Source organism: Mesoplodon densirostris, chromosome 20 (assembly GCF_025265405.1).
Source record: "Mesoplodon densirostris isolate mMesDen1 chromosome 20, mMesDen1 primary haplotype, whole genome shotgun sequence".
NCBI classification, from domain to species: domain Eukaryota; kingdom Metazoa; phylum Chordata; class Mammalia; order Artiodactyla; family Ziphiidae; genus Mesoplodon; species Mesoplodon densirostris.
In genome coordinates, this window is record NC_082680.1 from 32,131,775 (window position 1) to 32,273,064 (window position 141,290).

A 141,290-nucleotide genomic window follows, 5' to 3' on the forward strand; every position below is an offset into this window, starting at 1 on the left:
CAAAAGAAGAGATCATTCTGGGGACAAGAGAGCAGCTGCTACAAGGCACACACACAGCCCTCCCAGGCAAGGCCGGAACCACCTCAGGTGCGAGACTAGGCTCAGAGAGGCCCAGAGCTGAGACGCAGGGCGGCAACTGTTAGCAGTGGCTGACAAAGGAGAAAGGGGGATTTCAGAAGCACAGGTCCCCGTGGGCATTTGGTGATGGGATAGAAAGCCCAACTTAGGTCAGTGCATCTCTATGTATCTAACAGTTTTTTATTGAGCACCTAATTTGGGCCAGGCTCTGTGCTCTGAGAAAAGGAGGGCTGTCCATACACACTCACACGGTCATACCTGCCGTCCATCTTCTCGCGCCTACAAACCACCTGGGGATCTTGCTACAAATGCAGATTCGGATTCGGGAGGGTTGAGATGGGACCTGAGAGTCTGCATTTCTAACAAGCGCCCAGGGGAGGCTGCTGCTGCTCGTCCATGGACCATGTCTTAGGGTATCGAGGCTTCAGATCAGGACGTATAGACCCACATGCCTTCAGGGATCAGGCAGGGAATGGACCCTGTGGGGACCAGGCCCGGGGATGTGCCAGGAAATGGTGAGGATCACTCACGGGACCAGGCTTGCTGGGCCTACAGACCAGCTACAGTTTCTGTAAATGCACTGTTCTGCCCCCAAAGAAACACATCTGCAAACTGAATTCAGCCCTCAGCATCTGACTTGACTCCGTGCCCCCGAGTCCAGAACCTCAGGTTTTTGGCAGGTAGATGAATCTGGTCACACACGAGGCCTTCCATAACCTCCAGATAGCAGTTGACCTGCCGGCGCTTGAGTACATATAGGAATGGGTAGCTGTGACTTTGAACCTGCCTGACCCACTGTGAAGAAGACCCGCTCAGGACTGGCCCTGCCGCTTCCTGGCAGAGGGAAGGAGAGGGTGTGAGCGTGCTGGTATGGGAATGCCCACCCCCGTTTACACCTTGCAGGGGATTTCAGTGCATCTTCTGCTGGGCCTTGCTGATAACCATATCAGCTTCACTTTACAGATGAGGAGACTGGATTTCAAGAGGGTACCTAACTTGGTCACGGTGACCCAGCGACTACTTGGTGACATGGGGACCCAGACCCGGGACTGTCGGCCTCCACAGCCCTCTTGAAATAACATAGCAGATAGTGTTGGGTGTCTGTATATGCCACGCATGCTCGTGAGTTCTGATCTTACAGAGACCGTGTGAGGTATGTATAATTACTCCCATCTTACAGATGAGTAAACTGAGGCTCAGAGGTTAAGTCATTCGCCCAGTGACACAGAGAGTGGTGGCGCCAGTGTTTGAGCCCAGCTCTAACCGAACCCAGTCCCCTCTGCCATGCTCAGGCAAAATCTCAGGCTGGCTGGTATCTGGGCTCAAATCCTGGGGGTGGCTGAGAAGGAGGAGGGATTGCCAGCAGTGCGATTTCAGTCTCCAGTCTTTGCTTTGATTGTTGCCATCGGGATATGGCCAGTCGGAACCTACTAAGACACTGTCATCCCTAGCTTCAGCCCCGCCCTGCTTGGGACACGTCAGGTCTTTCCTACACTGGAAACCACAAGCGGGAGGGCTGTGGACGGGGCAGAATCTTGCCTGCCTTGGGAGCCTCCTGGGCTGCTGGCAGGGCAGGACTCGGTCGCTCTCAGGAGCCCAGGGCTGAGCGTCTTTCTCTTTATTCATCCCTGAAAAGTCTCTCCTGTGGTCAGAGGGAAGTTGCCAGAAGCATGAATATTCTTAAAGTTGTGTAGTTTTGTTTAACTCAGCATATACAAGAAGGCCCTTTGTGACCAAGAAAGGAGGAGAAGGGGGTGCTATGGCTTATGATTTCTTTATGATGAATGAAGTGAAATAGTCCTGAGTTCCTCCCAGCTACACACACACACACACACACACACACACACAACACAACACATGAGTGTGCACGCATCCACAGAGGGCAAAACTTATCCCAAATTACCCTCGGGCATCTGGGCCATTCACCTGTGGCTGTTCTCCTCCTTCAAACTGGGAATCTGGTCCCTTGATGAGGCCTGAGCAGTGCCTCTTCCTCGCTTGGCCCCATACTTGGGAGCAGGGGTGAGGTAGGGGGACTCTAGGAAGGCTGGAGGCCTTGACCCAGAGGTTCCAGTGGCAGGTGTTCCAGAACTTGGACATTGGAGGCGGTTTTGTTTAGCTCAGCAAATGTTTCCTTGGCGGAAAAAATTTTCCCTTCACTTGATATAATACTGACCCCAAACAATGTGAATCAGACATACAAGAATTATAGCTCTAATAGAGTGTTAGGATTGTAATACACTTACGAAGAAGGCACACGAGCCCAGTTTTCTTGTCCCTGGCTTCTCCCCACGCCTGCTTCATGACTTTGCACTTGCATTATGTTGAAAGCCTCCTCTGGCCAGCAGGCCCCAGACTCTCCTCAAAGTGCTCAGGAAATCCTGGGCCCCGCCTGGCTCACAGAGTTTTTCGTCTCTGTGGCTGTACCCGGAGGGTCCTTGGGTCCTCCCAGGTGGCCGTCCGGCCTGCTGCAGCTCAGGACCCCCGTGTCAGCTTGTGGCCAGGAGCACACAGGGCAGGTGCTTCCTTATTTCCTTCCCACCTTACGTGGAGAGAGACCGAGTGTGGGCCTCATTGTGGAATGAGGATCACGGCTCAAAAGCATCCTACATCTTCTTGTTATGGCCCTCCACCCTCTGGGTCCAGTAGGGTTATGATGAAGGCTTGGTGCCTCCAAGAGGCCCCGAGCTGGGGTCTCCGTCCCACCCTCCTTCCCGCTCCAGGCCGACTGCACCAGCCCAGTTCTCCCACCCTTTGGGGCCCAAGGGACCACAGAAGGACTTGCTGGGACAGCAAAGGGGGCAGGCTGCTCACAGCTTGGAGGGCTTGCTGGAGCTGGCATAGACGGTTACAGCTGGAAGGTCCTGAAAAGCACATCTCATCCCAGCCTCTGGCTTTACAGGAGAGGCCTGTAAAAGGCATTGCCCCTCGCGGGAGACGTGAGGGCCTGGGCGTCAGCTCAGGTGGCCTCATCCCACTTCTGGAACTTGGTGTAGGTACCTTCTGGGCCTGTGTTTTCTCATCCATGCAAGAGGGACAATCCCTCCTCCCGGGTTTCTGGTGGGGTCACGTGACACAGTCGGGCCTTCCACATGGGAAGAGTTAGTAGGTGTTCAGTCGTTGTCATGTTGCTATTCTCTGCCCCGGGATCTTTTCCTTACGGTACCGAATTCCCCACAGATAATTTCCCCCATGAGGCCGTGAGCTCCTACAGGTCAAGGACCCCGCTGAACGCCTCTCGGGTTTCTGTACTATGGCGCTGCCTGGCGCATACCACTGAGACTTGAGACTAACCGATGCCTGCAGGTTTCCTGATTCCCAGAGCCCTGTCCCCTGGGGGCAGAGACGCTGCCCTCCGGAGGGGCCCCCAGCAGCTGGCACGCCTGGGACCCCACAGACAGTTTTTCGGAAACACATGAGCCATGGGGAGGTTTCTGGGACTTTTATTTTTACCCTTTATTTTTTAAAAGCCAGTGAAGATGGGCGACTGCTTGGTGCCTTTTCCGCTGCTTTCCTCTAGGGCCTCACCCACCCCGCCTGCTGCAGGCCCCCTCCTTCCCACCTGCTGGGCAGCGCCCTCCGCAGCACCAGCTCCAAGGCCAGGCTGCAGGGCGCCCCAGGGAAGGGAGGGTCGTGGGTTCCACGCGAGTCCCTCCCGCCAGGTCCTGTCCTCTCCTGCGGGGGTACCCCGTTGGAGGAACAGGGGGTTCTGAGGTCCCTTCCTGCCCCGAGTCCCTCCCCGCGGGATGCTCCCTTCTCTCTGGGGGTCCTGTCCGTGCACTGGCAGGCACCGCCCAGGTGGGAGGCTCTGGGGTGCAGCATGGATGCTGGTGTTTCTCACCTTCTCTCTGCCTCTTCCCCCCAGTGGGCGCTTCTAATCTCTTCCCGTCCTGGGGTGGGGGATCCCCTCTGAGGGCAGAGTGGAGAAGGGATCACAGGAGGACAGCTCCCCCCAGGGGCACGATCCTTGAGTTGGGGTGTCAGGGGTATTCCTTCTTTGCTGGGACCCATTTCCCCTCCCGGGTGGGTTTCCTCCCGCCTGGATTAGGTTTGGGGCTCTGGCCCCTCAAGTGGGATCCTTCCTGTGCCGGGGTCCGAGGAGGGTCCCTGGACATGCCAGCTCTTCTTCTGCAGTCAGCGCACAGGGGGACCCTTGCCGGAGCCAACGGTTTCCCTGGGGGAAGGCTCCCCCGCCCCCGCAGCTGCCACGGTGGCGTGTCTGGGACCCCACGGCCCGTGTCCCGGCCGCAGAGCCTGATCGCTTTTCATCTACCTGTGTACTTAGAATCTGCAGAGCTGGCAGGGCCAGGCCTGGGCCCACAGAGGTGCAAGGCGGCGGAAGGGGTGCCCGGTCTCAGGACAAGTTCACGTCTCCCTCTTTGCCCCCTCCTCCCTTAGGAGACTGGCCTCCCCCCCCTCTTTCTTCCCCTTCATCTCCTGCTTCTCCCTGTCCATCCTCCCCCCTCCCCCCTCCTCCCCCGCAGCCCCCGTTAGCCTTTTGGGACCCGCGGGGACGCGGAGGCTGGCGGGGTCAGCCGTGCGCGCCCAGGCTGAGCACCGAGAAGGCGGCGCGGTGCTTGCGGAGCAGCAGCCGGATCTTCTCGTCGTCTGAGTCGGGGTCCAGCGGCTTGTTGTACTCGTCGTCATCATTCTCCGAGGCCGCGCGGTCTCCGCCCGAGGCCCGGGGCGTGGAGGACGAGGGCTCCAGGGCGCTCTTCTTCCGCCACTTGGTCCTCCGGTTCTGGAACCACACCTGGGAGAAGGGCGCTGAGGGTCACGCGGGCGCGCGGCGCGCACGGGGCCCCTTTGGGGAGGGCGGCCCCACTCGGTGGCAAGTATGCCCCCAGCCTCATCTTTTTTTTTTTTTTTTTTTTTTTTTTGCAGTACGCGGGCCTCTCACTGTTGTGGCTTCTCCCGTTGCGGAGCACAGGCTCCGGACGCGCAGGCTCAGCGGCCATGACTCACGGGCCCAGCCGCTCCGCGGCATGTGGGATCCTCCCGGACCGGGGCACGAACCCGTGTCCCCTGCATCGGCAGGCGGACTCTCAACCACTGCGCCACCAGGGAAGCCCGCCCCGCCCCCCAGCCTCATCTTGATCGTAAAATAAATGGTTCAGCAATGGACTAGGCTGTCATAGTCACACTACTTTTTTTTTCTGAGGGGGGCAATAAAATAAAAATAAATGTGAGTGCAGCAGCCCTTTCGTCTTAGCTCTTACCCTCCCTGCGGTGTATCTGCCTCTCCTTTGCCATCTGGGTACTTGGGTGGAAGGGGCTGACATGTTTTAACCTCACAGACCTTCACTGAGCTTCATGAATAGTTGCCCCCCAACTATAAAAATAACACATGCTCATTACTGGAGACAGAAGCTTGCGGAAAGGACCCAAAGAAGCGGAGTGGTGCGGAAAGGCCTTCCTCTTAGACTCGGCGCTTCCTCTCCTTGGGCCTTAACCTTGGGTGGAGGGAGCTGCCCGGGGGGTGGGGGGGTGGCCAGCTGGAGAGGCAGCGCCCTGAGGGAGCCCAGGCCCCGGTCCCCAGCAGCCCTTGTGTTTCCTTCTCCCCTCAAGCCCGTCGCCTTATCACAGTGCCGGGCAGTTACAGCAGAGCCCAGAGCTTGCTTCTTTGGTGCCCCCACCAAGAGCCCCTCAGGGCACAGTGAGCCTCAGAGTTGCCAGGGGTCCCCCCGGGAGCCTGAGGGGACAGAAGCGGCCTTACCCCCCGAGCTCAGGCCCGAGGTGTGCAGTTTGAGAGGGAGCCTTGCCCCGAGCTGAGCAGAGGCTCAGACCTCATGGGCAGGCGTGGGGAGGAGTTATCTTCATTTTCGAGTTTGGTGAACCAAGGCGGGCTCGTTTGCCTGGCTGACGGAACAAGCCTGAAGCCAGCTCTGATCCGGCCCAGAGGCTGCCATCAGCTCTTGAAACTTTTAGCCTCGACCGTGCAGAGGAGGGGAAGTCATGAGGTTAGAGCCCTCTAATCCAGGGTACTCACTTACCAGCCGGTGACCTGGGGCAAGAGGCTCAGCTGAGATTGTTTCTTCCCCTGTAAGATGGGTAATAAGGCCCACCACCAGGATGCTGTGAGGTTTAAATGGGCTGCCACACATAAGGCTCTCAGAAGAGGGCTCAGGAGATGACAGCCATCTGGCGTTAGGGTCATTATTACCGTCTCCAGGGTTAGGTGGGCAGGCGGTGCCCAAACACCAGGACGGCCTCCCACTGAGCTGCGATTGCCAGGAGAGTGGGGCTCCTCGCTGCCAGGCAGACACCTTCTTGTCCCTCGCACACTCACCTTGACCTGCGACTCGGTCATCCCCAGCGAGTATGCCAGCCGCGCCCTCTCGGGACCCGCCAAGTACTTGGTCTGCTCGAAGGTCTTCTCCAGGGCAAAGATCTGGTGCCCCGTGAAGGTGGGCCGGGTGTGCTTTTTCTTGTGGATACTGTCGCTCAGGGGGTCCGGGGCTGGTGGGAGGAAGGAAGTGTGCGGTTTGCGGGGTTGGGGGGCGCCAGCCCTGCCCCGCCTCTCCCACAGGGTGAGCGCCCGTACGGAGAAGCCGCTGGGGTTGGGGGGGCACGGTGGCACCTCTCACCCAAGCAGCATACCTCTGCCATGTCTGGGTGGGCGGGGACCCCGAGGGCGCCTGCCCCAGGTTTTAGCTGATTAGGGCCAGAGGATGCCTAGAACTGGGTCTCCTTGTGTAATGCCCTCACTATGCAGTAATGCAGCCACACCCCGAGGGGTGGTAGGAGTTTCCTCTGGGTCTCAGGGACGTTCTCTCAGGTCACCGAGAGACGGATTTAGCACCTTCCACCAACCGTCAGGGCCCCAGGGGCCTGGGGGTTCCTCCACTTCCTTGCTCTTGAGATCCCATTTCCCAGGTTTCCGGGAAACTAGAACCCTAAGCTCCAAGTTACTGCTGTCCCCTGTCACCAGGCCTGGGAGTCATGTGGCTTCAACCCCATGGAGAGTCCGGATGCAGAGCCTTAAGAACTGACCCCTGCCCGGCCAGGGCAGCCTCTCGGGAGCTCGGCGGGGCGGGGCGGGGGGGCGGATGGGGACCAGGGGAAGCAGAATGCCCACGTGCAGGGCCTTGTGCAGTGCAGCCGACCCTCATATCCCATGTCCTCACTTTACAGGTGAGGAAGCCGAGGCACAGAAAGGAGATGAGGCCTCCTGAGAGGCTGTCACCCTCAGTCCCCTCCCCTTGTGTTAATGCAGCCACTGACTCAGATACTTCCCTGTGTGTATACGTGCATTTGAGGTTGAAGAGCAGGGGTGTGGAAACGGGGTGCGTGTGGGTAGGGGAACATGGGAGTGAGAGACAGGGACAGCTGAAGGCCTAAAGCACCCACAAACCAGGTTATAGAATAGCTTCCTCTAGAGATGAGGTCTCGGCCCCCCGTGGGACTCCCTGTGTTTCAGGCTGACAAGGGGTGTGAGGGTCCCGAGCAGCATAGCGGGCAGAAGGCAGGTGTGCTTCGGGCTTTCCTGGGCCGCCCCAAGCCCCTGTGCCGGTGGAGGAGCCCCCAGGTGGGACGGAAGTGGAGGGCCCCTCTGCCCCCCTGATCCGGGCCCAGGGGTGGTTCCTGCAGCCACTGTCACTCCCCCTGCCTCCCGGGTGATGCTCCCCTGCCTGTGCACAACCTGCCACCTCCTCTGGTCCCTCAGGCCCCTTCTCTGCCTCAGAGTCTGGGGACCCTCCATGAGAAGTTTCCTCTGGCATCCTGGGGGCCCCGGACCAACTCTCTGAAAACCACGGTTTGGGGATGGGTGGGTGAGGTCCCCCGACAGCGAGGGCCCAGTGGGACTGGACTCAGCAGCTGCTCCCAGAGGCTGGGTGGTACGGGTGCTGCTGTTCACATAAACCCCGAGGAAGGAAGCAGGCCCCCTTGATGGCAGCGGGACCGAGATGGGCTCAGGGTACATTCTGTGTCCCTGAGTGCTGCCGGCACACGCGCGGGGGGCTCTTTGGGAAGGTGACGCCGTAGCTGTTTCTCACTGGGGACGGCATGTGCCTGCTTGGACGAGGTGGTGACACGTGCTCTGGGCGGGAGACGGAAGGTGAGCAGGACTGTACACAGGGTGGGGGTGAGCCGTGTGGTCTCCCGGGACCCCGGCTTCCCCAGGAGGGCAGCTGGTGAGGAGTGAGGGCGGAGGTCAAGACGCCCATCGGAGCGAAGCGGGGGGTGGGGTGGGGAGGGGAGAAGCCCCTGCTGCACCACGTGGAGGGCCGGACCCTGGGGTCTGCCCCAGACTGTCGGATGGCGGCCGAGGACCCCTGTGAGCGTCTGTTCCCGTCCCCCGTCCCCCCACTCCTCCCCGTACTCACTGTTGCCGCACGGCCGCCCGCCTCGCCAGTCCTGGCCCGTGTCCGCCCAGCAGTTCCGGGTCCGGGTGGGGTACTCGTTCCCCGCCTTGGAGAAATTCCCCACCTGGGGACCGTAGTAGACGCCCTGGGAGCCGAGCCCACCGAAGCCGGCCACGTGGGGGTAGCCGGAGAGGAGGCTGCTGTTGGGCGCGGCCACGGGCCTGCTGAGGATGTCCGTGATCCCGTGCGGGGTCCCGGCGGGCAGCTGGGGGCCCAGCCCCTGGGGGCTGAGCTTGTAGAAGGAGTTCTGCGCAGAGTACTGGCACACGGGGGCCTTCACCTCCGAGAACTGAGCCAGCGGCGCGTTGCTCAGCAGGAACGGGCCCTGCAGGTTGGACTCCATGGCCCCCCCCCAAGGGCCAAGGGGAGGTGGGAAGCCCAAATCCAGGCCCCTAGAACCCCTGAGCTCCGGCCCAGAATCCCATGGCAGCTCCGGAGGGTCAAAGTTGCCTGAGCCCCAGGCCGCCCTCCCACCCAGGCATTCGGCCCAGTCCTTGCCCGGGGCCGGGACCACGCGGGAAGTCAGGTGCTCCCAGGGCAGGTGCGAGCCCTCCCAGCGCCCCTGCCCTCTGTGCCTGCCCGGCCTGGGGAGAGGTGGCTCCCCCCGCCTCAGCTCAGGCCCCTTCTCTGCCTCAGAGTCTGGGGACCCTCCATGAGAAGTTTCAAGTTCAGAGAAGCAACATTTCCCTGATAAAGATGGGGCCCATTAGAATACAGACCCGAGACTGGCTGAGCTGCTCGAGCCGCGTCGCCATTGGTGGAAACCCTGACGGGCCTCACATTGGCTTTTCCTAGACAAATTGCACTTTGAAAGATTGACTGTAAAATCAGCCAGCGTGTGTGTGTGTGTGTGTGTGTGTGTGTGTGTGTGTGTGTGTGCGCGCGCGCGCGCGCGCGCGCGCGCGTCAGCAGAGAGAGAGAGAGAGAGAGAGAGAGAGAGAGAGAGAGAGAGAGAGAGAGAGAGAGAGAGAGAGATGGGGGGGTGGGGAGAGATGGGGGGGAGAAAGAAAAGAGAGAGTACTCTGGAACCTATGTTCATTCTCAGAGGGTCCACCAGCTCCTGGTCCCCCAAGTGAGCATCTAGGAAAAAGCGCTGCGGGGGGCCCCTGGGGCAGCTGGAGGGCACAGTTCCTCCAGCTGCACCCCCTGCGGGCTCAGGGGATGCTGTCCTGAGGTGTCCAGGCCCCTTTCTGGGCACATGCCCAAGCCTCTGGGGGAGTGTGCAGTCTGGACACGGATGCTTCACTTCCCTCCTCCGTGCTGGGCCGGGTAAGTGGGGAGGCTGGACTTTGGGGCCTGAGAGCCTGGGGGTGGGAACCTGCCAGGCAGCCTGGGGCAGGGGGTGGGAGTGGGGCGCCTCCGGGAGTGCTGGCTGTGGGTCCTGCCTGCCTCTGCCTCTGCCTCTGGGCAGCCTCCCCTGATCCCTCCGTTCTCCCTTCCTCCTCCTCTGAGGACTCATTTGTGCCTCTGTCATGTTCTGCCTGGCTGGGCACGTGGGATGGAAACCTCTGATGGCTGAGATGGCGGTTGATTCCGTGGCGGTGCCTGTGCGGGCTCTTGGTTGGTGCTCAGTAAATATTTGACGGATGAGACTAGGTTGAATCGCCGAGCACCCATATGCCTTTCTTTTCCTAATGAATTTTTACAACATACAAGGCTCTACTGGGGTCTCTCCCCTGTTTTACCAACAGGGAAAATGCGGCAAATAACTTGGGTCATTTCTGCACGGAGCAGCATCCTTTCCTGCAGTTTTTTTAAAAATGGCAATCAGCATGTCGCTGGTCTGGACGTGCAAAATGACAGGAAAAACAGTGGCTGCCTGACAGATGGACTTCTATCCCTCCTCTGCCTGGCAGTCCCAAAGCCGTTTCTGATCAGTCCATGGTCACCCTCTGGCAGGTGGACACAAGCCTGCTCCTGGGTTTCCTGCAGGAGGCCAAGGGCCCAGGCTGAGGGGAGGCTCCCCTCTCACAGAGAGCCGGCTCTCCCCATGCTGCTGTTATCTGCTGGGGCTGGAATTGGCCATGACCCTGTAGCGTAGGTGACGTAGGTTAACACAAGAAAGACCTCACCAAGGCTGTGGACCTTGCTTTTCTGGAAGTTTGGATTAAAAATGAGAAAATTTCTTATCGGTCTGAATTGGCTGTGCTCCAAAGCTGCCCATCACAACCATTTGGGAAACTGAACTCCAGTTCCCAGTGTTGCTGCAGGAATCACCTAGGCAGTTGTGATTCTGAACCTGTGCTTTACAAAACCCTCTGGGTGAGGCTGGTGCACAGCCATGGCTGGTTCCTTGATCTGGATGTCTTTTCTGATGCTGAGAGAGAAGCTTCACAATCAGAGTGAGGGCGGAGAGTGCTCCTAGGACCCTGTGACTGTGATTTGGCCACCCCCCGACCCCCCCACCAATGATGGGAACTTGTGAGGAGGAAAACCTGCAGTACATAATTTTATTCTTATTTATCACCAAGCTTGACAAAGGCATTTGTGTTCAGGACTCCCAGGATGACAAACTGAAGAGACTTTTGCAATCGCTTAATCCCTTCCCCCATTTGACAGATGAGGAAACTGAGGCCAGCTTGGTGACCAGCCTTGAATGAAGTGTTAGGAGCTAGTTAGGAACAGAGCGATTTTCTTGGAAGTTCTTGAACTCTGAATGGCATTGCCTGCAGGGGCCAGATGCCTTCACAGGGAGCACTGGGGGGGAGGGTCCCCCTTAGTGTATGCCCACTGTGGGCTCAGCCGCGTACCCTGGTGTTTGTGGCGCGCCCCCCTCCCAACATCTTGGACTTGCCCCCATCCCATGGTCCTCAGGTGGGACAGAAATCTGTTCTACCATCTGCGGGGTGGGGAGTGCCTCTCCTAGAGTGGGTGGTCCTGATTAAGGGGGCTGTCCAAGTTTCCAGAGAAGGTGGGCGCCTCCCTGGGGCGCAGGCCTTCCTGCAGACTGATCATCCCCAGACTCCCCCAGCGCCCCCTCTCCACACTCCCCAAAGATGCGCCGGGAAGGAGAGATGGAGGCCTGTGCCATGAGTCGAGTTCTTTATTAATTTTGACATTTGTCCAGCTGGTGTAGGGAGAATGGTCTATACATCAGAGTGGAGTGGGGTGCGCGGTGGGAGGTCCCACAGAGCGTGTGGGAGTCAAGAAAAGAATCATTTTCATAACAATTTAAAAAATCAGGGTGATTCCAAAACTCCTAAACAGCGTCTAAGGTGCAGACCGCAGCATTCTCTAGGCATTGTGTGGCGACCCCCAAACCTCTCCCCTACAGCTCCTACTAGCAGCGGACGCAGCATGCCGCCGAGGCCCGGGGGCCGGCGGGCCAAGCAGCCAAGCCAGACAGAGCGACGAGCCAAAGCGCAACCGGGGCCGGGGCCGCGGCTCTACAGGAGCTACTGGGGCGGCGGCGGCGGCGCCCAGGCGAGGCGGCGGCAGATCGTGGCGGGAGGCGGCCCTGCGCCTGTCTTCCTCGGCCTTCACTGAGTCCGGCCGGCCGAAGGGGAAGCTTTGCGCGCGGCCCCCGCGGGGGTTGGGTTTGGGGCTCGTGGACCGACGGGCGCGCTCGGGCTCCCACTCCCCGCCCGCCCCGCGCCCCCCCCCCCCACCGGACCCACCGGAACACTTGTGCGCCGGGGCCGGCCGGGGCCTCGGGGGGTGGGGGGCTCTGACATCGTGAGAGCTTCTGTGCTACTTGGAAGGTTCGGATGTGCTCTGAGGACATCTCGGCAGAGAGGCAGGGAGGAGGGTGACCGGACATCCACACACAGTGGCCCTTGGGCGGGCGAGAAGAGCCTGCAGTCTCTCTCCTGGCCCGGAGGGTGCCGCGCGGGGCAGGCGCGTTGTGCTGATTCGGGCCTCCCTCTGCCGGGGGCTCTGGTGTAACTTAAGGCTCTTCCCCGATGGCACCGAGGCAAGGAACAGCCAGCCGCCGTCTCCGTCCTGCCCTGACGGGGCCCTGGCCCAGGAGGGTCTCCTTCCAGGCTGGGGCCTCCTGGTGGTCCGCCGTTTCTCCCCCTGCGCTGCCTCTCCAGGGGGTTCAGGGTGGGGTGTTGGTCAGATGGGGGCACTGAGGCTGCCCAGCCCAGGCCCCGCATCCCACGGCTGCCTGGACTTAGAGCACCAAGTTCGCTCTGGGAGACCTCGGGGCGGCGGCTGACCTAAGAACGGGCAGGTGCTTTCCCTAGCTGTACTCCCATCCTTCCTCTTTCACTGAGAGACAGGCTGTACTCCTTCTCCCGCAGCCTGGAGAAGTCCTCAGGAGCTGAGCTGTTAGTGCTTTGTACATACTGCTAAAGTGTTTCTATTGGTTTGCATAGTATTTATTGTTTTTCATATACACAAGGCTGATTACTGTACAGTTGACACTTTGAACACGGACTATGATATAAGTGCTTGAAGATATAGAAAACCTCTTCTCTATTGAACATGCTGGTGCAATCCTGGGACAGCCACCGGCCTTCCCCCAGCTGAGAGTGAAGACCCTTTCGGATGGGCACTGGCTCCCTTGGAGCCCTACAGCTAAGCCTGGGGGTCCTCGCCTCAGAATCTTAAGTCCCTAACACGAGGAACCCCGAATGCACTCTGAAGGTAATGATTTTCCATTGGAAGATGATTAATACTGAAACTGGCAGAGAGAGAGAGAGCGACAACATAAAAAAAATTCCAGTTTATCCACAGGAGAGTCTATACAACTTCGGATGTCACAGTAAAATCTGTGTGTATACTGAGCAGAGGGGAGAGGGGTGTGTGTGTGTGTGTGTGTGTGTGTGTGTGTGTGTGTGTATGCGTGTGTGTGTCCTGATGCCATGTAGAGCGTTCTGGAAGGTTCGGTCCAAGGGGGAGCGGCAGGGCTGGTCACACGTGGAGCGTGGAGGTGTGGGGAAGGCTGGTGGATGAGGGTAAGGGATTAAGGTGTGGAACTGATTTCATGTCTAGTTTTCTTTTTCTTTTTTTTCCTTTCCAGGAAGCTCACATGGATTTCTTACAGATGAGGTTGAAAAAAAAAGTACCCTGTAACAAGTTGAAATTGAAATGATTTTAAAAAATATCTCATCCCAGCCACAAAAGAGCCCTTGTTTGCTGTTGCGTTCGGTGCTCTCCTGCGCTTGTTTTACGTCCCCCCTCTCTCTCCCCGCTCTTGCTGCTTCCATCCAGACTCCCGAAAGAGATCCACCATCGCCAGAGGCAGGATAGAGGACTGTAGGTCATGCGTCTACAGTCGGTCGTTCATGCGAACAGGTGACTAAAGGACCTCCCTTACAGAGGTCATGCCATAGGCCTCCAGGGACGTGTGCGCGGCTTCCGGGGCCTCGGTCCAGCTCTCGGGTGCGTGGCAGAGTGTGTGGAGTTCAAGGGTTGGGTGTCGAGGTGTGATCCTGAGGGACACACAGAGAGGAGTCACTTAGAATTTAGAGGCGCGACTCCCAGCCAAAACCCACTATCCAGAGTTTTGTGCTGGCGACTCGGGCAGGGGTGAGTCAGGAAAAGCAGCCTCCCCAAGCCAGGCAGGAGCTGAAAGGCACTGAGCTTGGCCCGGACCTTCCTGAAATACCAGCCATCCTTCTCGCACTGCCCAGAGGCTGCTACTAGCTCCATGCCCATCGAAAAGCTCCCTGGGAGACCCTCCTGTGGGGTACTCTGTGCCCGCACGGTCACCTGGGGAGAGGTCCCCGTGTACCCAGCACCTAGGAGAGGGGCCACGTGCTCGAGCCCAGCAAGGACCAGGCTAGGGGATGGCAGCACCCAGGCTTGTCTGGTTTGGTTCAGCCAACATGCACTGATGTCTCCTGTGTTCCAGCCTGCGGACCCGGGGACGGAGCAGACGTGGCCTCGGGAGCTCACAGCCTCAAGGGACCTCAGCGCCTCTTTGGCTCTGGTCCACAACCCTGACTGTCGGGGCCTCGGGTTCCTCTCCCCGTGCCCTCTGGATGGACAACCTCTACTGGGGCAAAGAGATCTTTGAAAACCAGATGGCTTCTCCCCAGGGGACTATGTATGTTAGGCTGGAAGACAGCAGCTTTGCCAGAGTGAAGTTCAACTCTGCAGCCTGGGAATCACAGCGCCATGGGGCTGCCTCCTGCCACCCCGTGGGGCCTGCTCCTCCAGCCGGGGGTGGGGGGACAAGCCCACCTCCAAGCCCAGCCACCCAGGGTTCTGTCTGCAGGGACTTAACATTAAGAGGAGCTGACAATCTCCTGGGTGGGGTGGGAAGTGACACAGAAAGCTGGAAACTCACTTGAGGCACAGCTGTGTCCCCGGACAGGGAGCTCATCGTGGGTGCTACACGTGCCAGGGCTGGGGAGGAGGCTGGAGGTGATCAAGGGGAACTCAAGCCCGAGTGGTTCCCCAGGGAGGGAGGGTGGGGCTAAGCTCCTCCCCAGAGCGAAAGGCCAGGCCTTCTACTGCCGGTGGCTTGAGCCAGCGGTTGCCCGGGAGGGGACTCTCCCATCACTGCCAGCCAAGCCCCTCCTCCAAGTCCAAACCCGCAGGCCCGCGGCTGCCTGCCTTTGTCCTCGGCTCCCCCGTCAAGGACACCATCCAGTCTCCACTTGGCTGAGATTCTGCCCACCACCCTGCAGACCTCTCCTCCACAAGACCTTCCTGAAGACTGCAGCTTCCTCTTATCTGTTCTCTCCCGTTGCTGCCTTGCACGCAGAGTAATCTCAGCGTGCAGTTAAGAGTATGAACTCTGAAGCCGGTCTGCCTGCGTTCACATCCTGTCTCTGCCAATTTCCTGCTGTGTGGCCTCGGTCAAGTTACTTACACTCTCTGGGACTCAGTTTCCTCTGCTGTAAGACGAGGGCAGCAGCAGGATGCACCTCGTTTGATTGTTGTGATGTGGGAGAGCTAACGACCTAGGAAGCGCTCAGGACACTGAGCAGTATCGGATGCCGCCGTGCTTGGGCTCCAGAAATGCCCTGTCCTGTCTGTCCTCTCTCCTGTCTGCTTACTTCCCTGGCTAGAGTATAAACACTCTGAGGGCAAGAGCAAAGCCCTTACCCTTCCTACCAGTCCCACGGCGCCTACCCCAGCGCTAAACACGCCACATAGGAGATGTGATGAAAGCCTGAGCCTGGGGAAGACAGGCTACCGTCTCCCTCCCACTTGTCTGCCCAGACACAGAGCAGAGGAGAAAGTTCGAGGCTGAGATCTTTCTAGCGTAACCGTTCTTCCCATCTCTGGGTGAGCTGAGACTCCAGGAGGAGCAGGGACGGGCCCGGCGGGAGCATCCGGGCAGCAGCCGGGGTGGGAATACAGTGCGTCTCTATTAGACTCTAATAGAGCCGCAACCTCCAGCTGCGTCCGGTACTCTGCCACCGCCCTGGGTGCCCCTGGACACGGTCTCACCCTATAAACGCTTAGAAAATAGCCTCCTGCCGCTTCTAGCGGCTCTGCCGGTCGGGCTTTTTTCCTCGTGTCATCTCTCTGTGCTGTGCCACCTGCCCCCTCCCCCGCCAGCATCTGCGGCTCTCGCTTCTCTCCTCTCTCCTGCAGCCCCAGACTCTGATAACACCTGCCGGGGCCGGCGAGTGAGGGTGGACTGTCGCTTAAAAGAGGAAAGTAAAACACGACCCCTGGCCTCCTGGCCTCCTCCTACTGAGATTACTAATTGGCGAATTTTCAAATTTACTAAAATACTCTATTTAATCAGAGCCAACACAGGTCTTGCAACCACAGTGCCTACATGGAAAGTGTCTCTTAAAAAGGGAAACAAAAAAAACAACAACAGCCGTCTCATGGGTGGTGCCCCCCAGCGCCCGGCCGGGTGCCTCTAACCCAAGGACACAGGCTGCCTGTTCTCCTCTGTCCTCTAGCAGCGCTGGCACCCTGGTTCTTGGACCTACGTACTTGGGCACAGAGCAGAACTCACCAGCTGCTACTGTCTGCTGCACCCCATCAGGCTTGACTCCACAGCTATTTTCTAACTGCTTAAGGACAACCAGAAAGCACCCCTCACGCATACGCCGGGACTCCTGCAAACTCCTTCCCAAGGCTGGGCGTGATTGCAGGGGAATCGGAACAGGCGCCTAGGATTGGGGTGTTCGGCCCTTTGGGGCGTTCCACAGCTTTGAACACTGTCGCCATGACTCATCTCTGCTCACCCTTTAGGTGTAAATGCTACAACTGTGCCACGGCACCTCTGGGAGGTTTGGGAAGCAAAACCAGAATTGGTCCTAGTAACCCACTCTTCAATCGGCATCAAAATCACTCGAGCCTGTGGCCAAATCCTGAGCTCCAGAACTGTCATGCAGTAGGTGTGGGTCAGGGGCCAGGAATCTGCATGCTAACCAGACTCTCGGGTGACTGGGATGCAGATGGCACTTGGAGAATTGGTGGATTAGGACTTGACAATTCAGAAAGCCGTCTCACGAAGAGAAACCCATGGATCGCCGCACAAAGGGAATATCTGCGTTACTGCCATTTTACAGCTGGGGCGCCTGAGGCTTGGGAGAGGTCAGCTGACCCGCCCCGGGTCACGCTACAAGGAAGACCTGCAACTGGCTGAGCGCCAGAACACACCGTTCTCCTAACCCCTCTCAGCCATCCTCACAGTTACCCTGGTTATTTTTAAGCCTTTTTACACCAGTGTGACACACAGAGGGACGGATTTCATCCTCCCCCGAGGAGAGGGAAGCTTAGGGAGTGAAACGACATGTAAGGCAACCTACGAACTGGAGGAGCCAGGCCTGGACCCTGGGCCCCGACCCCCTTTCACTCTCTCTGAAACAGTCAACTGTCCTTGTTCGCAGGAGGCACGTTCTCTCAAGTCTCCAGGAGCCCTGAATCAGCCAATCCTGGGACCACTGCTCCCGAGGAAAGTACAGGGTTCCTGCCAGCCTCTGGTCCAACGGTTTTCTCAACCAATGAACACACAACCTTGTGTGTCTCTCTTTAAAGATAACGTATTTCATGTACAATTGACCCTTGAACAATGTGGGTTTGAATTGCACGGGTCCGCTTATACATTGTTTCTTTTTCCAATAAATACAGTATCTGCATTTTCATTTTACAGATCTTTAAATGAACTAAGTGTGGGGAAAAGTTTGTATTGGATTACAGATCACAACACATAGAAATAAAAGAACTAGAGTTTGAGCCCAGGATTCTATCCAAGCTGTTTCAGCTTCCCGCCCTGGGGGTGAGTCATTCATCAATTCCTTTGCTTTTGAGGTAGAGAGAGCGGCGCTGGGATTTTCAACTGCCTGGGGGTTGGCGCCCCTAACTCCCCGAGTTGTTCAAGGGTCAACTGTATACTGTTGCTTTATTAACACTGAACTCACGTCCGACAGAGCTATAACTCGTGCCTGAACGAAGCTCCTCTAAACACGGACTTCCCACGCAGGGCCCATCACAGCCCTGCTGCTCTTAGGGACACTAGACAGCAGGGCCATTTCAAACAGCGAAGTCACCAACAAACAGCACAAAAATGCAAAAAAAAAAAAAAAAAAGTGACACTGAATAGACCGCAAAAAGGGCAATTGTTCAGAGTGCGAACTGAAACGGGGACAGAGAGAAGGCCTCCTTGTCTGACCTCAGCTGGGAACAGGCACGCAGGGCATTCAGTGCTTCACCACTGTGTGCTGTGCGCGTCCCTGAAAGGCCACGGGAGGGAAGTGCTGGGTGCTGCGTTTGGGGTTACAATAAACTAGTAGCTAGTAGGCGAATTTGCAAGTTTGCAGTCATTTGGAATCCATCAATGCTGGGGACCGTGCATGCTTGCGAGTGGCAGGCAGTGCGTATGGAGGACCAGAGAGCCCTCAGCGGTCTTTGTCTTGCTCAGAGGGTACAGCATGGCAGGCTGTCCCCTGGGCTGTCCCTCCCGAACGCTGGCTTCCGCACCACTGTCCCCACTGCACGCTCCCCTGGCCTCTTCCTGGTGGAGGCCCTGGCCCTGTGCTGCAGCCTGGCTGCTCTGCTCGGCGTCCCCTAACACCCACGCCCAGTGGTCTGGAGCCACATCCCCTGGTGGGTGGGGGGGTTCGGCCACTTTGCAGATCACCTACAGAAACATTTTTTGAAAAATGTCTAGGTTCCTCCCTTCCCCTCGCCTGGCTTCTGGGCTGCCTCTCTCCTGTTCAGGAATATCAGCAGAACCTGAGCCAAACAGAAGCTGGAATTTAAAGCTTCTGTCTCTGCCCTAAGAAAAATAAGGCCCAAGAGTGTACTTTTCATCCCACTCTGTGGTTTTCCGAATTACTTGCACCTTTGGACTATTTCCAGGACTGATCACAGCTGATGTCCTAAACTAGCAGCCCGGCGGACCCCTGGCAGTGCAGGGGTTAACACTGTGACCTCCTTAAGCTGCTGAGAAGTCAGGTCTAATTTTATCCCATAACTGGATCGGCCAGACCTTTTTCTTTTGCCCAAGTGCTGAGGGAAGCCGGGAGTCAGCACTTCTGGGGGCTCGGGAGGCGGCGGCCCTGCTTTTTGCCGAATGCAGAAGAGGAGCCTGCTGGCCGTGGGCCCAGAGCCAGGCCCTGGGGGTGTAGGTGACAAGAGCCCGGTGCCAGCGGGAGCTGGGGCCACGTGCTTCCTGCTTCCGGCCGACTCCCACCCCGACGCGCCCGGTACTGAGCTGGCCCGAGCTGGGCACAGCGAAGGGCCTCGGGGCAGCTCAGTACAGGACCCCTCAGGGAGGACGGAGGTCCGAGCTGGCCCCGAAGCCCCCAGCACTGCTCAGCCCGCTGCAGAGCCTTCGCCGCGTCTTCTCGGCCTCCCTCCCTCCCTCACTGCACATCACGCCCCTGCCCCCCAGCCATCAGTGCTCCCAAGCCTCCTGATAACTTCGCCTCTTCCTAGAAAGCAAGGGCGCGACATGCTTCAGGAAATACCAAGGAGGATGGGAGCCTAGGGTTCAAGGTTCAAGGCACAACTGGGTTCCAGGCCTCCCCCTGTCCAGCTCTTCCTGGCCACTTGCACTGAAACAGCACAGCCTAGCAGACCCCACTGCACCCTCCAGACCCCCTTGCTGGGCTTCCAGGATCACCTCCCTCCTGAGATGTACCGAGCGCTTCGCACTCACGGAAGCACTTTCTCAACTCTGTATTGTTGCGCTGCCGAGGAACAGGTCAGCAGACACCGCTGTTTTCTCTCGGAGGCAATGGAGCTCAGAGGCGCCGTTAGCAGGTGGGGGTCTGTGCTTGGAGCCCACAGCAGTGCCTGGACCCCTGCGTCATGCTGGGCAGCGGGGAGGGGCTGGGAGGGGAGGGAGTTCCAGGAGGAGGCGGGGAGGGGTGCGCAAGTCCGCAGCCTCTCGGCGGGGCGTCGCGGGGGACCAGGCCATGCAGAGAGGATGGAGAGCGACCGCATTACCTCCAAAGAGGCCATTCCACAGGGAGGGGCTCGAGATCACTGTTTCCCCCTTTTGAGGCTGGCCCGCTTCACTATCTGAGCGCCCTTCCGGCCCTCTATCAGGTCCGGCTGCAGGCTACTGTACCCTCTCAGCTCCACCTGGAGACAGCATTGCAGACACAAGGCAGGACAGATCACACACAGGGATGGCAAGAGAACACAGGCGCCCTACGGAGGTGGCGGGCACAGGGCCCCCAGGGGCAGGAGGCTCGAGGGGGAGCAGAGAGGTGAGCGGTGAACCCCAAGGGGGCTGGTGCAGAGGGCAGCGGAAGTCACGGGCCGGCGCCTCGGAAGAGCGAGGGCCTGGGAGGCTGCATCTCGGGCAGTACCTTGGCGTGAGTCTTAAAGTAATCAACATCGGCCTCCATCTCACTAGGGTCCTCCAGGGGCCCCCCGGAAATCACCTCCTCGGGCTCCTGGGTGCCATCGGCTCCGGATGGGTCAATGTGAACAACTTTGCGAATGATCTGCAGAAGAGAGGGAGGGGAGAAGGGGCTGGGGAAGCCGGCCAGACAGAGCTTGAAAAGAGCAGGCCCCGGAATGAGGTGGGGGGTAAGAAGCAGCCTTTGTCCCCAGGTGCCCTTCTCTGAGCCGTCAAGATCAGGGACGGCCTCTCACCCCCCATCGGGTGGGGAATTCGCACTGGGCAGCCTCAGAGGGGCTGGAATTTGCGGGGGTTCTTAGCGAGGCTCATGGATGATCGGGGTCTCATGCCCCCCGCCCCCCGACTTCTACCTCTAGCCCAGGGCGGTCCATCCTGCCTCCTGGTGTGCTGGAAGTTTATGCCCTCTGTCCTCCCCTCAGGACCGTGAGCCCCTGAAGGGCACGGCGTTCCTGTCCCGTGGATCCACGTGTTCCCTATCCACGCATCCAAATATTCCAAGGACAGTCTGCTCTGCACGTGCCGTGTGCGAGCAGTGGGAGGTGAGAACACAAACCAGCATGAAGCTCCCCGTGCAGGAGGGGAGACGGGGTCCTGCCCTGACCTAGCACGAGCCCCGGAGCAACACAGGGCTGCCTGCTGCCCACACCTAGCCCCGTGCCCAGCACCTGTGAGGCAGAATCACGTCTCCTGGTGTAAACCTACTGCCAGCCCCATGCATTCCCACGTCCTTTTATCTCCGGAGGCCCACGGGGACCCCCGTACTGCTGTTGTACAGCTGTTTTCAGGGCCAGGCATCACAGGACTAGGTTTGGGGTGTTCCACGGGGCCCGGTCCTTCTGGAACCCAGTCGCAGGAGCTAATTCAGGCTGAATCAGGCAAAGTGGCTGTAAGGGATGTCACGTCTGGACTGCGGCAGGTGCTTACCCCTCTGCTAGGGCAGCAGCAAGAAGCTGGGGTTGAGTCCACCGCCTTCGTAAGCTTCCAGCCTGCCTGCCTCTGCCCAGCTCAGGGGGACTGTGCACCCACCTTCTTGGTGACGACGTTGCCCTGCTCATCCGTGAAATGCTCCTCTGTCACCTGCTCCCCTGGAATATTCTGAAGCTCATTCCCCTGGAATTAGAGAAAGGGAGAAAACTCGAGATCCATCAGCGGGAATTTGGGAATAAGGAGAGAGGATGAAGAAATCAAGTAGCGCCAGCAGTAGCCACAGTCCCGCAAGTCCCCACCCTGGCAGGAAACTGCAACTCGGCCACCAAACCAGGCTCTGCGTGGGGGGCATCCCGGGGGGGGGTCCTGGGCCCGAGGACAGGAGGGAGCCCTGGGCTCCCAGGAGCGCTGCCATGGCAGCGGGGGTGGGCAAAACAGGGGCGATTATGCGGGCTTTACGGAGAGGGAGGGAGGCCCCTGATTTCTACTCCAATGGCACTTGACGGGGAAGAACCCCCTGCCCAGACACCTTCGCCCGGGGGGGACTTGCTGCCTCCCTGGGCTGGCTGGGTACAGAAGCAGGAGGGGGCCGGCTTCCTAAGCCCCAGAGCCGAGCTTCCTCTGCCGGGTCGGGGAGTCAGGGCTGGGCCGGGCGGTGCGTGCCGCCCAGCTCCGGGCCCGCACGTCCCACCCGAGGCCCGCCCGGCCTTCTCCTCCAGCAGGCGTCCTGAGCAGCGTCCCACACCTCCCAGCGTGGCGCCCGCAGCCGCGGCCTGCCCCCGCCTGGGTTACCTGCAGGAGGACCCGGCGCCGCACCACCCTGGTAGAGATGGTCTCCTCGTCGTCGCTTAGGCCCTCGCTCTCCCCCAGCTCCTTGTCCAGCTCCTGGTGGACGTGCGTCAGCACAAAGCCCAGGGAGCCCCGGACAATGTGCATCACGTTCTGGCAGCTGACCAGAAAGAAGCCCAGCAGCACCAGGGTGACCAGCAGCTGGGTGATGAAGGCCCACATCCTCACCTCCTCACCAGTGTGGCCCTCCAGGGCCTGCGCAGCCAGGGGGCCACCAGGCGGGGGGCTGGCCTCTCATTCTCCTCTGGGACTCTGCAGGCCCCCTGGGACACCCTCCATTTTCTCCCCGCAAAGGAGGATGCAGGGCCCCTAGTGGAACTGCCGCCAGAGTGCCCTCCTGCTGAGAGCCCAGCTCTGCCCTCGGCCTGGGTGACGTCAGGCTCCAGTAATTTTAGCTCCCAAGCCAGCTGCCAGGCTGTCCGGCGGGGCTAGAAGGAAGCAGGCAGGTGTGCGTGTCCTGGGCGCTGGAGGCGCGTGTTAAAGTCACCGCGTGCGACACCAGCCCTGAGAGCTTGCAGGGGCCGGTGGCCCTGTGACAGCTAGAGGCAGTTCTGCCCAGGAAAACTGTCCCATTCGGACTTGGGAAAATAAGACGTCTGCAGAACGTGGCTACTTGTGTGTGTCCCTGGACTGCTACTGCCATGATCAGAATGATGTCACCCCGCTCGCTCTTGGGATGGGGCCGGCTAACACCCTGGAGGGTGCGGGGTTTGTTTCAAAAATAGCCCCGAGTGAGTGATTTGCTCAGGCCCAGCTCTGGAAGCGCAGGCGTCCAGGGAGGGCCCTGGGAGCCCGTGCAGCTCCATCAGCCCCTCAGGCCTCGGTCCCCGCTTACGCAGCACAGCAACCCCAAATGCAAGCGTGTCACGGGTGTGTCTATTTAAGGCCTGTCCTTAAAGGCTCTTCCCAGGCTGGGCTGTCAACAGCAGGGCAGGAACCATGCGCATTAAACTCGGCTTTGCAGAGTTGACTCCCTAATGTAGCCCAGCAGCTGCGGCTGAAAGGAATTCCCCTCTGGGGATCAGGCCGTTCCTCTCTGGGCTGCAGCCGGCGTGGCAGAAAGAACCAGGATCTGGACCCGGCACACTGACCCTGCGGCTTCCCGCTGTGGGGCTCAGGGAAGCGGGGCGCCTTCTCTGGGCCTCGGTTTCCCCAGCGGTCAAACAGGGGCGAGTTCAGGAGCTCTCCTCCCGTTCTGAGAGTGCCGGGGGGTTGCACGGTTTGTGAGCCCACCGCTAGGAGTGGTGACAGCAAACACCCCACGCAGCCCGCTGCCCAGGAGGGGGTCTGCGTGCGTTTCACACACTAACTCGGTTACGCCTGCAGCACCCCCCATCGCGGCTCTGATTTTCCCATCTCATACAAAGGAAACGGAGGCACAGAGAGGTTGATAACTTGCTACGTGAAAGAGTAAGGAAACGAGGGTCAGATTTCCAGCTCCGACCCCGGCACAATCCTGCCTCACCTCCACAAAAGAGCACCTGGGACACAGAAGCCACACGTGCAAGGGGGCACGAGAGCCCTGGGTCTGAGCCCAGCCTAGGAGTTCAAGGTCAGATGCTGCCCACCAGGGCCGCAGAGAGGGACTGGCTGCCCTGCAGGTTCAGGCCCCCAGTTATACCCCACTCCCCGACCCCGTGTTTTTTGAGACTCACTGGAAATACTAGCAAATAGGTGCTTTGCAAACTGTCACCTTAAACAGGGTGACATTATCATTATCATCCCCTGGAGCCCCGGCAGATGATTAGGAAACAGCTCACCTACCCTCCCATCTGCCCTACACAGGGAGGTGCCGGCTCACTGGGACTGGGGATCAGGAGGTCCCAGACTCTCCTGGGCCTGACGTCGGCCTCCTGAGCCTCAGTTTCCCCATTTGTAAATGAGGCAGTTAGGCCCAATGACCTAGAGGGTTTCTCTCGCGCTCCCCTGGGGTGGTCCTGCTTCCTCTCCAGGCCTCCCCTCACCAAAGCCAACCGCAGAGACGCTCCTTCCCCAGGACTCCGGGCGGGAGGGCGGGCACAGACCCGGAGGGGGGCCATCTGTGCTCTGGGACAAGCGCTCACTACGGGGAGGGGCAGCAGAGGGTCCCGCGGAACAGCCCCTCGGCCAAGAACGCACGGGGTGGCCTGGGGTTAAAGAGTGGGTGCAGCCGCCCAGCCGTCGGTGGTGCGGACTCGGCAGGGACGCCTTCTAAATACCACCCTGTTTAATTGCTGGCAACGCTTGGCAGCCAGCAGCCCAGGTCATCGCGGAGCCCGCCTGGTCCTGGGGTCCTCAGAGGTGCCTTCGAGGCTCGGGTTCGGACAGGAGCGAGGGGAGGGGAGGAGAGGGCAGCGGAGGGGAGGGAGGATGAGGAACCGATGCTGACCGAAGAGAAGAAACCAGGGAGGCGCGGAGCACACTGTCACGTACGTGTTAAAACCACACGTGCACAGAGCAGCGCCGCGAACTTTATAAAAACGCACGAATTAAAAAGACACGTTCGTAAGATGTCTGGGATTAATGTCAAGATAACTTGGGGGGACCCCTCGGGGGTGGGAGGGGCGATGAAACCAGGGGGCTGCCAGCAGGCAGTGGCAGCGCCTGGGTGCTGGGTGCGCGCAAAGGTAACAGACTCTTCTGTCTGGTTTGGTACCTATTTGCAATCTTTCATAATAAAACTGTTTCCAAAACCACATTAAAATGACGTCTATGGGAATAGGGAGTGAAGATAAAAGCAAATAAATAAAATAAATAAGTAGGGAGGACTGAAGGGAGGCCTGGAGGGCGGAGGGTGCAGGCAGCTGGAGCCTGTGCTGGGATCGCGCCCTTGGTCCCAGCCTGTTCCACCCGGGGAGCCCACCCGCACGGGCAAGGAGTCCCCAGTGAACCCTGGCGACAATCCTTTCTCTACCTCGTTCACACGAGGGAACCCGGGGTGGGAGAGTGGCTGGTCCTCGTCCCTACAGACACGGTGGGACCCGAGTTAGCCTGGCCTCCGGGTCTCTGGGCTAATAAGCCCTTCTTCCTAAACCACGACGGAAAAAGCAAGCAAACAAAACTACGGCTTTGGCGCCGGCCCTGCAAAGCCGACCTCTGACCCTGTGACCTTGGGATCTGGAGGGCAGTGGAGGGGAGGTGCCTGGAAGTCTCTGGAGCTCCATCAAGGTGAGCCCCTCCCCTCCCTCTCAGGGATCAAGGAGGCAGACACGTGGAAAGAGAAAAAGAGAAGCCACTGCCACAATTTTTAAAGCCGGAAAACACGCCCGGCTAGGGGCCTGAGCAAGTGAGCAGCTGCCCCAGGCCTGGCCCTCTGGCTGGAGCATCAGTGGCGGCTCCCCACGGGCTCTCACCTTTACGTGGTGGGAGAAGGTGCTGACAGCCTCCTGCATCCACTCACTGGGGCCCTGTGGTCTCCGGTCCCTGTCGGCCTCGGGCTGCTCCGTGTGTGTGCGCTCCGGTGCAGAGCCCAGGACCTCTTCGTGCTCCCAAGACCTGCTCATGGTTCTCTGGAAGGAGTGTGGGCCTTGCAGGGCCTCCTCCCCCCAGGAGCCTCGTGTGGCCTCTTGCAGATAGGAGACGATGGAGCCTTCTGCATCCCAGTCCTGCAGTCTGGGGCCCAGGAAGAGACCGAGGACACCAGTCACCCCCAGTCTCCACTCTCAGAGACCCTCCCTCTCCAGAGCCCTGGCCCATCCAGGACGGATCCTGTACCGCCCACTGGAGGTCGGGAGAGCGTGCGCTATCACACAGCGACTGCCCTGACCAGAGAGGCCCGCGTGAGCCATCCTTGCTGTCCCGGTGGAGAGGACCATGGACACCGGTGGCCCTGTGAATGGACGGCTCCACGCTCTGGGCTCCCGAGGCACGTGGCTCACAGTCCAGTCACTGGGGTCCCCACACCCGTCATCCCGCCCACCAGCCTCCAGCCCCTCAGGTCACTCCCACCGCACGGTCCTCACGCCTGGGCTCAGCTGGCAAAATGATCATCCCTCCCCCTTGAAGCAGGCTCTTCCTCTGCCTCCGGGACACATTTGCCTGTTTTTCCCTCCCTCTCTGGCCGTTCCTTCTCGGCATCCTTTGCGGGATCCTCCTAATTTCCCTGGCTTCTGACCCTGGAAGGCCCCAGACTCGGTTCTTCTCTGTCTACACCCACGTCCTCCGCAAGCTCATTCAACCCGTGGCCTTAACCCCAGATGTGGGTCCCCAGCATCTCTTCCTTGAACTGCAGGTGTGCGTGTCCAACTGCCCCCTCGACGTCTGTCCTTGGGGTTTCTGATGGGCATCGCATGGGCAGCCTGGACAAGTTCACACTTAGGGTCTTCTCCCCGGACCTGTTCCAGCCGTCCTCCCACTGCAGCAGATGGCAACCTCGTGCCTCTGGGTGTCAGGTCAAGGACACCCGTGTCGTCTTGGACGTCCCTCTTTCTCTCACACTCTATATCTTATTTGCCAGGAAACCCTTTTGGTTCAACTTTAAAAAACACACCCTGAACATGACCACTCCTGGCCACCAAACTGCCACCATCTTGGTCCACGTCACCATCGACTCTTGCTTCCAGCTCATCTTCCTGCCTCTGCCCTTGGCTGTGGCCGGCCGTGGCCAGATCACCTCGTTCCTCTGCTCAAAACCCTCCAATGGTTCTCCATCCCACCCAGGAAATGCCAGTCTTTCCAGGACCCCAAGGCCTGACATGTCCGGCCCCATCACTTCCCTGACCTCATCTCCCGTGACCACCCTGCTCTAGGCACAGGCACCTTCTCGCTGCCCCTCGAATGTGCGGGGTGCACTCTGCTCCGAGGCCTCTGCCCTGGCTGGGCCTTCTGCTGGCTCCGCTCAGGTGTTCACATCATTCATCACCTGAATTCCTTTAGGTCTTTCCCGCGGGTCACTCTCAGGTGTCCCTGCCCGCCCCGTCCATGATTTCAACCACCCCCTTCCCTGCTTTATTCTTCTGTTTAGCACTTAGCATTACTTAGCATCTCTCCTTTAATTCCATTTACTTTATCTGTTTTTATGGTCAGTCTCCCCACTAGAACATCAACGTCTTGCAGGTAGAGACTATCTGCTTTGCTCAATGCCACACCCAGGCTCCGAGGCTCTTCATACAGGGGCCTGGCACACAGTAGGCATTCAATACACACTGTTGAGTGAGTGAATGAAATTCATCTGTCCCCATGGGAGGGCTGACCCAGGTCACAGAGGATCCTGTAACGTTCCGAGGCCCGCCCCCCAGGCCTCTGGTCCCCGTCTAGGGACCCTGCTGTCACAGTGGTGCAGTGGGCGGCACACAGGAGCATCCAGTCAGTGCTTGTTGAGTGAACGGCCGTCGCCAGTGGTTGGAAGGTCGGATTTCACTTTGAATCCTCACAGCCCAGTGTGCCCAATTTTCCCGATGCATCGAAGGATAACTTTGGGACACTAAATGAATCCTTGCTGTCTTGTCTCCTAAGCGACTCTGTTTTCCCTCCTGCTGGGGAATGCGGGCCATACTGAGTGGAGCCTGGGGAAGGGCCGTCTGCCCGGGCTTCTTGGAGGAGGATGCGGGTGGGAAGAGGAAATGAGAATAGATTTCCCACGGCCTGGCTGGATCTGAGCTCCCTGGGTGGCCACAGCCTTCTGGGAGCACAGGAACTATCTCCTTGCTTTAGGGAAATTCAGGCAGCAAAGCAACACGAAGGAAAAGGCCTTTGTCACTCCCTTCCTGTGCCAGCCCCGGAGGCCAAGGCCATACCTGTCACTGTCTGTCTCTCTCGCTCCAAGCCCCCCTCTGCACTCAGCCCAGAGCTGGAGTGTGGCGGATGTCCACTGCATGCACGTGGCCTGGGGCCACTGTGTCTCAGAGGGGCATCAGGCCATCTGCCTGCACTGCCAACGGGCATCCTGCTGCTGGACCTGTCATCACAGGCCTTCTCATCGCAGGAAGGGGGGTAAAGAGCTACCCAGGAGAATAAGCATCTTCAACAGCTGAAGCTCTGTGCTGCCCCTGATAAGCCCGCTGGCCTCACTCCTTCAAAAGGGCGTAAGCGGAAAGGGCAGCCTTATCGGCTCTGTCACACGCAGGCCGTGTGACTGCACACATAGCTCCCCTGGGCCCTGGTGCTTCTAGGTTTCCAAATACGGTTTGATTTCGGCAATCAACACACAACAGCGATGGGGGCCCGGAGCACCCAGCTCAGCTGTACTTCAGGGACGTGGCTTCTCCCAGCCTTACAATCTCTCTCCCAAGGACACTCTCCCCGCTCCCAACACCCTCAGCCTCTCTCCTGCTGGCCGAAAGATGGGGTTGGCGAGGGTGGCGCGGGGCGTGGTTCTTGGGGAGGGACTGGCCTTTGCAGACAAGCTCCACTCTCACAAGACAGAGGCCTGAGCGCGGGCTGGGCGGCTTCAGAGGCGAGCTGGCGCCTTACTGTATTTATTTGCTCCAGTGTGTTTAGAACACAGGGGACAGTGGCGCCCGAGTTCCCTCTGTACTCGCTGCCAGGCACAGTAATCCCCTGCCAGAAGCCCAGGACGGTGAAAGGCATCCCGCACGGCGGCCCAGCCCTTACCTGTCCTGGCTGGAGTCCATCACCCGACTCACGGTGTGGGATTCTGTGATGTGGGCTTGTACCCTCTGCTGGCCTGAAACAAGAGACACTTCATTCCCTGAGCCCTGCCCTGCACCTGTCGAGTCCTCCTGCCTCTCATGACCTGGCAGCTTCTCTTCTGACCTCTGACCTTCCTCCTGGTCAAGCAAATCGATAAGGCCATTTGTGGCATCTGAATCCACTGTGTCGTCCTCCACGAGGTCCAGAGAGCCCAGCATGGGGCCCTGGGGTCCCTCGGAGAGCGCCCCCTCCAGCTTCCACTCGTGGCCGGTGGCGTCCGAGTCCTCGGCCTTGCTGCACTCCAGAGAGGAGTCCTCAGCAGTGACCAACGAGGGCGTGACGCCCGCGGACCACACCTGCATGTCAGACATCTCCAGCATGGCGTCATGCTCCGTGCCCGCCAAGGGGATGGCGTCTAGGACGGCCACCTCGTTCCAGTACTGGTCTGCGCGCAGCGGAGAGGGGAGCGCGTAGTGCAGGGAGGCGGGGGACAGCAGCTCGTCCTGCAGCGAGGAGTAACCTGGATGGGCAGACAGAGGGCGACATGCTCCAGCTGTGACCTTCCATCACACGCGCTCACGTGCCGGTCACGTGCGCTCAGGCACGGCCACTGACGCGCATGCGCATTCCGGCGGTGCGGGCCTTCCCAAGCCTTGTGGCTTCTGCCCAGGCACCCGGGCAAGAGAACAAGGCTCTGGGGGCTGAGGAAGAGGGGGCAGCCAGGGGTGAGGGCGGGGAGGGGGCTCCTTTGCTGGACGCAAAGAGAAGAGGTTGGAATGCTTTCTCTTCCGGTCCAGAGCGGGGATCAAGACGTCTTGATCCGGAGGCTGGAGCTCGAGCCGTCCGCAATCACGTGAAAGCCCCACTGCTTAGCGGCCGCGCGGAAGGCAGGGCTGCTCTCTCTTTGCACCAGCGTCCCTTGGGCACAGCCCTTGGGGGCTCTGTTAGGAATGCACCTCCAAGGGCGGGGGCAGCCCCAGAGCCAGGGTCAGTGACCGAGCCCTGGGTGGGGGCTGGCGAGCACACTGAGCATCCACAGACCTCGGTGCGGTGGTCAAACGGGAAACCGCTAGGTGTGGGATGAAGTCACTTATCCGCAAGCGGTGTATGGGTTCCAGGAACCGTGAATGAGCCAAAGTGGCACAAGGGAGGGTCCTCAGGGCTCACAGGAGGAGGCCAGGTCAGAGGGCGCACGAGGTCCCAGGCACAATGCTGTTTCCTCAGAACTCTGCCTGCCGGTCCCACCAGGTCAGCTGTGACCCGGGGGAAGGGAGCCAGCGGGCCCAGGCCCCTACCGCGCAGCCCTGTGGTCAGCAAAGCCTGTTCCCAAGCCTGTTCCCTGGGGACGGGCTCGGACACGAGTCCCTGATAGTCTCCTGGTTGGGTCTGGTGTGCAGACCAGGATGCTGAGGGAGAAAGCAGGTTTAAGTGTGGGATCAGTGTGCGTGTTCTGGACGGGGGTCCCTTGGGTGGGGCCTCTGCTCTCCTCCAGCTTCGGGGGGACGGTTCCTGCAGCAGCGGAAGAGGGCCTCTGCCTCCCCTTTGGAGCAGGTGCCAGTCTGAGGGGGGCCTAGAAGGCAGGATTCTCCACTGGGCCCAGCCTGTCTGGGGACCCGGAAGCAGGTGTGTGCCCACAATCCCTGAAGATCCAGCAGAGCTGAAGGGAACCCTGGGCATGGGTGGGGCTGCCCCTGCAGGGCCTCCAGGGACCTTCCTGCTACGTCCCGAGAGGCCCCTAACCCAGTGTCCACAACCTTTATCCTGCCATTCAGCCCTCACTGCTCCCCACCCCTGCATCTGGCTTAACCTCTCTCCTGGCCAGAGGGGCCCTCTTCACTCCCAGCTGGGCCTCAGCTCCTGTCCTCCAGCTTCTCTGCTTCTGATAGAACTCAGCTGTCCTCCTTCACTCACTTCTTCAACCAGAAAATATGAACTGAGGTCTGCTTCCGTGCCAGGTACCATACATGCTAAAGGGTTGGGGATTATAAACACACAGACACACACGCACACACAGACACACACACACACACGACAGGTCCTCTTTGTCCTCTTTCTTTCACGACGTTTTCCCAACGACTCCAGCCCACCTTGGACTCGCCCATCCTTGAGCCTGTCCTGGTTCGCATGACTGTCAACTCCAAGGACAGGGAACCTGTCTATGCTGTCCCAGTGCAGAGCTTTCAGATGTGAGGGGGACACGGGAGCCAGAACCGATGACCTAGCCCATATGCAGTGAAACCGAAATTGCCAACGATTACAGGTGTTCAAGGTGCCGGCAGCCAGGCCACGTGCTTGACATTCATTCTCCCTTGTAATCTTTCCGGAGGGTTTTTCTCCTGACTGATCTCTACAAGTCTACGTGGTTCCAGATTCCAAAATTAGGAGAACGAGAAACAGACCATGGCGGGGGGGTTGGCTGGGGGTAGGGCTGTGCAGTGACAGGGACCAAGGGACCCCTCCAGCTCTGGCCAGACTAGGAGGGACAAAGAGAGGAGGGTGGTGGGGGAAATGGGTGGGTCAGATCTTCCCACGACAGTAACACCAAGTCACTGCACGTGAAACTATGACCTAACTGGGAAACCAGGGCAATGGCCTTCCAACCCTCTACAGAAATCTCTCCAGATATCTGCGAACAGAACATTTAAGAATCACATAATTTTTTTTCTTCTTGAAAGCATTATTCTATTATTACCATTACTAATTGAGCTCTCTTTCATATGAAATATATCCAACATGTTATTTTTAATGGTCACAACAACATTATTCCTACTTTATAGATGAGGAAACTAGAGATTTAGCAGCTTGCTTAAGGAACACAGTGAGAGTGGTCCTTTCACTAGATTTTGCCATTAATATATTTTAAAGATAGCTTCATGGAGGTATAGTTGGCATACAATAAAGCCACATATTTAAAGTAGATAATCTGATCATTTCTGATACAGGGAAACACCCAGGAAACCATCACCACAGTGAAGAGAAGGGCCATTCATCATCCCTGAAAGGTTTCCTCAGGATTCTTTGTAATCCTTCACTCTGCCACCCCACTCCCAGGTAACCACTAAGCTGCTTTCTGTCACTATACAGTTGTTGCATTTGCCAGAATTTTATATAAATGGAACTATACAGTGTGGAATCCTTTTTGTCTGTTTTTTTTTCACTCAGCCTAATCTGATCCATGTTGTTGCATGTATTGATAATTCATCCATTGTTATTGCTGAATGTCTAGATCACACTGTAGGTATATGTTTAACTTTTTAAGAAACAACCAAAGTTTTTTCCAAAGTGATTGTCCCATTTACATCCCCACGAGCAGCGCATGGGCTCCCAGTTCCTCCACATCCTCCTCAACACTTGGTATGTTGGGTTTTTTTTTTTGTTTTTTATTCTAGCTCTTCTTATAGATGCGTAGCGTATCTACTTATAGTTTTAATTTGTATTTCTCTGATGATTAATGATGCTGAGCATCTTTTTGTGTGCTTATTTGCTATTTGTCTATCTTCTGGGTTAAGTTCAAATCTTTTGCTCACTCTAAAACTTGGGTTGTTTTCTTATTATTGAGTTTTGAGAGTTCTTTATGTATTGTGGATACAAGTCCTATATCAGATGATTATTTGCCAATACTTTCTCCCAATCAGTAGCTTGGGTTTTTTTTTTCTTCATTTTTTTTTAAACAGTGCATTTTAAAGTGCAGAAGTTTTAAACTTTGAGGAAGTCCAACTTATCCATTTGTTCCTTTATGGATTGTACTTTGGGTGTTGCACCTAAGAAGTATTTGCCTTATCCAAGATCTCTAAGGTTTTCTCTTATGTTTAACCAAGAATTTTTATAGTCACAGGTTTTACATTTAATCTATGATCCATTTTGAGGTAATTTTTGTATGTGATGTAAGGTGTGAATCCCAGTTCATTTCTGCATATGAATATTCAAGTGTTCCAGCACACATATTGTAAAGATTATTCACTGAATTGCCTTTGCACCTTTGCTGAAGATCAGTTGTTCCTATATGTGTGGTTTTATTATTTCTGGATTCTATTGTGTTCCACTGACTTATCTGTCTTTATGGCAGTACCACTCCATATTGATCACTGTAGCTTTGTAATAAATTTTGAAGTCAGTGTAAGTCCTCCAACTTTGTTCTTTTTCCAAGCTGTTTTGGATGTTCTAGGTCTTTTCCATATGAATTTTAGAACCACTTTGTCACTTTCCACAGAAAAGCCTACTGGGATTTTGACTGGGGTTGCATCAGATATATAGATTGTTTCAGGGAGAACTGACAAAGTATCGAGTCTTCTGACCCATGAACACGGGTGTATCTCTACATTTATTTAGGTCTTTTTAAATTCCTCTGGGCAACATTTTGTAGTTTTCAATGTGTGTCTTTCACATCTTTTATCAGATTCAGCTCCAAGTGTTTCAATTTTTTTCAGTGCTATCATAAAGGGTATTCTTTTTTCAATTTCAATTTCCACTTGTTCTTTCCTAGTATATAGAATTCAGTTGATTTCTTAATATACTGAAACTGTGTCCTGCAACCTTACCAAACTCATTTGTTAGATTCCATTGGATTTTTATATATATCATGTTGTCTGTGAACAAAGACAGTTTAGTTCTTCCTCTCCAATCTGGCTGCCTTTTATTTCTCTTACTTGCCTTATTGTACGGGCAGCACCTTTAGGACAAGCTTGAACAGAAGCCGGGGGAGCAGACATCATTGGCTTGTTACTGCACTTAGAGGGAAAGCACTCAGTCTTTCAACATTAAGTGTAATGCTAGCTTCAGGTTTTTTGTAGGTGCCTTTTAGGGCTCTGCTATCAGACTCTCCAATTTCGGGGACAGCGATTTGACCTAAGTCCTCACTTCTTTTACAGACCCTAGAAGAGTTACTGATTTTTCAAACCGTGTAGCTTTTTATTTGTTGTTAGCATGGAGTGGTGACATCCAAGCTCCTTACATGCAGAACCAGATACTGATTTATTTTAGAATATTCAACCATTTTGCATTCCTTGGATAAACCTCACTTGGTCATGATGCACTATCCTTTTATATAGTGTTGGATTTGATTTGCTAAAATTTAGTTTATATTTTTTTGCATGAGTATTCATGAAGGATGTTGGTCTGTAGTTTTCCTGTAATGGCTTTTTCTTTGACCAAAAATGTAACGCTGGCCTCATAGAATGAGTTGGGAAGTATTATGTCCTTTACAGTTTTCTTAATGAGTTATTTCTTCCTTAAATGTCTGGTAGCATTCACCACTTAAGTCCTCTGGGCTTGGAGTTTTCTTGGTGGGAATATTGGTTTTTTAAAAAATTTATTTTATTGAAGTATAGTTGATTTACAATGTTGTGTTAATTTCTACTGTACAGCAAAGCGATTCAGTTATACATAAACATGCATTCTTTTTCATAGTTTTTTTCTATCATGGTTTATCACAGGATATTGAATATAGTTCCCTGTGCTATACACTAGGACCTTGTTGTTTATCCATTCTGTACATAATAGTTTGCATCTACTAATCCCAGCCTCCCATCCACCCTTCCCCCATCCTCCCTCCCCCTTGGCAACCACAAGTCTGTTCTCTATGTCTGTGAATCTGTTTCTGTTTCATAGATATGTTCACTTGTGTCATATTTTAGATTCCGCATATAAGTCATATCATATGGTATTTGTCTTTCTCTTTCTTTTTTAAAATAAATAAATAAATTTATTTATTGGCTGCATTGGGTCTTCATTGCTGTGCGCGGGCTTTCTCTAGTTGTGGTGAGTGGGGGCTACTCTCCATCGCCGTGCGTGGGCTTCTCATTGCAGTGGCTTCTCTTGTTGCAGAGCACGGGCTCTAGGCACATGGGTTTCAGCAGTTGTGGCGCGGGCTCAGTAGTTGTGGCTCGTGGGCTCTAGAGCACAGGCTCAGTAGTTGTGGTGCATGGGCTTGGTTGCTCCACAGCATGTGGAATCTTCCCGGACCTGGGCTCGAACCCGTGTCCCCTGCATTGGCAGGTGGATTCTTAACCAATGTGCCACCAAGGAAGCCCCCTGTCTTTCTCTTTCTGACTTACTTCACTTAGTATGATAATCTCTAGGTCCATCCATGTTGCTGCAATGGCATTATTTCATTTTTTTATGGCTGACTAATATTCCATTGTATATATGTACCACATCTTCCTTATCCATTCATCTGTTGATGCACACTTAGGTTGCTTCCATGTCTTGGCTACTGTGAATAGTGCTGCAATGAACATTGGGGTGCATGTATCTTTTGGAATTACAGTTTTCTTCAGTCTTTAGTGATGTTGCCTCTCTCAGTCTGGCTGGATGCTTAACGATTTATTGATCATTTCAAAGAACCAGCTTTTGGTTTTATTGATTTTCCCTAGTGTTTTCTGTTTTCAACTTCATTGATTTCCACTCTGATCTTTATTAGCTCCCTTCTGCTTACTTTGGGTTTAATTTGCTCTTCTTTTTCCAATATCTTAAGATATTATAAAGCTGAGGTCACTGACTTGAGAACTTTTCTCTTTTTTAATGTGGACATTTAGTGCTATAAATTTCTCCCTAATACTGCTTTACTGGCATACCATACATTTTGATATCTTGATTCAAAATACTTTCTAATTTCCCTTTTGCTCTCTTCTTTGACCCATGGGTTACTTGGAAGTGTATGATTTAGTTTCCATATGTTTGAGATTTCCCATGTAGCTTTCAGTTATTGACTTGTAATTTAATTTCACTGTGGTCAGAGAACATACTCTGAATGACTTGAATTCTTTTACATTTATTGAGACTTACTGTATAGTCTATAACATGGTCTATATTGGTTTGTTCTAGGAGCAGTTGAAAAGAATGCGTGTTCTGTTGTTATTGGGTGGAATGTTCTACCCATTCCAATTCCTAACGTCACTTAGGTCAAGATGAATGACGGTGTTGTCAAGTCTTCTATAGGGTTACTCATTTTTCTACTTGCTCTATCAACTCTCAAGATGGGGTGTTGAAATCTCCCACTGTGACTGTGGCTTTGTCTATTTCTCATTGTGCTTTTCTGTTTTTGCTTCATGTATTTATAGCTATATTACTGGTGCCTAAACAGTTAAAGATTGTGATGCCCTCTTGATGAACTACTTATTATTATGAATTTTTTTCTTTATCCCTGGTAATATTATTTGTTCTGAAATCTACTTGTCTGATATTAATAGAGCCACTTCAGTTTTCTTTTGATTAGTGTTAACACAGTTTATATTTACTCATCTTTTTACTTTTAAGGAATTTATGTTTTTATATTCGAAAGGCATTACTTATAGGCAGTATATATTTGAAATTGACCTTTATATCCAGTCTGACTACCTCTGCCTTTTTTTCTTTAATTAATTAATTAATTAATTTTGGCTGCATTTGGGTCTTCACTGCTGTGCTCAGGCTTTCTCTAGTTGCAGTAAGCGGGGGCTACTCTTCGTTGCTTTGCGCGGGCTTCTCATCGCGGTGGCTTCTCTTGCTGCGGAGCGTGGGCTCTAGGTGCACGGGCTTCAGTAGTTGTGGCACGTGGGCTCAGTAGTTGTGGTTCACGGGCTTAGTTACTCCGTGGCATGTGGGATCTTCCCGGACCACAGATTGAACCCGTGTCCCCTGCAATGGCAGGAGGATTCTTAACCACTGTGCCACCAGGGAAGTCCCTATCTCTGCCTTTTAATGTGGGTTACTTAGGTCATTTACACTTAATGAGATCATTAATATGATTAGGTTTAAACCTGTCATTTGCTAATTTCTACTTTCATCCCATCTGTTTTCTTTTTCCTCTTTTGGATTAATTGAAATTTTCCATTTTATCTATTTTGATTGCTTATTAGCTATAATTCTTTGATTATTTTAGTAGTTGCTTTAGGGCTTTTAGTATACATCCTTAAACTATCACAGTCTACTTTTAAGTGATGTTATATAACGCTTGGCATATAGTATAAGAACCTTACAATAATATACTTCCATATTTCTCTCTCAAATTTTTTGACTTTTGTACCATTGTTGTAATATATTTTACTTTTATACATGCTATAAACCCAACATTATATTGTTATTTTTGTTTAAAAGTTATCTTTTAAAGAGATTTAAATAACAAGAAAATTATGTATTTATTCTTATCGTTAACATTTTTGGCAGTTCATTCCTTCACGTAGATCTGTATTTCTGTATGGTACTGTTTTTCTTTGGCCTGAAGGATTTTAGTTTTAAACTTTTCTTGTAGCAGGCACCTCCTGGTGATGAATTTTCAGGTTCTGTGTGTATGGAAAAGTCTTTATTTGCCTTCGTTTTTGGAAGTTATTTTTGCTAGGTATAGAAGTCTAGGTTACTTTAGAGATGTGTTTCTTTCAAGATGTGTTCTACTTTAAAGGTATTGTTCCACTGTCTTACTTCCATTGTTCCTATGAGAAATCTTATGTAATCCTTATCTTTATTCCCTTGTATATAACAGGTCTTGCTTTTTGCCTCTGGCTACTTTTAAACCTTTCTCTGTCACCGGTTCTGACCAATTTGTTTAAAATGTGCCTTGGCATAGTAGCTTCCATGTTTCATGCAGTTAACTGAACTTCTTGGATCTGTGTATTTACAGTTTTTGTCAAATTGTAAAATTCTGGGCCATTAATTCTTCAAATACATTTTCAGCCCCTTCTCTGCTGGAAACTCTAATTTCACAAATATTAGGTCACTTGATTTCTCCACAGCTCACTGATGCTTTTTTTTTTTCTTCCTGTGTTTCATTTTGGAGTTTCTGTTGCTATGTTGCCAAGTTCCCTTCTTCTGTAATGTCTAATCCCATTCAGTGTACTTCATTCATCCTATACCTTATAGCTTCATCTCTAGGTGATTGGTTTGGGCCTTTAAAAAATATCTTCCAGGGCTTCCCTGGTGGCACAGTGGTTAAGAATCCGCCTGCCAATGCAGGGGACATGGGTTTGAGCCCTGGTCTGGGAGGATCCCACATGCCACGGAGCAACTAAGCCCATGTGCCACAACTACATAGCTTGCGCTCTAGAGCCTGTGAGCCACAACTACTGAGCCCACGTGTCACAACTACTGAAGCCCGCGAGCCTAGACCCCGTACTCCACAACAAGAGAAGCCACCACAATGAGAAGCCTGCGCACCGCAACAAACAGTAGCCCCCGCTCGCTGCAACTAGAGAGAGCCCACGCACAGCAACAAAGACCCAACACAGTCAAAAAAAAAAAAAAAAAAACAACTTCCAAGTCTCTACTACACTTTTTAAACATCTGAAATAGTTATTAACTGTTTTACCATTCTTGTCTGCTAATTCTAATATCTGCATCCGTTTCAGTTGATTGATTTTTCTCCTTATTATGGGTTGTGTTTCCCTGCCTCTTTGTATGTATGTCTGGTTATCTTTCATTGGATATGGTGACTTTTATCTAGTTGGGTGCTGGGTATTTCTGTATCCCTGTAACAATTCTTGAACTTTGTTCCGTTATGTAGTTGAGTTCCTTGGAAACAGTTTGACCCTTCTGAGTTTTGCTTTCAAGGTTTATTAGGGAGGAGCATTGATCAACCGAGGGCTAATCGCTCTCCATTTCTGAGACAGGACCATTCTGTGTCCCCTGTGCAGTGTCTGGGAACGACAGTCTGACTCTCGGGAGTAGATGATTAATATTCAACCAACACTTGCGGGGGACCTTCTGGAGGTCTGCAGAGCGCTCTGTGCAGCTGTCTCTCTAGGGACCTGTAGCTGCCCTGGTCTCCTGGGACTCCCAGCGACTTCTCCTTAACCAGGGAGTCTTCCTGGATTTCTCCTCCTTCTGCCATGACTTAGAAACTCTTTCGAGGCAGTGATCTAGGCAACTGTAGGGTTCACCTCATTTATTTTCCATGTCTCATAGGTCACTGTCCTTTGCTGCCTGATGTCCAATGTCTCGAAAACCGTTGTTTGGTATAATTTGTCCATTTTTTGCTTGTTTCAAGCAGGAGCGTATATTCAGTCCCTGTTGCCTCATCTTGGCCAGAAGTGGAATGCGTCTCAGACAGCCCCTCAGATACGGCCGGATAAACATGTTCACTCCTGGGAATCTCAGTAAGACTTCATAAAGGCTGGGAGAGGGTAACTCTGCTGGTCACAGAACACCCGAGGCTCATTCTTGGTGACTTTTCCACGTTGAAACTTCCTGGGGTTCATGTGAATGGAATTTCACCCAAGCAAAAATGTGTCCATGAAGAGAACTTGTGCAACCCTCCCCCAGGACTTCTTTCTGCCTTGTGTTTTGTCCTGCAGGCCCTCCCCTGGTCGCAGTGTTTAAGGGCTATGCCCCCTGCTCCCTCTCAGTCTCCAGAAGACCCCGCTGACCCCACTCTCACCCCCGCAAGCGTGGATCTGGGGCTGTAGGTGTCCATACTCAGTGGAGCGGGGATTACTGCTGACAGGAGCCATGTCTCACATGGTCTGGGGTGGACCACAGCACAGGAAGGTTTGCTGAGTCCCCTGGGTTGAGCTCCAGAAGTGCCTGTCTCTCTGGCAGTCTCACGTGGCCCTGCCTATACCTGGGTCACCAGCCCATCCCTCAGTCTAGAGCTCTCCCCTCTGGGGTTGCCTTCTGGGGACACCAGGTAACAGGCAACCACACACACAGCTTTGGAGCAGAACCGTCCAGCAGTGGCCTGTCCCCCAGCCTCCCCTCATCTGGGCTGTCACACTGGGTCTCCGTTAACCTAGGCCTAACGCTGCCCCCACTAGTTTGATGTCAGCAGCAAACCAGACAAGGGTGGACAGACAACCCTAACTCAGTCAGGAGCCGCACTTCACTAGCTGTGTTCACTGAGTCCGTAGAAATGAGACATATTGTGTTTCCAAGTAGACATTGTGTCCAACTCATCAAACCCAATGGAGTTGACCAAACAGGATGTGAGATGTCCATTTTTTCCTTTTACATGAGAAGTCTGTTTTATTTTTAGGAACATGCTTTTTTTTTTTGCTCCACGGGCAATTTTTTTTCATGTTTGTTCCAAGGGCCTGGGGTAGTTCCTTCCTGTGCAAGAGAAGCAAACTGGCTTTTTGACTTAAAGCCCCTTCTGCTCTGGCCAGTCCAGGCAAACACAGCAAGAAGAGCCAGGAAGGACAAGAGACCTCAGGTTCCTATCTTCCTGACACCACAGAGCAACGAATCACTGCCCCGAGTGCCCACAGGGAGGCTGAGACGAGCAGAGAACGAGGTAAAGCACAGAGGAGGCAAGGTACCGCCGTGGCCATCGGCGCAGAGGCCTGGGCCGGCCCAGGACAGAAAACCAGAGGAAGCGCAGGAGGCTGCTGTCCCCCCGTCCTTCCACCTCTGATCCCTCTTGCTCCTCTCCGGGCCAGAAGGGCACCCACATGTGGGATGGTCTTCCTGGGACTGCAAAGAAGGCAGGAAAAATACACAGAAGCCAGCTCTGGTGCCCAGAAAGGCAGGATGGACCAAGCGGGCGTCTGTTTCTGAGTGTCTGCTCCGGCCTGGGGGAGCGTGCACACAGGGCACACGGCCTGCGTTTGCCGGGACACCTGCTGGACGAGGGGGTTCAGAAGGGCTGACAGGCGACAGAGCAGCCAGGAAGCACAGAAGCATTCAGAGTGTGACGTCTGCAACCAAAGCAGGGGAGGATCCCTTGTCAACTTGTTAGATCTTGTGACCCCTCTGGTCCAAAGCTACAGCGGCTCTCCCTCACTCTCCCAGTAAAACCAGTGTCGTCAGGATGGCCTGGAGGAGCCGCCCTCCTGCTGCCCTTGCCCTCTCTTCCTCCCCTCTGGCCCCTCACTGTTCTGTGGATGCTCCGGGCACGCCCGCTCAGGGCCACTGCCCGGGATGCTTGTCTGGGTGCTCTCTCCCGAGTTTGCACACCCACTCCCTCCTCTCCCTCCAGCCTTTGTTCAGATGCTACCCACTCCCACCACACTATTTAATCCCCCAAGCCCAGCACTCTGATCCCCCTTGCTTGAGTCTGTTTTTTCCCACCATCTACTTGCTAGCGCATTATACGATTCACTTACATGTTATATTGTTGTTTGCCTCTCTACACAAAAGGTAAGCTCCATGAAGGCAGAGTTCGGGACTTTTCTTTCTTTCTTTCTTTCTTTTTTCAGTCTGTTTGAGAACTGACTTATCTACCCTGCTTAGAACAGCCCCTGGCATGTGGCAGGTGTTCAGAAAATATTTGCCAAATGAGCTGACCAACTGCACAGCCTTTCCACAGTCACGGAGCACAGGACCCAGGCCCACAGGGGCTCGAACTCTGCTCAGGCGTTAGATGAGAGTCCCCAGGCCCAACTGGAATCCTGAGGCCAGCAGAGACATTCATAAATACCTGGGTCCGTAACTGCCCTTTTAAACAGTTTTTTTTTTTTTATTGTGATAAGAACACTTGACATGGAATCTAGCCTCTTGACAGATTTTTAATTGTTGTAACTGCCTTGTTTATACTCATGTAATTTTATGGGCCTGGTGTCCATAGAATTGGGGCACAAAACCCCCAAAACTTGAGTTGACTTGATTGAAACAGCTCTGGGGATGTTAAGAAACCCAACCAAGTCACCGGTTATCATGTAAAAAAGGGAGAGGTGTTCTGTCACTTGATTTCCCCCAGTTTGCAGCACTCAGCCCCCTTCCCTCGGTCCTCGTGAAAGGGAGTTGGTCACTTAGCAGTCCCTGCTGTGTCCAGCTGGTCCCCCAAGAGCGGGGAGAGGGCCAGCCTGGGAGCCCTCAACGCTGGGTCTGAGGGGCAAGCCTCCTCCATGGGAACAGCCCCGAGGGCACACAGGCCCCAGCAGGCAGCGAGGACGCCCCAGCGTCAGGCCGGGGGCCCTTGGTGACATGCATCAGTGGAGGCTGAGGGCCCCTGAACACCTGGCCCAGGTGAGACCGTGGAGACAGGCAGTGGGGGAGAGAGCGGACTTGCAGGCCAGGTGAGGTCAGAGGCAGAAGAGAAAGGCCACAGGACGCGGTCAACAGATGAGCCCTGTGCCCAGGGGCCCTGGATGGCATGTTTCAGGAGACACAGGATGTGGGAGAGTCACCCGTGTCAGGGGCGCGGCATCCCCCTGAGCAGGGCCCCTGTCCCCACCCTCCACTCACAAGCCCCCGCCACGGGGGCCCACACGGCGCGCGCACGTGTGCGTGGCCGGGAAGGCTGGTGACTTAGGAGCTGGGGGAGGACAGCGACGCAGCTGCGGGATGGGGCACGTGCCGGCCTCGTGGGAGCCGGTTCACAGAACCATATTGCTTTTCAAGGCCTGTGAGGAGCCTCAGGTCTCTAATGCCAACTTGCTGATTTTAGGGAAGAGGCTGATGACTCAGCAGTGGAGTCAGGAGGAAGCAAGGGATAGAAGCCAGCCTCCCGGCTCCCGCCGCAGGGGAGGCCCTGCTTCTGTGGCCCTGGTCAGCCACAGAGATGGAGGGGCAGTGGGGGTCCCGGCCCTGCTCCTCGCTCGGCCGCTTCCCCTGCTAAAAGGAAGGTGTCCTCAAAGGCCGCAGGGGTGGGTGCTGGGGGCAAAGGGCAGGGCCCCCCGGGGCCCGGTCACATGGGGGCTTCTTGGCATGCAGAACCACATCAAAACGAGTCAGGGGAAAGAGATGGGGCGAGAAAAAAGGGAGAGAAAAGCAGAGACCGAGACCGGGCTGAAGAAAAGATCCCGCTTAGTCTCAGAGAAGGGGCCGCAATAGGGCTTCAGGACGCCCCCTGGCCGGTCCCCACGGCACCTGCGCCAGAACTTAGCGCCCTTGCGTTTCCCCGCCGACTGGGTCGCCAATGGGTCCGCGCATGCGCAGAGCTGGCGGGGGGGGGGGGCGTGCGGCACGCGGGGCCGCTGAGCGGGGCCTCGGCTCCTCCCGTCCTGCCCGGGCCCCAGGCGCCCCCCCCCACCTCTGTGTTCACCACTGCCCGTCCAGAGAGAGACTGACCTCCGGTCACCGGGAGAGAAGGTTCCAGGGAGGGTCAGGAGGCGGCGGCTCGGCCCCTTCGTCCAGGAGACACTCACCATTCATCTGGGAGGGGGACGCCGAGTAGTCCCGGTCCGCGGGCCGGCGGTCGGGCTTCAGGTTGCGGCCCTGCCTGCCCGAGCCCTCCAGCATGTTCACGATCTCGCCGCGGTCGATGTGCCGCAGGGCCGCGTACAGGTTCTCCACTGCGGGCAGAGGGGAGGAAGGAGGGCGCTGGGGGGACGGCTACCCATCGCAGGGCGCGCGGGTCGCCCGGCTCTGAACTCTGGTGGGGTGGGGGGGAGACTGCGAGGAGGGGGATTGCAGGCGCCCGCTTTTGTCAAAGTCAAAGCAAACTACCCCTTCGGAGAAGACGGCAGTTCTGGGGACACTGCGGTTCCCGTCCAGCCCACGCAATAAAGCGAAAATCGCGGTAAAGCGAGAACACGAATGTTGTTGTTTTCCCAGTGCATATAAAAGTTATGTTTACACTACACTCTAGTCTTATTAAGTGTGCAGTAGCATTCTGTCTAGAAAGACAAGGCATCTACCTTACCTTTAAAATATTTTATGGCTAAAAAGCACTGTCCTCTGAGCCTTCAGTGAATAGTCATATAAGCATCACTGATAACACATCAGCGTAACAAATGCAATCATAATGAGAAATTTTGAAATATTGAGAGAATTACCCAAATGTGACAGACACGAAGTGAGCAAATGCTGTTGGAACAGACCTGCTGAATTTGATTGGGAAAAAACACAGTATCTGCGAAGCGCCGTAAAGTGAGGTAGACCTGTGTTTTGTTAGCCTTTAACGGATCTTTTCCAGACCCTAACAGTGGCGAATTTCAAGGCATGGGAAGTGATTGTTTGTCACCTAAGAGGAATACTACAAGAAGATGAGTGAGGATGATTGGATTCTGTCTTCTGGAAATCCTTGGTCCTTGCCAGTTGATTTGCCACGCAAACGTAAACACTCAATTTCCTCATACTGCTTTGTATTCGGGAATGGGGTGGAGGAGGGGCTGAAAAGAGTGAGGCAAATCTTCCCTCCCCCGTTGGAGAAAATCCTGGAAGAAGAACTCCATCCGAGGGGGGACTCCTCACTGGGCTGTGTCCCGAGGGGACAATCCTCATCTGTTTGAGAAATTCAACCGGAAGGCACACACCCTACACAGATGCCGTCTTCTAGGGGTCCTGGTGCGCTTGTGAACTCATTCTGAGGATGGGAAGAGATCACGGCCAAGATTCTCCGAAATCCCCTCCCGGCAGGCTTGCCCAGAAGACCAGGGATCCTGAGAGGTGCATGTGTGCGTGAGTGTGTGTGTATGTATGTGTGAGACAGAGTGTGCAGAAGAGATCGGTTCCAAAGGCCACCACCACCCAGGGAATTTGGAGGGAGAGCTACTTGGTGAGAAGAGGTCCTGGCACAGGCTTTGGGGAGAGAAGGCTCCCCTGCCCATCGGTACTGACTCTTTGCATCCTGGCCTTCACGGATGACCCATAGGTTCAACAAGGCCACACTCTGCTCCAGCAAGGAGTTGGGGTTCTCCACGCGGATCCTGTTGATGTCATCCACGCCGAACTGCAGCTCGCGGGCCAGCTCTGCACACAAAGAACCAAGACCGGGTGTGAGCCCAGCCAGAGCCCAGCCCCGGCCCCCGAGCCCGCGCGTGGAGTGGGGCGCCCGGCAGGGACCAGGAGATAATGAACAGTCTCCCTCTGGATTCCGTATTCCTTCTTCCCAAGGAACACCTAGTGAAATGCTGACACGTACACTGTTGTATCCCCAGGGAACGAGCCCGGAGGAGGCATGTGCCCAGGAGAGGAAATAGGTATTGAATGAATGAGACTGAGCCACTTATCCAAGGTCACAGGACAGGCTGGGGCCACAGCGGGAGAGGGACGGACCCACTGACTCCCTCGGTGCTGTGGGTGCTGCACTGCGTGCCACTGCCTTTCCCGGGAGAAGCAGTTATAATGGAAATGCATTACTGTGTTTACGTTTCTTCCCGGAAAGGCGTTATTCACATTTAAAATGAAAACACAGTTTCCCATCTAAATGCAAGGCAATAACACAGAATGCTAGCTCTTCCCCTCCCGTGATTTTTATTGTTATTTCTCGCAGGTGCTTTAGATGAGAGAACAGCATTGGAGTCTCATTTCAAGGATGAGGAAGACCAGAGGGGAAAGTGATGGTGAGAATCAGCATATGCATGTACCCCCTCCACACACACACACACCACACACACACACACCACATACCACACGCATCACATACGCACACCCACACACAAGCCACACACACATACACACCACACACACACGTCTCTCACACACACCACATACAAACCACACACACAAACATACGCAAAACCAAGAAGCAGCAGCACATGTGCTTTTTTGGCTTAAAGAAGGAACAGTCTCTGAACTTCTGTTGTGAGCTCCGTCACGCCGCCTTCCAAGAAGTTACTGCTGAGGTTCCTGAGCTTGTCTGAAGCCCTCTCTGCAGGTGGCTGAGTGAGGGGGGTCTGTTCATACAAACTCACAGGAAAGTGGGGATTAAGTCACAGGGCCTGCGCCTGAGTAAGACGCAGCCTGAGCTGTCACTGCTTCAGCTGAGTCACGTCTCCCCTCATGGTGGACGGGACTTGTGTACGACTTCAGCTACGGCCAGAGATGACAAATGACAAACGTCCAGACTTAGCCTTCCTCCCTCCCTTCCCTCAGCAATGCCAGCCTGTAGGCACGGCGACGTGTACGGTGCAGGGAGCGGTGGGCAGGCAGCCGGGACGCACAGGTTTTGTTTGCTTGTGTGTGTGTTCTTGGTTTGCTGGCTTTTCAGGGCTCTGTCACTAACTCACTGCACAACTAAAGTCACCCCAGCTAGCTAGAGCTCAGCCTCCCCATCTGTAAAATGGGCAGCCTGCATCCATTCTAAGGTCTCCTGTAATGTCCGAAGTTGAGTTTCTAAAAAGGAAAACCAGAGAGAAGTCGGGGAGGGAGGGAGCCCCCTCTATTGGTAAACCATGGCGACAATCCCAGATCAGGTGCACACCGGTGCTGGGAAGAGGGTTAGAAACGCCTTCGTCAGCTGCCCTTTAGCGGAGAGGCGGCGTAGAGGTAGGTGTAGACAGGCAAAGCGCTCTTCTGCCCCGACGGCCCCACTCACCGGCCCAGCTGAGGCCCAGGTGCTCTGATATAATAGCCATCTTCATGTCAGCCCGGTCTGCGCCGCTGAGGACACCTGGGGGAAGCATCGCGTTCCATTTAGTACCTTGGCGGGACGCAGAACCGACAGGCGTGGGCGAGGGACCTCAGAGGGCGCTCAGGGCACGCTCCGTGTCCACCCGATTGGTGGCTGAGCCTGGGAGGGTCCGTGGAGACCCCAGCCAGGGGCTGACCCGGTGGTGTCAGCTTGGAGCTCCCTCACCGCCCCCGGGAAGGGAGTGAGCACCGAGAGGCACAGAGAGGTTGGTACCCAGTGTGGACTCGCTGAGGATGCTGTATCTCAGGGCCAGCGGCGTCAGGGTCCTCCTCCGGTCATCGGCTCCACTGCCCTGCCGGAGAGAGACCAGGAGAGGGCGCTGTGGGTGCAGGCGGGGAGGACGCCCGGCCTGGCAGACGATGGGCGGCCGCACTGCCTGGAACCTCGACACCCGGGGTAGAGGTGTGGGCGGGGTGTGGGTGGGGTGGGGGTGGGGGGCGGCGAGAGGGAGTCTCACGTACTTTATTGTTATTGTTATTACGAATAAGCTCACACGTCCCTTATCACGTGCCAGGCCCCGCCTGATGGACACAACCCCCTATGAGGTAGGTACTATCATTCCTCCCATCTCACCGGGGAGGGGGACACTGAGACCCAGAGGGCGGACTAACCCGCCCAAGGTAACTCAGCCAGTAAGTGGGTGGAGCTGGAGTTTGAATTTTAAAAGAAGTTTTTCTCTTTGGATTCCTTTCTGCTCAAAAGACCGGTTTTTGATGCCCAAGCCTTCGCACGCTGTGGCAAAGCACCGGGATGCTTGTTCAAGGCTGTGGGAAACCCGCCTGTGAAAGAGACGTCGGTTCTCCCTAGTCCCCAGACAGAAAGGAGAAAATGAGCCTCGGATGTCTGGATGTGACCTTGTTTGTCTAGTCTGGCATGAGAGGCTGATGATGAAAATGACAGGACGACACCCACAAAAGAGACCCCCTCCTCCGGTGCAGCGGAGACTAGCTGCTCCCAGGCACCAGCGATGCTTGGTGCTCACACCTCTGCTGAGCTCAGAGCCCTGGGCGAGCGCAGGGCTGAGACACCAGGCTTCCCTTCTCTGAGGGCCTGGGCAAGACAAGCAAGTAGAGGAAAAAGAGGCTCCAAGAAAGCCCTGACGTGGCTGGGACACCTTGTGCCACCGGCCACCTGGTTGTCAGGCCTCACCTTCCAACGTCCTGGAAGGGGCGACCTGGGGAGCTCGGGGCCTCAGTGTGAACACGCGTGTCGCCCTCACACCCTGACATTTGTTCCCGAGCTTTGCAGGAAGGGCTGGGCTGCAGCCCGTGTGGGGGGAGAACCCAGGGCCTTTCTCCACCTGTTGGGCTGAGAGTCCCGGCAGGGCGCTCACCTTGGTGCAGGGTGGCATGGTGATGTTTAGGTGGCAGAGGATGTGCTGCGTGTCCTCGTACTTCATCGCCTTGCGCAGGAATGACAAGGACCCTGCTGGCTCTCGACTGCTGTCCCTCACCTAGACCCCGTCACACAAAAGGGAGAGTCAGGGGCCGCCCCACGGGCCACCAGCCCAGCCGGCTCAGAGCTCTCCGCCTCCCGGACTTGTAGACCCGGGCGAGGGGTGGGCGAGAGGAGGCCGCACCTTGACAGGAATGGCCAACCGGCTCTCCCGGAAAGACTGGAAGAGGAAACTCCGCTGCTGGGCAGCCTTCTTGATGGGCACCAGGTTCCCAGAGAGCTCTGCGAAGAGGGGCATTCCTTCCAAAACCTGCAGGAAAGGGAAAGCGAATGCAGCTGGTCAGGAGCAATGCCCAGATGCCCGGTCCCGCCTGTCAGCTCCCGTCTCTGCTTCCCCACGACCCCCCAGGGGCCGTGCTCTGGGAGGCCCCACCGAGTGTTTCCGAAAGGTTATGGTGGATGCTTCCTTACTTCAGAGGATTTTATAATAAGCAGGAATCTTCATGTATCCCTGCGTGGTGGATCAGCATTGCTATCAGAGTACTCTAGAACTCCATTAGGAAATCATAATATGGCTTCCAAAAAACAGGTATCTCTTTTAACACCATCCAACCATGTTTACTTTATATGAGTGCTGGAAGGACCATGCTGTGGTTTAATCTCACCCATAATGTAAGGATCCCTACTGTGTATATAATTCTTTCAACTGAGAAGTTGTTGTGAACCCATTTGACAGTGGAGGAAACTGAGGCCCAAGGAGACTGGTTAGTGCCCAAAACAGCATTAGAGGCAGGTCCCAGCCCTGTGCTCCTTCTTCTGGGCCCTCAGAGCCCCCAGAAGGCTCAGCACAGCCTCTGAGGCCAGATCTTCAGGAAGGTCCTGCTTTGTCACACATCTTAACCTGAGTGAGGCCCCTGGGGTGGGTAACAGGTTCAAACCTAGTCCCCGTTCTTTCCTGCTCCCCCATCGGCCCAGCCTCTCCCCTGCTTCCTCATCTGGCTGCTGCCAGACCGCCGGCGTGGCAGGGGAAGCGGGCTCTGCGGTCGGACTCCTGGGACAAATCCTTTCTCTGCCATTTACTCAGCTGTGTGACCCTGGGCAAGTTGTTTAACCTCCCTCAGTCTCGGTTTCCTCATCTGTAAACGGCGGATAACAAAAGGACACACAGTTATGAGAATCAGGGGAGATGACGCCCCTCAAGCACTGTTTGCTTTTGGGCCACACGGTGCGGCACGCGGGATCTTAGTTACCTGACCAGGGATTGAACCCGTGCCCCCCGCAGTGGACGCGTGGAGTCTTAACCAGGGGACGGCCAGGGAAGTCCCACTCGAGCACTTTTTTTTTTTTTTTTTTTTTTTTTTGCGTTACGCGGGCCTCTCACTGCTGTGGCCTCTCCCGTTGCGGAGCACAGGCTCTGGACGCGCAGGCTCAACGGCCATGGCTCACGGGCCCAGCCGCTCCGCGGCATGTGGGATCTTCCCAGACCAGGGCACGAACCCGTGTCCCCTGCATTGGCAGGCGGACTCTCAACCGCTGCGCCACCAGGGAAGCCCCCACTCGAGCACTTTTAAAAGTACCTGGGGTGTGAGAACTTTAATACATGTCAGCTCCTAGCACCGCACATCACCGGGCTGACAGCCTGCTCTCTCCTTGACCCACATGGTGTCCCTCAGCTCTGGGGAAGCTTCCCGCTGACGCTTCTTAAAGGGGCACGCCCCAGGAGCCCCTCTGCAGAGGCCAACCTCCTGACAGCCCTGGGTCCCAAAGGCGCCGGCTGCCTGCAAGGCGGGAGCCCAGGAGAGCCAGGCCCTACCTCTGTGTCCCTGCTCCGGGCCGCGAGGCGGGAGCCCAAGGGGGCCAGGCCCTACGTCTATGTCCCTGCTCCGGGCCGCAAGGCGGGAGCCCAAGGGGGCCAGGCCCTACCTCTATGTCCCTGCTCCGGGCCACCTCCACGAAGTTCTCGTGCTGCTCCAGCGTCTTGTCCACCTTGTCATCCGTCGTCATGCAGTAGCAGCGCAGTCGCCCTTCTCGGGGGTCGTTCATCTTGGCGAAAATGACAAACTTGGCCATGTAGGGCACCGCGGTGAGCTCCTTGTACAGCAGGGTGGCAAAGTTCACAGCTTCAGCCGTCCGAGGGCAGTCCGACAGCCAGAACCTGAAAAGAGGGCAGCCGTGAGCCTGTCCCTAAATGCCTGAGGGGGAGCGTCTCCCCCATCCAACGGCCTGTAAGCCAAGCGGTGGCCTCTCGGACAGCCCCGGTGGTGGGGTGGGCAGGTGACGGCCTAAGCATGGCCACCCGTGGGGACAGCGCTGCCCTCTCATGCAGGGCCCCGGGGACCCCTGGGGCCGGGCAGGCGGGGTGTCACCTGGCAGAGACGTTGGTGGTGAAGGTGGCGCACTCGTTGGCGTACATGAGCTTGGTGGTCCCCGTGATGTCTTCCCACTGGGCCTGGTCTGTCCCTCCTGTGACAGTAGACAGGGCTTGGGGGACCGTCTCCAGAGGCCACCGCGGGACGTGCACACCTGGCTGTGGCCCCGAGAGCACACCTGCCCCTCCGCCCCTCCCCTCGGAGCAGCCCTCCTCTGGGGTCAGAGGGCTCTTCGGGGACAAGGCGGCTGTACTGGGACGCAGCAGCTCAGCCCTCCGAGGAGCCCGTCACTCCCGAGCTCCGTGTCCTCCCGTCTCCCCAGGTGTCGGTGGAAGGAGCTGCTGCCCAGCAGGCGGGGCGGGGCGGGGCGGGGGCGGGGGCGGGGCGGGGCGGGGACGCCGCTCACCAATGACGCTGCAGAGCAGCCGCAGGCTGGTGGTGTCTCCCTCCCCGCTGTCCCGCGGGTTATCCGTCCAGGAGGGAGGCAGTGGGATCCGAAGCCCGATGGGTCGGTGGAACTTGCGGCGCCTCGGCTCCACGGTGACAATGGGGCTGAACGTGGCCTGGTTGCCCAGGAGTTTGGTGACCAGCTCGTCGGGCACAGGCTGGGCCTGCAACGTGCCCAGGGGGTACACTCAGCCCCGGAGCAGCAGAGGGGCTCATGGACAGAGGAAGAGAGCGGCTGTCCAGGCAGGTGCAAAGGTTCCCAGGGCGGGGGGCGGGGGTGGGCCGTCCTGCTGACGGCCAGCCCGGCTCTCCTCTCTGAGCCCCCGTCCCCATTTCCTTGCTGCTCCCCACTCCCGGGGGCCTTGCTCAGCATCAGGCACCTCTCCAGGAAGCCAAGTGGCTTCCCCTCACGCTAAGCCTGTGGTGTAACACGTTATCTAGGGTTTTCTGCAACTCACCGGAGCGTCTGCCCTATCCCACACACCCAACTTTCTTCTGAGCTTTAAGGTCAGGGCTCTAATGGGACTTTTCAGGCCCTGGGCCAACGGGTGGAGGTGTCCAGGGGAGGAGGGTCATCCCTGAGCGCGCTGACGCCTTCCATCCCAGAACCCGGTCCAGGTGATGGGGCCCCGGCAGGTAAGGAGGGGCTGTGTCACCTGCAGGGCCAGCTTCACTTTCTTGGTGACAGCATTTTCTGGGAAGGTGGCCTGCACCAGGGGGACGAGCCTGCTTTCCAGGGAGCCCCCCTCGGGGCCGATGGTCTCAGAGTCCTGGTAGAGCCGTGACAGGATCACGAAGTACAAGGGGAAGTCGGTGGTAACGATGCGGCACACCCTCTTCTTCTCCAGCTCCTCCAGGCTCCCCAGCTCTGCAACCACAGGCCCGTGCCCGCCCGTCACCACGGTGGCTTCCCAGGGCCCCTGGTCCCCACTCTGGCACCCGCTCCCCAGACCGCGGCAGGGGCAGGAGGCTGGGCCACCTGGAAGGAGAAAGGTCCTGGCCCAGGGGGTCCTGCACAGGAGACCAGGCTGCAGGGGCCCGGGTGCCAGAGCTGGGCCGTGTCTAGCCTCTCAGGGGGCCCCACACTCCGGGAGGCCCCGACAGCCCACCCCGAAGTGCAACCCCAAGCCCCGTCCTCCAGGAGGAGGGCCGTGCTCCGGGTCCCTGGGCGCGCACACCTTCGTCCATCCCGTTGAGGATCTGGTCCAGGTAGCTTTCTCCGTAGCGGTTCTTGTGCTCCTTCCACACGGAGCCGTTTTCACTCCGCAGCACCACGAGCTCGCGGTCCCCACGGCCTTGGGAGGCGAAGTGGGGGACCTCCACGATGACAGGGCTGGGGGGACAGGGGACAGTGGAGAGGGGCCCGGATGCAGGTGTGCGTGCCGTGTGGGCGGCAGCCACGGGCTCAGTAGGGAAGAGCAGCTGGGTCCTGCCTAGAAAGAGTCTGTCCCGTCTGCAGCCTGGTCCTCACAGACGGACAGACCTGCCTCAGGCTCCAGAGACACCCCCCCAACCAGGACCCTCTCGCTACCCACCAGGCCCCAACCTCAGTTCACAGGGGGCTCTCCTGCCATGGCCACACGGCCGAGGCTCAGCAGAATAAAGCTGCCCTTGGACCTGACCCCGAGAGCCCACCTGACGTCCTAGACAGGGGACCCAACCCCTCTGAGCCTCAGCTTCCTCCTCTGGCAATGTGTGAAAGGACATTTCCTTGGGAGGACGGCTTTGAGGACTACATTTGAAGGGGAAGTCAACGTGAAAGCGTTTGACAGCTGCTTTACAATCGGTGGATGAAAGCTTGGAAGCGGGAACAGGCCGTGCACGGAGAGGGGAGGGCAGGGCCTCCTGGGCAAGACCTGTTCCAACATAGAGCCCGTGGCGCCTGAGGGATGCAGAGCTCCAAGGAGAAGCCCTTTTGCTGCGGGAAAGGTGAGGAGTGAGCCTCTGAAACCACCAGTCTTGTCCTTGGGGGCCATGCTGCAGGGCCGCCTTCTAGGAAGACCGTTTCAGAGCTTAAATAATCAGACCCTGGGGCCCCCGAAAGTGGCTATCTTCATCCCCCCTCTAGTGTCACACAGGCGCTGAGGGCGTTAAGCTCCCCGTGGGGAACAGACTCCTACGTGTAACTACAACAGCCGTGGAAGTAACACAGGGACTCCTGGTTCTGACCGGTCAGGACACAGAGAGCACGGGTGTGGGCTGCAGACTCGCCTCCCATCTGCCCGGGCTGGGCTGGGGCTGGGTGGTCGCGGCGCGGCAGGGACAGGTCGGGGGCGTGGGAGTGACCTCTCACCTCAGGAACTGGACTCCCGTGGGGCCCAGGGCGATGACCCTGCTGGCCAGGCCCTCCTCCTCGGCCAGCGGGGGCGGCGTGGGCAGCTTCTGGGGCTTCACCAGGCGGCAGGTGATGCGAGTGGGTGCTGCGCACGTCCGGGGCGGGACCACCACCCTCAGGCCGTTGTGCCTGCTGCCCCGCATGGAGCCGCCGCGGGCGTCCACCATGAAGCTCACCAGGAACCTAGGGCACAGCGGGTCCGTGTTGGCTTCTCCTGGGTGGGCGACCAGGGCCAGAGTGCCAGCCCCTCCCAGGCCACTCACCCTGTGTGCACAGGGCTGGCCACCGGGCTGATGTTGTCTGAGGTCTCTGTGGCCGGGCTGCTGGGGATCAGTGAGTCTTCATCATACTCCTTAGATGCCTGCAGAGGGGAGAAAGGCCAGCTGTCCTATCACCCCCGGGCCACGGCTGATGGTCTCGGCCAAGGTCAGGGAGGCTCAGCCATGAACCCAGGGGCCCAGCGTAGGAGGTGCTCCCCACTCCCTACCGACCCGTTGGGACAGACCTCACCCGGAGTCTACAAGGAAGCACGGGCTTCCTCGTACCGACACGGACGGTCTCTCCTTGGCTCAGGACCCTGGGCCAGAGCTTTGGACGATGGAGCGAGTCCCCCCTCCCGTCCGGCCTTGGTCTCAGCTCCTGCACCACGTGCGCTCCCGACCTGCCCGCGTCCTCCAGTTCCTCCCCACCGCTCCGGCCCTGACGCGACCCCTCTGCTCTGCACAGCTCGGTTTCACACTAGAGCGGGCGTTGCTTCCCCACACCATTGCCTATGAGCTCCTCGGCTCTGGACGAGCCACGTGTCCTGGGGCATCGAGGGGCACGAGGGAAACAGACCCTCGTCCCGGGGGCTTCCCTCTCCCTCATCTGCAAATGGGACAGCCCCTTCCTCGCAGGGATGTTGTGACTTGGGGACCACAGGGCTGCCTCGCCCCAGGCCTCATACGTGGCGAGGCCTCACGAAGCCAGCAGGTCTCCTCCGGGTTTCTTCTCAACTCTACCCTCGCTCTCGCCTCCCCGTCGGTCCAGACACCCACGTCCCTCTCCTTCGCTGGACGCCCCTGTTCATTTCTCGCCTCTCGCCTCCTGTGCGAAGCCTTCCCCTTGACTCTGATCTGGAAGGGCTCCCGCCACGCAGCTGGGCCCTGCGGGAGTCACCCTCCCTGCGTTCTGAGCCCCTCCCCAGCTGGACCGTCTCCTCCCACATCCTCCCACCCCACACGGGGCACAGCGGGACGCCAGGAGACTTGGGTTCATGACTTAGGCAAGGACTCAGAGGGCACGGTTGGCCAGGGAACAGCAAGACCCGGGTCCGCCTGGACCTTCTCACTGCCGTCTTGGGCGGCCCCCGGGGAACGTGCCGCAGGAGCCCCAGGGCCACGTTTGACCGGGTCTCCCAAATGCCACCCGGGGCGTGACATCAGCGTCACACCACTATGATGCGCCCGAGGGTGGAACGGTGGATTGGACGGCTTCACAGCCGCCTCCGCCTGGCGCCACTTCGGGGTCGAGGGGACACGCGTGCCTTCAGTGGCAGGGGAAGAGACCAGCCTCGGCTGGAAAACGGACAAGGCCGGCTCGGCGATCGGGCCTCAGGGTGGCCAGTCCCAACCTTCAAATACCACACTGCTTCCTTTGTACCTTAGAAGACCCCTTTGCCCAGGTGAAAAATGGCCAAATGGCCTAAAATTAAGCCAAGAGGAACTACATTGTTTTACACCATCCCACCGATCTGGGAGACAAATTCAGGTGGCATCCAGGGAAGCCACGAAATAGGGTATTGTAATGAGTAACAGCCCACGCTGGGAACAGCTCTCCTTGACATCCTCTTTGCATCTGTATTGGTATTTTAAGCTCCCGGTAATCCCTTGAGGAAGGTGAGGCAGAAACTGTCCCCTTTTTTTATGGATGTGAAAGAAAAAAAGTTCAGAGTTTCCAGAGTCGCCCGCAGCTTCACAGAACTGCAGATGCAGCATCAGGCTCCCTCTCTGGCGCCGGGACCCTTGGCCCCAACAGGTGCATAAGGCATGCGCTCAGGGGCTGTGGCCCCGAGAACACGGGCTTTGGAGCCAAAACTTCTGGAGCCAGTTCTCAGCCCCACTGAGACCGGCGTGAGGGTGTCCCACACGCCCTTGGGCTCTCGGAGACCCAGATCATCAATAGCTAGGATAAGAGCACTGACGGCACAAGTGCTACCAAGAACACGTGGAAGCTGGCATCTGCAGGGCTTGGTAAATGCTGCCAGCTTTCAGCTATGAGCTCCTATGGTCCTGCAGGTCATCTCAAAACAATCACTGTCCAGGGGACCTGCTCACTGCCAAGGGGAGGTAAGAGAAAGGATGCTTCTTACCGGTTCTGGCTCTTCAGATCTGATCACCACTGTCTCAGGTGTGACACAAGGAATCCGAGGGATGGCTGGGGATTCCACCCTGTGTGCCGGGAACATTGGGACATCAAGGGATGATCCTATGAGTAGCCCCCATCTTCCACGGAAGGCCTTAGTGAAACACTTCTGCACCCCCAGGATCACCTATCCGATCCGACCGCTCGCCACCACCTGAGCCCCACTGGCACATGTGGTACATCCTGGCCTTCACAAACCCACCAGCCTCCTCCCTCTGCCTCCATGCCTGTCCCCAGAGCCCGACTGTCCTGAGTGAAGGACCTGCATCCTCCAGGAAGCCGTCCTGCGTGCACCACCCCCGTTCTGCAGCCTTTGACCCCTTGGTGAGGGAACCCCCGCTCTGACCGTTACATCTTATTCTGCATCACCATCTGTCCACTGGGTGTGTGTGTGTGTGTGTGTGTGTGTGTGTGTGTGTTTTGCGGTACACGGGCCTCTCACTGTTGTGGCCCCTCCCGTTGCGGAGCGCAGGCTCCAGGCGCGCAGGCTCAGCGGCCATGGCTCACGGGCCCAGCCGCTCCGCGGCATGTGGGATCTTCCCGGACCGGGGCACGAACCCGTGTCCCCTCCATCGGCAGGCGGACTCTCAACCACTGCGCCACCAGGGAAGCCCCTGGGTGTATGTTTTGATTCTACCAATACATCTGTAGTTTCTCAGATGTTTCATGTTTCTTTCTAAATGAAGTTCCGTAAATACTAATCATAGTTTTCCTTCTCCTTGGTCCATTGCCCTATTTTGTATAAGCCCTGGGACCAAACTGGCCCTCGTCTGTCTTTTCAGAAAATACTGAGGGCTCAGTGTTTCTAGAAAGTTGTCACTTTTAGATTCATTCACAAAGTCCCCATGTGTGGCGATGCACCCACATCGCAATAGCTCACAGCATCTCAGGGAGGAATGAGAAACACAGGCAGACACAAACCCTCCGTGGGTCTTTCCTAATGGACAGGCTGACGGAGGGACGTGGCCGGCCTCTGAGGCCAGCTTGGCAAAAGTTCCTTTCTTTTTTTTATTATTTAAATTCTTTTAATTGAATGAAAGCTTTTTAAAATTCTGTAGTGCTTTGCAATTTTCAAAAGTTTCACACATGTGATTTCATATAATCCCATAATGACCACCCCCCCTTTTTTGGCAATGGTTTCTAATGGCAATCTCCCTTGGTGGATTTTTTCTGGTGAGAAGCTGAGTGTGTGAGAGGGGGAGGGGGATGGAGACTAAGCGGGGAGAGGAGGAATGGTGTGGGGCAGGGACCCCTGAGAGGGTGGCTTGCAGTAGGAGAGACCTCTGCCCCCGCCTGGCACCCCTGGTGCAGGGCTAGCTTATCCTAAGGTGCTGGACCAGCGCTCTCTCCGGGCCCGGCCTTCCTGGAACCTTCCCGCTCTGGAATCCTCCTACTCTGAGTCCCCGGGGTGGACCTTGACCTGCCCCGGCATGAGCATTTCTTACACTTGGTCCAGCTTTGGCACAAAATCCAGCAGCTCTTTCTCTTCATCTATATCCCTGGACTCCTGCTTCTCAGCCTTGAAGCCAACAAGTTCTTCTCCTGAAATCACACAAGTTTAAGTGAGTGACAGGACGGAGATTCCCTCTTTCTTTTTCAAAAGAAAAGAGGGAATCTGCTGCTCCTCCTCTCAACGCTCGCCCCCGAGGAGTGGGGGAGGGTCTCAGATGCTCCAGGAGGACCATAGCAATGTCTCCGACCATCCCTGACCCTGTTCCTCCAGCCCTGGTACCTGGAGCAGGGCAGCCATCCCCTAATATGTTAGTCTGCCCCAGGCTTTGGAGAAGAAAACAGTTCCATCAAAAAAAAGAACTTTTTTTTTGACTGACAAGTTCCACTTCAAAACAGCCCTTGTGGCGTGTGCAGTGACACCAAAGAAAGAGGTGCTTCTGTTCTTTTCCACACCACACGCGACAGAAGAATAAACGACCGTGGAACCAAACCCATCTATTTTGAGAGGCTCTAGGAACTTCAATAACCATGGCGGCTGAACCCTCATTATCTCCTAAGCGCATCACCAAGAGGTTCAAAGTCTGTCTGCAAACCAGACCGCCTCTTTGTCTCTCTCGCCTCCTTGAACTGGAGTTGGAGCCCTGGACCTTGCAGGGTCCTTTACTGCCCCTCAGCAGTGTGTGTCCTGGCGTTGTGATCTGGAGCCGACAGGATGGAATCACAGCAGCTCATGCAGTTATGATCACAGACACAGTGGCATGGGCACAGACACAGACATGGACAGGTTGGAGCCGCCCGCCAGGGCACGGATTTTACGGATGGAAATTTCCTGTTTTAGTCAAGCTCTGATTGTTATGAAAACCAGGGATGGATTAGTGAGATCTTGGATTGCTTAGAGTGAAATGCACTTGTGAGAATGGACCACAGGGAACAGAAAGTGTTTCATACCCATTATAGTTATATGAGCAGTTCCTGGAAAGCAAAGAAGAGCCAAGTTTAAGGATGGATAGGATTGAAGTCAGTTAAATTAAGAGGCATATCATCAAAGGGGATACAGGAGAGCTTTCATCACCTAGTTGACAAAACTACATGACCCCTGGGTTACCGATATGCAAGGGGCCAGATAGAAATCTGATCCAGCCCCACCCTTTTTTTTTTTATCATGATCTTTCTCTTCCAAGTTAAGTGGGAAGACAGGCTTGCCTGGGGCAGGAAAAATGCCACACTTACCCTTGGCCACAAAAGTTGAAACTATAGTCATTTCATAATGACTGACTGTCAACCCAGCGCGTGGTCAGAAGAGCAGCTTATGAAAAGCAGTTCTTCCAGATTTTAAAAGAAACAGCTTTGTTCAAAGCACAAGGAACGCACCAAGTGGAATTCTATGACAGTTCCTTACAGCTCTGAGAGTTGACTGAGTTGAATCACAGTCCTTGTATGATATAGGCAGACGCACATGTATTTGTGAAACTTTGTGGGATTTTATATTTTAGTCCCTGCGATGTAGACTTCCTTCTTCTAAAACCACATTAAAGGGGTCTTTTGGATAACGGACAGCATCTTTAGAGCGTGGTACTGTCCAGCTCCGACTAGGACGGCAGAGGTGGGCATGCTGTGAGGTGCCCCGGGGCGGCAGCAGGGGCCCCCCCCAGAGTGTTCAGAGCCCCGAGCACCCCTTTCAGCCTGACGTGACCCGGACGCGGTGTTGATCCCAGCCTGTACCTTCATCTTCAGAGACGTCCAGGATCTCATCCACCGTCTCGGGGAAGCTCATCCGGTGCTTGTCGCTGACCAACTAAAACGAGAAAAAGCAAAGACCTCAACCCAAACACAGCAGTGGGCCCTTTCACCCATTCAGCAGTTACCTGGTTATGAGTGTGGAGACAGGAAGGATATGGCAAAGGATGTTTGTGCCAAATGAAGAAAATGACAGATAAGAGGGTCTCTGGGGTCTGGCAGGAACCGCGGAGGGATGAACGGAACCCCAGCTTCCCGGCGCCTGGTCCCTGCCCCCAGTCCCACCCAGGGCTGCCCGCTCCGGTCTGGTGGCGGCCGCTACTCCTCCGGCCGCTAGGTGGCAGTAAAGACCCGCCTGATGAAGGAGGAGCCCCGCCCCTCGCACCCGCCTCCAATTCTTTCGGCTCCGAGCTTCCCGCGGGAATCCTAGGACCCTTAGGCTCCCTTTCCTGGGGTACTCCAAGGGGCGCCCTGCGGCCAGGCTGTGTGTGTCTGGGGTAGGGGTGCAGGGGAGGAGCAGACGTACCGCGACACTGGTTTCATCGGTGACAACCTTGAGCACGTCTGTTACAGAAATGTAGCCCAAGCGCCTGGCTATGGCCAGAGGTGTGGTTCCATTCTGGGGAGAACAGCAGAGGGAGGGCGAGGTCAGACCGGGCTCACGCCCCAACGGTTCATACCCAGAGCAAGACCCCTGCACACGCGTGGGCCCAGATGTGTGTCGCCGCCGCCCGCAGCGATGCTGCAGGGCGGGAGGAGGCCACGGTATTTGCATCTGCAGCCCTGGGTGCGCGAGCCTTGAACAGGAGCAGGGGAGATCTTACCACCAAAGTCAAGCGTGGCCCAGAGGAGAGCCAGCGGGAAGGTCAGGGTCAGGGAGGGCACCAGATGCAGTTGTAGGAACAGGAGGGCACAGGGTAGTACTGCCCACGGCTCCCAAGGCCGGGTCTTTGGGTGTCAGTTACTGAGCATTCAAATAGTTAAAGTAATCCACATACTTCAGTGAACTCTTTTCAGGCCAATCAGAAATCACAAGTCACCAGAAACAGGGGAGGGGTCTATTTCTACTCTGATTTTAAAAGGCAGAGCTAAGTGACACTAAACGGATACTGAGGCTTTCTTTTCTTCTAAGTTCTCTGGTCCCAGGGTGTGCCCCGCTCCGATTCAGCCCCATTCACAGTTATGGTTTCAGCAACCACACCTACAATCAAAGGCCTGCACGCTTGCTGAGCTGGAAGGGGCCGCGGAGATAACCTAGTAAAGCTGACAATCGTGTCATCTAGAGCAGGAAGTTCACCCTGAACAGTGACCACGGACATGGCTGAAGACCCCGAGGCCCCCAAACATCACACACCACTCAAGACATTTGGCTTTGTTCACTCCCACAGATTTCAGAAAGGGTTTTGACAATATTTAAACAAAAATAAAAAGGGGGGAGGGGAAACAGTGCTACCAGGATAACCTTCTGTCTTCCAGAAGGAGGAACTAATCCCAACAGCCCACGCCCTGGGGAGCCTGTCCAGGCCCCAGACGCACAGGAGGATGACCCGAGCTTCCCTGGTGAAGGGATAGCGCGTGGGGCCGCCCGTGAGAGCAGGTCTCTGAAATCAGGAACCAGGCGGGTACTTACCGCGCTGACCTCGTTTGGGGAAGCACCATTTTTGAGAAGCAGTGTCACGACGTCTGTATGGCCTTGTTGAGCTGCCTGGTGCAGGGGACTGTATCCGAGCTGTAAAGCAGGCAGACGTTTGGCCGGATGAGCTAGCTACGAGAGAAAGCACTGCCCACCGGCCACAGAGCGTGTGCGTCTTCTGTGTGCAACATAGAAAGGCACTTTCCCCATTTCCTCCTCCAGCGTCAAAGCTGAAAGTTGTGGTGGAGCCCCAAGTGTGCCCGGAGTGGCCCTGGCTGCATCTGAATCTGGCACTGCTCTCAGGCATCCCAGTACCTTAGTCTTGGCATTGACGTCTGCCTGGTGCTGTAGCAGGAACTTCACCAGCTTGATATTCCCATAATGGCTGGCCACGTGGAGTGGAGTGTAACCCATCTGGAAAGCAAGAGAGAGGAGAGAGGGTGACCAGCAAGGCTTCAGGGGACACCACGAGCCGTTCTGAGCTGGATGGGAATGAAAGTCTCACGACAACGGTGACCGAAAGAGAAGATGGACGAGGAGGCCCTTTGCAAGGTCGGCAGTGGGATACCAGGGGCCTGGGAGGGACAGGGCTCAGTGTCAGTCAAGTGCAGTGTGAGAGGACTAGGAGAGACCCAAGCGGAGAGGTTAAGTAGGTGACTGGAAACCTGACACTGAGCCCCGGGGAAGAGGGCAAGGCGAGGAGGCACCTGAGGGGAGTTGAAAGTCTTGGAGGTGAGAGAGGTCCCCCAGGATAAGTGTGGAGAGAAAAAACTGGGGCCCACGGACAGAGGCAGTACTTATAGGGAGCTCAGAAAAGAGGGCGGGGAGGGAGCAGCGAAGAGGAGGGAGGAAAGCCAGGAGAGGCCCGTGTTACAGAAGCCAAAAGGGGTCACCCCCAGAAGGAGGGAACCACCAGCGGACCCTGGGACGGCAGCCGACTCAGATGAAGACAGACAGCGGCGCAGAGATCACTGCCGACCCAGATAAGACCTGCCTTGCACACTTATTTCCACCAGAAAGGTGAAATCCCACTGAAAAACTCCCCAAAAGGCTGTCTAGGTCACAGAGTTATACCATAATGGAATTGATAGGAACCGGCCATGGCTTGAAATCAGTGGCTTTGGGCATTTGTTCATTTGAGTTTTGTCTGCAGAGCAGGTAACTGTCAAGAAAGCCATTCTGCTGAATATTTTAATGCTCCCTCCAAACGCCAACAAGCCAAGGCTCTCTGGGCTCCTAAGTGTCCCTGGAGAGCCCGGTCCCAGAGACGACCTGGACCCAGACCCTGCAGGCTGGACCTGGAGTGATGGGGTGGCTTTGGGACCCCCAAGTTCTAACCCACAACATAGGATCTCTCAGGGCAGGACCCCAAAAGACTAAACCAGGCCCACAAGAGAAGCCTCAAAGATCCAGGACACTCTTGGGTAAAGCAGGTTCCTTTTGAAGCTATAGGCAGTTGGGGATAAAATATGTCTCTGGATTTTTCTCAGGGAGGCTTCAATGTCACACTGCTGACCGATGTGCCTGAGGAGCGCTGGAGGGGGCTGGAGCTACAGGGGTGTCACTTTGTCCCTTCCTTTTAATACAGTTGCCTTTTGGTGAAAAGGAACAAAATGCCACTTCTTCCAGGAAGCCTCTTCCTTCCACCAAATGGAAACACCCTCTCCTCCCTCTGTGCCCCGTGGGTTCACGAGAACCCCCCCTGCACCGCTTATCACACCGGCTGTCCCTGCCTGTCTCTAATGTCATCTGCACGTGCCTTGAGGCAGACTGCACTGTGTGCTGGGCACTGGGTCATCCCCCACCCCCCACCCCCACCCCACCCCCACACCCAGAGCTCCCTGCACACACAGAGGCTCAAAGAATGCTGGCCTGCTTTTAGCCAAATGCCGGAGTAGAAGGGACGGAATTTTCCAGTGCATCCTGGGAAGCCTGACATTTTGACACCTTGCTCATGTAAGACAGGGCTTGGATTCATGATTACACGTTCCTTTCACTACAGAGGATCAAAGGTCTAGCCAACTTTTTAGACTCCCCACTGGAAAGGGAGCCCATTGGCCTGGGGTCCTCAAACTCCACTGCCGCCCCTAGGAAGTGGCAGACAGGAATGGGCCACTGCGTCCTCGGGGTATCAAATATCCTCAGATGGGCCAGGGAGGGAGGCCGGAGTGGGTAGGCCTGTGGGTGCAGGGGGAAGAGGGGAGTCCCCGTGCACAGAGCGCCGGCTGCTGGCCTTACCCGGGTGGTGGCGTCCACCGTGACACCGTGTTTGATCAGCACATCTGCCACTGGAACGTGACCTTCTTGTGCGACCAGATGAAGGGGAGTGAGTCCACTCTGGAAAGGAAAAGCAGTTCATCAGCTTGGAGCCAGGAAAGAACTCCAGGCGACACTGAAAGAGCACTGAGGTTTGGGAGTCGAACTTGGCTTTGCACGCTCCAACCGGTTGTTTGACCTTAGGCAAGCTCTTCTAGGCCATCCCCCCCATCCTTAACTAAAATATGAGGTGCTTAGACTGAATCAGAGGTCAGCAACAGTTTCTGTTAAGGGCCAGATGGTCAATATTTTAGGCTTGTGTCTCTCTTGCAACTACCCAGCTCCGCCAGTTATAGTGAGAAAGCAGCTATGCCAACACATAAATGAATGGGCATGACTGGGTTCCAATAAAACTTTATTTGCACAAACAAGTGGTGGGCCGGATTTGGACCCCAGGCCATAGTTTGCTGATCTCTGAACTAGATGAACTTTATGATCCTTTCCAGTGGTAACATTTCCTATTTCCATGACTCGAGATGAGCTGCAAAGCCTTGGTTTGCTTATCGAGAAAATCGGGATTATAACTGACGAATCTCAAGGGCAAAGGAAGGCTCATTTGAGAAAACAGACGAATATGCATTGTAAACCGCGACGTGACATTTAAATGCAGCCTGTGATCAGCACTTCCCAGCCAGTAAACAGGGTGGAGGATCCTGCTGGGACGAAAAACCCCAGATTCTTGGAGTTTTCATCACAGCTTTCTCATGAGGATGGTGATGCTCCAGCGATCTTGACTGACATGTGCGCATTCAGGCAAAAATGCCAGGAAGGGCTTCCCTCCCCCGGAGCCCGCTCAGTACGCCCTACTAACCGTGGGGCAAACAGGGCTGCAGCTCCTTGTCATCGGAGCCAGTGGGCAGGCCCTGCCCCCTCTCCAGAGACTCCACTCGCCCTCCCCTGCTGTCTGCACTTCCCCCCAGGCTGACGGGAGGCCCAGTGGTGGTCCTCCCCAGCTGAACCCTGCGCAGGCAGGTGGGGCTGCCCACATAAGAACAGGTCCTGGGTCGGTCACAAGCGTCCGGGTGCCTTGCCTGATCCACAGTAACCTGACTGGTGAGTGTGGATGTGGATGAGTGGGGATGTCTCAGGGCAGGGCATCCCCGTCCTCCTCCTGGCTCACTTAAATGGCACCAGCGAGAAACCAAGAGTCCTGTCCAACATAATGGTCCTGCCCTAACAGTTCCCTCCTGGGGGTCACCTGTCCAAAGCTGTCCAGATAGAGCCAATGGATCCACACGCTTTTAAGAAATCTTAAGTTACCCTCAAAATGCTTGCCTTTCTGAAACTGTATTACGTTCATTTATCGTCTAAAGAAAGGACTCTTCATATCGTATGATTCCATTTGTATGAAATGTCCAGAACGGGCAAATTCATAGTGACAGAGAGTAGGTTAGTTGCCAGGGGATGGGAGCTTGAGGGAAACGGGATGTGGCTGCTAATGGGTCTGAGGCTTCCTTTGGGGGTGATAGAAAGGTTGTACAGTTAGACGGTGGTGGTGTTCGTCCAATTCTGCAAATATACCAAAGAAACCACCGAATAGTACAGTTCAAAAGAGCGAATTTTATGGTACATGAATTATATTTAAATAAAATTGTTGTTTAACAGAAGAAGTGACTCTTAGTCTTTCTTGGGTCATGTGTTCTTTTGAGAAGCTGATGAAAACCATGAGGATGTCACCCGGGAAATGGCTCCCATGCCCATCCTCCCACGTGCCAGGTACACCATATAGAGGGTTTCCTGCTCACACATCAACAGTCCCTGGACTGAGACTCCATTTAAGGGACAGGTTGGCACTGAAAACAATATCTTCCTCACAGAAAAAGAATATTTAGTCCCAGCTTACTTAGTACATTCCTGAATGTAGACACTGGCCTATATTTGGGAAAGCATGCAGTGGATTTCAATAGTGATCTTTTTGTAGATTCTTGAGTCAACCTCTTTAGAAAGGACCAGCCAAAGCTTTGGCATCAGGTAGGCTTGGGGTCCTGCAATCTTGGAATAAGCAACCTTTCTGAACCTGTTTATTCATTTACAAAACTGAGATAAAACTTACACGCGGGGACTTCCCTGGTGGTCCAGTGGTTAGGAATCTGCCTTCCAGTGCAGGGGACGCGGGTTTGATCCCTGGTCGGGGAACTAAGATCCCACGTGCCACGGGGCAACTAAAGCCCGGGAGCCGCAACTACTGAGCCCATGCGCCACAACTAGAGAGAAGCCCGCACGCTGCAATGAAGAACACACACACACGCACGCGCGCACGTGTGCATGCGCATCACCTGATTCAGAACCCGGGCACACAGCAGGTGCTCGATCCTGAGATGCAGTGTGTCGTCAGCTGACCCCCCAATGTGATTGAGTCTATAGGGATACCTGCAGACGCGTGTTTACCTTGTTGCCCAGGTTGCCGTTGGCCTGTTTGGAGAGCAGGAGAGCCACCATGTCCGCGTGACCCTCCTGGGCCGCCAGGTGGAGGGGGGTCACGCCTTGCACGGACTCTGCGTTCGCCGAGCCCCCGTACTGCAGCAGGTTGCGGGCCACCTCCATCTGGTTCTGCTTGGCAGCGATGTGCAGAGGGGTGTAGCCGTTCTGAAAGAGAAGGGGCCACCAGAGCCTGGTTACAGGAGTGCTGAGTTGACAAGCTTAGCGCATGCCTTATGTTTTAGATCCTCTGAGGAGGGGCCAGGAGGCCTGGTTCAGGGCTGGTGTCACCCGGGAGGGCCACTTCAGTAAACAAACCAACCAACTGAGTCCACTTGGTTTGGAGAGGCTCCCAGAGCCAGCAAATGCCCTGCCCATTCTCTCCATCTATCTTCTGCGCACAAGGTGCTGTGTCCCCAACAGATGCTAGGATTCAACCAGGCAGGCCTATAGAACACCCAGCAAGCTAGGCACACAAGTAAATGAAAGGCTTCCATGCCCTCTTTCCTGCAGTAAGAAACATGCCCCCCAAAGACAGTTCATAGATGAAAAGGAACAGAGACCTTCTCTCCTCGTGATGTTGGGCCAAGAGCTCCCCCTGGGCCTGGTGGCTTCAGGCAGGTGGCGTTAAGAGTACATGTCCCCAGCAAGGGACCTGGGGGTGTGGAGTCAGTCCTTGGTCCACTTTAACCGGCCATGTGACTAGGGGCAAGATCGTCAACTAGACTTCCTTTTGTATTTTTTAAGCCATTGTAAGAGGATAGTAACATCTACCTTGTTCTTAAAGTTGGTGAATGGATCAAATATGATAATATATGTGAAGGTGCTTTCCAAAATTGAGATATAAAATTAATAAACCTTTGTATGGTTTTGCAGTGCCCTGGTTCACAAATCTGTGAAGTCCGTTATGAGATGAGGAGATTGGTCCCACAGTAAATCAGCTACATCACTGTGTACTCTCTATTCAGCTGGCTTTCCTTTCCCCTTTGTCTTGGGAGGAAGACTTTCTCAATGAAGGAAGCAGTGCGTGGGAGCAAACTCCGTACCCCACTGCAGGCAGCCTACTTTGATCATCACTGTTGGAAACCACTTCCACCTACATTATCCTTTTTAAGCTTCACTGCAACCCACGTACAGCAAGTAAGACAGGCATTTTTATTACTACCCTGCTTTGTGGATAAAGAAGCCAGTTCTCGGACAGGCTAAATGCCTTTTCTAGTGTCACATAGTAAGTGAAACAACAGAGAACCCGAGTCTGGTCTTGTGACTCCAGATTCCAGGTTCTTTCAACTGGAGCAAGATTCCACTTGGAATCTCCGTAAAATGCAGATTCTGACTCAGATGGTATAGGGAGGCCCTGGACTCTGCATTTCCAACAAGCGTCTGGGTAAGGCTGATGTTGTCGGCCACAAAGCATTCAGGGCTAAGGGGGATGCCAGGCCTGAGGACCCCTGAGCAGGACCCAGGAGTTTCCAAGCACACGCCCACCCAGTCCCAGAGCAGATGGCAGAAGGCATATGGTCTCCTGCCACGGCCAGCATCCTCCTGGCCATCCCACAGAACTGAATCTCCTTTGCCAGCCACTGCCTTATTGTGGAAACCAACATTTCTGATTCTGCCAGGATCCACTGATCAGGGAAAAGAAACAGAAAAAAAGGGGCTGACCAATACAGTAAAATCCCAGTTTAAAGCACTGGGGGACAGGGTGAGATCCATCTGTCTGCAAAGTAGATTCTGGGGAAAGGAAAGCTGTCATTTACCCAAGGAATTAAATTGAATAATAAAAATCATCCTCTCCGAGTAATTATGTAAGATGATTCATCCTACTGTTCCTCCTTTTAAATTTGATTATGTTATGAGAAAACATTAAATTCTTCGTAGGTTGTGTTCCCCTGACAAGATTGGCATTTTGACTGTAATAAAATTAATTAAACAAAATGAGTTTTGTACTGTATCAAAAGGGAGCAAAGAAAAGAGGTGTGGCTCAGTGGATCAGGCCTGAGATTTGGAGTCAGCCCCAGATGGAGATCCTTCTCTCTGAGTATCAGAGAATCTTCCGACTCCAGAGCCCAGGTCTTTTAGCTGGAGCCGTGCTTCTCAAACTTGAATGTGTGTGAAATCACTTGGGATCCTGGTAAAGTGCAGATTCTGACTGGGGGGCCCCAGATTCTGCATTCGTAACAAGCTCCCAAGTCAGGATGAAATGGGGTGAGGCCGCTGCTCACCTAGGGTGCCTGACTGCAGCCTGCCTTCCATTCCCTGCATGGAAGCAAGGATTATTAGGACCTCTTTTACTGAACAAAGGACAGGAACTTGAGGACTTATTCACGTTAGTATTATCAGAAGTCCAGGCCACTTGGGCAATGGAGGATGTCTGCACTGGAAGAACGGCATCCCGTCCAGGTCAGGCTGCCAGGTGACCCCCAGTTAAAACCAAGATACAAGAACAACCATCAGTCTCAGATCAGGGACCAACCCCTGTGAGCTTTCTCCAAGCTGGGACTACAGGGAATGAATCACCTTCTGTAGGTGACAAGGACGAGGGGCAGGAAGGCAGGAGAGTCGGGGGTGGGGGTGGGGAAAGATTCAGGAACGGTGTGAGCCAGTCAAAGGCTCCTCTTTCCCAAGGAAATGAGCTGTCCAAAGGAATGTGCACACTAGAGGGAGATCTGCCTAAACATTAAAACAACATTAGCATCAAAATTAGAAAGGGGTGGGTTTGGTTTGGGTGCAGAGAGACTCGCATGTGAAATTCTACAAAATCGCCAGACTGCTTTGGAAACTATTTTTTGCCATGGAAACAAAACCCATCTGTGCAGGGTTTGTGCTTGGATAAAGCTCCCTTTAAATACCATGAGCCTGGCTCTGATTTCTTTTATATAAGGAGCGGTGCGAGGAGGAGGGGAGTCCAGCGTTTTATTTTTAGAAGCAGGAGTAAGTCATGTCCCAGCAGGGCTGCACGCTGTCTACACAGTGATGTGGGCTCTGCTACAACAGTGTGGGACCAGAGCCCAAGGAGAAGGGGTGCCTGGGAGATGCTGTGTCTGCAGGAAAGTGAGGCTGTAAAATTCAGATGAGCATCCATTCTGAGAGGGGAAGGCAAACTGAAGCCCGGCCCTGACTTTCCCTGCGTCCCCAAGGAAGTCAGCAGGTGTCGGCTGAAATCACACTCTGACCCACCCACGGCTCCCTCCTGCCACAGGGCTGAGCACTGTGGTGAGCTCAGGGGCTGCGACGTCCTTTGCACCCAAGCCCTGCCCCCTCTCCTCGCCCCTCATCTGCATGGCCACCAGCCCCCTGGCCCCCCTCCCCTCACAGACCCTGCACACCTTCTCACCCCACAGGGGACGGCCTGGCCCCCCAAAATGATCCTCGCGTCCAGCTTTATCCCTGTACCTTGTACAGCGCCCTCTCAGTCCACTCGTACATAAGCCCCATCCACTCCCTACACTCCGGGTCCCTCAGGGGCGATGCACCCATGGCTCTGAGCATCTCAGGGGCTGGTGTGAGGGTGCACGCTGGCCACACCTCAACGTGTAACATATGTACAGCAACGGCACCATCTCAGAGCCGGAACTCCAGAGAGAAACAGATTTGAGGGAGACTCTTCGCACTCAAGACAGGTTCCTTTTTCCAGGGTTCTGGTGAGTTCACCCCCAGCCCTGAATATTCTCCAAGTGTGGCCCTGGTCCCGGAATCCACGAACACGCTGTACATGCTGACCTCTGACACCAGTTTGGGGTACACATTAGTTGTGTAAAACGAGCTCCACATCTGCAAGGTGACCTGTGGCTGAGAAGTGTTCCCCACTTCCCAGCCCGTTCCGGTCCCCAGTCAGCAGCCATCGCACTGCAGGTAATCGGGCTGCTTCTGCACAGCCCTCCCTGAGGGGTGGCGGTCGCCTGCTGTCCTGGCGTGGGGACAGGGTGAGGACGGGGTGGGGACCAGGAGGCTTACCCAGGCCAGGCTGTGTGGGGAGCTGCCCCGGGGCAGCAGCAGCTTGACAATGTCCAGGTGGTTGTGGTGCACGGCGACATGCAGGGGCGTCAGGCCATTCTGCGGGGAGATGGACAGGGGACAGCCTTCACTCAGGGGACGTCCCACTGGCCATGCCTGTGGCCCCAGGCAGCACCACGTGGGGATCCATATCACTTCTGTTACACAGGAAATCTGCTTGACACCATTTCAGAGCCAGTCTTGAGCTGAAGTCACTAAAGAACATAAGCAGCTGGACCTGGGCCACCTCCTCATTCCTGGGGGGGGTCACCTCCTCAGTCTTGGGGTCACCGCCTCATTCCTGGGGTCACCGCCTCAGTCCTGGGGGTTCACCACCTCCTCAGTCCTGGGGGGGTCACCTCCTCACTCCTGGGGGTCACCTCCATTCCTGGGGGTCCTAGGGGCTGATGGAGCAGTGCAGCACCCTCGCTCAGAGGGGCCGCCGGGTCTTTCTAGGAGGGCAAGGCCTCTGTCAGAAAGATCTGTCTCCCCAGAGGCCATTCTTCCTGGACGGCTGCCCATTCGCAAGGGGGACGCAGTCGGCTCGGGCAGAGATGACCACCCGGGTGCAGCTGCCCCTCTGCCCCGGCTCCACCCTGGCGGGAGGGAAGGTCAAGCTCACCTTCCCGGCGGCGTCTGGGTGCGCGTCATGCTCCAGCAGCAGCTGTGCCACGCGCACCTTCCCGTACTTGGCCGCCACGTGGAGAGGGGTAAATCCTTTCTGAGGAGAAACACAGGCCGTCGGAACCGTGGGGAGGCCTGCCATCCTCCCTGGAGAAAGGGCCCGCGGCAAAGGAGGCATCCCACCCCGACTGGCATGGAGAGGCCAGTAGAATAAAGGGCACAGAAGGTGTGATCCCGCTGAGACGCCCAGAGCCCAGGGGGCTGCCACCTGCCCCTCTCGTGACGGAGTCAAAACCACTGGTGCTGTTATTTGACAGCCAGCTAGTTGAGGACAGGGCCTGGGCCACCAGGCTTCTCGCATCCCAGAGCCTGTCTGGTCTGGCCAGAGCAGATCCTGAGCCATTCCATGATAAACAGACGAAGGCTGGTGGCTGGATGAGAAACTACAGTTCACCTTCCTGGGGAAGGACGGGACACATCCGGCTCACAGGTGGCGGCCAGTCCTGTGGGTCCATTCCTCCCAGCAGCCCTCAGCACAGTCAAGGCAATACAGAGGACCAGGTGGCAACACCCTCCCCTGCCCCAGGCCCAGCTGGGACCAGCCTGCCGCTCTGGAGAACGGGAGGAGGAATGCTGTACCTTGGTCATGCACGCCTGAGATGCTTCCTTTTCCAGAAGGGCCAGGGCTGTTTCCACGTGGCCCTCTCGGGCCGCTATGTGCAGGGGAGTGTGCCCGGCAGTGGTGGCCAGGTTGGGGTTGGCGTCATTTTCTAGCAGGAGCTTCACCATGTTTGTGTGGCCAATGCGAGCTGCACAGTGAAGTGGGGTCTGGTCATCCTGGAACCCAAAGCAAAAACAAAGAACAGGGAATGCTAAGGTTACCTAACCCAACTCTTCATTTTATAAAGAAGGCAGGTGAGGCCCAGAGAGGTTAAGTGACTTTCTCAAGGCCACACAGCTAGTAAGAGGAAGAGCTGAGATTCAAATCTCTGAGTTATGGGAATCAATATGTTCTATATTATTTAATCCTTATAACAACCTTTTAAGTTAGTTGTTATTCCTACTTAATTGCCCAAAGGCTCAGCCTTCCCATCTGTAAAATGGGAATAATGGTATTGACCTCATAGGGCTATGGTTAAGATCAAGCAGACAGCGCGTATAAGATGTTTCACACCACGTCTGGCACAAACTATACATTGTGGTTGCTCTTACGGGCAGACCTCGGGGACATTGTGGGCTCAGTTCCAGACCACCGCAATAAATTGGGTAACACAGTAAAGCGAGTCACATGAATTTTTTTGGTTTCCCCGTGCATATAAAAGTTACTTACACACTATTACACTCCATCAAGTGTGCAATAGGATTATGTCTAAAAAACACACTTACCTTAATTAAAAAATACTTTACTGCTAGAAAAATGCTATCCACCTGACAACGCGGGGTTGCCACAAAACTTCAAATTCTAACAAACACATTATCTGCAAAGCACACTAAAGCGAAGGGCAATCAAACGAGGAGAACTATACTGTCTCCCGAGGCCTGTCTAAGCGTCCACTTGTCTTTCTGTCTGAAGGCTACCCTGGTTTTCTCTAGGCCAGGGACTATGGGAGGGTCAGACCTGGGGAAAGATGACTTTTCATCCCAGCTCCCGCCCCCCCCGCCCCGCCCCTTCCAGTTTCCTGCAGAAGCTAAAGTGGTCAGTGGGCAGGGTCTCTGTGTTACTGGGCCCAGCTGGGCGCCTCCCTCATGTGGCTCAAACCCAAACCACAGTCCTGACACTAAACAGAGGCTCTGTGGTCTGTGCGGTAGGAAAGCCTGATCCTGGCCAAAGCCAGATTGCAAACTCCGCAGCTCTTCTTACTCTTTGCTCGCTCAGTCCCTCAGAGATGCCTTTTACATCGCGGGGGCATCTTGATTTTCACCGGCAACCCTTTCTTCAAAAAGTTGCTTCTCGGGCCTCCCTGGTGGCGCAGTGGTTAAGAGTCCGCCTGCCGATGCAGGGGATACGGGTTCGTGCCCCGGTCTGGGAGGATCCCATATGCCGCGGAGCGGCTGGGCCCGTGAGCCATGGCCGCTGGGCCTGCGCGTCCGGAGCCTGTGCTCCGCAACGGGAGAGGCCACAACAGTGAGAGGCCCGCATACCGCAAAAAGAAAAAAAAAAAAAAAAAAAAAAAAAAAGTTGCTTCTCTTCTGATACTGTGACTGTAACCACCACGCAACCTTTCAGCGCCCCCCCCCCGCCAATACTGTTTCTTGGCCTTTTGTTGATGCCAACACATCTCTGGGCTTCTCAGAACCCTTGCAAAGCAGAACCGGAGCATGTGCTGCAGCCAAGCAGGTGTGACAAGGAACCTCGGAGCCACGAGCCCTGCAGCCTGGTCTCTGATCAGGGAGGACTGCTCCTCCTGCGCCTGAATTGCTTCCGTCGGGATCCCTCCCATCTCCAGAACTCACCTTGGCCTTGGCATTGACTTTGGCTTTGTTCTGGAGCAAATATTTGGCCACTTCCGTGTGTCCTGCTCTGGCTGCCATGTGTAGCGGGGTCTCCACTTTCTGTAAAATAACAAAATTATGGAAGTGTTAACACCTGCTGGGTTTCCAAAAGGGCACACACAGAGCTCCGCAGTGCCAGCCTGGAGTAGCTTGGCGGGCATTCATCCAAGAGGTGGAGTTGCCCCAGCAAACAACTTCAGGCTTTAGTCTGCTGATGCCTGGTGTGTGTGTGTGTGTGTGTGTGTGTGTGTGTGTAAGATACACTTAAAGGTAAACCCCAGAGCTAAGGAATGTTTAAAAACATACATGTATTCCCAGATAACACTCACAGAAGTTCCCAAATGATCGTCCAAAATAAAACCCCCGAGACTTACAGAGGGGTGACACGTTTAACTGGGAAAGCGTCAGTACATACAGTCGTCCTCCCCCAAGTCCGAAGCGCCTGCTATTCTGAGAATTCTACCTCTGTCCTCGAGAGGAGAGCTTGGGATCTCTGGCAGACGCTCACCTCTGAGCCCTCCGTCCACAGGAAGGGCTTGCGCTCCCCACGGACTCACCACATTGGAGACGTTGGGCGATGCTTCCCGCTGCAGCAGGCTCTTCACGATGGGCAGATGCCCCATGAAGGAGGCCACGTGGAGAGGTGTCAGGCCGGACTGGAACAGACCAGACAGGAGTGAGACGGGGGAGCCTTTCCCGCTCCTCCAGACACACAGCCAGATGGATCTTAAGCTTTCCTGCCTCTAGGGGCTCCAGAACAGTCTTCCAAGGAAAGGGAGTTCTATGAAATGGGTCTGCTTCCAGGAAAATGGCCGGAGGGGGAAAAAAAAACACCGCAGGGTGATTCCACCCACATGTACAACTCAAAACATTTTGCATCTGACCTTGGACAGCTCCCTGAGATCTGACACCAGCTCCCGGTCTTAGCGACCCCTGATGTATCCCTCTGAGAGTTCTAGACTAGCACACACACACACACACACACGCAGCCACAAAGAACAACTCTCAAGATGGCTATTGGAAGAAGGCCCGTGGAGACCGTCCACTCGCCTGCGGAGTTTCTCCTACCTCAGTAACAGCATCGATGGAGGCCCCCGTCTTCAGCAGCAACTCCATGACGCGGATGTGGTTCTTCTTGCAGGCGATGTGTAAGGGGGTAAAGCCATTCTGCAGCCCCACACAAAGGGAGACAGGCAAGCGGGGGCTCACACTCAAGCCCAAGGAACACCCAGACCACCCTCCTGATGAAAAGGCAGCCCCTGCCCAGCCTAAACGTCAATCACTGTGAATCACGGAAGAGGCGGGTGGCTCTCACTATGCACCCGGCGAGGTCCTGGATATGTTGTCTGTAAACCCTTTTTCCAAATTTAGTCATATTTTTGGATGCACTGAAAGACCCTGCAGTGTAAAGTTTCCTTAAGGGGAAATTTACAATAAAGAGAACTGCTGTGAAGCACAGCACGTTCCCTGAAACCGCCGTGCGTTTCTAGTCAAATGGATTTCTGTACCTCAGCCCCGCTCGAACATGATACGCTAGGGTATAAACTCCACCAGGGCAGGGATTTCTGTTTGTTCGCTGGGTTTTGCCTGTCTGCTTGTTTTTTTCAGTGCTTTAACCCCTAGGGCAGTGGTTCTCAACGTGAGGGGAGGGGATTTTGACTCACCACCCACCCCCCGCCCTGGGGACACTTGGCAGTGTCTAGAGACGTTTTTGATTATCACAATGAGAGGAGGAATGCTATTAGCGCCTAGTGGGCGGAGGCCAGGGATGCTGCTAAACATCTATTCACGGGTCAGTCTCCCCACAACAAAGAATATCGGGCCCCAAATGTCAGCAGTGCTGAGGTTGAGAAACCCCGACTACCCCAGACAGTGCCTGGCAAGTGGGGACTGCTCGGGGAAAGCTTTCTGAACAAATGAATGAATCAATGAATGAATGAGCCATCCTTGCGGCCTGGAGGCTGTCCCGCCTTCTAAATTCTCCTCCTCTGGGAATGGGCAGTGGGGAGATGGCGGGTGTGGGCGGCTCCGTGCAGCGCTCTGGCCCTGCCAGCAACTTCCCCGGGAGCCCCTGGCCTGGGGAAAGCGAAAAGAACCACAGTCCCAGAAGGGAATCTGCTTTAGGCCTGAACTCACCTCTGCTCAAGCACCATGACCACCGTGGGCCCCTCTGCAGAGGAAGGATGCTTAGCTGAGCCCATTTCACTCGCCCCCAAAGCAGATCAAAAAGCCAGGCAGTCGCTAGAAATCACCAACCCTCAGCTCTGGGCATGGACGGGAATGACATCCCGCAGACCTACCGCACACACTGCTTGTGAGTCAGGTGTCCTGGGCCCAAACCCACCCGGACCTCAGCCTGTTACGGGGGCTCGGTCATCATGTGTGGGATGCGGCAGGGAGTAAGGTCACATCCGCCTGTGCGCTGCCATGCCCTGCGGGCCTCAGCGCCTCGCCCCCCCCCGACACTGTCCCCGCCCTGAATCTCCAGGGCGGCTCCAGGCACCAGTGGGTACCTCCCCCGGGGGCTCAGCCATGCAGCTCTGGCCCTAGCCCCTCTGGCACCTTCTCCGATAGCCTCCCACTCACCAGGGCTCTGGAGTTTGGTTTGGCCCCTTTATCCAAAAGGACTTTGGCCACCCTGTGGTGGCCGCAGTGGGCGGCCACGTGGAGCGGGGTCAGGTGGTCCAGCGTGATGTCGTCTATCTCTGCATTGTATTGCAACAGGAGTCGGACGCAGTCAAGGTGGTCTCCCTGAGCCGCCATGTGGATTGGGGACAAGCCATTCTAGTGAAGAGGGAAAACAACCAGTTGCAAAGGAAATGAACACGGAAATTCAAGGCAGGCAACGATTCCAACCTCACTTCCCACCTCCTCCCTACACAGGGCTTCCACGTGGCTCCCAGGTGAGCCTGGTTCATTCCGGCCTCCGCGTTCCTGCTGGTCTCTGATTGTAAACCTCCTTCTTCTCACCCCGCCAAATCCTCCAGGCCAGCTCTAGCCAGGCCCACCTCTTCCACGAAGCCTCCCCTGGCCACCTTTCATTCCTGTGGGCTTTCCTCATCTGTACCCCTCACTCAGACGGTACTTATATACTTGCCGAATTGTTTTCATAATTAACTTTTCAGGTGTATGTATCTTCTCTCCTTCCTTAGAAGCTTCTTAAGATCAGTGACTGTGCCTAGCATCTCTTACACACCCCACGCACGCATGTAACACACACAGTGGTCCTCAATCAGTGTGGTCTTGAACGAATGAATGATGCTAAAATGGAATTTGGATCTAAAACCCTCCGTTCTTTGTCCCTGACAAGTGCACATCACTTTAAAAAGCTGTTAAGGATCCTCACTGTTTCTTTCTTTCTTTTTTTTTTACATCGTTATTGGAATATAATTGCTTTACAATGGTGTGTTACCTTCTGCTTTATAACAAAGTGAATCAGTTATACATATACATATGTTCCCATATCTCTTCCCTCTTGCGTCTCCCTCCCTCCCACCCTCCCTATCCCACCCCTCTAGGTGGTCACAAAGCACCGAGCTGATCTCCCTGTGCTATGCGACTGCTTCCCACTAGCTATCTATTTTACTGTTTCTTAAATAGCAACTTATTTCAAACAATTAAAGACAGAGAAGACTAACTCACTCATTCATTCAGACATTAATTCAGCAAATATTAAGTGATTAAAGTGCACCAGGTATGGGATAGGCTCTGGGGAAACAGAACAGACAAAATTCCAGGCCAAGGAAGCTGGCAGACTAGTAGGTTAAAGATGGGGAAAGAGATACATTGTTGCCACTCCGTGTGGTGACATCAGGAAGGCGTGATAAAGCACAGAGGAGCAGGGGAGTGTGGAGTCATGATGGGGTCGGGGGGACGTGGGGAGAGAAGGCTTCCCAGGGAGGTGATCCCTGAGCTAGGACCTCGCCAGGAAGACGACACAGGAAGAGCATCTCCGAGAAGGGAATGGCGTGTGCAGTGCCACAGAGGCAGCCGCCCCGGGACCCAGGGAGCTCCATGCAGGTAAACACGCGGGAGGCCACGGGCATAGAGCTGGACTCCAGGGTCAGGCAGGAGCTGCATCATGAAAGCCCCTGAGCGAGGAAACTGGGACGTTAGGTTTTAGCAAGAGACAACTGAAAGAAGGATTTTCAGCGAGGGAGAAACACAATCAAGCTGCATGATGGCTATTGTTAGTGTTTGAATTGAACTGTGTCCCTCAAAATTCACATGCTGAAGTCCTAAAGCCCAGGACCTCGTGATGTGGCCTCATTTGGAAATAGGATCACTGCAGATGTAGTTAGTTAAGATGAGGTCACTGGTGTAGACCTTAATCCAATATGACTGCTGTCCTTATAAAAAGGGGAAATGTACACACACCACACACACACACACACACACACGACAGCCTGGGCCGTGAACATGACCCAGATTTCAGAGAGCTCCACTGAACACTCACATGATGCTTGGTCAGGGAATAAATTGCTTTTATGGTGTAAAATCTTACGACAGGGAGCTGCTCACAGAAAACCTCGGGAGTGACCATGGGTGGGTCTGGTCTCTGCCTTGCTCTGCTCTGACCACCTTCTAAATTCACCCCAAGAACGAGGCAGTGGGTCTGGAGGCGGTGTAGACCAGGTAGTCTGACAACTTCAGCCCCAGTAAGACTCAAGACCTCATATTAGAACTGAGGGCCGGGCTTTTGCTCTGGCTCCGAAAGGACCTTGAGAAGAACCGTTTTGTTTTCTTTTCAACATCATCCAGTCCGGCCCAGGCTCTGAAGACTCCCCGAGGGCTTAGTTCCTGTCTTTTCTGGAGCCAGGGTAAAAGAGATGAGGCCTCATCTAGAGCTGTACAGACAAATGACAGCCCATGGGACAACTCCAGCCTGCTGCCTGTGCTTGGCAATAAAGTTTTATTAGAACAGGGCTGCTAGTTTGCACATTATCCACGGCTGCTTCCCCACTACAGTGGTAGACTTGAATTGTTGTGACATTGACCAGGGCCTGCAAAGCCTAAAAATATTTACTATCTGGCCCTTTAGAGAGAAAGGGTGCCAACCTTGATCTAGATGTAATTAGAGCTGAGTGCCTCCTGTGTGACAGACATTGGGGTCAACGTCACACACACTGGCTGAGTTAGTAGAATTAGCATCTCTGTTTCTCGGAAATGGGATTCGACCCGGGTCGGCCTGACCTGGAGCCCTGCCTAAGAGATGCTCCTCGGAGAAAGGAAGCTCGCACCTTGGTTTTGGCTTGGATGGGCGCCCCGTGGTCCAGCAGGATCTCTGAGATTCGCAGGTGCCCATTCCGAGCTGCACAGTGGAGAGGTGTCAATTCATCCTTTAAAAGACAGTCAAAAAGAGAAAGCCCCAGAGGCACCCATCAGAGGTCGCTGGAGAGAGGGTACCTGTAGCATCATTCCAGCCGGAGAGGCACGAGAAGGCTTCCTTAAGGACCGGCTCGATGGAGCAGTCTGGTCTCCAGCTGCCCCTGTGGGCTCTTCTAGAGGCTGGACGCCCTTCCCTAGCTGATCACGGGGAGCCCACTACCTGGGTGGGGCCCTGGCAGGCAGCACTCGCTCCCCTGGCCTTGCCGGGCAGCTTGCTGGCACCCACCTTGGTCCTTGTTTCTATCTGGGCCCCGCGGTCCAGCAGAAGCCGCACCATGATCACGTTCCCCCTGCGGGAAGCGATGTGCAGCGGCGTGATGCCGTTCTGGAAGGGAGGAAGGGACTGGTCAGGGCGTGCGTCCTGGGGGGCAGATGTGCTGCGCCCTGCTCCCCTGTGGCCCTGCCCCAGCCCAAGGCAAGCGGCCACTCTGAGCCCACTGTTAGGACTCTTCTCGCCTAAGAAAGATTTCAAAGCCTCTAAGGACACGCCAGCCTCTTGGTTCATCACAGCAAGCTGGCTGAGCCCAGGTCCCCCAGAATCAAAAACACAGGCTGCGGGCTTCCCTGGTGGCGCAGTGGTGGAGGGTCGGCCTGCTGATGCAGGGGACGCGGGTTCGTGCCCTGGTCTGGGAGGATCCCACATGCTGCGGAGCGGCTGGGCCCGTGAGCCATGGCCGCTGAGCCTGCGCGTCCGGAGCCTGTGCTCCGCCACGGGAGAGGCCGCAACAGTGAGAGGCCTGCGTACCGCACAAAAAAAAACAAAACAACACAGGCTGCAATTTCTCAGAAACCCATCCAGGGCTGCTTCACCCGCAGGCACGTCTGCAGTGCGGGGATGTCCCTTGGTGCCACGAGAGGGGGGCACGGGGTTCTAGACGCCCAGTCCCTGCACGCATGGGCGGCCTCACCAAAGCGCCTCACCTGGGGCGTGAAGTTGACACTGGCTCCCCGGTTGAGGAGCAGCTGGGCCACGTTGAGGTTCTCGTAATGAGCTGCGATGTGGAGGGGGGTGAATCCCGTCTGGCACACAACAGAGGGGGACAAGGCGTCACAGGCCACATACTGTCACTTCTACCTCAGGATCAGCCTGGGGTTCTGGAAAGCTGGCAGGACCAGAGGACCTCACACAGCAGGCAGACTCGGACGGAAGGGGTCAAGAGATGTCCCACGGCAAGTTACATCCAAAAGTGAGGTGCTACCTCTGGGGACACCCAGTCTCCGTGGTTCACGTGGACAAACCATGGACCAGGGTCGCCTCCCACCCTGAAAGCAGGGCCCGTTCCTCTGAACGGTTACTTCAGAAGTGAATGAAGACATTTTAATGAATGAGTGAGAAGTGTTATGGGGTCCATGACCTTAATCCTTGGGACGGTTTCAGCCCCTATAGGGGTGCGGTGGCCCCTGGGTGGCCCTTTGACCCTCGGTGGGCCCCTTGTCATCCTGTTCCTAACCCCCGACCACGCCTAACAATCCAGGCAGCAGTTTTCCAGGCGGAACCCCTGACCATGGGGCAGGGGCCTGTGTGACTGACTCAGTGCAAGTTCATTCCCAGCGGGAGGGAGACGTTAAGTCTAAACTTACAGGTGGTGAAAACATCGGACAGCGTGTGCAGAAGGCGGGCTGTCCAGGCCCCTGGGAGGCCCCTCCCCGGTCCCATCTCCATGTGGGGACCCTTCCCTCCCTCCCTCCAACCAGGGGGGAAGCTGGGGAAAGAGCTGGAATAAACTTCTAGAACACCACCTGGGTGGGGGGGATGGACTGCAAAGTCCTCCTCTGGCCAGAGGCCCCTCCTGCCCCGCCTGGACGCTGCTCTGGGTGACCTGGAGCCACAGTGAGCACATGTCCTTCGGCGTTGCCCGGGGGTTTAACGGGGGGGCGTCCCCTGAGGCTCTCAGCTGGCTGGTGGAACAGCGGGCGCAGCGGGGCGGGTGCTTGGGGTGCACGCCGGAGCTTCTGTGGTCTGGGCTGGTTCCAGGTAACTGCCGGGAATCAGTGGAGACCCCGAGGGCCCCCGGTCCGGGCCCCGGCATGATCCCGGCCCCGCCGGCCGCCTCACCTTGGAAAGCACGTCGGGGTTGGGGTCGTTCTGCAGCAGCACCGCGGCCGTCCGCGTGTCATCGTTGCGGGCCGCGATGTGCAGGGCCGGCAGGCGCACCCTCCCCTTCGTCCCGTAGTTGATGAGGTGCGCCACCACGTTCTCGTGGCCCTGCTGCAGGGCCACAGCCAGAGGGGTGAAGCCGTCCTGACCGGGGAGGGGGAGAGGAGAGACCACGTGCTCTGACCGTCCTGAGCACTCGGTCCTCAGGGCAGGACACGCGCTTTCAAGCTCAGGGCTCTTGCCCTCTGCCCGAGAGGACCTCCCTCCTCCACAGCCTGCAAGCTCGGCTTAGACGCCACCTCCTCCCTGACGCCGTTCGCGGCCCTGCTTTCGTTCCCTGCCATCTCACAGCACCTCCAGTAATTTCCCTTTGGCGCGTATTTAACGTTTCCTTTAGGACACGCTCCTGGTCTGGGTGCTGATGGGAGCTTTGACTGCCCTATCTCTCTGTCTCCCTCTCACCCCATCACCCGGAGTCAGGACCGTGCCGTGAACGGACGGCCGACCAGCATTCCTTCATTCACTTCACAAATATTCTTGAACGCCTACCAAACGCTGGAAACCACACCAGGCACCGAGGTTTCAACTGTGAGCTACTGTTATTAATCCCCTCGGTGTGTACTAGGGGCACAGGGCCCCCTGAACTGGCAAAGCAGATGTCATCTGACGCTAAGAGTGAAGAGAAGCTTTGGTTCCATCTAGTCCGATTTCATCATTTCACCAGTGACAAAACTCAGGGTCGAGGGACTTGTCCAAGAGTGTACGTGGCTTCCCGGCAAGAGCCTTTCTCACTAAGGTCCGAGGCAGACCCGTCACCCACACATGTGCGTGCACGCACACACACACACACGTGCACGCACGCCTCCCACCCCAGCCCGGCCTCCAGTGTTTGTCACAGTGCGAATGACAGGCTCACCCTTGCTATCACTTCTCTGGCACGTGTCTGGGCATCCCTCAACGGCCATGACTTTGTCTCTTGCCCCCTTGCAGGGTCCGACAGCACCCAGGACACTGATCATGGCAGAGGATGCATCCCGAGCCATGTCCCATGAACACGCTCCCCTGGGACCGTGTCCTCCCCCCGAGAGACATTCAGCCGCGAGGCGGCGTCCCCAAGGTACTTACTTCTGTGGCTACATTCTGATTAGCTCCGTTTTCCAGCAAAAACTTAACCACCTCCAAGTGATTCTCTTGTGCTGCCATGTACAGGGGTGTAAAGCCTTTCTGTAAGCCAAGAGAAAAAGCCATTGGAATTCACCCACGTTACTGACAGATGCTAAAACCAATGCAAAATCCTCCAAACTCGTGGACAGCTCTCCCTGCATCCTGTTTCCACCCAGCCCTTGTGGCAACATCCCCACCTGTGTCTCCAGCATAAAAACACATGGACACTTTGCAATGGCGTAGCGGGGTTACTGCAAAAGGCCACCAGGTGGGGGTGATCCTCTCCAGAAGTCTGTTTCTGCCCCTCCCAGAATGGTCAGCCTCTTCCGCACACCCACCCACCCCTAATTTCACTCCCTTCCTCATCCCCCCTCATGTCCCCCCCATACACAGATGAGCCACAACTAAATATATTTTCAGCTAAAGGAACAGAGACGGGGTCCACAATGACCCACCCCATCATGCTTAGAACGTCCACTGTGAAGCAGGAAAAAGCAAGAAGGTGCTTGGAGACATTTGAATACGTTTGGACTCGGCCACACAGCATGTCCACCCCGGTGAAGGGGACGGGCATCCCCACCGCCCGGGGCCCTGAGCATCACCTGTGACTGGGCGTTGACGTTGGCGCCATAGTTGACGAGCTCCCGCACCACCTGGTCCTGACCCGCCAGGGCGGCGATGTGCAGTGCCGTGTTCCCCTTCTGAAACACGGGGAGGGAAGACAGGAGGTTCCCAGGGGCCCGTCACAGGTACAGGGCCGTCACAGGTGCGGGATAAGGGTGTCGTCTGCGGGGAGGCAGCGGGCTTCCTTTATGGCCCCCAGGGGCGGACCACACACACTTGTGTGCCTGACCCATCAGACATCATGAACAGCCCTGGAAACCCAGGGAGGGAAGTTCTTCCCTTTCGCCTGAAAAAAGAATGCCCCAGAACAAGAAAGCCAACTTCTCAGCACGGATCTGCTGCACTTGGGCTCGGCGTCCTGACATCGGCCGACAGGCAGTCAGAATTCCCCAGGACACCTGCGGAAGGGCTGCCGGGCAAGCTGGCTCCTTGGACGTCTGGCTCCTCCCAGGCCGTGGAGGCCCCAAGCTCCAGGGAAAAGGAGGCCACAGATCCCGTGGGCCCAGCTACCTCGTGCCATTACAGCAACACACACCGGCCAAAGGCTGGACCAAAGGGGGCACGGGGTGAGGGGTAGTCAAACATCAGATAGAAGCAGAAAGGGCAGAGATAGGTAAAGGAGTTGGGGGCGGTTAGTACAAGGAACTATATAATGTCGGTAGAAGAAAAGAAAAACCTGAAACTAAGTGCGGAAAAATAAACAGAATAGAACCTGGCAGAGGAAAACACGAAGGAAGAATACGAATAAGTAAAATACAGTGAGTCAGAGTTCACCAAGTCAGAGAGCAGAGGAAGGCCGGAGAGAAGAAACCCTAGAAGCAAATGAGATTCACAGCTGGTATAAGGTAAACTTTTCAAAAGCTGAGAACTGGTAAGAGAGACTAAGATGCCAGGCAGGCTCTGAAGGTGGTGGCAGTGGCGGGGACGTGTGAGGCTTCTTGTCTGGATCCATCCTGGGCATTTAACAGCACTTCCTGGACGGGCGGGCTCAGGTCCAGCAGGTGGCTTCTGTTTCCGGGATGCGCCTCCCTGCCAGGCTCTTTCCTGCCTCCCTCCCAAGTCCCTCTCCCTCATGTGATCCCACGGGCATCCCTGCTCCAGGAGGGGCAGGCGGGGCAGGCCCACTTGACAACGTCCATCCAACAGGGACCACAGCTGGACCCATCCGTCCCTCTGCTACTTAAGGAGCACAGATCTCACACGACCTCACGTTTTCTAGTTCAGATGGCATATAGTTTTGTTTTTTTTTTTTTTTTTTTTTTTTTGCAGTATGCGCCTCTCCCATTGCGGAGCACAGGCTCCGGACGCACAGGCTCAGCAGCCACGGCTCACGGGCCCAGCCGCTCCGCGGCACGTGGGATCCTCCCGGACCGGGGCACGAACCCGTGTCCCCTGCATCGACAGGCGGACTCTCAACCACTGCACCACCAGGGAAGCCCCGGCATATAGTTTTTAACTAAACTACATGAACACTTGCCAATCCATCTCAGGAAACCCACCAAACAGGGACTTCAAATCTAGTCTGTGCGCTGGGGCCACCGGCCACTGGGAGGCAAGTGCCTCCCCCAGGGGGTCTGAGCATCACAGGGTCTGAGCATCACAGGGCCACCCGGCGCCCCAGGGCTCACGTTTCTGCCTCTAAAGTGTGGCCTGTTTCAGGCAGGAGGGTCCTCTCGTTACCTCCCAAATGTGTCTTTCTGATTTCTCCTTAAGTCCCATTTGATAAGCAGAAGGGTTCTTCCTCAAATATCCATCAGAGACTAAGTGCCAGAAATGCCTATATAGATGCTAAGTAATCTTTTTTTCTTCAAAGTCCGAAGAGCCTCCACTTAGACACCTTGGCACCTGGGTCCAACTCACTCGCTGTACCAGGAGGAACAGGGCTGCTGGCACCAGAACCGTCTCTAGGAATCAGGACTCAGACCTCCACGCCTCCCCACCTAGGAGCAGGCGTGCCGTGTCCATCCATCCATTCGCCACACGCTGAGCACGTGTGTGTCAGGCACCGGGCCAGCTCAAGAAGGGAATTTCGAACATTTTTTTCCGTCTGCCCTTTCCTGCCTGAAATCCCAGGACGACAGGACTCACCCCGTATAAACCCACGTGGAGGGAAGCTGGCCAGGGAGAGATGTGGAGGCCTGGCCGTGGCACTTGGCACGTGACATCTTCAGAACCTGGGCTGAGAGCAGTCCTGGTGAGGAACGGATGCCCCCCTCCACACACACATGCACGCGCCACAAGGCTCAAGAAGACCCCCAGCCTCAGGTCCGGAGTCACAGGGAGATGGGGTTTTTTTCTGCCCCTCCCTCAGCATGAAGGAACGTGCCCTCAAAGAAGCAGGAAAAATTACTTAGCTATATTTGGATCCACAAAGACCCAATTTCTCCATTTCCAGGGAGTCCCAGAGCTCACAGCAGGGAGGGTGGCTGCAGTGGGTGCTGAGTGAGTGCCCAGGCTGGGGAGGGGGGGTGCAGGGGGAGGCAAAGAATACATTTGTTTCACGCTTTTAAATTTGCTAAGCACAGTTTAGGAACCTATATTGGTTTTGGCTTTTTAGTCTTTTCTTTTTTTAATTTCGCTCCTGCTTGCGAGACCCATTACAATTCCCCAATCTGTTGTGGCGCTTGCTTTGCCCACAGTTTCAGCTTCACCCTTTTTTTCCTCCCTCTGTTGGGCCCTCAGAAACCACGTTGGCTTATACAATTTCTATAAATAACAGGGACACACCAAGCGTTCGCTTGCAGAATACCGATCCAAGGGGGAAATTCAGAGATAGTAAACGTGCTGAAGCGTAGTGTTTCTGCAGCTCTTGTGGGGATGCCAGGGGGAGGACAGCCACTCTGGCCACCACAGCCGGTCAGATGGCACCATGCTTGCAGCCAGGCAGCTGACAGCATCAGATGAGAAATAACCACATCCCTTTCATCCACAGAAGAAGCCGGGTGGAAACAATTGGTATTTGTCATGGGGTTAGAAAAAAAATGCCCTGTACACATTCAGAAAAAGCAAGTCAGTCTATTTCATCCGTGAGATCTTTTCACCTTTGGGAAATGACATGAAAATTACAGAATTTTACCTCGAGAGAAGAGTCTACCTTCATAATATTTTGGTAGTTCACTTCATAACCATAAATTATATCTGTTCTCTATCTGCTGTTCTTCTGGTTCTCTGCTCAGGAGGTGGTAAAACGTTTGCTGCGTGGAACTGAAATCGGGGCTGTGCGTGAGACCATGCTGAATAAACAGCACATGGAACATCAGGGGCTGCAGGGGCCAGCCCAGGAAGAAAAACATGGGATGTAACGAAGGAAGGAGGAGAAGAGGAAACAGTACTTGACACAGTAAACAGAGGTGATTTGGGGGGTTTAATTTTCTGTTGTTAAATGCTGGCTGCTTGTTGCTTAGTAAACAAATAAGATGCATAAGAAATGAAACTGATTTTGCAACATGTAGGTGCATCAATTTCATGACTGCAGTTTCTGGACTTAAGTCACGGGTGTTTATAATCTACTGCTTTGGGGAGAACCGTCCTGCTGGGAGAGGTGTGACATCGCACAAATGCTTGGAGTAAACAGAACACTGTTCACTGTTCAAGGGACCCAGTAAGGAGAGGAAATGGGTTTGGGGCTGACCAAGGAAGACTCACGGTTGGAGAAGGATAAATGAGAGGGATGTGGACCCTTCCACAGCCCTCACGAACGACATAGTCACCAATATTTATTGATTTCTTCCTATATAGGCATTATATGTTCACTACCACATTTGATTTTCACACCAATCCTGCAACTACATGTTATAATCTCCATTTTAAAGATGAGTAAACGGAGGCTTCTCACTGGCTGAGTAACTTGCTTCAGGTCACAGAGTATGAAACATCTCAGCGAGGATTTTGACCCAAGGCACCTGCCTGTGGACCTCTTAGCTTGGGAAAGCATGAAGCCACTGGGCAAAGGGTTTTGTTTTTAGATTTACAGTCGAGTGATCAGGATAAAGGCCCCCTGAATCCTTGTGGAAATGGGGTCCTGTGTTTTTCAGGTGACTTCAGGGGCTCACAGGACTAGGAAGTGACTGGAAGGACGAGAGAAGTTCAGAAGCAGGCTTGGGTTTCTGTCATGAAGTGCTGGTTTCTATGTCTTCAGGGTTTGGGACAATATGTGAATTTTGATGGAAACCTCCCACCCCCGCCCCCCCAAGAGACGTACCTTGGTTGTCGTTTCCAGGATGATCTCTTTGTGCAGAAGTTCGACCACCATCTTCACGTGGCCTTCTTTAGAGGCCAGGTGCAAGCCGTTCAGCCCATTCTGTGAAGAGCAGAGAGGCAGGGACGGTGGGGTTAGAGGGTCCGTGCGTCCTGCTGGTCCAGGCGGCTGGACCGAGGTCCCTGACCGCGAGGGGCCGTGCAAAGGGCCCGAAGGGGAGACCCCGAGTGGTGTCGACATAGGCGCAGGGCAGAGCCAGCCTGTGACCAAAGCTTGTCTGACAGTTAAATCTTAGGGGAAAAAAACCAAGCAAACATTTTCCAGGGCCAACCACTAAGTCCTCAAAAGCAGAACTCTCACTGGGTAGTTAAAGTTCCAACCACCCGGGCTCTAAAGAAAGCAGCCAGCGCAAGCCTCACTGGTCCCCTCCTGCTTTGGACCGTTCTGACCCTTGCACTTAGATGTCTTGAAACTTTCTGGCAAAAGCTGCCTTCAAAGAGAGCTACTCAGAACACAAATAACTGACTACACGATGGAACTAGCTTTCAGTTCCAATGGAGAAGTAGATCTTGGCTCCACACAGAGAATGATTTTCATCAGTCAGTGATCTCCAACCCCCTCCTTCCCCACCAGCAATCTCCCCTCTTCCCGTCTCCTCCTTCCTGTCTCCTCTGCTGGTCAACTCTGTTCTCCCACGTCCCCTTTCAGGGGGTGCCCCAGGGCCACCATGGGCTCTGGCTGATAAGAAAGACTCTCATCACCAAGATGGAGGGGTTGGTTCCTGATGGTGTGAATGGAGGGTTCCCTGGCTCACCCATCTTCAAATATCTCTGCAGCCCCACCATGGGGCCTGAAACTCCCACTCTCCCTTTGTAGCAGGGCATCATTTTCAGGAGATTCCAATTAAAACACAAATATTCTGCCTGGGAGTGCTAGTGCATTAACCCATTAACAGATTAGTCCTATTGCTTTGCTAAAACCAGCACTGGAAAGTAATGAGCGATCACTGCCGTAACATAACACAGGTGCCTCGTGATGGGAGAATGGAACATGTATAAGACCCCCTTTACGTCGGGGGCCTTGGACGGGGCAAATATAACAGGTGCCTTGGCTGTCAGAGAACAGGCCACAATAGGCTTGAAGGGAACTTTACCTGCTTCCTATTTCAATCGGACCTGCCCTGCGCCCCAAACACACAGAGTACAGCTGGCCAAATCTTTGCCCGTCAGCACAGCCAGCCTTGCCAGGATGGGTGTATGTGGAGGGGATGGGAGAGCCCGCTGCAATATTTCCTCTCGCCAATGCAATGCCTGAAAATCTCCGTTAGATTTCTTCCTCTTGCAGATTTTGGACACCATGAAAACGTAAGCGGTGTGAATAATCCACACCCCAGTGTGAATGAGTTTATCAGGTAAAGGCTAGGTCAGAGCCCGCTTTGATACCAGAAAGGGAGAAAGTGGTTGAAGGCAAGACAGCAGGTCTGTGACTGCAGGAGTCTGAGCGAGGGGAGGAGCTCGGGGCTGAAGCCAGTTCCCCTCAAGTCATTCTGCAAAACACAAACTTGCAGAAAAGCCTTCGTCAGGTGACCCGCTCGGGGGGGCCTGGAGCCACTCTCTCCAGCTTTGTGTCCTGACTCTACCCCGGGGAAGGGTCTGCACCGCAGGGGGCCCCTCCTTCCCCAGCGCTGCCATCTGCAATCCCCTCTTCACACCCAGCAGCGCTGTGTCTGGAAGGTTCTGGGCGCTGAGCGCAGGCACCCTGTGGTCACGTGGGAACCCGGGGTGGGCATACCACTGTGGGAGTCACAGTCTGCTCACTGCAGGGGACTCGGCTGGGGCTTCGAGCGTGCGTGTGCTGACTGCGGGGCTTTCAGCGCTGCTAGGGGGGTGCAGTCACTTTCCAGGAGCAGTCGTTGGTCCTGAATGCCTCAAAGCTGGGGAAGTGGCCAGTCTACAAGGAAAACACTCATGTTTGCTGCTAACACTCCCAGGGGTGGCTGTCCCTGCTCTTTGGAGCCAGAGTCAGGCTCTCAATCCACAGGGATTCTAGACACACAGTCTGCCCAGAGGATGCTGGCGTCCAAAGGGTTATTGGAGATCCCTGAATGCTGGGGAAACCAAAGCCCAGAGAAGTCAAATGATTGGCTCAGGTCACACAGCCTTTCTAGGTCACAGCCACATATAGAACCAACCTGGATGCGCCAGGAAGAAAGAGTTTGGGGCTTTTTTTTAACCCGAGGAACTAGTATGTTTCTTTTCATCAGCTGATGAAAGCACAGGTTCCCTTTGTGATTACCAGGCATCTTAGAGGGACTGCTCAGTCACCATCACCGTCCGTGTGGGTCTGGTCACGACCGCTGTAGGTGGTCCCCAGGATTTTACTCGCTGCCCTGGTCCCTAGGAAGCCCCTCTGCTTCCCTCCCTGGGTCACATACCCCCCTCCCAAAGCTGAACTCTGGCAGAAGGCAAGGGACCGTCTAAATATCAATAGATCTGTGTCTCTAATAGTTTTACTCAGCTTCCACCTCGGATCCTGGTTCAAAGATCTCTTTCTTCTTTATGACTTTATTTTGTTCACTTTATCTTTGATTTGTTTCCAACATAGTCACACTAAGTTACTTCCATTACTGTGATGATCTGAATCCAACACCCTCACCAGGGCCACAGAACAAGCCCAGCTGTGACGGGTGTGCAAGAAGACCCAGGAATCTAGTGCAGAGCGGAATCACACAGGGGCACAGCTATGACAAACCCAACTACAGTTACCTCAGGTCGAGCATGCACTTAATCCGCTTCAGCAAACATTTACTGAGAAGCTATTCTGTGCCTGGCACTAAGCTAGGGACGCCTAAAACACAAACCCTGACCCTCGAAGAACTCAGTTTAGGACAGAGAGGAGATGCATAAAAATAAATGCAAAATCACGTGAAAATGCCCAAAATGCAGGTATAAGACTGAAAGTAGCACAGAGGAGAAAGGAGCTGCTTGGTTAAGGGGTCAGGAAAGTTTCACAGAGGGCTTTTCAGGGCAGTCTGCACACAGCCAGGGGTGCAAGTCCATTAACAATGGCAACGTGAGTTTAAACATGTCTGAGTTTAAATTCTAAACCCATGAGCTCAGATTTTAGAAACTATGCTCCCGGCCCTTCTCATCAAGTGCCTTCCTCTTTCTTCCATGAAGCATCTGGATTCCAGGAACGTACGAACATCCAGACCCACTTCTGCAAGTTTTCTCCAGCAACTGGCCTCAGCAGATGGATGGATGGCCACATCCAGCAGCTGAAGTCGCTGAAAGCCTGAAAACAAGTTTAGGGCATATGTACCCAAAGGAGCTTGTACACCTGTCTTATTAGAGGAACAACTAGTCTAGGCAGGAGACCATTTCCAGTATTTCAAAAGAGCGTTTCATGGATAAATACTACATTTCATACTTTCTTTTTCTTTCTTTCTTTTTTTTTTTTTTTGCGGTACTCAGGCCTCTCACTGTTGTGGCCTCTCCCGTTACGGAGCACAGGCTCTGGACGCGCAGGCTCAGCGGCCATGGCTCACGGGCCCAGCCGCTCCAGGGCATGTGGGATCTTCCCAGACCGGGGCACGAACCCGCGTCCCCTGCCTCGGCAGGCGGACTCTCAACCACTGTGCCACCAGGGAAGCCCCATACTTTCTTTTTCTTTAAGCAGACTTGTTGTTGCTCAAATCCGAAGTGGGGAGGGGTGCAAATTCTGGGAGCTACTTGTTCTTAACTAAAACTATGGACAGAGACAAACTGCAATCTACCACCTCTTTAAAATCAGGATCCGTGTGTTGTATTTGAGTCAAATGAAGTTTAAGTTATTGGCTAAGAGTAAAAGGCAGGCTGCTGAATCTTCCTGGCACCTTTTCAGTGAGTCTTGCTAACTTGACAGCCACTCCACTCCATGCTGAATGGCAGACAGAATACTGAGGGGGATAACGGGGAGAAATCACATATTTCTTCCCCCAAATAACTGGGTGTAGAAGATAAACAAGAAGGAGGTGGAGGGATAGTAGAGGAACTTCTTCAGCTAAATTAGAAGCTAGGGAGCAAAGCAGTAGCTACTTGTGGGCATTTTTTAAACCACACGCATTTCTCAGGAAAATGCCAGCTTGCCAAATTCTTCTTCCCGAAGACACCTGTTTCTGGGTCTCCGGTTACGCGCATGTTAGACTAACTGATTTTATTCCACAGCCCTTGACTGCTCTTTTCTGTTTTTCTTTCATCACTCTTTTTCTATTTTTTGTTTCAATTTTGCTCATTTCTACCAACATGTCTTCAAGTTTTTTGATTCTTTCCTCAAGCAGTGTCCAGTCTACTCTTGAGCCTGTTGAAGAAATTCCTCATTGCCATGAAAGTTTTTTAAATCTCTAGCATTTCATTGGGCTCTTTCTTACAGTTGCCATCTCTCTGCTGAAATCCCCTATCTGTCCATGAACAGTGTCCACTTTTCCTACTAGATCCTTTAACATATTAAGCATAGTTATTTCAAAGTCCATCTGATAGTTCCAATATCCAGGTCATCTCTAAGTCTGGTTCTGTTGATTGCTTTGTCTATTGACAATGCTTTGTTGTTGTTGTTTCCTTACTGTGTGTATTGTCATTTTTAATTGAATGCCAGACACTATATATAGAAGAGCAGTAGAGACTGAAATAATTTGTGCCTGGAAATGGACATGCCTCTGCTTCTGTGAAGCTGTAAGCACAGGGCTGGGGATGGGGGCTGAGTCAATCTAGTCAGGACTTGACCTGCGTCTGGGTTTTGTTGTTACCACTGGTGCACACGGCCTTCAGATTACTCCAGAGGTAGGTTGCTGTCATCCGGAGCTCAGAGTAGGAGCTAAGGTTTCAGAGGGTTGTTCTGCGTTCCTGGTTGCCGCGCAGCTTCCAGCCATCCTTATGTGCCTGTGCCTCGGTCGGGGTCTTTCTCCATGCTCTTGCCCCCTCCCAGCAGTCCTATGCTCTTCCTTGTTACAAGGTAGGAGCAGAGATTCTCTTTTGTCCTGCTCCAGCTTCAGTCTTAGGCAGGCTTTGCTCCTGGACCTCAAAGGTGGGATTTTTTTTTTCATCATTTTCCCCCTCTTCTCTGCAGCAGCAAAACATGCCTTGTCTCCATACTTGGTGCTGAGTGAGATTCCCTTGCTCCTCCCCCAGTGGTAGCAGACCTCTGCTTTTTTTTTTTTTTTTTTTTTTTTTTGCGGTACGCGGGCCTCTCACTGTTGTGGCCTCTCCGGTTGCGGAGCGCAGGCTCAGCAGCCATGGCTCACGGGCCTAGCCGCTCCGCGGCATGTGGGATCTTCCCGGGCCGGGGCACGAACCCGTGTCCCCTGCATCGGCAGGCGGACTCCCAACCACTGCGCCACCAGGGAAGCCCGACCTCTGCTTTTTATTGGTATAAGGCAGTTAGTTATTGGCCGCAAATGGCTTCCCGCCCTCCCTAGGAGTACAGGGGTTGTGCCTCCCCCTTTCCTGAAGCAGCGCTGGGTCTCTGCCTATGTCCTGGGGCTGGAAGGTTTCCTACCCTCCCCAGGGGCAGAGGGAGTTTGCCACTACTCCCCCTCTGGAGAAGGGATTTTGCATGAGGTCTGAAGGGGAGAGGGTCTATTTTGGCTTCACACAAGGGAAGAGTCTGGGGCCACGCCCCAACCCCACAGTCACCTGCTCTCCTGTGCTGCCCATGCGTGTCCTCTGGTCTCCCGATTTACCCCACTATTTCTCAGGAGCACCTGGTGGAGGCCTGGGGTTCCAGACACACTCAAGCCACACTGGCCTGCAAGAGTCTGTTAAGACTTTGGCTTGTACGGCAACTGCTTTTCTCTCCTGCATCTGCCAAAGCTGAAATGGTGGCCCTCTCCTCGGAGGGCTCATCCCTTTTTGGAATTCAGCTAAAAGTCCATTGCCTTGTGGCCTCAGCCCTCTGATGGGCTCAGGGAAAACTGTAATTCTGTAGATTATCCGAGCTTTTCTCTCTCTGTTAGGGTGGGAGCAATGTTCTTCAAAGCTTTTTACATCCTAGAAACTCCCTATCCTGAGCCTCTGAGGCCACCTGGTCCCATATGATCTCGTCCCACATGGTCTTAACACGGCAGACAACCATTTTAGGATCTTTTGGGCAAAAATATTCATGCCAAACATGCACACCTGGAGTTTCTCATCTGCCTTTGCTCTGTTTTTTTCAGGTAAAATGTCAGTCTAGAGGATCCTTCTGAGCAGCAATCTGTCTGATGGGAGGGGAGGAGATCTCAGCCAGGCTGTGTTTCTTTTAACATTTTTAAGAAGAAGACGAAGAAAAATAAAGTCTCATTCAGCCTGAATGATTTAATTTGGAGTATTTTCTTGTACCAACTGTGAGAAATTCCATTGGCAAAATAGACAATTCCAGACATTTGTTCTCAGTAAATGATCCCTCTGTTTCACGTCTCTGATTGCCCCAATTACACTAATTGATTTCTCAATGTACAAATCCAGTAGACGTGTCACAGGAAATTAAACCCTCATCCTGTCCAGAGCAGAGGACGATTTCAAACCGAGAGGCCTTGGTGCCCGGAGATCCTCTGCCGCTGTGAAAACTCCAAGAACAACTCCGAGGCTGCTGCTGGCGTTCTCGTGTGGACACGCTCCGTTCCACTCCTTTTCTCACACCCGGTGATTGCACGCACACACACAGCTGGCCCTGGAGCAGTCTCGGGCTGTGTCCTGAGGACCCTCCTGCCCACCTGCCCCTGCCACCCCACAGCCCCTGAGCCTCATGATTCCAGCCCCTACGCCCTTTCTTTGAGCTAAGCAGTGTGTGCTCCTGTAGCAGCTGGGAAGCATGGTTTTTTTATTCATAAGCACCTACTACCCTATTATTGGCTCTGCTTAGCAGATTAATTGGCTGCCCTATTATCAGAGGCTATGGAGCCTTGGGCAGGCGAGGCTTCGATGGGGAAGGGAAGGAGTGCAGTCCTGGAAGAATAAGCCAGAGCAGTGACAGAGAAGGCCAAGAAGCCGAGGGCCCCAGAGGTGAACAAGACGTAGTGGGGGAGGAGTTTCCAGGTAACTTGCCTTCAGGCCACACCCACTTTACCCAGGCAGTCAGCCAGGAGTGAAGGTCTCGCCCATAAAGGACAAGGATGTATACACGGAGGATCACGCACCTAGTTCTTATATTTTATATGCTATTTTCCCATCCAGTCCGGATCCTCTATTAGCTTGTTATATCTGTCCAGGGAAGATAAGTATTACACTCTACGTTACAGAAGCTTAATTCCCCGAATAACAACCCGCCTGTACATTTGTGACCTCTAGCTTTGCTCTATTATTGGTTCCTATCTGTGGGGCACGATCACTGACATTACATATTTCCAGGTCTGCAGCCCTGAAACAGAGTAGGAAATAAGAATCTAAACACGGCTATGGAGAGAGAAAAGGATTGAAAGGGTTGCCATCCCTACTCCGAATCCTGAAACTGATGAGAAAGAGAGAAAGAGTGAGGGAAGAAGGAAAGGCAGAGGCCATGGAAACCAAAGACAGAGGGAACGACGAGCAACAAGAGGTGATGGGAAAGGAAGGAGGGAGTGACTGGCACTCTGGGCTCAACGAGAGGAGGGCATGAATTAAGCTGCTGGCAAAGAAATTGCTACAACAATATAAATCTTGGGTCTGCTCCTCAAATTTCCTGCATTAAATTTTCAGCCCAAACAGAAATGAAATCAAAAGGGAACAGGGGTTTTTCCCATCTTCCCGTCTCTTCCTGTTCCCTTCCCTCACCTCCCAGCTGGAAGATGCTGGCCCCTGAGGAAGGAGGACAGTGAACCAGAGGGGTGCCCTGCAGAGGCATCTGAGAGGCAGGAGGGGGCCACTCTGGAGTGCTTGGGAGGTTGGCACATCGAGCGAATAAACAAACATGTTAAGGATGATGTGAATCCGTGGAAGTCAGATTTCTCACTGTCTGAAGGGATTTAAAGCCTGGAAAGAGGAAAGGCTAGGAAGAACCCTGAGGCCTTGGACCAGGATTACAAGTATTGGCTTAACCTCATGGGTTTTTAAAAACACACATACACAGATAGATGTAGAAATAGTTACAGATGTGTGTACACACATGACAAGCAGTAGCAGTGGGCACACCGAGTGATCAGATTTTGGTGTCTACATACCAGCCTCCACGAAAAGGAAACAGGGGGCCTTGGAAAAGTGGCTGATCCAGGGCTGGGGCAGGACAAGTACAAAATGCCGCTGGGATAACTTAGGCCAGAAAGGAAGGAAATCAAGAATGATGCAAACACGTCACATAACACAGAGCCCGCTTACTGAAAGGGCTCCCAATGGCCTGGTTTAGATCTGAACATCAAAATAAGTCATGAGAGTATCAGATTACAGCCCATCAAATAAAACAGGAACCCATGAGTCTGAACAGACTCATTATAAATAAATAATGAATAAAAAGCAAATCAATGAGGGAGAAGGGAAAGCTTATCCTTCAGTGGAATGCCAGCTAATAAACGTAGAAGAAATGATGGAGATGGAGAATCACTCCTTGGAACCGCCATAGTGGTAGTGATGCAGGCAGAAGTCATCAGTGTATGCCAGGAGTGGTGGCTGGGAGTTTGATGAGGAACAGGATATTGGCATTATATTGGAATATTCCTCCCCAAGAAAATACTGATCAACTACAGAGGGAAAAATGGATGATGTCACAGTAGAAAAACTTGGCCGACACCAACTTCAGCAGGTGATCAAGGTTAACATCCTTGGCGTGGAAAGGGACCATGATTTCTATGGGATCCTGCTAAGAATGCACTGTCTCAGCCTGGTCACCAGGAAACATCAGCAGACGCAGCTGAGGTTCAAACTACAGAACGGAAGACGGTCAGAAAGAGGAGAAACAGGCCAAGACTGAGGAAGCATTCCAGGTGGAAGGAGGCCGATAAGCCATGACAAGTGATCCCAGAGGGTGTTCTTGGAGAGACTCTGTGTCATATGGGAAAGTGTCCTGACTTCTGGGGTGTACTCGCTGGCTGTTTAGGGGTGACGGGGAATTACATCATCTGTAGTACATCTTACAGATCAACAGAGAGGAAAGGTCGCAGAGAATCTGGGTGAGGGAGATGTGGGGGTTCTTTGTACCATTCTTGCAAATTTTCTATAGGTTTGAAATGTTACAATTTTAAAAAAGAAAGTGGGGGGTTCTTTGTACTGTTCTTGCAAATTTTCTATAGGTTTGAAATGTTACAATTTTAAAAAAGAAAGGGGGGGGTAGGAAGGAGCCGTGTGTGAGGGTTAGAAGAGGTTGTCAGAGAAGCGGACGCAGAGCTCTGCGTTACTCTGGGCCCTGGCTCTGGCGGGAGAGGATGGGCAGCCCGTTGGGGTTCCCGCGCGTGTAAGGATCAAAGCCAGAGTGAGAGGCTGAACACGCACATCCCTCCTATTTTACAGGCCCGCGAGGGGTGGCCTTTACCGGAGTTGAGAAGACCATTCTAGGCTGGGAACCCCGGAGAGCAGCCGAAGCCCCACATGGGGACCAGCTGACAGGAGGGCAGGGCAGGGCCCCCGCACACCTCACCGCAGCCTCCTTCTGACCCGGCTATCGCGTGGCTCCCTGGAGACCGCTTGGTGGGAAAGGTGTGCTAAAAATATATGACCCTGGATCTAACACATCGGAAGCCAGAAAGAGCTGAAGCGATAGCTGTCACCCTGGCGGGAGATCAGCCCTCGTCTCCTTTGCCATCCTGTCTCCGGTCCAGGGCCGGGGAAGGTAGAAGAAGTTCAGAAACTGAGAGGAGGGCGTACGGTCAGAGGGAAAGGCACAGGACCAGCTCTGCACGTGCCCCTACTCTGCTTTATTACAATCGAAGTTTACCTCCTTACCCAGGCAGCGCTTATGATTTAGAGGTTACTGGATATTCACAAGGAGAAAAACACTTGAATGCTTTCATTATCTTAAGAAAAAAAAAAAAAAAGCAAGAAAAAACCAGAAACCCACACCTTTTTGGGAGCTCCAGGAGGAGATGCTTCGACCCCGTCCCCTTCCCTCACCTCTCTGTACACACCTGGGCAGCCCCCTTGTACTCAGCAGCCCAGCGGCCGCAGGGGCTGGAGGCCCTTGGGGACACAGAGCAAAGTGTGAGCTCAGGTTAATGAGACAACGGGACTAACAGGACTCTAAAATTCAGCTCAGCAGCTAAGAATATCTCCTGTGGACTAGAAAGAGAATCCACGGCCGAGATCTCAGCATTCCTTTAACAGGATAAAAAGAACCAGCTCTTCAGAAGCAGGGCAGTGGGGTTTAGAGGCGAGAACGTCGGACACGGGACGAGGGCCCCTAAACTGTCCTCCTGATGTCTAGACGTGTCACTTCACCTGCCAGGCCTCAGCCTGTGAATCTTCAAAATAACAGGCCTGCTTCTCTTAATTCCACAATTCCAGAATCAGTGTACGCACTCTCAGAAAACAACTAAAATAGGGTAGGGTGGCATGAATTGGGAGATGAGGTTTGACATAAATACACTACCACGTGTAAAATAGATGGCTAGTGGGAACCTGCTGCATAGCACAGGGAGCTCAGCTCAGTGCTCCGTGATGACCTAGAGGGTGGGATAGGGAGGGTGGGAGGGAGACGCAAGAGGGAGGGGATATAGGTACACATAGAGCTGAGTAGCTTCACTGTACAGCAGAAACTAACAGAACATTGTAAAGCAATTTTACTGCAATAAAAAAAATATGTGTTTTTGCACATAGAGATGCAGAAACACATACGACAAGACTCCTGCCAAACTGTGCACAGTGATTTGCGGGGGTTGTGAGCAGAAGGGGAGACTTACAGAAGACTGACTTTCTGTATTTCTGTAAAGTGTGAATTTATTTATTTTTTTTTTTGCGGTACGCGGGCCTCTCACTGTTGTGGCCTCTCCCGTTGCGGAGCACAGGCTCTGGACGCGCAGGATCAGCGGCCATGGCTCATGGGCCCAGCCGCTCCTCGGCATGTGGGATCTTCCCGGACTGGGGCCACGAACCCGTGTCCCCTGCCTCGGCAGGCGGACTCTCAACCACTGCGCCACCAGGGAAGCCCCAAAGTGTGAATTTTTCAACAACTACCCTGCATTCGTTTTGTTGTTAAATGAAAAATCTCAAAACACACTCAGGGACATGGTTGTCACAAATGACAAAAACGGGCCTGGCACACACCGTGTGTTGCCTAAGAGATGACGGAACTGAATTCACACACATGCAACCTGACACACACACAGAGCTACCTTTCTTCTTAGTCTCTTGAGACTAAGAATGCCACATCTAGTGTTCACATTGTAAATTCACAGCAATCAAACCGTAACGTGGACTTTGGAGGGTGTGCTTTCCTTGTAATATGTTCCAGGTCCTTCCTGACGATGCCGTCACCCTTTCTATGCCCTCGGATCCCAGAGATGTCCCCGCTGTTGCTACAAGTGGACATCTTTATATACCTGAAGCAGTCAGTTAACTCTCCCTTCACCAAGAGAGAAGGGAAATGAAAATACAACCAGTCAGCCCGTCTGTGGGGTTCAGTGCACAGAGGCCAGGCTAGGGTTTGGGAGGCCCTGGCTCCGGCTCAGAAAGACTCTTTGTCTCTTCACCGACCTCACTTATCAAGCACCTGCTCTATCCACTCCACAGGGGTGATGTGAGCCTTCAAAGAGGCTGTGCCTGGAAGGGCTTGGGAAAGCAGAGACACCAGAGAACTGAAATCTGTGATTCTTAAAACACCGTGGGTCACTCTGATTCATGTGAAGCAATCAACTTCCTTTCCAACTATAAATTAGCCACTGTAATTAGCAAGAGGAACACCAAATAGCTCATTTCTGCCGCGATGCAGAAGTAATTTACCTATTTAAAATAATTCAGGGGAAGGAGGTTTTCAGGTTCTGTCTTTTTCACTAGTCCCTTTTCTAGCAAGAACCGGAGCTCCAGGAGAGTCCCTGGAACCAGGCGCTGGGGCGTCTAGTGTTCCCCTTGTACACCTGCACACCCCGGACCACCACTCTCCCACACGGGGGCTGCAATCACACACCCTTCCCCTTGCTTCTTCACTATTCCAGAGCTGCAACAAACAGCACATTTCCAGAAGGCTTAATGTTACCGTGTGATCGTATGGTACACCGTGTCTCGAGAGGCTTTCTGTGTGAGTTGGGGCGTGCAGGTAGAATTAGGGAACAATGTAGTTGAACACGATCTCTACGCCTGTCGGCAGTTCCTAAGCAAGAGAGGATGCCAGAGGGGACTTCCTCGGTGGTCCAGTGGTTAAGACTCTGCACTTCCACTGCAGGGGGGCCTGGGTTCGATCCCTGGTCCGGGAACGAAGATCCGCATGCTGAGCAGTGCAACCGAAAAAAAAAAAAAAGATGATGCCAGAGAAGACGAACAGGCTCCATATTGGCCCTGATCCAGATGTGCCCTCCTTAGCCTGATCACCCCATCCTCCCCTCTTAGGTTTCATGTACCCAAGCTCACCAACCTCCCTGCTGCCTGTGCCCTCCGCCACCCCTGCCTCTCTCTGCACAGTCTGCTCCTTCCTGCTGCAGTTCCCCGTTCCCACTTTCCCTGGCAAACTCCCACTCTTCCTTCCAGGGCTTTCTCTGGCTCACTCCAGCCACCACCCCCAGACTAGAAGTGATGGGGGAGCCCTCACTCTGAGTGGCTAGCGCGTGGCTTAGTAGAGCAGCTCAAGAAATGTGTTGAGTGAATGAATAAGTGAATGAGAACAGCCTCATGCTGGATGGCGCTGGATGTGTAACCTTCTATTTACAAGCTGGACTTCTTTACTGGTCTCCAAGTTCTTTGAGAGCAGGGCATGGATGAACTTAGTGTTTACTAAGGTCCTGGGGGTGTTCTAAGTGCTCAATACATGTTTATAGAACTATGGTATAGAGAACGGGTAAGCAACAAGGTCCTGCTGTGTAGCACAGGGAACTATATTCAATATCCTGTGATGAACTAGAATGGAAACGAATCTGAAAAAGAATGTATATATATATGTATAACTGAGTCACTTGGCTGGATGGCAGAAATTAACAGAACATTGTAAATCAACTATACTTCAATAAAATAAAATGCATTTTAAAAAAGGAAAATAATGGGGCTTCCCTGGTGGCGCAGTGGTTGAGAATCCGCCTGCTAATGCAGGGGACATGGGTTCGAGCCCTGGTCTGGGAGGATCCCACATGGCGCGGAGCGGCTGGGCTCGTGAGCCACAACTACTGAGCCTGTGCGTCTGGAGCCTGTGCTCTGCAACAGGAGAGGCTGCCATAGTGAGAGGCCCACGCACCACTATGAAAAGTGGCCCCCGCTTGCCACAACAAGAGAAAGCCCTCGCACAGAAACAAAGACGTAACACAGCAAAAATAAATAAATTAATTAATTAATAAACTCTTACCCCCAACATCTTAAAAAAAAAAAAGGAAAAAAATGAATTAAAAGAAAAATGTAAACATACATGTTTGTTGAGTACATGAATGAGCAGAGAAACTTCAGGGGATCTTTGCCAGTCCGTCTCTCCAAATCCAAAGTTATAAAGCTCAGAAGATATTCAGAAGTAACCTCTAGACCCCAGCTTTCTGAGCTATAAAGTGACACAGAGTGGAATGCCAAGATCTCCTCTAAGTTCTAAGACTATAATTTGGAAAGGTAGCAATTATCACAAATCCTGATCAAAAGACTTGGCACTTGGCTGCTGTAGAAAAGATGATTCTGTAGCTCTTGTTCAGGTGCTCCATTTATTTGAAATGCTGAAAACCCTTCACCTTCAAGATAAACAAGTACGCAGCAACGCTGGGTGCACATGGAAGGCACGTGGAAATTCAGGGAACATCGATGGAACTAGCGTGGTTTCACGTGCTCTCGTGGGCTGTGTCGGAAATTGTTTATGTTTTTGTGATTGCTCAGATGGTCGAGCTTCTGGATACGGCAGCAAACACTGCCACATATTTGATGAGTGTGGCTGGTCCCAGAACTACCATCAGGCAGGAGAGTCATCATCCTAAGAGGGACTATTTCACGCTGCTCTTAGAAGTGGCACTGCTTACAACCACATGGATGGACCTAGAGATGATCCTACTAAGTGAAGTAAGCCAGACAGAGAAAGACAAATCCCATATGATACTACTTATATGTGGAATCTAAAAAAAAAAAAAAAGATACAAATGAACTCACTAACAAAACAGAAATAGGCTCACAGACATAGAAAACAAACTTATCGTTACCAGAGCAGAAGGGAGGGAGGGATAAATTAGGAGTTTGGGATTAACATATACACACTACTGTATACAAAAGAGATAACCACCAAGGACCTACTGTATAGCACAGGGAACTCTACTCAATATCTTATAATAAACTATCATGGAAGAGAGTGTAAAAAAAAGAATATATATATGTATAACTAAATCATTTTGCTGTACACCTGAAACAAACACAACGTTGTAAATCAACTATATTTCAATAAAAATTTAAAAATAAATAAATACATTTTAAAAACTCAAAAAGAAAAAGTGGCAGTGCTGAGATGGAGTTCCTACATGGGTTAAGCGTCAAATAAATAAGGTTTCATCATTAGTGGTTACAGCAGACTGGAGAGCTGCCGACTGATTTTATGAGCACCTACTATGCGCAAGGCAGAATCCTGACAAGGAGCACTGAATAAAGCAAAGTCCTCTCCCTTCGAGGTGCCTCCACTGTAGCAGGGAAGACAGAGAGTAATGAGGAGAGACACAGACGCATAGCAAGTCAGGCAGTAGTAAGTACCACGGAGAAGAATAAGACAGGCTAAGGGGATGGAGGTTGCCTGGGATGCTCCCGAAAACCCTTCTTCTAACTCTTTGCCTTATGCCAGCGCTGCAGACAACAAGGCTTCTCCAGTTGGAGTGAAATTTCCTTTATTCCTATCAAGAAGGCCAATGAGCCAGGGTTTGTGAGCGTCATAAGAACGGAGTAGAAACCTAAAATAGTGAGGCTTTTCGCCCCTGGAGTTAGAGCTGGCCGTTCCCAGTGGAGCCCCATGTAGACCCGGCAATTCTAGGAATTCGGGAGAACAGAGGCTCTTGACTTGCTGTCCTCTCGTTCTCTTTTTATTGGGTTAACTGCTAAGCAGGTAAGGTCGATTAGTGCATCCCAGAAAGTATGTTTTTTTCTTGCTATGGCCTCCATAATAAGATATTTTAATTTGATGTAAGTAATCTAGCAATAATTCTGGAAGTTGGACACATGAGGCTGCCGTTAGCATGTGTCTAATTATGGAGCCATTTATTCAAGCCAGTATCGACCATATGACACGTCGTGTGCCGGGTGTTGAGGGGCAGAGGCAGCCGTGGGCTTCGCCAGCAGGTCGCTTAGCATCTACTAGGACAGGTAAGACGACTTTGCTATGCTGTACGGTCGGACACGGCTGAGCTGTGAGAGGATCGGGGTGACGACAGCGGACATTGCTTCAGGCCCTGGAGACAACTGTGTCTTCACAATGGCTTTTGAGCTGAGACATGACCCAACCAGCACACTGCCGTGTGCGAGAATGACACAGTCCCGGGCTGAGTCAAGGCCCCTGGTCCCCACATGCCCCGTGCCATGTGTGCTGAGACCACTACAGCCAGGGCGACAACCCTGCAAGCCTGGGGGAGCAAGTCCCTGGGCTTCGCTCCCGACCTTCTCCCCCCTTATTCAGAGCCCCCTCGGGATTGTGCCTGGTCCCCTGCCTCAGCTTCCCCCCCACCAGTCTCCCCGCTTCTGTCCCTGTGCCCCAAGTCGATTCTCCACACGGCAGCCAGGGCGATCTCTTAAATACCTAAGTTAGATGGAGCACCTTCCAAAGGCGTCCCATCACCCTTGAAGCAAAATCCAGATCCTCACTGTGGCCCGAAAGCCCTTCAAGATTCCGCCCCGGCAATTTCTCCCACCTCCACGCCTACTGTGCCTCCCTTCCATCCTTCCACCGCAGCCACGCTGTTCTTGCTTTTCCCCAAACAAACCAAGCTCACCACTGCCCCAGGACCTTAGCACATCCCCTCCCCCAGGAACGCTCACCTCCAGAAACCACGTGGTTCTCCCCTACCTCTTTTTAAATCATCCCCTTAGAGAGGCCTGCCTTAACTACCCCCTAGATTAGACCCCTTTCCCTCCCTCCTTCATGGGATGTCTCATTAGCTGATGTTATATATCTGTTCCTTTTCTTGCTAACTGTCTGTCTTCTTCACCAGCTATAAATGTCGCGAGGGCACAGACTTTGGCTCTTTTGTCTATCTTGCTCAGTGCCTGATACCTGGCACAAACAAGGTGTTTAATAAATATGTGTGAAATGACCCCCACAAAGACACTGGGGGATTAGATTCAACACACCTCTCAGCCCTGTTCTCATCAGCCAACGCCAGTGTTCCACTTCCTTGAGTGCTGAGTGGCTTCCAAATGTCTATCTTTGGGTTGGACCTCTCATCTGAGTCCCAGGCTCAAATATGCAATTGCTTACTGTATATTTCACCGGATTCCTCAAAGACTCCCTAAGAGGATGCCCGCCCAGCCCTCCACACACCGAGGCTGCTCCCGGTTCTTCTGTCCGTGAGCGGTGCCAGCCTCCACAGCCCGCACAAGCCAGACACCCTTCAGCAGGGTCCCTGCTGAAGCCTCCTTCCCCTCTCCCACCCCCATCCAACTCATCCATCCCCATGGCCACGACCCTGATCCGGGCCTCCGATGTGTCTCTCCTGGACTATTGCTGGCATCTTATAACCCAGGGGTCCCCCACCCCCCGGACACGGAGCACTGCTGGTTCATGGCCTCTTAGGAACTGGGTTGCACAGCCGCTCCCCCATCGCTTGCATTACCACCCGAACCGCCATCCGTGGAAAAACTGTCTTCCACGAAACCGGTCCCTGGTGCCAAAAAGGCTGGGGACCACTGTTATAACTGGCTTCCCTGTATCCACCTGTGGGCCCTTCCACCTGTCGTGCTCACAGTGGGCACCTGCGGCCCTGTCACTCCTGTGCTTGAATCTGTGGTCGCTCCCCTCGGCTCTTAGGATAAAGAGCAGAATCCTTACCCCGGTCTACAAGCCGGGTGGATGCTCTACCAGGACACACGGATGCAGCTGTGCAGGTGGGCAAAGGCTGAAACCCCTCCATCCTTCTAGGTCAGTCCCCTGCTCCTGCCGTTCTGGTCCCTCCCCAAGACCCTTCTCCTCACTCGGCAACCAGAGGGTCAATGTGGGGCGCAGCAGGAAACCCTGGCGCACACGTGCCCACACTCGTGATGCACACGCACAGGGCTCGGGCCCTGGGGCACGCTGACCCAGCTGTTGGCTGCTGTGACCACGGCCCCTGCCTCTCAGGTCCAGCACAGCCCTGAGGTCACCTCTCCGGCCTCATCTGGTCCCTGTTCTCTCCGCCTGCAGCCGTTCTGGCCGCCACTAAACTCTCCAGGCTTTTCTCTGCCTCTGGAATGTTCTTCCCTCCCCTCCCTCATTAACCCCGTCTCACCCCTCAGCTCAGTATCTCCTCTTCTAGGAGTCTTTGACCTCCAGCCCTACCCCACATCTTTCTCACACAGTCTCCTAATACCCTCTGCCTTTCCTCATGGCTCCTAATATAGTTGGGTCTGCAGACCCATTTGCGTGATTCTTTGACTTAACAGCTCTCACAGCCAGTAGACTATAGTTCAGAGACGATGATGATGATGATGGCTTTTTTCTTTTTTTAACCACTAAATTCCTAAAGCCCAGCTCTACACGTGAGGAGGTATCCAGGAAGACACTGGCTCCCCGGGTCTGGAGCTGGAAAAATGCTTGGATCAATGAAAGATGCAGGTATTCATGGAAAAATACTGGCGTAGGCACATGTAGACATGTGTCCTTGCGTGTGGACTTGTTCTTTTCTATAATTTTCTATAACTGTAATCATGGTGATCAAAATCAGTAGACATAATCTATGCAGTAAGAAAGCTGCCCTGAATCCTCAGACGTCTCTTAAATAAGCCTCTTTCCACACTACTTAGCGTAATTATTTCCGAGGATGGCAAACAACTCCTATCCTTTCCACGAAACATACTCTTTGAAAGCGTCTTGCTTATATAAGGATCAGCATTTGCCGTATTACTGCTCTCTCTCATGGTCCACTGGCTCCAAAGATTCAAGCAAAAGCAAATTCTCGAGCCGTGACCCCAGGACAAGAGCCTGGTTTTTTATCTTCCCAAAACAGCGAATGCGCGCTTTAAAGAGAAGAAGCTCGCATCCCATAAGGAGGAGGGGTCTGTGCGCATCACAGGGCAAGGGTGTTGCCCGGATGGTGCGCTGAGGTTAACCAAGGTTCAAGTCCCGGCCCCGCTGCGCCCCACCGTTCAGTCGTCTCCCCCCTTCCCCGCCCAACACGCTCCACTCAGAGCAAAAGCCAAATCGCCCGTTAACACCAGAAGGAGGCTCCCGGCAACGCTGTCACTCCCGGCGGGTCTGCAGCCCTGCCCCTGCGGCAGCACAAGACAAAGAGCAGCAGCAGGGCCCAGATCTGGGGTGGGGGGGGGGGAAGGAGCCGCGGGGCTGAACCAGCGGGAGGGGCTGCGCACCTTGGGGAGCCCTCCTTTCACACAGCCGCCCGCCACATTATTTCCTCGCCTGCAGCAGTTAGCAGTTTCCTCTGGCGCGAAGCCCATCGGAAAGCGTGTCCATGAGGTGCAAACATTTGCCTCACGCTCGTGGAGCCTGAGATGAACCGAGGAGGAGGTGCCTGAGAGGAGCAAGGGCAGAGGGACAGGCCATTCACACGCCGGGGCCTCACCAGCAGCTGCCCGATCAGGACCGAGCCCCTCCCTCCCGGTGTCGTCAGAATCTTCCAATTTCACGCGGAAAATCAGCTCTGGCTCAGGGCTTAGGGACATGCCGTTGCCCCCATTTCTGCTAAGTGGCTCGTTTGAGAGCTGGCGTCTTAACCCTTGGAAGGCCTCTGAGGGGCTGGTGCGTCTCAAGCAGGCGCACTGCGGACACTCAGCTGGGTTTCTGGGCCTGAACAAAGGAAGCCAGAACGCGCATCCCTGCCGCCCAGAAATGCATCCGCGGGCGTCCCCACGGGGCCGGGGGTGGCTGGCGACACCACGACAACTCACACAGCCCCTCTCCTGAGCCCTCTGATCCCAGGACTCTCCCTTGGCCCCCAGACTTTGCTCCTACTGTTTCTCCCCAGAAAGAAATGGGTCCAGAGTGTCAATCTCTCCAAAGGCGACCTTTAGGGCTGTACATGTACTTAGAATCACCTCGAATGTCCTCAGGCCTGTGGACGCGTGCAGGCTGGGATATCTGGGTGGAGGGATGACACAAGGGGGGCTTGCTTCTCCCCATCTAGTTTGCACCCCCAAGTCCGTCCACACGCCTGTCTCCCCTCTGAAGTTCACGGCCATGGCCGCTGCTTCGTATCACACACCTACTTGTTTCCCATCACACCCTCCCCCCCGCCCCATCCTCTCTGATCTTCCAGCTGTGGATTTAGACCACAGAAGACCAACTGGATCCAAAAGGGGTCTTGGCACAGGGTAGTGTCCGTCTTAAGTAGGATGAGGGCCAGGAAAGTGAGGCTGAGGGCCCGGGGCCAGAGGCACGCCGCCAGCGGAAAAGTGAAGCTGCATTCCTGGTATTTCCCCTGCTGGCTTGTAAAAGTCATCCAGTCCAGCACAACACGGATGGACCCTGGGGACACCGTGCTCCGTGAAATAAGCTAGTCACAAAAGACATACACTGCATGCATCCACTGATATGCATGAGGTACCCGGAGCAGTCAGATTCCTAGAGGCAGACAGGAGGTTGGTGGTCGCCAGGGGCTGGAGAGGAGGGAAGGGTGAGTTGCTGTTTAATGGGTGAAGAGTTTCCGTTTTACGAGATGAAAAGAGCCCCGGGGATGGAGGGTGGTGACATCCATGGATGTACTTAAGGCCACTCAACTGTACACTTACAAACGCTGAAGATGGTCGATCCTATGTTATGTGCTTTTCACCACAATTTAAAACAATTTTTTTAATGGTTAAGATGCTGTTTTAAAAAGTTACAATCGGTAACTTTCTTCTCAACCAGAAACGGAATCAGCTGTGTACCTGAACAACTGGCAGAAACAAACAAACACAACAAGAGTCATCCGATCCACGGCCCTGGCCACACCCCTGTCCTCCTTCTTGGGAGTAAGATGATTCAGTCAGCGCCTAGATTTCTGGCCCCAAACCTGACTCTCTGTCTTCCAATCCACCCTGCACACTTTCAGTCCCCTCCCCCTCCCCAAACCAAGCCCTGTCACTCAGCACCAGAAACATCCAGAGAAGCCCTTTCAGCCGCACTAGTTCTCAGTCTCTGTCAGCATAGGACGGAGCAAGTCCTCAGCACGGTTTCCTTCTCAGCCCAGCAGCACACCCACAAAGGCCGCTGGTGGACAAAGGAGATGAATGTCACCACTGACACAGCATCCTTCAAAGGCCCTTCCTCCAGCCCACTTTCAAAGGCCACAAATTTTAAGACCGAAGCAGGGACCAGCCGAGACTTCTAAGGGGAGAGGCCGCAGGGGAGGGAGCCGGGTGCAGCCCACACTGTTCGCGCACCAGCGCTTCTCTATGGGGCCCTGGGCCACTGCAGGGCCACAAACACCAGGGTTAGGGCCTTCAGCGGGCGGGAGCCCTGAGAGATGTTTGAGGCCACTGGGAAAAGGTGAATAGAGGCAGATTCAAGCCTTCAGGAAAGGGCACCAGGCAAGAGCCGCTCTTCAGAGACCACATGCCTGCCTGCACCCTGCATCTCACTTACCTGGTTACAGGTGTTAATGTCTACCCCATTCCGCAGGTGGTCCAAAGCTTTGTCCAAGTTACCTGATCTCGCTGCCCTCAGAAAGCTGGTAGCAGCGTCGGCCTGTGAGGAGAAAGAGCAGCTGTGAGTGGGTCTGTGTGACAAAGATCTCACGATCCATTCAAGCCCAGAGCTGTGAAAAAGGGCCAAGGTCACGGCGGCAGCCAGCACACCCTCCTGTTCAGGTGCCCACCATGGTCCCCAGGCGTGTACGGGCCTGGAGCCCCTGGACAGACGGCTCTCGGCCCACGTGCAGGGTGGCCTTCAGAGCCCAGCCTCCCTTCCTTTTGATGTTTTTATGAGCAAGCGATCTTGGCTAGGACCCGGGAGGGGCCGGCCTTCGAGAGGGTTCCCATTCCACCAGTGACCGCTCAGCAGGCCTGGCGTCGCACTGCCTCGATGCCTCCACGGGCTCCGCCTTCCTCCTGAGGAGCCCAAAGCACACGGCCCGGCCCCACCCACTGAGTCACAGATGGAGGCACCACAGGAACCAGACGCAAGCTCTTTGATGCTATTTTGTGGTTTTGTTTTTAAGTAAACAGCGCGTAGCACTTACTACCGTGCCCAGAACCATTATCGGTACTTGACATATAATATGTATCAACACACACACACAGAGATGCATTTCGTCATTTAAAATATCCCCAAGAGGTAAGCACTATTGCCGTCCCCATTTTACAGATGAGGGAACGGAGGCCCAGAGAGCCCAAGTGACTTGTGCAGGTTCACACCGCAGGGAAGAGGCACAGCAGGCAGTCTGGCTCTGCCATCTGACCAGGCAGGTGCCCCTCGCCAGTTTTCCTGAATGACGATAAAGCACTTGGGGTCTGTATGCTGAGGCTCAGCCACCTACAGGCCCATCCAGATCCTGCCCAGGACACTGATTTGTATTAGAGATGAATGATGGCCGGAGAGTGAGAGCTGGGGGGATGGCAGACAACTGCAGGGGCTCCGAGTAGCTCCCCTGCGTCTAGGGGGGCCCTACAGTCTGCAGGTACCCCTGCTCCTGTGTTCTCATCTGTAAGCCAGGGAGGGAGGGGGACAAGGCCTCTCCCACACCCTGGCTGTGAAGCTGAAAGGAAATGTTATACATGATTATAATTATTACATCAGCACAAGCGCTGAGCACGGTGCTTGCACACGGTGTGCACTCTGGGTGAGTTTAACAGGTGAGAGCTGTCACGTGACAAGCCACGTGTGAAGCGGGGGGAGTTTAGGGTTGGGGGGCTTATGCTGCTCCTCCAGAAGCTCCACCCACGGGTGCTGTCTCCTTCCATGCTCCCCTCCTCCAAGAACGTGCTGTAGTGGGCTGAACCGTGGCCCCCCAAGATACGCCTGCACCCTAACCCCTGGAGCCTCTGAATGTGACCTTACTTGCAAAAAGAGTCTTTGCAGATGTAATTATGTTATGGGTCTTGAGATGAGATTGTCCTAGATTACCTAGGTTGGCCCTAAATCCAGTGATAAGTGTCCTTACAAAAGACAGAAGAACACACACACACACACACACACACACACACGAGATGTAGGCAGAGGTCGGAGTGACGCGGCCACAAGCCAAGGAAGCTGGCAACCAGCAGAAGCTAGAAGCGGTCAAGAACAGTCTCCCCTGGAGCCTCTGGAGGGAGCGTGGCCCTGCTAACACCCTGACTCAGACCTCTGGCCTCCTGACTGTGAGAGAAGATATTTCTCCTGTTTTAAGCCACCAAGTTTGTGGTACTCTGTTAGAGCAGTCACAGGGATGACGGTCCCTAAACACGTTAGATTCAGAATCTACAGCCAACAATCTCAGAGTCCTACAATTAAACCAAAGCAGGCCTGCACACCTTCACCAATTAAACAGTTAATCCAGGGCAGGACAGATTCTCCAGCCTTACAGATCTTCACACCGGAGGGCTGCCCTGTGCCCCCGTCCCTGCCACCGCAGGCGAGGATTTATCTGTTGGTTCCTCATGAGCTGGATTCCCAGAAAAATCAGGCTCAAGGTTCAGTCCCTCTGAAAATGTCTGCCTGTGCCTGCTGGTTCAGAAAGCCTGTCTGCACTCAGCTGTCTGGAAAAAAATATAGTACATTATTTCCCCCAAATGAGACTATTAGAGAGAGACACATCTCCCACTTGTCCAAACTATCTTCTGCAGCACAATCATAGGATGTGGGATGAAAACCTAAGTATGGTGGATGCAAATAGATGTAACACCAACTAATGACGCTGTCACGATTAAAAGCATTGAATCTAGGAAGCAAAGGAGAATATTTATGACAGACAGACAAGCAGATAAACGGAGGGCTGGGGAAGCCCAATCTGGATGAGGCTGAAGAAGGCTCAATAGTTTCTGTTGTGTGTCTAATTGAACCATGAACTTATAATACTAATATCAATCAATTCTATCTTTCAAGCCTGATCACAACCTGTGAGGCAGGTATAATTATTATGTCCATTTTAGAGGTGACAAAACTGAGGTTTGGAGAGGTTAATAACTTGCCCAAGTTGTGTGTTAGTTAACACTCAGGGATCAGCCCAGGACTCCCTGAATCAAGCCAAAACCTTCCTACTGCCCTTGACCCCGAGGTGCATTCTCAGCGATTTCAAACCTGAGGGTGACCAGAAAGCCATGACAGGTGTAGGGGCTGGGAGGGCCCCCATGCCTTTCCCAATTAAACAGTGAATCTATGGCAGAGAAAGGGTCCCCGGCAGGTCCCGGCTCTGACCTTGACCTGCTGCGTTGAGGCCAAGACAGGTCTCTAGGAAGGAATCATCCAGTCCCAGTCCTTCCCTTCCCTGATGATAAAACTGATGGTAAAAATAAAGTGACCAGCTAAGGTCACCTAGATAGTTAGAGGTGCAGTTCAATTGCTAAGGCTTTTTCATTTTCTTTTTAGTCTTCTCTGGGCATAGAGTCGTCAGGACCCAGGTAGGATCCTCAGGGTATCTTACAGGTGGATTGTAGGTAATAATGGTGTCATTCCACTGTGTATCCCCCAGTTTTAATTCTACAACTTATTTCCTGAGGTCCTGTTTCAAGTCCAGAATCGGGCTAGGGCAAAGAGAGAGAGTAAAAATTCTGAATATAGGTCTCTGCCCTTGTGATTTGAAAAACAAAGTGACAGAGTTAGAAAGTGATCCATTCCACAGGCACGCAGTGGGCACCTCCTAGGTGCCGGAGAATATTTCAGCTGCAGAGCAAATGGCCCTCTTTGGAATATGAGACCCACTCTCGTCATCTTGTTCTGCTGAATCTCTAACTCAATTTCCTGCAACTTAATGACCCGTCCCAGGTGCCGTTTCCTGGTGCGTCTAGGAACAGTCTGTAACCCAGGAGGGCAGAAAGAGAGTCTGAAGAATCCAATATGCTCCATTTAGAATATTTACCCGAGTAAATACCAACCAGAAAAACAACAATAATGACAAAATACGAACCAGACTATCTCAGCGCTAGGATAAACTGGAGTAGAGACCCTGGCCCTCCCTGAGTGCCCCGTCCCTGCAGGGCAGCCTCGGAGAGGCCTCTCTGCGCAGAGAGACCAGAGGAGCTAAAGAAAGCTGCTCGTTGCATCCAGAAAAATCAGTCCACGATGGCCCTAAACCCTGTACCACCACTGAGAGCTGTCACCCCTCTGAGCACCCACAGCAAGGCTGCCCACTTGCGCCTTTGCCCCTTCCTCATCTTGAGCTTTATTTTAACCTAATTTTACCCTTGAGGAAACTGCCAGCACTGAGGGGAGGAGGGAGCACACACATCTCATTGCACACCCGGCCCACATCCCTACAGATGAAGCCATGTGATGTCCCCGAGCTTCTGTTCACAATGAAACAAGTTACCTTTATAAAGCCCTTCCTATGTGTTAAGCCCCCCGCACCAACGACTTCACTGGCTCCTCCCAATCATCTCCAGAGGCAGGTACTTTCGTTGTCTCCTCTTCACAGATGAGGTAAATGAGTCACAGAGACGTTGAGCATCTTGTCCGAGGTCACACAGCGAATCCTGGCTGGGCAGGAATCTAAGCAGTGCTTCCTCACTAGCCATGTCCTAGTGCCCAGAGATTCCACTCCAGTTCAGCTCTGGCTGGAGGGAGCCTTCCGCCTGCACTCAGAGGCTGTGCCCACTTCAGCCCTCGCTTCAGGAGGAAGGCAGCAGAGGGGAAAGGAAGGGAATGGAATTCCTCTTGGGACTCAAGTTCTCATCAGGGCTGCTCGTTCGGAAAAGGGAGGTGAACCCTGGGTTACCTGAGACGCCTGACTATTATTAAACTTGCACTTCCTGAGTGGGGCAGATACGAATATAGCAATAGATAAGTAGCAGAGGGGACTCCAGTGTCCGGGGAGGGAGAGCCGGAAGCAGGGAGCTAAATGTCAGCAAGCCTGCACCCAGGGGCAGGGGAGGCTGCCGAAACACCGGAGCCAGGCGGAGTCTAGGTTTAGACCAGGTGGGAGAAGCCAGGGCCTCCTCACCCCTTCTCTGGGGCTTGAGATGGCCTCAGTTTTCCCAGGACAAATCATGACTGACTTTTTCAAGGTCTCCCAGTGCAAAATCTCATCTAAAAAGATGAATGGAAACTGAGCCCTCATTAATTTCTGTAAACAGTGATAAGACAGTATCTCCTTCCCAAAGGGTCTTGCTTGGGCAAAAGGCAGAGTCACTGTCAGAACTCCCAGTAGAGGTTCTGGACCTTTTCCTGAGGGGCTGCAGCACATCCAGAAGTCCAAGTACAGCAGGCGGTGCTTGGCCTATGCGGGTGGCCCTACACATCGGAGAGTGCCTTCATACTCAGCGCCCGGCTGTTCCTTGGAGCCCAGGTCGGGCCTCCAAGAAAGAACAGGCAGTGCCCGCCTGCACACACCTGTGTGGCCCCTGCATTAGGCTACTGACGATAGAGAAACAGAAGTGAACCCTGGGCCCCAGTGTGCGCTTTCATTAGGTTTCTTTCATTTTTCTTTCCAGAAAGTTGTGCTATGAAAGGTGTCACTGAGGAAACGAGGTGTGTAAGCCAGAGTCCCGGGTCCTCTTATGCCCTCTCCGCACAAGTACAAGGCCTTGGAGAAAACCCCGTCCATTCCTGCGCTCTTCCAGCTTCATGCTGGGAGGCTGGGTGATGCAGGATGTGAGAAAAGCCACAGTGGACCCTGACGGTGGACAGACCTGGCGTGAAGCCCCGCTCCACCACTTGATGCTGTGCTTCGAACAAGTTCCCAGACCTCAATTCCACTGCTAAAATGGGGACAGTGCACAGCTCGCCGGGGGAGCCCCCGGCTCCCTCTCACCCCCATTCATTTCCCGCTGACTCTGGACCTCCGGGCGCTCGTGTTTCTAAGGTCTAGGACTCAGGCGAGCCGCGGGCGCCCGAGGCGGCCCTTCTCCGGCCAAGGCCAAGGCCGGGGCATCCCCGCGGGTCCGAGTTGGTCCCCGCGAGGGGCGGCCGGTCGACCCCCACCGCAGAGTCAGCCCGGCGGGACTGTCCACCGGGCACCTCCGCGCGCCCGCCCGGCCGCCCGGCCACGGGTCCGGCCGCCTCCCGGCACCAGCCCCTCCGCGGCGGCGGCCTCCAGGCCAGAGGAATTTTCCTCCGGATCCCGCTATAGAAGCCTCGGCGCCCGCGGACGTGAGGCAACAGAAGGGCGGCTGGCGCGCCCGCGCCCGCGCCCGCGCCGGGGAAGTTGGCGGCCGGCGCCCGGCGAGCCCGCGGCGAGGGGCGCGGCGGCGGCGGGGACCCCGCCCGGCGCGGGCCGGCCTGGCACTCACCGCTGCGTCTGGACCCGACCTGCGCGGTCGCGCTGCCATCGTCCGGCGCCGGCGCGGAAATCCGAGCCCGCGGCCGGCTCCCCTCCCCCGTTATCTGCTCGGCGGCGCGCGGAGCGCCAGCAAGTTAAGCGGCATCAGGCTAAAAATACAGGCGCCCGCCGCTCGCCTCGGCTCGGCTGGGCTCCGGCGCGCGGACTCTGGCGCCCGCCCGCCAGCCGCTAGTGGGGCCTCTTCATTTCCTCCTCATCCTCGCGTCTGACGCGAAAGGTAACGCGGAGCGATCTCCGGAGACGAGGCGCCTGCGGCCGAGCCCCGCGGCGCGGGCGCGTGGAGGGCCGCGTCCTGCGGCTGCAGGCGGGAGGCGCACACGTCCAGGCGAGGTGGGGAGCCCCACGCTGCATGGCGCTCCCGCCCTGCCTGTTGCCTCCCCGACCGCCCGGGTGAGTGGGCCCCGGGGCCGGCGGAGACGGCCAGGGCGAGCTCAGCAGAGGCTATTTATGCCCCATCACCGATCCGCATGTTTCTAGCTCTTGCAGCGTGTCCTGAGATGCCAGCTCATCAGCCTCTTCCAGCTGCTGCCGGGAGCCGCGCGGCGGAGTGAAGCTGAGACGCGGATGTGTTACTACGTCTCCCTCATCCCTCCAGTCTGACGGTGTTTTAGGGAATGCCACCCAAGGCCGGAGGAAGCTCCCAGATTCTGCTCCGGGACCACCCTCACCTTTTCGTGCGGCCATTTCGGGGACAGATGTCAAGAGCATGTGTGTGTGTGTGTGGGGGGGGGCATTCTGACAATTCAGACACCAGGGATTACGCTGAGTGATGAACAATAGCCAGCAGAAGCAGTGACAGAGATTGTCACAGCCGCTGGCGATACTGCTTGTCCCAACATGGATGTTCTGTATCATGAGCCCAGATTCATGCTCTCTTCATATAGCAGTTTAGACACGACACCAGATGCTCTTTTCCCACCCCTCCTGCCCCGAAGCATGGGGGGCACCAGACAGCTGTGTGTTTGGGAAGAATTAACCCACTGAGTACCTATTAGGTGGACATATTGCGTTACCTCATTTAACCGTCGCAGGCGCCTCCTGAGGTAGAAGATGCTATTGTAGTTGTGTGGATGGAGAAACTGAGCCCAGGGAGGTGAAGGTCAGGACCAGTAAACAGAGGGGCCAGCTGACCCAAAGCCCTTCCATTAGCAACAATGGCAAGATGTCCAGCCCAAGTGTGCCCAGTGCCAGGAGGGGACAACGCGCGGGATACCCTGAGGTTAGAAAAAAACTGAGTGTTTTCCACGGTAAGGTGCTCTTGTAAATTGGTGGAGCCACTGTGGAAAACAGTATGGAGGTTTCTCAGAAAACTAAAAATAGGACTACCCGCAATTTCACTCCTGGCTATTTATCCGAAGAAAACAAAAACACCAATTTGCATGCACCTCAGTGTTCATAGCAGCATTATTTACAATAGCCAAGACATGGAAGCACCCTAAGTGTCCATCAACAGATGAATGGATACAGAAGATGTGGTACATATATACAATGGAATATTACTCAGCCATGAAAAAGAATGAAATTTTGCCATTGGCAACAACATGGATAGACCTGGAGGGTATTATGCTTAGTGAAACTGAGTCAGACAGAGAAGGACAAACACTATGCTTTCTCACTTATATGTGGAAACAGAACCATAAAACAAATGAATAGGACAGAACAGAAATAGATTTACAGATACAGAAAACTAGTGCTTACCAGTGGGGAGAGGGGTGAGGGAAGGGCAAGATAGGGGAAGGGAATTAAGAGGTACAAACTACTGGGTATAATATAAATAAGATATGAGGATGTAATGTACAGCACAGAGAATACAGCCGATATTTTATAATAACTTTAAATGGAGTATAATCTATAAAAATATGAAATCACTATGCTGTACACCTGAAACTAAAAACTAATATAATATTATAAACTAGCTCTACTTCAAGCAAAAGAAACAAAGTAAGGTGCTCTTCAAATCCATTCGACAATTAGGGGAACGTCCCAAATAAATGGAATAAATACAGATCAAGAGAGAAGGACAGGATGTTGCCGAAAAAGAGTGATCTGAAGTGTATAATGCAACTAACCTCTCCCATGTGGATGAAAACACTGGAATTTGAAGGCAGCGGCATCAGAATTTTCCAGGCCTGAGACCCTCGACACAATCAGAGGACGGGCAACCTCTGAAAGGTGGAAAACGCCACACCCCTGTACCAAAGGCAGGTGTCTGGCTGGGGGAGTCGCCACGGCCCCTTCTCCGAGCACAAAAATGCACACATTTTAAAGACACGGGTTACCCTGCAGGTCTCTTGCTCTGTGCTTCTTAAAACTGCCTCTCAGATTTGCTAAAAGCCTCTACATAGAGAGCTTCAATGAATAAATTATGGTTACTGGAACAGCCCTGATCATAGCCCAGTGCAATATCTCAAGGGATTCCAAAGCACTGTTCCAACATTAATATTTAGAGAGAGAGAAATGCCCTACTCAAATGGCAGCTGAACAATATGAACCATATAAGAGTTTCAAAAGCACTAATTCAATTGACTCACACGATGAACTGAAAAACAGACCATTTTTAACAGCTGTATTGAAATGTAATTGACACTATAAACTGCATATTTAAAATGTACCATTTAGTAAGTATATATATATTTATCTCCCTATAAAGCCACCTCTACAATCAAGACAATGTGCCTCCAAAATCACCTCCAAAACTTTCCTTCTGCCACTTTGTAGCCCCTCCCATTGGTCCCTACCCTTGCCAACACTTGGTACAGTTAGCTTAATGTAGACATTCTAATAGATGTGTAGGAGTATTTCATTGTGGTTTTGATGTGCATTGCCTAATGACTAATGAGGCTAAACATCTTTTCAGGGGCCTACTTGCCATCCACATAACTTCTTTGGTGATGTATCTGTTCAAATCTTTTGCCGATTTTTAAATTGGGTTGTTTCTTTTCTGATTACTGAATTTTGAGAGTTCTTTCTAGACAGCACATCTATTTTAAAGGTGAGATGAACTGAGATCTTACACGTATAGTGAAATGTTCAAAGTTAAATAGCAAAAATTCCCAACTTAATTCTGATACCCAGGTAGTACAACTCCTAAGCCCAGGGTTCTTTATACCATAAGTGCTATGGGTTATACACAATCACAAAGAAAAAAGATGAACTAGTCATAGTGGACCAGAAGCTGAATACAACCCATGGTACTGTTGAGAGAATGGGAAAGGGACTGAGGTATTATCAGAGGACTTGAGTACTCAGGACTGCCAAAAATTGTGTTTGGTTTTTTTTTGGCTGCGCTGGGTCTTGGTTGCTGCACGCGGGTTTTCTCTAGCTGCGGCGAGTGGGGGCTACTCTTCGTTGCGGTGCACGGGCTTCTCATTGCAGTGGTTTCTCTTGTTGCAGAGCACGAGCTCTAGGCAAGCGGGCTTCAGGAGTTGTGACACGTGGGCTCAGTAGTTGTGGCTCGCAGGCTCTAGAGTGCAGGCTTACTAGTTGTGGTGCAAGGGCTCAGTTGCTCCGCAAGGACTGCCAAGAATTCTCGACTCTGGTTGTGACCTCAGTAGGGTTGAGGTTTTGCAACTTAGATATGCAGACAAAGCCCAAGAGGACAAGAAGGAAACAACTTCAGGCACATTACCCAATCAGGCCTGTGGTTAAAGGGCCTGGGATGATCGACAATAAAGAAGAGAAGGCTCAAGGAGATAGCCCTTAAGATGTAAACCCCTCCAGCACTAGAGCCTGGATCTCAGATTGGGACTACTTCTATGGTACCCCTTTCCAGGTGCCATAACCACCATGATTCAATTATAAGCTTCCTACAGGTAGAGGCAGCTTGGTTCACGTGTCCTGTATTCCCAGTCCCTCTCCTTCACTTTTCCCACCTGCTCCCCTATGTGACTAGCACAGACCTGGGCAGTGGTGCTGACTGCTGTATGAACATTTCCTCAGGTCATAAGGAAACTGTCAATCATGGGGTTAAATTGATGTGGAGAAGGTTTAGATCAGACAGAAAGAATTTTTCCAGTGGTAAGGGATGTGACTTAACAGAACTCATTATTCAGAAAGACCTGAATCTTTGCTGGAGATCTTCAGGGTAGCAAAGAAACATAACTCATCATTTGATATGGTGTAGAGAAGTGCAGGATAAACTAGATGACTTGGAAGGGTTGCTTTGGGCTCTAGGGATTTAGAAAGATAAGCCCTTATTTTTTTTTTTACCATTAATTGACTGTCTCTCCTCACCCCTCCATCACTCCCATACCTTCGACAACTGCTCCTTGCCTGTTTCCTAATTTTTTTTCATACCTTAGGGCTGTGCTTTTATTACAGGTATTTAGTGTACCCAGGAGATTTGCCTGTGAGAATCACTGAAACCAAAGCAAACAACCAAGGCAAAGGACCAGAAAGGAATTGATGGGCTAAAGAAAAAGACGAGGGGTGCTTGGTAAGGACCCCTTGTTCTATCTTCCAGGTTCATGGCGTGTGCAGTTTTTTTCCACTGTGCTAAATATTTTACCAGCTGTCTCTGCAGTTCCTCACAGACAAGCGTAATGAGGTGCTGGAGGCTTCGGCCGTGGAGTTCTATCCTCCAGGGCACATCAGCTACGTCAGGAGGAGACAGTGTGGGGAGAAGAAAGGGATGCAGCATGCAGAACCCCCGGATGGAGTGGGATCCTGGCACGGCTCCAGGGCCCCCCTGCCACGAACTCCCCCATGAATCTTTAGCTCTTCCAGAAACTGGGAGGATGCTTCTTCTTGCTCAAAAGCCTGAAGCAAAGGATCCCAGGTGCGCGGGGCTCTCAGGTGAACCCCAGGATGCTTTGGGGGAACAGAGCTTCAGGCGGCAGTCAGCCTGGACCCAGGCTGGCTCCTCTCTACAGGGACGTCAAAGCTGAGATTCAGGGCAGACCCGGGATTCCACAGACGTGCCACCTAGCACCTCATGCCCCGAGCAGTGACCACTTCTCTCCCCCTGCAGGTCACTGGAGGGCAGAGGGCCTCCTGCTCCTCTCATTTTAATCCTCAGTCAAGTCAGACCTGGTCTTCACTGAATTGCAACGTCATCATTTGCTTTTCCGGGCAGCCTTAAAACACTCAAAATTAGCAGGCGGCGAACAGTCAAGCTGTGTAACTTCTGATAAAAGGAAGTAACTGTTCTGAGCATGGGCTTCCTCGTCAGTGACATGAAAATAACCTTCCCCTGTCCCCACCCCCAGGTATTGTGAGAATTGTGTAAAAATGCCCAGCACCACTGCAGGCACGTAGTAGGTCCTCAGTAAACGACAGGGATGCTCTTTTTTCCTCCGCCCCTCCCTTCCTTCACCAAAGCTTGGGTCAAAGGTTAACTCCCGCCTCCCGCTCCCAGGTAGGGAGTGTGACTGATTTTGCTTCTACGCTGGAAAATTAGGGCCCCACCGCTTCTGCAAGGCCAGAACACTCACGGCGGGATAAGGCCCCCAGGCATCCCCAGCATGCTGCTGGAGCCACTGGACTCTTCGGCTTTCTTTCACTGCATCATTTTCTTTTTTTTAGTTCACCAAGGCTTTTTTTTTTTTTTTTTTTTACATCTTTATTGGAGTATAATTGCTTTACAATGGTGTGTTAGTTTCTGCTTTATAACAAAGTGAATCAGTTATACATATACATATGTTCCCATATCTCTTCCCTCTTGCGTCTCCCTCCCTCCCACCCTCCCTATCCCACCCCTCTAGGTGGTCACAAAGCACCGAGCTGATCTCCCTGTGCTATGCTGGAGAGGGTGTGGAGAAAAGGGAACACTCTTGCACTGTTGGTGGGAATGTGAATTGGTACAGCCACTATGGAGAACAGTATGGAGGTTCCTTAAAAAACTACAAGTAGAACTACCATATGACCCAGCAATCCCACTACTGGGCATATACCCTGAGAGAACCATAATTCAAAAAGAGTCATGTACCAAAATGTTCATTGCAGCTCTATTTACAATAGCCAGGAGATGGAAGCAACCTAAGTGTCCATCATCGGATGAATGGATAAAGAAGATGTGGCACATATATACAATGGAATATTACTCAGCCATAAAAGGAAACGAAATTGAGCTATTTGTAATGAGGTGGATAGACCTAGAGTCTGTCATACAGAGTGAAGTAAGTCAGAAAGAGAAAGACAAACACTGCATCATTTTCAATTTCCATTGTCTCTGTAGTGTAGAACCAATTCTGAGGGTGCGTGTACAGCTGAAGCCTTGTTCCCGAGCCCAGCCCGGGTCCACAGCTCCTCCCCTGCTGACAAGACTTGCTTTGCCCCCCTCCATTCTTCTATCTGCGTCGCCCCGCGCGCACTCAGGGAGTTGCCCCGGCCCCCCAAGTCTCTGTACGAGGCCGATAAGGGCGCGTGCCAGGAGCCCCACCCTTTCCTCAGAAAGGCAGGCTGGCTTATCACCAACTGGGGCAGTGGTCAACCACCCGGGGAGTCTGCGAACCACCTAGAGCATCACCGGGCGGGGCGGGGGGAAATGTCTTTCGTCGTGTGTGCACTATTGCACCCTCCTGCCCTAACCCCCTCCGCAGTTAATTAGGAAGGAACTTCACAGAATAGATGCTCCAGCTGGCGTGTTGAATGAACCAAGAAATCCAGTGTGACTCCTTCAGACCTTTGGTAGTGAGAGAGGAGAGAGAGGCGAGGAAAGAGAGCCTGGCTTGTTTTTCCATTTAATTCTGTGTGGTGAGCTCCGCGCCAATTCAGCTGGCACAAGGATCCCGAGTGCGGCGCCTATTTAGGGAAGTGATCGGAGCTGGGTATCAGGTGCCACGGTGCTGGCACTGGGCTCTATCGTGTTCCTCTTAAGAGGGTTCGCAGGCCTGGAGTCTATTTTTAAGCCTATGAGAAGGTGCTACATGGATTCCACGGAGGGCCAACGTTAAACCCGAGATCACACCGGGGAGGCGGGGAGAGTGTAGCTGAATCTTGGATTTTCTCTTCACGTACACACAGGGCTTCCCCTTAGCCCTGGGACCAGACAGATACTGACGCTCCATCGAAAGGATCTCTTTAGTTGCAGGACCCTCTTGGACGTGACCTTGTGGAATTTGACTCCTGACCATGAGCGCCTGAGCTACCCGCTGGGACTATGTTTCAGTATTGAGATTTTAAAAATATACCCGCGCCCCCTCCCCCCCGCCCTGTGAAAAATCAACATGCCTTTTTATATGTCTGTCATCTCTCTTCTGATTTTCAAATCAGGAGCAGAAACCCGCACATTCCGCCCGCCCCCCAGCACTGCACGCCCACAGTCAAGTTTGCCGATGCAAGCAAAGCCTGACCTCTGCAGGGGTCTCTGTGCCCACCCACCGCCCTGGAAATCTTGTCCCTGTGCTGAAGAGAAGGGTGGGAAGGGGGCTGGAGGGGCAAGTCTGCAGGGCACGGGATTATTCTCCCAATAGTGAGAAGCCAACAGGCACCGAACATCAGTTTCTCATCAAATAACCAGATGAAGAGAACACAATGTTTTATGTACAATAACAAGTTTCAGCCTCAGTATCCATTTCTCTTTTTGGATAAGAAATAGACCTGGAATTCCTAAAGAACGAACTGCCCTGAGAACAAGCAAGTGCTTCTGCTGAGAAGTTCTAGGACCACCCAGGACCACCAGACAGGGCAGTAAGGATGCGCTGAGGCATCTTCTCCTGTGCATCTCAGACTCCCCATGCCCCGCACAGAAGCCACTCTCAATAAGCATCTCAACTGAATGGGAGCTTTAGCCAAGCCGGGTCAAAACAAGTGTTAGCACGATCCTGGCCACACACCAGAGGCTCAGTGAACGTTAGCCACATTGGAATCTGAATTGATTGATTCCGATTTGTAACTGTCAAATCAGTGAAAAAAAAAAATCAGATGTCTAGGGCTGTTTGACAAACTGTTCATTTCCCCATGAGCCATGATGGTCCCTGCAGATATAGCCTTGGAACCACTGTCGTTTCCTAGGTGGGGAGGTTACGATCCCAGGTGGACTGCGCTGCAGGCAAGGATCCCAGACCGCAGCCCGCACCTCCCAGCTCTTACCCACAGCCTCCATCAGCACTAAACTGCCGGTCCAGGCCCCACAGAGCAGCTCCGTCTCCTCACTCCCAGGACAACGAGGCAGACAGGTCTGCAAGAGTTCATACCTCTCTGCGGAGCCTGGGAAAGTGGTGAGCTTTCATGAGAGGCATCAGTATCCTGCCAAGAGCATCCCCCGTCGTCAGGTGCACCGGTCCACATCGGACCATCATGCTTCGCTTTCCCCACAGTGTGAGGCACTGGCTACGTTCAGAACTGATGCTTCAGAACATGTTGCCTGACTGCTGATTGCGGAGCCCAGACGCGGGGCGGAAATTACACACGTTTTGGAAAACATGTGTGAGATGCTATGCGCTGCCGGGATGGTCCCATTGACTGAACTATGCCCACCCAGTGTTTCCACACCTCTCGGAACCTGCCCCTGTAGCCTGCTAGAATGGGAAGAAGAGTGTGATAACTGGAGAAAATGCACAACTACACTCACTTCTCACTTGCACATGCTAAGATGGAAACCCCTTTTTTCTTTCAAATTGCCCAGTGGGCTTGCGTATCGGCAATGAAACCCATGGTTCCAGAGTTTCTGAAGGATGCTCAAGTGTCAGTTCAGACAGCCCTGCATGGCCACCCAGTAGATCCTTTATTTGAACAGTTCTCCCTAAAGGGACACAGCCAGGATGGGTGGTGGTCCATCGCCAGCCACCTGGAGACTTTCCTGAAGAATTCCAGAGGGGCCCCAAGTTTGTCCAGCCTGTGTAGCAAGGCTTTCCCAGATTGGCAGAGGTGGCCTTGGGACATCCACTAGGAACTGGGGCCTGGGAAGATGATGCTGGGTGACCCCTTCCATGCCCTGTGGCCCATAATACTTTACTGTAGTGACAATGCAATACAGATGAAAGGGCAGGAGAAGGAAACGATTTGAAAATAATAATAGCTGAAATTTACAAGCCAGGCACCATTCTAAGTGATTTAGATGTCTTAACACCTTTAATCCTCAACAACCACCCTATGAGGTAGCTTATTGTCCCCATTTTACAGAAGACAAAGTGAAGGCACAAAGACATTAAATAATTTACCCAAAGTCACCAAAGAGTAATCGGATGCTTGGGGTGGTGTGTGGAGCAGGGTGAAGGTAGTTGCCCTGGCTTTTGCTTGATTACATGAGCCTAAGGTATTTTTAGGGCATGTGAGAAACGTGAAATTCAATATCCTCCAGAAAGAATTGCTCAGCCTTGGACATTTGAGTGCAACTAGGGCCCCTCTATTAATTTGGCCATTCTCTCTAGTCAGAAAAGACCCCAGCCACTGCTCCAAGGCATGTTCAATGCAGAAATGTTCGACCACTGTTTCTATGAACCCAGGCCCTAAAGTGTTATTTGTTTTGCTTTGTTTTTAACTGAAATATAGTTGATTTACTGTATCATATTAGTTTCAGGTGTCTAATGTAGTGGTTCAATATTTTTTTATAGATTATACTCCATTGAGAGTTATTATGACATTTAGCTATATTTCCCTGTGCTGTACAATATATCCTTGTATTTACTTTATACATAGTAGTTTGTGTCTCTTAATTCTCTATCCCTACTGGTAACCACTAGATTGTTCTCTGTATCTGTGTCTGTTTCTCTTTCGTTATATTAAAGGTTTAATTAGAGATGATTGAAAGTGTCCTTCCCAGAGGGTGGGGAAAATGGAGAGTCTTGAAACTATAAGGTTGACCTTAATCCCAGGCTACCCCAGTTGAGTTCTCTAGAATCATAACCGTGACTTCAATACCAACCCCTTCTGAACCAGGCGAGGAAAGGTCCAAGAAGCAGGTGCTAAGCCTGCCCAGCTGCCCTGGCTGCTCAGCCCCAAGGCAGTGGAACCCTTAGGGACCCTCTGCAGTAGAACCAACTTCTCTCCCCTTTCATTCAGGCCCCGATGGTCAAGGGTGGACCCAGCTGGCCAATTGCTGACTGAAGAGGTTTCCCCTCTCTTCCCGGAGCCAAAACATTTCAAGGCAATCAAACTCAATTAAGCTACCACCCAGCCTACCTACGGCCCCCTGAAATTTGCCATTTTTCACAACTTGACAACAGGAAGGCAGGCTCTTTTCTTCGAGATGCTCTTAAGCTCCTTTCAGTAGGGTACTTAGTGGCTACCACAGAAAAGCACCTTGGCATCTGCCTTCTACTTCTTGGTCCTATTTTCTCTTTACTACCAAGGCAACAGGGCAGATGCCACACGTAATATCTCACACAGGGCTCATCATAGTATTCTTAATAATTGAATAGAGACCATTATCTTTCTATTTAATCCTCTTGTGAATTCTGGCTGGCTTCTCTTTCGTATATCTTTTCATGCAGTATATTTATCACCCCTTTTATAATTATTTAAATGAAAAATGGTGAGGAAATAAGCTATAAGTCATCAGCCTGATCTACATTTCTCTGCATCCTGCTTCATCTGCAGAAAACCCCACCTACCACAGGTGAATCCTGAGGTATGTTTCTCATTTGGACATTTCAAGGCTAGACAATGATGAATCATGACTAGATGGTCCCTCTCTGAAACCTTGGCTTCATATCTTTTGAAAGAAATAAAATGTTATAGATGTATTGATCTTCTTCCCATCTCCAAAATGTTATGACTTTATGAAGACCTCATTTTTACTCTAAAATCACCCTTGACAACCACTCCCATGAGCTGCCTTTCAACATGACTTTTCTTAGCACCGTGACTTTGAACTCCTAAATAAAGGAAGGATAAGTATTAGAGAAAGAAAGTGAGAAATGGGCAGTGAATCAATTATCACGAATACAACCATTATTGTTTCTGTAATGACTGAGCTAGTTCTTAGCCTTCAGAGAAAGACATATCCAGGACTTCCGAAATCAGATACCTGGAGGCCAATCAACATTTCCAAAGGAAAATCATTGTCAATATCCACATCAACCTTTAGTTCCACAGGCGCTTTTAGGGTGGCGGTAGTGGAGGTAAATTATTGACACTGCAGGACTTAGTGGTACTGATAGGTCTGCTTCTCCTCATTCATTTACCCTTCCAGTCAAACTGCTGAATTGCCATGCGCAATCCGAGAACACGATGGCAGACGTGAATAAGCATATTCTGTCGTTCCTAGCCTTGGGAAGATTGCAAACTAGTAGAGGTGAAAGATATAGCTATATGGAAAATACATAGAACAATAAACGGGTTAAAGATTCAGTAAGACAATAGCTCAAGAGATACTCCATGAGTGTATGATTAAAAGGAAATGAGGGACTTCCCTGGTGGTTCAGTGGTTAAGAATCCACCTGCCAATGCAGGGGACAGGGGCTCAAGCTCTGGTCTGGGAAGATCCCACATGCCACGGAGAAACTAAGCCCGTGTGCCACAATTACTGAGCCCACGTACCGCAACTACTGAAGTCCACGCGCCTAGAGACCGTGCTCTGCAACATGAGAAGCCACCGCAATGAGAAGCCTGTGCACCGCAACAAAGAGTAGCCCCCTCTTGCTGCAACTAGAGAAAGCCCGCGCGCAGCAGCGAAGACCCAACACAGCCAAAACTAAAAATTAATTAATTAATTAATTAATAAAAAAAGGAGGAAATGAGAATGTCCATCAACAGAGGAATGGGTAAAGAAGATGAGGTACATATATACAATGGAATATTATTCAGCCTTCTAAAAGAAGGAAATAATGCCATTTGTAGCAACATGGATGGACCTAGAGATTATCATACTAAGTGAAGTAAGTCAGACAAAGAAAGACAAATATCATATGATATCACTCATATGTGGAATCTAATTTTTAAAATGATACAAATGAACTTACAGAAACAGACTTAACAGATATCTAAAACAAACTTATGGTTACCAAAGGGGAAAGGTTGGGGGGAGGGATAAATCAGGAGCTTGGGGTTAACATATATACACTACTATATATAAAATAGATAACCGATAAGGACCTACTGTAGAGCACAGGGAACTCTACTCAATATGTTGTGATAACAACCTATATGAGAAAAGAATCTGAAAAAGAGTAGATATATGTATATGTATAACTGAATCACTTTGCTGTATGCCTGAAACTAACACAACATTGTAAATCAACTAGCCTCCAGTAAAATTCTTTTTAAAAAGGAAATGAGAGTTTTGAACAAGAAGTTCCAGGAATACGAAGGAAAGGTTGAGATCAGAGGGGAATATGGCACTCGCAGGAATCTTTTATTGAGCAGTGAGATTTGAACCAAGACTTAAGGGCTGCCAGTTTTTAGGGAGTCACTGGGATCAATTTCAATGCCACGGATGCTTATTTGGAGCCCCCTGTGTTCTAGGTGTTTGGTTCTAGAAGATAAAGGGCATGCATTCTTCCAACAGAAGGCGGGGATCCAGAAACAAACACTTGTCAATTAAAAATATGTATGTTAGTCAACAAAATAAATATGCCTACTCTAGGAAATGGTGTGAAAATTACGTACAAGAATAATTTATTTCTAACGATAGTACAGCCTTTAAAGTTTGAAATGTCTCCCATCATGAGGTTGAAGGGAGTTTCCAACCGTCACAAAGATGGTTATGCAAAGAGGAAGATGAGAGGATAGTTGTTAGATTCATTTGTTTCTTTAAAAACTATGTGTGTGCCTGTTAGGTGCTGGGACGGTTGAGGACCCAGCACGTCCACAGACAGAGAGAAAACCTGTTCTCACAGAGCTTGCCTTCTGATGGGAGAAGGGAAGTGGTTAGGGCAGTAAGACACAGGTACACGTCTCCTATGGGGAAGTGATCATTGCCAAGCAAGGAAAGGGATGGAGAGCCATGTGGGATGCAGCCCTGGACACACGTGGCCTCTCTGAGGAGGTGACACCGGAGCAGGCAGGGATGGACATTGTGTGTCTGGAAATGCAAAGTTCGTGAGAGCTAAGCTTGATGCAGGCAAGAAACACTCTAATGCCCTCCCCAGCCCTCTCCCATCACAGGATACACCTCTTGCCGGGTCTGGAATGCCCTCCCCTACACCCACAGATTCTATGCGTCTTTTGATGCCCATGGGACCAGAAGAGGTGCTGGTAGAGAAACCAAAAGAAAGAAAAAGAAGAAACATTTTGGGGGTGCTTACTGCATGCTAGGCCCTGTTCTAAGCATTTTACAAGTGTGAACTCATTCAATCCTCACAGCAAGATCGGAAGGTAGGTGCTCTCACTGTGCTTATTTTCTGAGCGGAAAACGGGGGCACAGAGAGGTTAAGAAACTTGCCCAAAGTCACACAGCATATAAGGGGTAGAGTCAGGATATGAACTCTGCAATCTGGAGCCAAGCCCACTGCTGTAAACATTGTGCTCTAGGGGACGATGAGACTAGAAGCATAGAAACCCTGGGGAACTTGGAGAAAGCAGTAAATAAGAGATGGCAGGTCTGGCTGGGAAAGAGAGGAGAGAAAGCCTGGGAAGGTCTCTGTTCTCTAAGGGCAGCTTGGTGTGTTCTATGGCCGTGCAGATTGCAGGCACTTGCTCTAGTGATCAGCTCTCATTTGCTAAGCGCCAACCCTGTCCCAGAGCCCATCAGGGAGGCTGAAGTCACAGACCTTCCTGGGTCTTCCCGGGACCTCACCTGGAACGCAGCTGGCTAATCAGACCAGCTCGGAGGCCCAAGTTCACCTCGTCTTCATTTTGAACCAGTATCTTTCCATGATTTCCTCTTGGATTCTGAGTTCATAAATAGCATGAACATTTCTCAAGTGTCTGTAGGAGTTTGTTGAGTTAACCTGCGTGACTCATTGTGAAAGCATCCAGCTTCTCCTCCTCCCCAGGAAGGGATGACACATCCTCCTACATCCCAACACCCCACCCCGGGGGCAGGGGGGGTGAAGCAGACTCCTCTCTTTTACTAGATTCTTCCCACCCACGTGACTGATGCTTCTCGGGCCACAGGGGGTGGTTTTCCTAGACTCCAAGGCCAGAGTGGCTCCAATACTTGCCCAGGGAATGGGTGTGCATCTGTGTGCGTGTGTATGCACGCGTGCACACGCGCGCGTGTGTGTGACTGTGTGTGAGTGCGTGTGGACCGTCACTGTCGGGGCAACCTCAGACGTGGAGACAAGCAGTGGGTCAGAGGGCGTTAGACTCCGGGGCTGGGGGCGGGGTGGGGGGAGGGTGCTGAGGAGGGCGGCGGCCTGCTGGGTTCACCGTCTTTTCTGTGGGTGGATGTGTTCCAGCTTTACTGGAGAGGTTACTCAGGTGGGCTGGGAAGGAGGCGACACCAGGTACACACAGAACATCAGGAGTGTTCTTGGCATTTAACGTCTCGCCATGCCTCACTAGAAAACGGGTGAAATCCCTCACCAGCAATGCTAAAGAGAAGTGTCTCTGCCCTGTGCTTCTACATTTGTGGGAAGTTTCCCTCTTTGGGGAAAAAAAAGTCATCCTTTTATGTTTTAACTGGGGGGACTCCGTTTGGAAGGCTCGAGAGAGGAGAAGAAAGTCATTCGGAGGTTGTGATGGGGAGTGGGATTCATGTGTGCCCCTCGCCCCCGAGCCTCGTCAGCACTTCCACCTTCCCTGCCCTCTGCCGTTTTCCTAGACCGTCAGCAAGCTTTGAATCGTCCACAAACAATTAGGCGTGCTTCCCTAATGGCTTTGGAATCCCCCTAATTTTTGTGTGATCCGAGAGATCCCTTTCAGGCCGGGGACCACAAGAAGTATCCCCTCCCAGCAGTGGTGACGCCTGCCTTCTGCTTGGGGACCACACCCCAGGGATGCCAGCAAGACCACCTTCCCAGGCTCCCTGACCCTGGGGCTCAGGCTCTGCTCTCGCGCCACCTTCCCTCCCGCCCTCTTTTTATTTCCACCACACACACCGCTCTTGTCTTCTGCAGGGGAGTCAGCCTGCAGTCGCTCCTAATCCCAACCAGAGTGGAAATCCAAAACCAAATTCGGAGTCGCGCGCTCTGGGTGCAGATGGAAAGGCACAGATCTTGGGACCCGGGAACAACCCTTCAACTCTGGGTCTGGAAAGACGAAGTGATTGGCTCAAGGTCACAGGCCACAGTGGAAGTAGGACCAGAAACCAAGTCGTCCGTCCTCTGGTCCAGTACTTTCCACACCCCTGGATGGCCACACCCCTTCTCCCTGCCCTCCCTGGGTGGGACTGTGCTCAGGACATAGAGCTAGAACCAGCGGGCCCAGGAGAGGGGAGCCACAAGGTCCCCAAGGCCCACAGGGTCAAGTTCAGGTCCCATCCCAGAGTCCGGGGCTTGGCAGGTGAGAGCAAGTGCTGGGAGTAAGGAGCAGATGGAGCGGGGGCTGGGGGCCCATGGCTGTTCCCAACTCACTAGCATGAGCAGCTGGGGCGGCCCCCCTACATGAAGGCCAAGGACAGAGCAGTCAGAGAGCTCTGGCCAAATGGGGAATGGAGCTAAGCAACCCAAGGATGTAAATCATTGGTACAAAACAGGAGCTCAGCCAGTATAGGCTGAGTCCTTGGTGTGGAGACAATAGACCCTTCCTATGCCAGATACCAGCTTCTTGTACCTGGCGCCAGCCTAAGGGCACCAGGAGCCCTCCAGCACAGGGATGGATGTTCCTGCCACGCCCTCATCCCAGATAGGAAATCATCCCCCAGCCCACCCCAGCTCCAGGAGAGTCTACCCCTGCTCTGAGGCTGCCTGATGGAAGAAGGAATATTTCCTGGAGGGCTGTTAAACTGAACATGCACACTCTCAAGCCAAATACAGAGCCAGAAAAAATCGAGTATGTTGTAGAAATGCACATCGGTGTTGATGAAGATGTGCCTGGTGTTCCCTGGTGGGTATTTCAAACTGGGAGAGCAAAAAGCTGCCATCCTTCAGGCTTCGTAATATCACCCCCTGCATGTCTCCCTGGATCTGTTTGCCGGCAAGCAAGTCACCCAACCATTCCACTCTGTCTCCACCTCCGCGAGATGAGACCTTATTTCCCAGCGGGAGCGGCATACCGAGTGAGTCACTTCTGCGTCCTGCAGGTCTGTCCCTAAATATCCGTACCGCCCTCCCACCCCCCAGGTATTCCCTAACGCCGATGGGGGAAAGGTGCTACCTGCTGAGAAGATCTCAGGGGGCATCTCTTGGATCCTTCGTGAATCAAAATCTGAGCATTTTATCTGAATCAAAAGATAGCACATCACATAAATTAATTTTTATTTCATCTTACATGTTTGGAATTAGGACCTCTCTATCTCTAATCACCTATGCAAATCTAAGTAAATAAGATGTAACTCTGGGGCTTCCCTGGTGGCGCAGTGGTTGAGAGTCCACCTGCCGATGCAGGGGACACGGGTTCGTGCCCCGGTCCGGGAAGATCCCACATGTTGCGGAGCGGCTGGGCCCGTGAGCCATGGCCGCTGAGCCTGCACGTCCAGAGCCTGTGCTCTGCAACGGGAGAGGCCACAACAGTGAGAGGCCCGCGTACCGCAAAAAAAAAAAAAAAAAAAAAAAAAAAAGATGTAACTCTGGATCCCAAATTAGATGAAAGAATTCCATCCTATTCAGCTTATAAAATTTCAAGGATTTCATCGACTTGATCATTAGACACCAGCTAATCAGAACGTCCCAAGATTTTTAACTGCCGTATATACTAAATGGTGGAGGCGTTCCTAAAATACCCACACTGGAAAAATCTCCTTTGCTCATCCCAAATCCATTTCCCCTGACTGAATGATTTTCTCATTTCCACAGAGAGCTGTTAAACCAGCCATGCGAGTATCAAGGCCCCACAGACCCAGCAGGAGAAAGAAATTAGATGACGTTTAGATAAGTCAACCCCCTAACGAAATAACTGTGCACAGAAGTGAACGCAGCACATGGAGTGTTTGTTAACCGAACCCTGCTTCCGGGCTGAGTCATGTATCTTATCATCACGTCATTCAGGGCTATCATTTCCAAGGTCATCTAAGGTCATCTAAGTCCTCCCCCCGGTCCACCTAGCTCCTCTTCCTGACCTTCTTGACAGGCCTCTGATCAAATCCTTCCCTCTTTGGAGAGTTCTAACTGTTGGAAAGTTCTTTCTCATTCAAAATGTGGACCCTACGTATGTACTCCAGCGATCGACGTCAGCCCTGAAATGAAAATCTGAACACCATCCTCTCCATGGAACCTGAGACTCCATTTCCCAAAGTGTGTTCCCAGGAACACCAGCCTTGTGCAATGTCACCCACTGCACCCCAAGGGTGCGCTGGCCAGGTAAGCGTGGGAAATGCAAACTTTATCCTTAGAGATTCAAAAACAACGGAGCATATTAAGGCTCTGAGCCTTCTTGGGGAAACCCTGATCAGGGGTGTTTAAGCCCATGTACCCCCGTGGCATTTGACTCCATTTATTTTCGCCCACGTGAGGAAAGGCTGGTCATTTCGCTCTGACTGATGTCCAGCTAGTTAAGCCTTAGAGCACTTCATTGTTCTGTCGCCCTAACCTCCCCGCTCGACCCGTCTCCTCGGCCCCCATGAACTAATAACATAAAAACAAGAACTGCAAGAGCAAACTATATTTAGTGGGTTCCTTCCTAAAGCAAAACATCCCTTGGGGATATAATTAATCAATTCCATAATTCTCCTGTCTGGGACATGTGAACTCGATTACATCTTCAGTTCTTCAGTAAGACCTGTAAAACAATTCAGTGCTACCACATGGATACGTTTTTTAGGTGATTGATGTTTGTCATTAAATTCACTGACAAATATGAAAGGCAAGGAGAAAACTGGAAACATTTTTAGGTACTTTCAGCATGTACAGTACATCCGAGTCTATTCAGTTAAAGATTTTTTTTCCTTTTTTTTTTTTGCCTTCCATGGAAGTTTTTATATATTATAATTTTCCTATGCACTTGGGAGCTAGCTATTTAAAGAAAACCCACGGTGAGGCTTTTGCAAATTAAGTAAACATCCTGCCACATGTCTGGTATTTGAGTTCAGATGGGTACCCGCTTACTGAGGTGGTCCTGCTTTGGTTTATAGAGCACAGGGGGCCCGATAAGCCTGGGCTGAAGGAATGAATAGAGGGGGTGATGTGAAGGGTCCAAAAGCCAGGCCTGCAGGATCCCGCCACAGAGCCACACGCTGGCACCCTGGAGTCAAGCATTCAGCCAATGGGCTCGAGAGTTCCACATGAAATGCCACCACAGGACCCGGCAAGATGGATGCCAGCCGTCCCCAGCCCCTGCCTCTCCTTTTGAGCCTCCTGCTTCGGCAGCTCGCATGAAAGCAGAATAAGGTACTGGCTCAGAAGCCAGGCTCCGGGGCCAGCTTTCCTGGCCACTCATCCTACTCCCACTGCATACTTGCTGTTGCAGCCGTGGGCAGATTCATCTCTCTGTGCCTCTGTGTCCTCAGCGTCACACGCAATGACCTCACAGAGCCGTGGCTGGGATCCTGTGTATCCTGAGAATAGAGCCTGCGGGCCATCCCCAGGCCCTTCCTGGTCCCCTTTCCGGCTAAGCTTCCAACCTGACCTCATACCTCCGTTCCTGTCCTGCCCCGAACCGACTGAAGATGAGCTGACCACTCAGGGCTGTCCACACACTCTGTTCCCTTCCTTGGGACACCCTTCAGTGCTCTCCTCTCCCTCCACCCTCGACTGTCTGCACCAAACCTGTCCCTTACAGCCTACTTGTACTCTCTCTGTGGAACTTCCCTTGATTTGCTCTGCTCGCAGGATTCTCTCTCTTCTGAATTTCCAAAGCCTTTTATCCCTTGTGGCAGATTCCTTCCTTCTTTAGAATCTTGTGGTTTCTGTACCTGCCTCCCCTCCCCTTCCCGGCTGCAAGTGCTTTTTTTTTTTTTTTTTTAAATAAATTTATTTATTTTTGGCTGCGTCAGGTCTCCGCTGCTGCGCACAGGCTTCCTCTAGTTGCGGCGAGCGGGGGCTACTCTTCCATTGCAGTGCGTGGGCTTCTCTTGTTGCAGAGCACGGGCTCTAGGTGTGCAGGCTTCAGTAGTTGTGGCACGTGGGCTCAGTAGTTGTGGCTTGCGGGCTCTAGAGTTCCGGCTCAGTACTTGTGGCGCACGGGCTTAGTTGCTCCGTGGCATGTGGGATCTTCCCGTACCAGAGTTCGAACCAGTGTCCCTTGCATTGGCAGGCAGATTCTTAACCACTGCGCCACCAGGGAAGCCCCTGCAAGTGCTTTAAGAGTGGCCACCCCAGGCTTAATGTCTGCAGCCCCCCAGGACTTTCCCCATCTCAGGAGCTCAGTAATCACTCACCAGCTTGGGAAATGATCCAGAATAAGACTCTTAAGGAACAGGAGCAAGGGCAAGGCTTGCTGGGGATGAAGGAAGGAGGAAATTTCAGAGGAAGGTCTCCATGTGGGAAAGGCATGATGGAAGGGAGTCTTCAGGCAACTCTGCATGCCACCCTGGGCCCCGGTACAGCTGCCTCAAGAGGAGACCCACTAGATCATGGGGGATCCCAGAGACAGACTCCCCAGCTCAGCCATCAGCAACTTCTCTAAGCAGGGCACACCTGCATTGTTACACAAACAAAATTAGACACCAACAAGCAAAGACTTTGTTGACTTTCAGTCAACAACTTGGGGCTGAAGACATGGAACCAACCTATCTGTCCATGGACAGATGAATGGATAAAGAAGATGTGGTGCATATATACAATGGAATATTACTCAGCCATAAAAAGGAATGAAATCATGCCATTTACAGCAACATGGAGGGACCTAGAGATGATCATACTAAGTGAAGTAAGTCAGAAAGAGAAAGACAAATACCATACGATATCACTTATATGTGGAATCTAAAATATGACACAAAGGAACCCATCTCCAAAACAGAAACAGACTCACAGACATAGAGAACAGACCGATGGTTGCCATGGGGGAGGGGCTGGGGGAGGGATGGAGTGGGAGGTTGGGGTGAGCAGATGTAAGCTATTACGTAGAGAATGGATAAACAACAAGGTGCTACTCTATAGCACAGGGAACTATATTCAGTATACTGTAATAAACCATAATGGAAAAGAATATAAAAAAGAGTGTATATATTACATGTAGAACTGAATCACTTTGCTGTACAACTGATTGTAAATCAACTATACTTCAATTAAAAAAAACACAAAACAAACCTTAAGGCTGCTCTATGCACTACACACTCCAAATATATCCCATTTATTCAACGGCTGGAGACGAAGTTCCCAGTGGCCACTTTGGCGATGAATGGGGTACAGAGAAAGGGCTCGGACAGGGATCCTAATCCCAGAGCATCTATTTGAGCATCACTGTGTGCCCGAGATGTGCAGAACAACCTACAAACATGAATTCAGTGCCTGACACGAAACTCCATCGTGGTCCTTGGTACCAAGTGCATGTTTTCAGATGGAGAAACAAGCACTTTCAAAATGAAGTGATGTTTCAAAACACTACAGGAAGACAGTTTAGATGGCGACTGAAAACCCAAGCCTCCCAGCTTGTCAGTTCACCACTCCATCTGCAAAATTTTTTAACCAAATCTGAGAAAGGCTGCAATTCTCCTTAAAGGCTGTTTCAACGAGGGAGGGGTCCCTAAGGAGCAGAACAAAGGCAGCGGTGGAACACGTGCCACCGACTTGTCATTCAGTGCAACAAACTCCACACATTGTCACATCTCACACACACACACACACACACACACACACACAGAGGTCAGAGGTGGTGTTCAGTGGTTATTCACTTTTTTCACACTGTAAATATTTGTTTATTTGGTCCAGAGCCATCCCAGTGCAGAAATGCATCGCCTGCTAGATGAGGATGCAGCCTGGGGAGGACAGGAGGGCGGTGGGGTCATGGGAGCTGGGGAGGGGGGGACTGTGGGACCCTCTCCGGCCCAGAGGAGGGTGGCATTTGGATGGGCATGGAGAGATGGGGGTGGAGACAGGCCCGGCCCAGAGGCCAACAGTCCTGATTTGTTGGTGATTCTATCAAAACTCTGGTTGGGGAAGTTGGGTTGGAAAACTCCGTTCTAACAGGGACATGGGGGGCAACTCACACATGTGTGGCGATAAGGCAGCTTCCACTGCCATCACTTCGGTGCCAGGGGGCAGTGGGCTCCATGTCCCCACAGACTGGGGTCTGCGCGTGGACCCTGCCACTTCCTGGCTCTCTGACCTGAATTTAACCCCTGAACCTGACAGTGGCAGCCAGGAAAGACGTGTTATAATCTCACCTTCTGAGAGTTAACCAGCAAAATCAATACCCAATGCACAGCACTGGGTTTGCTTCAGATGTCTACTTGACAGATTGGATGTCTCTCAAATAAATAGCAGTCAGAACATGGCTCATCTGAATATGGCTCAAACAAAGAAGAAAAACAGAGAGAAGAAAAAAACAACGATGGCCAGAAATGGCTGCTGTTAACACTCCAACCCTCCCCCACCTGGCGTCCCATTGCTAATTTATCACACGCGCTTTCCCACAAGCCTGCAAGTGGGTCCAGAATCTCTCATCACAGCACCCCAGGCAGCTGCTACCAACAGGATCGGTGTTGACACAGGAAATAAGACCCATTTTCTATCCAGTGTTGTTTAACAATGTGTAATGAGTGTAATGCTCCCTGCTGTGGGGCAAGAGTAGATCATCAGGCCTCACCACGGTCTTGAGGACGTGTTCTTCAAGATGATTTCACCCCTGTTCCTCTGATTGCACGCTCACCAGACACTGCTATATCTGACTGGCCATTTAGATTCTCTTAAAGGGACGAATGCACTGACCAGAGAACACCACAAGACAGCAGGACACCAGAGGACCAGAAAAGCCATACTTCTTGTGAAGTTGGTGAGCCAGTGTCCACACCAGACTCCTGTGGGTTGGATTAGCATTAAGTCACTTCCCAAACCTGCTTGTCCTCTGGTTGTGCCTCCAAATCAAGTTGCTGAGACTGCAAGCTGAGGACCGGATCCCAGACCACAGGGGCACCCTTATGATGCCCCAGACAGCAACCTTATCTCCTCACCCTTCCTGGCTGCAGCAAGACCCGGTTTCCTCGTCGGTAATGCGGGTAGTGATTCCTGGTGGGGCTGCTGTGAGCACTGGATGAGCTGAGGTGTGTGACTCGCACAGCATGGTGGCTGGTACCCTCAATAATGTCAACTGTCCACCGTCCTCTTAATTAGGACCTCATCCAGTCTCTCCCGGCGAGGGCAACGTTTTCCTAAGTCCCCACCACTCCAATGGCCCCTCTTCCTCTCCCGGCCAGAGCCAGCGTTCCAGTCGTGACACTGTCCTACCCAAAGCCCTTTGCTGGCTCCCCAGCAGCTGTAGAAGAAAGTCCAGAGTCTGAAGCTGCCGCTCAGAAACATTCACACTCCAGCCTCTACCATCCTCTTCATCCTCATCCCCTACCATGGTCCACCACCTGCCCATCCCTGAGCACTGAGCTCCTGCCCTGGCCACGCTCATGGCCATGCTTCCTCCAATGCCTGCACCTTCCCAGTCTCTGTGAAATTCTACTGATCCTGCCAGGCCCGTGCAAAGTCCTCTTCCTCTGCGGCGCTTCCCTGATCGACTCCCTCGTTCTCCCGACAAGCGGACCTAATTCTGCCTCATCTCAGTCCCCCAGTAATGGCTCACTTACCACTTCTTGAGGGTTTTTAAATCTTGTTTCCTACTCAGCAGACTCTGTTGACCTGAATTGAAGATACATTGAAGGTAGAAAGATTTTTTTTTTTAATTCCCAAAGTTCTTAGCGTGTTGGAAGTTAGGGGTCCGGAGCCGAACGTGTGATTCCCCAAAAATCGTAATAACCAACATTTCCTGGTATGCCAGCCTCCGATCTCATGTACAACTCCAGGACAACCACCATGGTCTCCAACTTACAGACGAGAATATAGAGGTACGGGGAGGGTTTATAGCAACTTGGGTATATAAACAATTTGGTTTTTTCACCAAATTGCTGGTTGAACAACACCGGAATAGAAAACGGGTCTCATTGCCTGTGTCAACACCGATCTGGTTGGTAGCAGCTGTCTGGGATGCTGTGCTGAGGATTCTGGACCCGCTATGAGGCTCGTGGGAAAGCGCGTGCGATAAATTATCAACGTCTTCTGGGCGCCAGGTGGGGGAGGGTTGGAGTGTTAGTGGGAGGGTCATAGCAGCCATTGTTGCCCATTGTTGTTTTTCTTTTTTCTTATCTCTGTCTTTTTCTTCTTCCACTGAGCCGTAATCAGATGAGCCATGTTCTGACTGCTATTTATCTGAGAGACAGCCAGTCTGTCAAGGAGACATCTGAAGTGAACCAGTTCAGGGTGCCAGCTAGAAAGTGGCAGAGGAGGAATCGTAACCCAGGTGATCAGGCTGCAGAGCTCAGAGGCTGGACCACTGCCGTCACAACATCAGCCTTTAGTGATGCTCGTGTGAGACCCCTTGCCCTCTGGGCATTGGGGTGCAGACCAGTGGGGAGACAGGCACATAAAATAAAGATTTCAGCAGGACCAGTACGTGAGATGAGGAAGATTCGCACCCATGAGCATCGTCTATAGGGTGTTAGGAAACAGACAAGAGCCGGGAACCCGGCTGTGGGACTTGGGCCAGTCCCACAGAGGACTGACTGCTCAGCCTCTGTCTGCTTCCTCATCTGGAAAGTGGGGATAATAATACCCACCTCACGGGGTGGTCTCAAGATCACATTCAGATGAAGTATGCAAAGCAAGTGCTACATTACTCTACGTAGATTAATGTAATAATGCAAAACTACGTTATTCCGCACAGCGTTTGAAGGTCTAGTGGAGGGCAAGACATAAAACTCTGGGCACAGGGGCTGAGAAGCCCAGCTGACTCCTAGGCTGACAGCACGGCCACCTGGATGGCATGTGCATGAGGAGGGGATTCAAAATCCGAGTAACTCCACCACCGGTCCCTACCTCCACTTTTAGTCCAACATCATTTATCAAGCTCCACACTGTGACAGGAACCCAGACCGCCTGGAACCCACGTCCTAGGACGTGCGAATACCTAGGAAGGAGCCTTGGGCCCAGTCACTGTCCTAAGCAAGGGGTGAACTTTTCCTCCCGTTAGCCCCTCTCTCCTCACCTCAGCCCTCTCCATCCCATTCCACGAACCTGCTCTAAATCCCACTCCCCGCTTTTGCTAATCCTCGGATAATCCCACAAGATAAGAATTAGATCCTTGCATCTGCACGATTCGAGATCCTATTGGAAAGACTTAAGCGTATGCAATGAATGGAAGACTTTCAGAGATGAAAATCCCTTTAAGAACCTACGGGATGCTTTCTAATGGTGGAACTTCGGGCTTCACAGCCGAAGGGTACCTTTCAATCACACCACTTAGACAGACATGTCAGCCAGCCCTGGGGGGCGACATACGGATGACACCCCCACCCCAGCCATTCCCTTCCTTTGGAGAAAAAGAAAACCACAGGTACACACCATGACCCACCCCAGCGGGAGGAGAGGTTGCCACAGTGGAAAAGGGAGTGGAGCCCAGAATGGGTTTTCAGAGCAGCTGGAATTTGTTCTGATGTTTGCAAATCATCATCCCCTTCCATCAATGGCTGGACCAAAGCCAGCTTCTTTTCAGCTTTTATAGGCATGAGTTTTCCAAAGGAAACTGAAACCGGGAGCTCTTCCATACAAATTATGTGGCTTCACAATCCATCCGTCCTGGAAAGGCAGAGCGGTATCTGACCAATACGGTCTTGGGGAGGGGGGCAAGACAGGCTTCCCGCTGCCCGCTCTGTATCCTGGCAACTCTGGTGCCTGCAGCTTCCTTAGGACGGAACAGAGTTCCAGCCACCGCCCCTGGGCAGGAGAGAAGGGCTGGGGGCAGGGGGTTGTTTGCTTGTTTTACTTTTATTTTTAGTTTTTTATTTTTTTACATCTTTATTGGAGTATAATTGCTTTACAATGATGTGCTAGTTTCTGCCTAATAACAAAGTGAATCAGTTATGCATATACATATGTTCCCATATCTTTTCCCTTTTGCATCTCCCTCCCTCCTACCCTCCTTATCCCACCCCTCTAGGTGGTCACAAAGCACCGAGCTGATCTCCCTGTGCTATGCGGCTACTTCCCACTATCTATCTCCCTTACGTTTGGTAGTGTATATATGTCCATGCCTCTCTCTCGCTTTGTCACAGCTTACCCTTCCCCCTCCCCATATCCTCAAGTCCATTCTCTAGTAGGTCTGTGTCTTTATTCCTGTCTTACCCCTAGGTTCTTCATGACATTTTTTCCCCTTAAATTCCATATATATGTGTTACCATACGGTATTTGTCTTTTTCTTTCTGACTTACTTCACTCTGTATGACAGACTCTAGGTCCATCCACCTCATTACAAATAGCTTAATTTCGTTTCTTTTTATGGCTGAGTAATAATAGTCCATTGTATATATGTGCCACATCTTCTTTATCCATTCATCCGATGATGGACACTTAGGTTGCTTCCATCTCCTGGCTATTGTAAATAGAGCTGCAATGAACATTTTGGTACATGACTTTTTTTGAATTATGGTTTTCTCAGGGTATATGTCCAGTAGTGGGATTGCTGGGTCATATGGTAGTTCTATTTGTAGTTTTTTAAGGAACCTCCATACTGTTCTCCATAGTGGCTGTACCAATTCACATTCCCACCAACAGTGCAAGAGGGTTTCCTTTTCTCCACACCCTCTCCAGCATTTATTGTTTCTAGATTTTTTGATGATGGCCATTCTGACTAGTGTGAGATGATATCTCATTGTGGTTTTCATTTGCATTTCTCTAATGATTAGTGCTGTTGAGCATTCTCTCATATGCTTCTTGGCCATCAGTATATCTTCTTTGGAGAAATGTCTATTTAGGTCTTCTGCCCATTTTTGGATTGGGTTGTTTGTTTTTTTGTTATTGATGTTTGCTTGTTTTGTTTTCACTCATCTCTACATAAGCGAGTTTCCCGTGGAGCCATCCAGGCAGCCTCCATCCCGCCCGCCTTCCCCGACCGGCTGACAGATTTCAGCAGCAGGCTGCTCAGGCCCATGAGCCGTGGGACCGCTTCCTCCCTGAATGCGCCTTCCTTCCTGGGCCGTGACAGTAAATTCAGGAGATAAATCAGCCTGGACTCGGAGAGCAAGCCGCAGAGGGATGGTGGTGGTCAGGGGTGAGCAGGAGGCATGGGAGAAAACAATTCAGTTTCTCACTAGAGCTCTAATTGGCTGTCACTGCCTGTCAGGAAATGATGACAAACTTCGAGTCTGCCCTGGGCCAACTCACATGGACCTCCATCCACGCCGGGCATCTCAGAGAAACCGGGCTGTATGGCCGGCTGGGCACCAGGCTGTGACTACGGCTTCTGCATGGGGTCTGCAGGAGATTGATTTTCCAAAGAAACGCCCCGATATATTCCTAACACTCAGTCAGGGCTCACAGTGTGGGTAAGTGAAGGAGAAGCAAGAGTTCAGGCTCATTCATTGGTTTTAAACGACTTCATTGAACAAATATGCTTTTTTTCAGCCCCACGTTCAAGACCTGGGTTGGTGCCTGGGAACATAAAGTGACTCAGATATGAGTCAGCTGGGCTGTTCCCTCCTCCTGCCGCCCTGGTCTGTGGGAGATGATACCCGTGTAAATAAATGAAAGACGTCGAAAATGACAAGTGCCTCAAGGGAGGTTCCAATAAAACACAAGGAAGCTTCAGAGGAAGGAGAAAGTATCTTGTGGGTTGAAAAAAAAAAGTCCCAAGAGCAGCGTATCTAAAAAGTCACACACACAAACCACTAGAGCTCGGACTGCAGGTTTGTGACCAAACTAGTGAGCAGCAATCAGTCATGAGGTGCTTTTTGCAAGTAATTTTTTGTTCATTCGCGCATGCAACGGTATTTCATGAACACCTGCTACGTGCTGGGCACTGTGCTGTGTGTCGAGGAAACAACAGTGAACAAAGCAAGCACAAGACCCCACGCGTGAAGTTTACAAATGCAACAGAACAATTTCCAAGTTTGGAGGAGCTGACAGGTCTGGGAGCGCAGAGTAGGAAGCAGGACGGGGAAAGATGGGCGGGCAGGGCGGGAGGGGTCCCAGGAAGGAGTCTGGACTCCATCCTAAGAACAAGGTGAAGCCATAGAAGATTCACAGCAGGGCAGTGACAGGGTGGGATTTGCCCGCTACAGAATCACCTTGGTTGTGTGTAAAGAATGGATCCCGGGGGTTTCCCTGGGGGTTCAGTGGTTGAGAGTCCGCCTGCCAATGCAGGGGACACGGGTTCGATCCCTGGTCCGGGAAGATCCCACGTGCCACGGAGCAACTAAGCCTGTGTGCCACAACTAGTGAAGCCAGTGAGCCACAACTACTGAAGCCCGTGCTCTGCAACAGGAGAAGTCACCGCAATGAGAAGCCCGCACGCAGCAACAAAGACCCAATGCAGCCAAAAATAAATCAATCAATAAATTTATTTTAAAATAAAAGAAAGTGGGAAGCAGCCGCATAGCACAGGGAGATCAGCTCGGTGCTTTTTGACCGCCTGGAGGGGTGGGATAGGGAGGGTGGGAGGGAGGGAGACGCAAGAGGGAAGGGATATGGGAACAGATGTATATGTATAACTGATTCACTTTGTTATAAAGCAGAAACTAATTTTAAAAACAAAACAAAACAAACAAACAAACAAAAAATAAATAAAGAAAAGAAAAGAAGAAGAATGGATCCCAGGGAGCAAGGCCTTCTATAGGAAGACCATTACTACTTTTCAAAACTTAGAGCAAATTCAAGCTTCCCCCTCTGGCAACTCTGCTTCCTCATGCTAACCCAGTAAGCTTTCTGGGCAGCCAGAGTTCCAGAACCTCAGTCTGCTCCGTCCACACAGAGATCCAGAGAAAACAGTGAAGGACCAGCTGCAGCTGGGATGGCAACTTGCTGAACTGCGTATGAATGTGATTTTAGAGTGGCTTCTGTTTCCTTTTTAATTTTACCCATGGCAAGTTTTTAAGTAAAGAGCATCTGTGGCACTATTTATTTTCTCATTAAATTGCAGAGTGTAAGGGAGAGGGGGTTATCAATACCCGGGGTGTGGCCGTGAAATCGATCATCCGCAACTATGTCAGCAGTCAGCCTTGTGCATCCCAGAGGGAAAAAAAAAGGCTGAGAACAATTGCACGAGAGGTCAGAGAGAACTCCGTCCCTCGGAGTTTGGTTTCAAAGGCGTCAGAAGGTCATGGGTCTAGGGATAAGTCGAATCATACCATCGGTCCAATCCCAAGACTGTCTAACGCCTCTTATCTTGCTCAGGGTAAAAGTAATGTCCTTCTGATGGTGCACAAGGCCTCACATATCCTGTACCACTGCCCCTGCCCCTGCCCCGTCCTTCCCTTCTGCCACTGCTGTGACCCCACTCCCTCTTACTCTGCCTTCCTCCTGCTCCAGTCACGCCTGCCACAGGGCCTTGGCATCTGTCATTTTATTTTCTTTAATATTTATTTATTTATGGCTGGGCTGGGTCTTCATTGCTGCACAAGGGCTTTTCTCTAGTTGCAGTGAGCAGGGGCTACTCTTCACTGCTGTGTGTGGGCTTCTCATTGCGGTGGCTTCTCTTGTTGCAGAGCACGAGCTCAGTAGTTGTGGCTTGCGGGCTCTGGAGTGCAGGCTCGGTAGTTGTGGCGCACGGGCTTAGTTGCTCCGCGACATGTTGGATCTTCCCAGACCAGGGATCGAACCCGTGTCCCTGCACTGGCAGGCGGATTCTTAATCACTGCGCCACCAGGGGAGCCCGGCATCTGCCATTTTTTCCAGAGCCCTGCAGGACCTCCCTCACCTCCTTCAAGTCTTTGCTTAGCGGTTTGTTTGTTTGTTTTTAAATAGAAGGTGTAAAAAATAATATTCTTTGTTCTTAAGAATATTCTTAACCAAGATCATTATGTTTGTTGGTGCTCGTAACACATTTAACTAGCCACGCTATACAAGTTCCTCACCTCCCCAAATCACAATGGGCAAATACAATCATCAGCAGTTTGACATGAGAAATCCTGGCAACCCAGAGACAAGAGGCCTAAAATGTCATCCATGCAGCTGGGCCAGCCAGAAAGGTGAACATCCAGCCTGGGACCACCGGAGCCTCACAGGACAGCATACGCAAACATCACAAATTCTGCTGGTTTCTAAGGGGACCCGTCTCAACAGTGATGATGTAACTGAGAAATCTGTAGCTTCGGACAATCAACACAGTCTGATATTTAAGATTCTGGACAGCAAATTACAACCCTTTATTAATAGTCCTGTGGAATCTAGCTTTGAAACACAACAGCCAAAGTCAACCTCCCTGAGGCCTGCTGAGTGCCTATTTTATTATTATTATTTTTTTGCAGTACACGGGCCTCTCACTGTTGTGGCCTCTCCCACTGCAGAGCACAGGCTCCAGACATGCAGGCTCAGTGGCCATGGCTCATGGGCCCAGCCGCTCCGCGGCACATGGGATCTTCCCGGACCAGGGCACGAACCCGTGTCCCCTGCATCGGCAGGCGGACTCTCAACCACTGCACCACCAGGGGAGCCCCTGAGTGCCTATTTTAATGGCATAAGTCCCCACACATCTTAGCCCCTGCCTGCTCCCTGCCTCATAGCAACTCTCATCTTTTAATAGATGAGGACTCATTTATTTTGTTTTTAGTCTGTCTCCATGCCCTGCTGGATCATCAGTTCCACAGGGCAGAGATGTGTATGTTTTGTTCACGGCCGTGTCCCCAGAGCCACACCAGGACTGACACAGTGGTACGCGAGGAAGGCTGCTTAAATGCTAAACAGACTCTGAAGACAGCGATTTTCTGTTACTTTGCCTTCGTCTTTGCCTATCTTATCTTTCTTACTTTCCCTCTTTTATTTTTTTGGCAACAGCAACAATGAAAAGCCTGCCTTTCTCAACATGTTCCGCTTACCTGAACCT

General features: G+C 53.3%; 2 protein-coding genes across 6 annotated transcripts; both read right to left on the minus strand.

Moving 5' to 3' along the window:
• Positions 1–4,609: 4,609 nt before the first annotated feature.
• NKX6-3 (NK6 homeobox 3) lies at positions 4,610–8,787 on the minus strand. Its single transcript, XM_060085863.1, has 3 exons — positions 8,406–8,787; positions 6,368–6,537; positions 4,610–4,831 (listed from the first exon to the last, which is right to left on the minus strand). The coding sequence occupies exons 1-3, from the start codon at positions 8,785–8,787 to the stop codon at positions 4,610–4,612; spliced, it is 774 nt and encodes a 257-aa protein (XP_059941846.1).
• Positions 8,788–13,680: 4,893 nt separating this feature from the next.
• ANK1 (ankyrin 1) lies at positions 13,681–111,682 on the minus strand. 5 transcript variants are annotated; one of them, XM_060085844.1, is made up of 43 exons: positions 111,367–111,682; positions 105,590–105,691; positions 84,824–84,922; positions 80,601–80,699; positions 79,960–80,058; positions 78,793–78,978; positions 77,658–77,756; positions 76,963–77,061; positions 76,589–76,687; positions 73,935–74,132; positions 72,417–72,515; positions 71,906–72,004; positions 71,310–71,408; positions 69,495–69,692; positions 68,854–68,952; positions 68,193–68,291; positions 64,206–64,403; positions 61,740–61,838; positions 59,817–59,915; positions 59,499–59,597; positions 58,395–58,487; positions 57,854–57,926; positions 56,125–56,221; positions 54,627–54,705; positions 52,540–52,637; positions 52,235–52,459; positions 51,120–51,274; positions 50,598–50,809; positions 49,901–50,105; positions 49,492–49,588; positions 49,049–49,280; positions 47,310–47,435; positions 47,064–47,183; positions 45,944–46,022; positions 45,635–45,709; positions 43,936–44,067; positions 42,522–42,668; positions 28,661–29,050; positions 28,492–28,564; positions 25,293–25,551; positions 21,211–21,294; positions 20,129–20,266; positions 13,681–13,822 (listed from the first exon to the last, which is right to left on the minus strand). In XM_060085844.1, the coding sequence occupies exons 1-43, from the start codon at positions 111,403–111,405 to the stop codon at positions 13,796–13,798; spliced, it is 5,523 nt and encodes a 1,840-aa protein (XP_059941827.1). In that variant the 5' UTR covers positions 111,406–111,682; the 3' UTR covers positions 13,681–13,795. The 5 variants fall into 5 exon arrangements, with proteins under 5 accessions (XP_059941827.1, XP_059941825.1, XP_059941828.1 ...); XM_060085842.1 differs by having other exon boundaries at positions 28,492–29,050; XM_060085843.1 differs by lacking the exon at positions 13,681–13,822 and adding an exon at positions 19,797–19,898 and having other exon boundaries at positions 20,204–20,266; positions 28,492–29,050.
• Positions 111,683–141,290: the final 29,608 nt, after the last annotated feature.

What these genes read in the sequence shown, in the direction of transcription:
- NKX6-3 (XM_060085863.1), bottom strand. Translation starts at nt 8,787, where the DNA reads ATGGAGTCCAACCTGCAGGGCCCGTTCCTGCTGAGCAACGCGCCGCTG. An exon ending in CGGGCGGCCGTGCGGCAACA is followed by an intron (nt 6,538 to 8,405) that starts GTGAGTACGGGG and finishes TCCTCCCACCAG; the next exon opens with CCCCGGACCCCCTGAGCGAC. An exon ending in TGACCGAGTCGCAGGTCAAG is followed by an intron (nt 4,832 to 6,367) that starts GTGAGTGTGCGA and finishes CCCTTCTCCCAG; the next exon opens with GTGTGGTTCCAGAACCGGAG.
- ANK1 (XM_060085842.1), bottom strand. Translation starts at nt 111,405, where the DNA reads ATGGCAGCGCGACCGCGCAGGTCGGGTCCAGACGCAGCG. An exon ending in CCATCGATGCTGTTACTGAG is followed by an intron (nt 72,005 to 72,416) that starts GTAGGAGAAACT and finishes GGTCTGTTCCAG; the next exon opens with TCCGGCCTGACACCTCTCCA. An exon ending in CCTTCTCCCACCACGTAAAG is followed by an intron (nt 21,295 to 25,292) that starts GTGAGAGCCCGT and finishes CTCTAATTCCAG; the next exon opens with GGGAATGAGCTTCAGAATAT.